The sequence below is a fragment of the Mesoplodon bidens genome, assembly GCF_964165515.1.
Source record: "Mesoplodon bidens genome assembly, chromosome: 2".
Lineage (NCBI taxonomy): Eukaryota > Metazoa > Chordata > Mammalia > Artiodactyla > Ziphiidae > Mesoplodon > Mesoplodon bidens.
In genome coordinates, this window is record NC_138177.1 from 168,437,718 (window position 1) to 168,578,180 (window position 140,463).

A 140,463-nucleotide genomic window follows, 5' to 3' on the forward strand; every position below is an offset into this window, starting at 1 on the left:
AAAGTTAACTCAAAACAAATCAAATATCTACATGTAAGACCTAAAACAATACAACTCTTCAAAGAAAACATAAGACAAAACCTTCATGATATGGATTTGGCAGTGCTTTATTGGCTATGCCACCAAAGGCACAGACAACAAAAGAAAAAATAGACAAAAAGACTTCATGAAAATTTAAAAATCTTGTGCATTAAAAGACACTCTCAAGAGAGTTTTAAAAAAAAGCAAACCCCAGAATGACAGATAATATTTGCAAATCATATATCTGATATGGGATTAATATCCAGAATACATAGTGAACTACTAAAATTCAGTTAACAACAAAAAAAAGTAATTCAAAAATGGGCAAAGGACTTGAATAGACATTTTTCCAAAGAAGATATACAAATGGGCAATAAGACATGAAAGATATTCAAAATTACTAAGCACTAGAGCAATGCAACTTAAAACCACAGTGAGATACCACTTCATAATCATTAGGATGGCTATTATCAAAAAACAAAACCCAGAAAATAACAAGTGTTGGCAAAAATATGGAGAAATTGGAACTGTTGTGCGTTACTGGTGGGAATGTAAAATGGTGCAGCTGGTTGCAGAAAACAGTATAGCAGTTTCTGAAAAAATTAAACACAAAACTACCACATGGTCCAGCAATTCCACTTTTTGGATATATACCCAAAAGAACTGAAAACAGAATCTCAAAGAGATTATTTGTAGACCCATGTTCATAGCAGCATTATTCACAATAGCTAAAACATGGAAGTGTATATATATGTAGTTGATCCTTGAACAATATGGGTTTGAACTGTGCAAGTCCATTTATATGCAAATTTTTAAAATAAATACTATAGTACTAACCCAATCAAAAATGGGCAGAAGTGGGCTTCCCTGGTGGCACAGTGGTTGCGAGTCCGCCTGCCGATGCAGGGGACACGGGTTCGTGCCCCGGTCCGGGGGGATCCCACGTGCTGTGGAGCGGCTGGGCCCGTGAGCCATGGCCGCTGGGCCTGCGCGTTCGGAGCCTGTGCTCCGCAGCGGGAGAGGCCACGGCAGTGAGAGGCCCGGGTACCGCAGAAAAAAAAAAAAAAAAAAAAAAGGCAGAAGACCTAAATAGACATTTCTCCAAAGAAGACATACAGATGACCAAAAGGCACATGAAAAGATGCTCATCATTGCTAATTATTAGAGAAATGCAAATCAAAACTACAATGAGGTACCACCTCACACCGGTCAGAATGGCCATCATTAAAGTCTACAAATAACAAATGCTGGAGATGGTGTGGAGAAAAAGGAACCCTCTTACAGCATTGGTGGGAATGTAAACTGGCACAGCCACTATGGAAGACAGTATGGAGGTTCCTTAAAAAACTAAAAATAGAGCTGCCAACAATCCTACTCCTGGGCATATATCTGGAAAAAAACTATAAAAAGATACATGCACCCCTATGTTCATAGCAGCACTATTTACAATAGCCAAGACACAGTAACAGCCTGAATGTCCGTCGACAGATGAATGGATAAAGAAGATGTGGTGTGTATAGTTGGGAATTCCCTGGTAGTCCAGTGGTTAGGACTCTGCCCTGTCACTGCCAAGGGCCCGGGTTCGATCCCTGTTCGAGCCAAAAAAAAAAAAAAGGTGTGAGATATATATATATATATGTGTGTGTGTGTGTGTGTGTGTGTGTGTAGATACATGTATCTATATCTATATCCACAATGGACTACTACTCAGCCATAAAAAAGAATGAAATAATGCCATTTGCGGCAACATGGATGGACCTAGAGATTATCATAAGTCAGAGAAAGACAAATACCATATGATATCACTTATATGTAGAATCTAAAATATGACACAAATGAACTTACCTACAAAACAGAAACAGACTCACAGACATATAGAACAGACTTGTGGTTGCCAAGGGTGGGGGGAGGGTGGGGAGGGATGGGCTGGGAGTTTGGGATTAGCAGATGCAAACTATTATATATAGAATGGATAAACAACAAGGTCCTACTGTATAGCACAGGGAACTATATTCAGTATCCTGTAATAAACCATAATGGAAAAGAGTATGGGGCAGAAGGGTGGCCATTGGGGCCGTTGAGGCAGCGGCAGCTCCGGGCACCGTGGCTCCAGAAGGAAGCAGTGCCGCGTCCCAGGCCGGGGCTCTGCTGCAAGCCTGGCAGGGGGCTGGACAGGAGCCACAGCTTCGTGCACCACATCCGACGGAGCCAGCTCGCCCTGTGCTGCACTGCCCCGCGCACCGCCACTGCCCCCAGCCTGGCCTGGCCATCCGTGACTCCTGCTCAGCTCCCCGCAGGGATGACTACGACAGGAGGGTGAAGCAGGTGGCCAGGGAGAAGGCGAGGAGGCAGCACAGGCCTGTGCCCACTCGGCCTCGAGAGCCTGACCTGCAGGTGTATCTGCCACTGTAATGGGGGCGGGCAGGTGCGTAACTGTTGGCAAGCGCCCACTGGCGCACGACCATTAGCGCGAGACCGTTGTCGTGCAGCAGTTGGAGATTCTGCTCCGCCAGCAGTCAGCCTGGCAGTGATCACGGCAGAGAGCACCGTGAGAGGAGGATCGGCCTTCTCCCTCCCGGCCTCAGGCTGGCGGGTGAGCTGGGAGGCCCGGTGGGGCTGGCTGAGGGCTGTGTCCTGCAGAACTCCAGAGCCCTTGCCACGCGGCCCACTGGCTGGGCCCAGCCCTTGACCTAATGGTGGCAGCAGTCTCCATGGCTCGCAGTCCACGGAGGCCTCAGCAACCGAAGTATACGGACACTGCCATTAAGGTGACAGCTTCACCAGCTTCGGTCTCTCCGTTCAAGTTTCTGATTGGTATTTGCTAACGTTTGTTTTAGTGGAGGTTTATAGGAACATCGTGACCTGACCTCAAGAACAAAGGATCTGAACCCAGAAGTTGGCAACAGCTATCCACGCCCCTCCCTCACCTTTCCCATAAAAGGGCTTTGCTGAAAGCTTTCAGGGAGTTCAGGGTTTTTAAGGCATGAGCCAGCCGTCTCCTTGCATGGCCCTGCAATAAACCTTTCTCTGTTCCGAACTCTGATGTTTCGATGTTGTTTGGCCTCACTGTGCATCGGGCACACGACTTGCTTTTGGTAACACTAACAATCTACAGCAAACATAATACTTAAAGCCATAATGTTTAGAAAAAAGCTCTTCCAACCAGGAATGAGATGGGGCGCCAAGCATCACTGTTACTATTCAGTGTTGTTTGGGAGGTCCTAATCAATGCAGTCAAACAAGTAAAAACATCAGGGGCGTAAGAATCAGAAAGGATGAAACCACGCAGTCATTGTTCTTGGATGATGGGATTGTTCACATAGAAAACTTCCAAGAATCTATACAAATAAAGTATTAGAATTAGGGGAATTCCCTGGCGGTCTAGTTGTTAGGACTCGGGGCTTTCGCTGCCGGGGCCTGGTTCAATCCCTGGTCAGGGAACTGAGATCCAGCAAGCCTCAGGGCATGGTCAAAAAAAAAGTTATTTGAATTAATAAGATACTTTAGCAGGTTTTTGGATCCATCAATAAAAAACAATTGCATACCTACAGTCCAGAAACTAGAAAACGATGAAGAAAATTCCATTTACTTTAACAAAAGATATAAAATACCTAAAACAAAATTAGCAAAAGTTGTGCAAGAGACTCAACAGCCGAAGTTCCAACTTCTCTAAGTTTCCAACCGCCATTTCCCACCGGAAGGAGATGGCGGGGCAACAAGATGGCTCCAGGCAGCATCTCAGACCTTTTGGACGCTTTGGCACCCCAGTCTCCCTGATTGTATGGAAGGTTCCCAGTAAATCCTGTTGGGTGGATCCTCAAATAGATCCAACTCCTGGCAAAATCACGGCCCCAGGTGTGTCCTCAACTCGTAAATTTTCCAGTAGATACTGAATGTCTGGAATGCTTTGGGGTGTGATTCCAGGATGATTCTAATGAGAAGAGTAGATCCAAATCCTTATAAATTTCATCCCAAAGAATGGTCCCAACTCTGTCTTCAGGACTGCATGCAATGTGTTGAGTAAATCCGCGCTGTTGGGCTTGATTCCAGGATAGTTCCATTGGAGACAGGGAGATCCAACTCCTTACAAACTGAAGCCCCAGACTATGTCTCCAACTCTAAGACTTCTAGATTGCATCTTAAAGTCTGGAGTAAATCCACACTGTAGGACAGGATTCCAGATTCCAGAATGGTTACAATGGAGATTAGTAGATCTGACTTCTCACAAAATTGAGATCTGAGGTGTGTTGTTTCTTTCAGTGCAATAGCTCAGTGGAGGGTCACAGGCCAGGATGGTTTGCTGTGCAACCACATGGATGGACCCCCTTACAAAATGGAGGCTCAAGGTGTGTCCCCAACTCTTAAACTTTCTAGATTATATCAAATATCCTTAGTAAGTCTACTATGGAGGATTTTTCTCAGTGGAGACGAGTAAGTTGAACTCCTTGTGTTTGCCTTCAATTCAAATGTCTCAAATAATTCAGTGCTGGGATTACCAGGCCAGGACTGGATAGTTTGCAGTGAAGAGTGGATTGAACCCCTTACAAAATTGTGGCCCAAAGCATGTCTGGACTTTTCAGCCAGGAACTTTGGGAGGCCACATCCTCCCATCTGCCATCAAAATATTTTTTCACTGTGCTTATCTTAGAAAACTGATAAAAGTGACTCCCATAGTCTGTTAATGGGCTGAGAATTTTCTGAAGGTAGGCAATCCTGCCACAGTGGCCACCAGGGGATGTGTGGTGCAGCTGAGGAGACCTTTTCCAGGCCCAAGACACCGCACTTGGGGGGACTTTCTTGGGCCATAGACCCAGCCGGTCAACCTCAAGCAGGTGGAAAGGTGGGACTGGGCCTCTGAGGCCCAATGGACTCTACCATCAGTCATCTCAGGGACTTTCCCTCAATTTATTTATTAATTATGTTTTTGCCATGTAAAAAACAGGTTTATTGAGATAAATTCACATTATACAATTCACTCATTTAAAATGTACAATTCAGGGCTTCCCTGGTGGCGCGGCGGTTGAGAGTCCGCCTGCCGATGCAGGGGACACGGGTTCGTGCCCCGGTCCGGGAAGATCCCACATGCCACGGAGTGGCTGGGCCCGTGAGCCATGGCCGCTGAGCCTGCGCGTCCGGAGCCTGTGCTCCGCAACGGGAGAGGCCACAACAGTGAGGGGGCCCGCATACCGCAAAAAAAAAAATAAAAATAAAAAAATGTACAATTCATTGGCTTTTAGTATATTCACAGTGTTGTCAACCATCGTCACAATCCATTTTAGAATATTTTTATCATCCCCAAAAGAAACCCTGTACCTTTTAGCAGTCACTCTCATCTCCCCTCAACACCCTCCCAGCCCTAGCTAACCACGAATCTACTTCCTATCTCTGTGAATTTGCCTGTTCTAGGTACCTTACACAAGTGGAGGCATACAATATGTGGTCTTTTGTGTCTGGCTTCTTTCAGTTAGTATAATTTTTTCAAGGTCGATGCATTTCGTAACACATATCAGTACTTTATTTCTTTTTATGGCTGAATAATATTCCATTGTATGGGCACACCACCACATTTTATTTACTTATTCATCACTTAATGGACATTTGGGTTGCTTACACTTTCTAGCTAATTATAAATAGGCTGCTATGAACATCCGTGTGCAAGTTTTTTGTGGACATATTTTATTATTTCTCTTGAGTATATAGAGTGGGATTACTGGGTCAAATGGATTTTTTAAGGCTAATATTCCATTGTACATATATATCACATTTTGTTTATCCATTCACAAGCTGATGAACACCTGAAATGTTTACACTTTTGGGATATGAGAAATGCTGCTATGAACACTGATGAATAAGTTATTTCTTTGAGTTCCTCCTTTTCAGCTTTCTTGGGTATATACCTAGGAGTGGAATTGCTGGATCATATGGTAATTTTAAGTTTAGCTTTTTGAGGAATCACCAAACTGTTTTCCACAGCAGCTGCACCATTTATATTCACCATTGATATAGTCATGTATAAAGATTCCAATTTCTCCACATCCTCACCAACACTTATTCTCTGTCTTTTTGACTATAGCCATCCTAGTGGATGTGGAGAGATTCTTTTATTTTCAAACCACTTTTTAAAGTTACAATATTCCAGGAAATCCATTTCAACAAAGTTTTCAGATTTATTGTCCATAAATTTGTATATTAAACAGTGCAGTGTCTTTAATTCTGTCCTCTTGTTTTATTCATGGCTTTTTTGTGTGTGATCAATGTGTTTATACAGTGTTGTCAATTTTATTAGTCTCAAAAAGCCAGTTTTTTTTTTAATTGGATGATTCCCTCTCAATTGTAACTTTTTTCCCTATATCATTTAATTTTCTACCTTTTATTTTGGCCTTCATTCTACTTACTTGGAGTTTTCCAGTTGTTCTTTTTCTCACATCTTGAATTAAAATAAGATTCCAACTGCAGGTGACCCTAGGCCGACTCTCATACATTTGCTAGTATTACTCTTACAGTAAATATTTACTTAGTGCCGGCCATGTACCTGGTATTGTGGGCACCACAGTGAACAACCAGTTAAAGTCTTTGACCCATTTTGAGTTAACTTTTGTATGTGGCATCAGGTAAGGATCCAACTTCATTCTTTTGCATGTGGATATCCAATTTTCCCAGCACCATTTGTTGAAAAGACTGTTCTTTCCCCATTGAATGGTCTTGGCATTCTTATTGAAAATTATTTGATCATATATGCAAGGGCTAATTTCTGGATTTTCTATTCTCTTCTGTTGGTCTATATGTCCCCCTTTATGCCAGTACCACACCATTTTAATTAACATAGTAAGTTTTGAAATCAGGAAGTGTGAGTGCTCCAACTTGGTTCTTTTATTTTTTTGCGGTACGCGGGCTTCTCACTGTTGTGGCCTCTCCCGTTGCGGAACACAGGCTCCGGACGCGCAAGCTCAGCGGCCATGGCTCACGGGCCCAGCCGCTCTGCGGCATGTGGGATCTTCCCGGACCGGGGCACGAACCCGTGTCCCCTGCATCGGCAGGCGGACTCTCAACCACTGCTCCACCAGGGAAGCCCCAACATGGTTCTTTTTTTAAAGAACATGTTGGCTATTCAAGGTCCTTGAGATTCCTTATGAAATGTAGGATTTTTTTTTTTTCTATTTCTGCCAAAACCATCACTGGGATTTAAATAGGGATTGCAGTGAAACTGTGGATCACTTTTGGGTAGTATTAACATCCTAACAACATTAAATCTTCCAATTCATGAACATGGATATCTTTTCATTTACTTATGTCTTCTTTAATTTCAGCAATGGTTTGTACTTTTCAGTGTACAAGTCTCAAATGTCATATTTATTTTAAATCTCATGCTAGTATTTTGGGGTCAAGTTCAGGCCTCTAGCTGCAGGCTTGAGGATTTGTAGTGCTCTGTTATGATGGAGAAAATTTTTGGTGCTGTGGAAGCATAACAAAACACTTATCACGTCTTGTTCTCTCCCTAGCTAAAATCTGAGTCCCTTGAAAACAGGAACAGTGCCTTCTCTGCCTCTCCTGAGAATGCCAGTCAGTGCACTTACTAGTTGGATATCCACCCACCCAGTAGCCACAGTGACTACTTACAAAATGCAAATTTGATCGTATCTTCCTGCTTAAAATCCTTCAAAAGCATTGCTATTAGGATAGCTGTTATTAACGTGTTCTCCAAAGCCCTGTAGTACGGTCCCTGTCAATCTCTCCCATCTTAGTAGGAAGACTCCTTCTAACTCCCTGCCAGCTCTCCAGTCATTGTGGCCTTTTCATCTCTCTAAAACAATGTTTTCAAACATTTCTAACTGCAGCCTACAGAAAGAATTTTATTTTATAGTGCAGCCTACTTTGTTATGCATTAACCAACAAAAGTTTTGTAAAGCAGTACCGTACTTAGCTTTACTACTTATGCAATGCACTCTGATATTTTCTATTCTATTTCTTTGAAAAAAGTACCCACTAAATTGATATTATTACCAGTGAGGTACAACACACATTTTGAAAAACACCGCTCTGGGCATTCAATTTCTTTGCCTCGGGTCCTCTGCATATGCTATGCTCCGTCGGGAAAGCTTTTCTTGTATCCTCTTTACCTGAATAAATTTTACTCATTCTTCAATTAAAGGATGCTTCTCTCTCCGGAGTCGACTGCCTGCATTTAAGTCCTGAAGATCGTGATGAATGAGTTAATACATGCAAATAACTCAGAACAGTGCGTGGCAAATAGTAATGCTTCATCTTATTAATGCGGAAGGTAATTCTACAACTATTCGTGTGACTGTTAATATCTGTCTTCCCACACCTCCCAGACTACAAACCCATGAAGTCAGAGACTTTGGTTAATTTTTGTTCATCTTTATAGTCCTAGCGCCTCACTTCGTCTGGCACACAAAGGGCGCGCATAAACCACGGCTAGGGAAACACTGCCCAGAAAAAATAAAAACGTAGACAGACCGGGCACGGAGCCAGCGTAGGGCGTCACCACGGCGCTCCAGAGGCCCCGCCCCACAGGCGGGGCCCTGCCCACCTGGCTGTCGGTGGTCACGTGGGGCTCCGCTGGGTAGCCGCCGGAGAAACTGGGCGAAGATGGCGGCAGTGAAGAAGGCCCTCCTGTGGAGACTGCCGGGCTTGGCGTCCCTCCGGGCTGTAAGTGCCCCGGCCCGCCCAGGGGCGGTCCTAAAGGCACCGTGATGGTCAGGGTCGGGTGCTTGGCCCGTAGCGGCTGCTCTCTGAGAGGCGAAGCCGGACAGCTCATCAGGCCAGGAGGGTTGGGAGGGCTTTGGGATCTTGGACCCTCTCTGACCCGTCCAAATCCCTTGAGGGGCATGCGGAAACTGAGGCCCAGAGATGGCGAGCGACTCGCCCGGGTCGTGGAGACCTAAAGGGTTGAATACACTGTGTTGGGTAAAGCTCGAGCTGAGACGTCCCAGTGGTTCTGAAGCCACTTTTTCGGTTGAGTGACAGGTCTCTAAACCCCCGTTTTCTTGATCTATGACATGAGAAAACATTACTTCAGGGTTGGTTTGGAGATTAAGGAAAACGTAAGTAAAGCATTTAACATTGTTCTAGCTCTTAGTAAGTGATTGCTCAGTTGTTGCCTTAGAGTTTAGGAGGAGTTTAAACTGGTAAAAATTACACTGTCTTGGCAGTAGGGGCCCCTCTCAGAAAACCACTTCAGTGTCTACTAGACCACCTTCCCCACCGATTGCTCATTGCAGATAAATCCAGTAAGTCCAACTTGAAAAGTTAAGAAAATTAAATGAGATGGTGGACGTAAATGTGATTTGAAAAAATTCCTGGTGTAACGAAATGCTGGTAGTAGGCCCTCCCTCCATGGGGTAACTTGCACACAGTTGATGTCAGAACCAGACGGTTAAATCCAAACTTCCTCACTTCCTACCTGTGTGATTTGGGGTCTTTCTGAGGCTGTTTCCTGCTCTATGGAATTGGAATAGTGATAGTTCCTGTCATGTAGGGACTAAATGAGGTGCTGATGTCTGGAAGTTAGCACTGGGCTTTAGTCAGTTTTAGCTGTTGATATAGGTACCATAGCTCAGGAGGCTGTGGCCCAGGATTTGTGTGGCTAGAGGGCATTATTTCCATGCACAACTTTACAGAGGGAATGAACTGGGTGTTTAACCAAGGCGAGAGAAGACTGGGGGGGACCGAAGGGTGGCAGAGGCAACATGGCTTAGGGGTTAAGAGCATAGGCTCTAGATCCACACTGCTGGGTTCAGATATGAGCTCAGTGACTAGCTAACCATGTGACCTTGAGAAAATTACTTAATCTCCTTGGACTTCAGATTTCTCACAGTAAAATGGGGATTATAATAGTTCCTACCTAATGAGGTTGTTGAGAGGATAATATGGGTTAATATGTAAAAGGCTCTTCTAAGTGCCTGGCAAATAGTAAATGCTTCAAAAATAGTAAATGCTTGTTTTGTTGTTAGTATATGAAGAGTTGTTATGGGGAAGGAAGTAGAATTGAGTTTATTCTGTTCTCATAAAAGGAACTTGGAAACAGGTTTTACATTCTTTCAACAACATTCGCCGGTTATTTATTGAGCCCATGTTAGGTAGCAAGGCCTTAGAAACATAACAATGAATAAAACAAAGTCCCTGCCTCATGGAGCTTACATTCCAGTGCGATCGTTTTAGGGTAATGTGCCAGCAGAGGCTGAACATCCCTCTTTTGGAGGGATATTCAACTTGCAGGGACCTTCCAACCTAGTCTGTTGACTTCCTGAAATTCAGTGGCTCATCACCTTAGTCTCTAGGAAGCTTTGCTGGCTAAAACCAGGGCCAATTCAGGTGAGTTCTTTAAGTTCCAGCTGATTCATAGCTGGGAATATTTCCTTCCTTAAGGGTTTCAGGAATTTGGGATCCTTGTCAGATTCCCAATACCCCTCTCCCCTTGCCCCATTGCAATATGTTTATCCAGAGCAAATCTGGTAAAATGTTATTAATTTAAACAGTATTAAGTAGTACTAAGAAGAATAGAGGAAAGAGGGGAAAAAAGCCTTGTATTACTCGGTGGTGGTGGGGAGGGGGAGATTTTCTATAGAGGACTTTATATAGGACAGACTTTACACAGAGGAGACTCGGGGCCTTTTTTTTAATGTCTTCAACTGCTGAAAGTTTTCTCTCTTCTCAGACTCACTCTCCTTGTCATCACCCAGCCTATGATTAAAAGAGAACAGAGCCCCGTCCATCCCCACAACCCCACAAAATCCAAGGCTGCTTCTCACCACACTCAGTAATTACCCTCCTCTGGGGCAGGTATGCCCTCCATGCATTTATTTGTTGTTTTAATAACTCTTTAATGAGTGCCTCCTTTGTGCCCAGTACAGCGTCAAACGTGAGAGGAAGTGGAGGTTACAACAAAGTCGCTCATAGAGCATACATTCTACTGGAGGAATCACTGAGCAGGCATTATTTGCAGTGCTCTCAAGGAAGTAATTATAGTCCTGAAATAGAAAATAATGAGGGTGAGGGGATTGGCAGCTTTACAAAGGGTAGTCACAGGGGCCTATCTATGACTGAAAGATGAGAGGGAGCCAGATGTGGGAAGGGCCAGGTGAAGAGCGTCCTGGGCAGAGGGAACTGTAAGCCCTGAGGCCCTGCTGTGGGAGAAAGGCTGGTGGGTCTGGAGTATAGTGACCCATCTGAGGGGTGGGTGCAGAACAGTAGGAACCAGTAATGAGTTCTCGGAGATTGGCAGGAGTCAGATGATAAGAATCTTACAGGCCATGGTGAGTGGGGAAGGAATGAGTCAGGTTTCTGGCTTAGGCAACAGGGTGCATGTGATGCTTCTTACTGAGATAGGAAGACTCAAGTCGGACTGGGCTTTAGGAGTAATTAAAGTTCTGTTTGGGGACATCTGTGTTTGAGAGCGCAAATAGGTTTGTTTAAAAAAACAACCTAGGGGGCTTCCCTGGTGGTGCAGTGGTTAAGACTCCGCGCTCCCAATGCAGGGGGCCCGGGTTTGATCCTTGGTCAGGGAACTAGATCCCACATGCAGGCCGCAACTAAGGAGCCCACATGCCGTAACTACGGAGCTGGCGAGCCACAACTAAGACCCAGCGCAACCAACTAAATAAATAAATATTTTTTAAAAATAATTAAAAAAATAAAAACCTAAATGCTCAACTGTCAGGCGGTTGGAAATGGGTCTGGACTAAAGGAGCATTGGAAATGGCCCTGTACTGGGAGCATGAATCACTTACTCCAGAGGTCCCCAACCCTCGGGCCATGGACCAGCATCGGCCTGTTAGGAACCAGGCCGCACAGCAGGAGGTGAGCGGTGGGCAAGTGAGCGAAGCTTCATCTGCCGCACCCCCATCGCTGCCATTACCGCCTGAGCTCCGCCTCCTGTCAGATCAGCAGCGGCATTAGATTCTCATAGGAGCGCGAACCCTACTGTGAACTGCACATGCGAGGGATCTAGGTTGCTCGGTCCTTGTGAGAATCTAATGCCTGATGACCTGAGGTGGAGCTGAGGCGGTGATGCTAGTGCTGGGGAGCGGCTGCAAATACAGATTATCATTAGCAGAGAGGTTTGACTGCACAGAGACCATAATAAATCAGTTGCTTGCAGACTCATATCAAAACCCTATCAGTGAGTGGCAAGTGACAAACTGCATCTTACGGAGTAGACTGGACTTAAGCAACACACTTCAGGTGTCACTGTCTCCCATCGCCCCCAGATGGGACCATCGAGTTGCAGGAAAACAAGCTCAGGGATCCCACTGATTCTGCATTTCGATGAGTTGCATAATTATTTCAGTATATATTACAATGTAATAATAATAGAAATAAAGTGCACAATAAATGTAATGTGCTTGAATCGTCCCGAAACCATCCCCTCCCCCCCCACAGTCCGTGGAAAAATTGTCTTCCACGAAACCAGTCCCTGGTGCCAACGAGGTTGGGGACCACTGTCTTACTCTATTCCTGTTTCTAAGTGAATTTTTTTTGTTGTTCTTGATTCTAGAACAGAGCAAATGTGAATTAAAGGGTGAGAAATATTGCTTCTTGTCTCAATATTAGTGAAGATGGATACATTCTTTCAGATTTGCCCCCCTGGAGAATTGTGACAGTTTCCTCCTGTTACTTTTGTTTCCTCTTTTAAACCCAAGGTTAGCACCTCATCTGTGGGTACTTTCCCAAAGCGAGTGAAAATTGTGGAAGTTGGTCCCCGAGATGGACTACAAAATGAAAAGGTAAGGATGGAAATCAACCAAAAAAGTTTCTGCAGGCTTTGAGAGTTCCATGTGGTGGGTGCAGAACTATACCCAACTTAGGGCTGGGTCAGGGAGGCCAGGCAGGCACCTGTGACAGTTCAGCCACAAGTGTTGTGACCCCGGGTCCACCTTAAGGCCCTGTGTGTGGGCGGGGGTGGACGGTAAGTGCTGCAGGAGTGCAGAGGGAAGGTGAGGGCGTGCCTTTGATCCAGCAATTGCACATAAGGGGATTTGTCCAAAGGAAGTCATGAAAGTCACATGAAAAGGTTTAGCCTTGCGGATGTTCCTTAAAACCCTGTTGTAACAGCAGAACAGTTGGAAACAACCTAAATGTTCAGTAGGAGGAAAGATAACTCAAATACATTAATGACTTCATAAAATGGAATATTGTGAAGCCATTAATAATATAGGAGTATATTAAGATGTAATCATTATAAGATAGTGTCTATATATATATATTTAATCTTATACTTTTGTGTAAGAAAAAAGTTTATATATGTGTGGGAGCATCTGCCTAGAAAAGGATCATAGAACAGTGCTGTCCAATAGAACTTCCTGTGAAGACAGAAGTGTTCTAGGCTTGAGCTGTCCCATACAGTAGCCACTAGACACTTGTGGCTGTTGAGCACTTGAAATGTGACTAGTGTGGCTGGGGAATTGAATTTTTTAATGTAATTTTAATTAATTAAAATTTAAATAACCACATATGGCTCATGTCTAATGTACTGGACTGCACAGATCTAGAAAGTTACCTATCAGGGTATTAAGAGTGTTATCTCTGGGAGGTTTTAAGGGTGGTTTTCTTTTGTTTTTGGCATGTTTTTCTGAAATAATCATGTATTAATTATTTTTTCAATAAGAAAACCTCCTTAAAAAAATTTTTTTAAAGCATGATCAGCCTACCTTTAATAGTGAGTGTTGGTTGGAAACAATAAGCTCTCTGAGGACAAGATCATGTCTGTTCTGCTCACTGCTGTATCTGTAGCTCCTAGCACAATCCTTGGAACATAGAAGGCTCTCAAAAATTACTTGTGGAATAGATTAAATTAAAGCAGTGGGAGAGAAATTGGGGGTGGAAGGGCCTGGCAAGAAGGACTTGGAGTTTTTAGGATTTTTGACCTAATCCTGTAAGTACTAGGGAGCCATGGAAGGCTTTTGAGCAGGAGAGTGAGATAATGGAGACTGTGTTTTAGAAGGATTCCTGTGTGGGATGAATTAGTAGAGTGACTGTGACCATGCCATAACATACATGGGATAATGATGGTAGATTTGGAGATAGGAGTCCACAGAGTCTGGTGAGCAGCTAGACATGGTGAGGGACAGAGAAGCAGTAGGCTAATCATGTGAGGATGAGATCCTGTGCCAGCTGAGAGACAGAAGGGGGAGGGTGTGACCCTTTGGAGGCCACATCTCATAGGACCCAGAAGGTTAGTCATCTCTGCCCTTTCAGGCCATGGCGATTTGTTTATGATGGGGTCATAAAGTAACAAAAATTTAGTTTAAAAGCCTGTATGACAGGAAAATATTGTTTCCATGTCAGTATTAACTCATTTTCAAGTGAGAAACTGCTTCCACTGCAAAATGCTATCTGTAGAACTCGAAGACAAGCCTTGTTCTGCACCTGTTGGCCAGGATTACATGTGAACTCATGTTAGTGTTTGAAAGTTGAGATAGTGAATTGCTTGCTGTCGTAAAAGCTTTGAACTAACAGGCTGCATTCTGAGACCATTTTATTACTGACCTTGCCAACCTGTCTTTTCTGGTTTTTCTCTGCATTACAGAATATTTTACCTACTCCAATGAAAATCAAACTGATAGACATGCTCTCCGAAGCAGGACTCCCTGTTATAGAAGCCACCAGTTTTGTGTCTCCCAAATGGGTTCCCCAGGTGAGCCCCAGCCCTCAGGCGTGTCTCAGATGAGAGGGATGTAAAGTTTTGCGCTTGCCCTGGAAGTCAGTAGAAGTCAGGAACGTAGGTTTCCAGGTCTCTGGCTTTGAGAGCTCTCTGCTTCATAGTAGCATGTGCAGCAAAAGAGCATATGCCCCGGGAGGCAGGTGGCTTGGATTCAGTCTGGGCTCTGCCCCGACTTGCGTGGTGAGCTTGGTGAGGCCTTCCCCTCTCCAGCTTCAAGATGACCTCTCAGGTCTCTTCTGGCTCTAAGAAGTCTAGAATCTCTAGGCCTGTCTAGAGGTGTGGCTTCTGCATTTGTGAAGGGGAAAGACTGGCGACTCCTGCTTCACAGAGATAGTCAAGTGGAAAGAAAGATCCCGTTCCAACTGAGTTAGATGGCACTGAGCACAGTGCCGGGCTCAGAGCACATTCTCAGCAAATGGCTACAAGTACCATTGCTGCTGTTGCTCCTTGTATAGAGTTGACAGTATTAGCCATATGGAGAAACTGGGGATCACACCCGTGCCAAGGACCCTTCTCGCTCATCAGCAGTCAAACAAATAGTAAGAGCATTGAGGGGACTCAGCTCTGCAAAAGGACTCATTCTGCAAGGGTCCTGGAGAACAGAGATTTTGTGCTAAAACGGTTTTCTCTACCTGAACTCTCTGCCTGCCCTTGGTGGTGACTTGGCAGTGTCTCCTTTGGCTCTCAGATGGCTGACCACGCTGAAGTCATGAAGGGCATCCAGAAATTTCCCGGCATCAGCTACCCAGTGCTGACCCCAAATTTCAAAGGCTTCCAGGCAGCGGTAAGAGACTTGTTTTTGGTGGGGGCCCCTGAAATGAGATTGATGGCCATTGGCCTCTGTCTTGTCCCTGGGCTCAGTCCCTGTCCCAGGATGTCTGTCTGAATGACTTGTCTCCAGCGGTGATGGGCACCGTCAGACAGACCTGGGGGCAGTCCTGGCCCTGCCACTCCCAGCTCTCTGATCTTGGCAAGCTGCTAAACCTCTTTGAGCCTCAGGTTCTGCCTATAAAATAAGGTTAATGATGGTACCTAACATTGTGAGGATTTCAGAAGATAGGATGCACATGAGTTGCTTAGTAAGAGCCTGGTAGAAGATAAGTGCTTAATAAACGTTAGCTCTTGTTGTTGCCCATCTCCTCTTTAAAGAAATGTGATCGAGCTCTCCACGAGAGTTAAAGGTAGTTGCTAGTATCTGTCAACTTATAATTTTACATGAGAACGTCATTGGAGATGTTGATTCCGAATTTAGGCAAAAAGCTTCTTTTAAGAGTGACTTCCAGGGCTTCCCTGGTGGCGCAGTGGTTGAGAGTCCGCCTGCCGATGGAGGGGACACGGGTTCGTGCCCCGGTCCGGGAAGATCCCACATGCCGCAGAGCGGCTAGGCCCGTGAGCCATGGCCGCTGAGCCTGCGCGTCCGGAGTCTGTGCTCCGCAACGGGAGAAGCCACAACGGTGAGAGGCCCGCGTACCGGAAAAAAAATAAAATAAAATAAAGAGTGACTTCCAGGGTGGTGACGGCACCACAGTGTTGGTCCTTAGGGAAGGCCAAGGCTTCTTTTTTATTGAGATATAGTTCACTGTATTAATTTCCTAGGGCTGCCATTATAAAATATGAAAAAACTAGGTTGCTTAAAACAATAGAAATGTACTCTCTCACAGTTCTGGAGGCTAGAAGTCCTAAATCAAGGTGTCAGTAGGGTTGGTTCCTTCTTTTTTTTTTTTTTTAATTTATTTATGTATTTATTTTTGGTTGCGTTGGGTCTTCGTTGCTGTGCGTGGGCTTTCTCTAGTTGCAGCGAGCGGGGGCTACTCTCCGTTGCGGTGTGCGGGCTTCTCATTATGGTGGCTTCTCTTGTTGCAGACCATGGGCTCTAGGCACACGGGCTCAGTAGTTGTGGTGTACGGGCTCAGTAGTTGTGGCTCACGGGCTCTAGGTGTGTGGGCTCAGTAGTTGTGGCTCACGGGCTCTGAAGTGCAGGCTCAGTAGTTGTGGCTCACGGGCTTAGTTGCTCCGCGGCATGTGGGATCTTCCTGGACCAGGGCTCGAACCCGTGTTGTCCCCTGCATTGGCAGGCGGATTCTTAACCACTGTGCCACCAGGGAAGCCCAGGTTGGTTCCCCTGAGGTCTCTGAGAGAGAATCTTGCCATGCCTCTCTCCTAGTTTCTGGTGATGATTGGCAATCCTCAGTGTTCCTCCGCTTTTAGGTGCGTCACTCCAGTATCTGCTTCCACCTTCGCTGGCCTTTCCTCTGTGTCTGTCTTCACATGGGCGCAATCGTATAAGGGAAGAGGGACTAATATGACTTCATCTTAACTAATTACATCTACAGTGACCCTAAACAAGGTCACGTTCTGAGGTACTGGGGGTCAGCCTTTCAACATGTCTTTGGGAAGGACACAAATCAACTTACAATATTCATATATCATAAAATTCACCATTAGACAAAGGTTTTTGCCACTCTGTGTGGGTGTTCCTGGAAGAGAAAAATGCTGAAAGCAATTCACCTGGCTGTTGGCAGGTTGCTGCCGGAGCCAAGGAAGTGGCTGTCTTTGGAGCTGCCTCCGAGCTTTTCAGCAAGAAGAACATCAACTGCTCCGTAGATGAGAGCGTGCAGCGGTTTGACGAAATCTTGAAGGCAGCTCGGGCAGCCAGTATCCCTGTGCGGGGGTGAGTCTGACCACGCTGGTGCTGCCTCTCCTTATTTCCTCAGGACCATTCTGGAATAGGGCCAGGCTCTAACTCCAGCGACCATCCCTCACAGACTCCTTATCCTGGGTGCAGGCAGCCCAAGCTCCACACCCAGACATCTTTTCCCAAGTAAATTTGGTCAGAAGAAATCCTGGCAAGTGCTTTCTCCAAACCTGATTTTTGGGTCGGTTCACCAGAGGAATCTAGCAGGACAGACACTAAACAGGGTTTGTGGAGGTCAGTTTAATCCTGGCTCCACCACCAACTCTTCACACATCCCTGAGGAATCCCCTCGGCCTCTAAGATGTCTCCGACATCACGTCTTTAATAGCAGTAGTGCCAGGCGTTGCCCGTGTATTAGCTGATTGTAGCCTCACAATCGCCCAGCAAGGAGGCCTCTGTCCCCACTTCCAGATGACAAAACTGAGGCTCAGGAAGGCTGAAGCGTCTGCTGTAAGGTCACACAACGAACTGCAGCCAGAATGCTGTTTCAGAGGTACACGTCTGATCACATCACTCCCTGGTTAAAAACCTGTCAGTGACTCATCACCTCCAGACTTTTCAACATGGTTTACAAGCCCCTGCGTTTTTCAGCCCCTGTCACTCTCTGCCGCCTCGTTGCTCACGTCCCTCTTCTGGCCCTGCTTCCTCAGTACACTGCATTCCGGCCAACTGGAATTTCTTTCCATTTGTCACATGGCCCAGTTCTCTCCTGCCTCTGGGCCTTTGCACATGCTTTCTGTAGACTCAGGACACTCTTCCTTCTACATCCTACTTGTCAGGGCTAACTCCTGCTCATCTTCAGGTCCTCTCGTGGATGCCAGTTTCTCCACGAAGCTTTCTCTTCCCTTAGGTGGAGTTGGTGTCCCTCCTCTGGGCTCCCAGAGTCCCCTGAACATCCTCTAACAAAGCACTTACCTGCTTGTTAAGTTCTCCTCTGCCTCCCATCCCCCACTGGACTCTGCTCTCCATGAGGGCAGAGCCCACCTCCGTCCCTGCTGTACTCCCTCTCCCAGCTCTGGGCCTAGCACATAGTAGGTGCTCAGGAACCGACGGGCGGATAGATGGATGGGGAAGCAAGGGCATGTCAGGTCTTCCTGACTCCCAAGCCTGTGCTCTTTCCTCAGTATTTCTTTAGCTTTTCTGTGCTCAGCAGTGATTGGAGAGTAAGAAGAAGGATTAAGATGGAAAAATACACTGAGATGTTTGAGTCTGAAATTTATTTATCCAGAAGACATTTATTATGCCTCATAATATGCAGAGTACTTTGTAAGACTCGAAAAGGTTTTTTTTTTTTTTTTTTTTTTTTTTGCGGTACGCGGGCCTCTCACTGCTGTGGCCTCTCCCGTTGCGGAGCACAGGCTCCGGACGCGCAGGCTCAGCGGCCATGGCTCACGGGCCCAGCCGCTCCACGGCATGTGGGATCTTCCTGGACTGGGGCACGAACCCGTGTCCCCTGCATCAGCAGGTGGACCCTCAACCACTGCGCCACCAGGGAAGCCCTCTAAAAGGTTTTCATGGAGCCTCAGCCTGCATGGGGTGGGTGGACATAGAAGCTGGCTACACCCAAGATCCAGACTCTTCACCGTAACTCGCAAGACCGCATGATCAGGCCGGTGGCCTCCTCTCCAACCTCATGTTTTACTTCTTTGCCCGTTGCTGCCCATACCTCAGCTGTTTTGTCCTTTGTTCTGTGTCTTGAACACACTTAGTCTTCGGTCTCAGGGACTCTATGCTGGTTCTTCTCTCTGCCTGGAACACGGCTCTCCCCCCATCTCAGCTCCAGCTTCGCGTCCTCACAGAGGTCTTCCTGGGCCATCCTACTGTTGTTGGCCTCCTCTGGTTGCTCCTGTCACACTTCCCTTGTCTTTCCTTCATAGCACATCACTTTATAAGATTATGTCCTTCCCTTATTAGATCACTTTTTTATCGGCTGTCTCCCTAACTTGAAACCTTAAGCTCCGTGGCGGTGGGGATCTTTTCAGTCTTGCTCACTGCGCTTCCCCAGTGCCTGGCACACTGTGGGCAGCTTGGTATATATCAGTTGAATAAATGAGTGTTTGAACCCTCTGGCCACTCAACCGGAGCAGCCGATCCCTTGTCCCTCGGCTGGCCCAGTTTTTTCGTTCCCGCTTTGGTTTCATCCGTCCTTGGTCCTCTCCCGAGCGTGGCCCCACTCTGTGCGGCTCAGCTGGCTGCCCATATTGCCCTCTTTAGCTTCTCCTCCTCCTTGGTTGGTCTCTGGCTGCCTCTCTGTGTGTCGCCTGCTTCCTGAACTACAGGCCTGTTAGTTTCTTCCCTTCCCTGCTGTGGCGCCACACTGCCCACTCCTGGCACTGAGCAGCACTGCCTTCGTCCGGCTCACCAGCATTGAATTAGCCTTTCACCCAGGCCCTTGGCCTCCTGCCCGGCTTCAGGTTTGGGTGCAGGCTAACCAGGGATGTGTGTCAAGCAGCCACCCTGCCCCAGCTCTGCTGGCCAAAGAGCCCGGGGGCATTGACACCAATCCTCCCTGTTTTCCCACAGGTATGTCTCCTGTGTGCTTGGATGCCCCTACGAAGGGAAGATCTCCCCGGCTAAAGTAGCTGAGGTGCGTGGAGGTGGGTGGGTATTTCGTCGGGGTTGGCTCCCGTGCCTGCCCCGGAGTGCGTAGGTTGCTCTTGCCACACTTTCATGGTGGGTCACGGATTTCATTTGTTTGCCCAGCTCCTTCATTAAGCCCCTCTGAGAGCACAGCCCTGCGCTCACCCCTGGAGGGCCATCTCCTAGCCTGGCATGGAGTCTCTGAAGCCCCTGCCCTCTACCCCAGGGTGAAAGCCCCTGACTCAGTTTCCAATCTGGTCAGTGGACAGGTGATGTGAGGTGAGAATCCTCTGCAGAGGGGTTCTTTGTAGTGGTTGGAGAGGCCATTGACATCCTCTGAGAAGAACACAGGGCGGGAAATGAACTTGAACAACCCAAGAACTTATGTCATTTTGTCCTCAAAACCACCCAGCAAATTTGGTGTTATTGTTATTCCATTTTACAGTTGAGGAAGCAGATTAACTTGCCATGCAGGTTGCAAATGGTGAAACCAGGTCTCAACCCCCATCTGCTTACCTCTAAAGCCCTCTTGCTCTTCCCGCACACCAGGTAGCACCCGGAAATGGGCATTGGTAACAGTAGCAACTGCTTATTGAGAGTGGCTGCTGTCATCCAGGATCTCAGCCTCCTGTTGCCACCTGCCCTCCCTGTATCCCTGCAAAGGCTCGTCATTGTTTTTCAGAAGCAGAAACTGAAGCTCAGGAAAGTTAGGTCTGTTGCCAGGGTCCCATAGCTAGCGAGCGGCAGAACTGGGATTTTACTTCAGCATCACGTCACTCCCAAGCCTGCCACTTTTGCTGCACCCTCTGCCACCCACTGGCTGCCATGGCTCCTTGTCATTCTGCCCACGTGGGCAGTCATGGAGGGGGCTCACCGATTTCTTTATCCATCAGACCACCGTTGGGTATCACCACGTCCCTGACCCCACCTCCGCCTTCCTCCCCCTTCTCCAGCACAGCAGTGTGGAGCAGCATCTCCTCAGGTGGGGCATATACTGCTCTGGTTTTGCAGTGATTTTGGGGGTTGACAAATGCGCTTCTAAAAATTTTAAGAGTTATGTACTTCTCTTAAAAATATATAACTAGCACCTCAGACCCATGATTTCACACATCTTCCTACCAAGGTTAGAGCTACGCGAAAGGAATTAATTCTACTGATTCTGGCCCCTGGGTCTGACACAGTATGTGAAGGTGGTAAGTGAAGGACTGGATGGAGTTTGGGACACGCGCGGGAGGAAGGCACAGGGGTTGGGGCCCCAGGGCCCGCACCCAGTGGCCGCTCCGCTCCTTACGTCCCAGTCTCCTGACGAGTAGAAGGAGGGTCATCATTCCCACTCATAAAGTTGTAAGGAGTCTGTGGTCTGATAGGAATTTAGTGTCTCACACGTGGAGGTGTTCTGCGTAGGCTAAGGACCCCTGGCTTGAGGAATCTGGGGTCCTCCAAGCTCCTGCTTGTTTCCCCAGGTCGCCAAGAAGATGTACTCAGTGGGCTGCTATGAGATCTCTCTGGGGGACACCATTGGCGTGGGCACCCCTGGGACCATGAAGGATATGCTGTCCGCTGTCATGCATGAGGTGCCAGTGGCTGCCCTGGCTGTCCACTGCCATGACACCTATGGCCAGGCCCTGGCCAACACCTTGATGGCCCTGCAGGTAATCAGGGCATGTCCCAGAATAGAGGCACACGTCCATTCTCCCAGAGGGTATGGTGGCAGGACAGCTATGTTTCGTTTATTCTTTCAGCAAGCGTTCACTGTGCTGAAGGCCCACTCCTGTGTGCCAGGCCGCGGGCTGGCCATGGCGGACACAAACATGCGACCCTGCCCTGAAAGTGCCTGCATCTGTCTGTTAGGAGAGACAGTCGAGAATCAGGTGATAATCCTAATGCATTGTGACAGATGCCACGCAGGGAGGAAGCATGGGGCTCGGCAAGGCCCCAGTCCCAGCTGGGGAGGTCAGGGAGGACTCGCCAGGGGAGGCCTGAAGGACACGAAGAAGTTAAGCAGTTGAAAAAGGGAAGCGGAAAGGTGACCAGACAGCACTCTTGTAAGACTAAGGTGGGGTCAGGGAGGACTCAGGTACCCCGGCCCCGCCCTAGCACACAGGGCTGTGAGTGCGCGTGCGCGTGCCTGTGTGTAGTGAGAGCGGGCAGGAAGGAGGGAGGGAGGCAGAGGTCACTCAGAGGGAGAACCTTTAATGCTGTTCCCCAAAGATTGGACTAAGGCCTCAGATTGGGTTTCTTTGGAGGCTTGCTGCTTGCGGGCTGGCCCAGAATGAGGGTCCCATGGCCCAGCAGCCCCTTAGACAGAAATTTTCGAGTGTCTGACTACAGGCTGCCTTGCTGTAGTGATAGTCTAAGTCTAGCCGGTTGTCTTTAGGTTAGCTGGAGCAATCCTGGGCCACCTTATTTTTTCCCCTTTTTAGTTCTCACGTTACCTCCTTGAGACTCATGTCTTTAAGCCAGATGATTCTACTACCTTCTGGGTCTCTTTTCTCAGAGTTGAGGTTTAAGGAGAAAGGAGAAAGTGAAACAGTCATCTTAGGAAAGTGGGAGACACTGACCTAGGGAAATGGGATAGGCCCCCGTGGGGTTAGAGGCTTAACGTGGGGTGAGGGAGCGGGGCTGGGTGAGTGAACACAGCAACAGGGGTCTGAAACCTCAACAGAGGGAGAGGGTTAGTTTAGGTTGGTGATCGGGAAGGGCCCCTCTGAGGAGGTGGCTTTTAGGCTGAGAAGGAGAAGGTGAGGAGTCGACCATGAAAGGAAGGAGAGTAGATACTCCTGGCAGAGGAAACAGTGTAGCATAAAAGACTCACACTGTTTTAGGAACTAAAAAGAGGAACAGTTTCTTTCAGTGGGATTTTCACGTCGACAGAATCACAAGCCAAAGAATTTCAGGCAGCAGATGGTAGGTTTACAAGAAGCGGCTTTGTAGGCTCTGGTCCCCACAGTGACAGCCATGTTTCACCATCCTTGTTTGCAGATGGGAGTGAGTGTCGTGGACTCTTCTGTGGCGGGACTTGGAGGCTGTCCCTATGCACACGGAGCATCGGGAAACTTGGCCACCGAGGACCTGGTCTACATGCTGGCCGGCTTGGGCGTTCACACGGTAATGCCACCTGCCTCCGGGTGGCGACAGCCCTGAACTGACCAGAGCTCTGCCTGAAGCCGGAGGACAGAAGCTGCTGGGTTTGTTCAGGGTTTCTGAGGTGGTGCTGGTGCAGTTAAGAGAAGGGTGCCAAGGGACTAGGGCCGTTCTGTCGTATGTTTTGGGATAACAGAGCGTGGCAGATGGAGGCCACGAGGAGGCAGGCCCTCGGTGTGAGTCTGACGGCTCAGTCTGAGGGGGCACCGGGGTGTAGGGAAAGAGCCCTGAAAGGGTAAAGCCAGGACCTGAAGCGAGTCAGTTTCCTCTGGACCTTTGTTTTGTTCTCTGAAAAATGAGGGCAGTAGAATTAGCCCCCCAGGGCTCTGCCGGAGTCAGTAAGGGCCCTCAGTGTGGGTTGGAAGCAGTGTAGCATCTGTGCTTTTGGATTAGACGGAACTGGGTTTAAAACCTAGTCCTGTCACTCACAGGCTGTGTGACCTGACAGATTACTTCACAGCTCTGGGCCTAGGAAATGGGAATAATAAGAGCACCTATCTCACAGTCATTATGAGGATAAGAAAATGTGGAATGCTTGGCCCAGAGCTAAGCAGATAGTATGCGTCAATAAATAGGAGCTATTGTCATCAAGAGGTTTTCAGTGTGGCCCTTTTAGTTGGTGTTTTTGTTTTTTTAATTTTTCTTTTTTTTTGAATTTTCACTTATTTATTTATTTTTGGCTGCGTTGGGTTACGTGCAGGGTTTCTCTAGTTGTGGAGAGCGGAGGCTACTCTTCGTTGCAGTGCGTGGGCTTATTGCGGTGGCTTCTCTTGTAGCGGAGCACGGGCTCTAGAGTGCAGGCTCAGTAGCTGTGGCTCACAGGCTTAGTTACTCCATGGCATGTGGGATCTTCCCAGACCAGGGATCGAACCTGTGTCCCCTGCATTGGCAGGCAGATTTTTATCCACTGTGCCACCAGGGAAGCCCTTAGTTGGTATCTTTACTCCCGTTTCTCTCTGCCTCACGGTCCTTACTTCAGTATTCAGTGTTTGACCACTGTGGGCCAGGCCTGTGCTAGACTCTGGAGTTGAAGAACCACACAAGACTACTGAGCTCCCTTCCCTGGTGGCAGCACTACAAACCATTTCACACATTGACGGCAGTCAGAGGGGAACCCCACGTGCCACGAGGACACCACCTCACAGGCAACTGGTATCCCATCGTCAGAGGAACAAGGGCCTGGTTGTCTTCACCCTTACACAGTTTTCTGTCCAGTCTGATGTTTCCCTGGGTGTTGAGGGCATGTCGTGACTTACTGCATCCTCTAACTTGTTTCTCAAAGGGTGTGAACCTCCAGAAGCTCCTGGAAGCTGGGGCCTTTATCTGTCAAGCCCTGAACAGGAGAACCAGCTCCAAAGTGGCTCAGGCTACCTGTAAACTGTGAACCCCTTGCCCCCCAAAGCCCTGGGGACTGTGTGGGAATAGGGACATGTGTGGATGACTCACAGATGGGCATGTGGAAATGGGGATGAAATCAACAGGAGTAGGCACCTCACTGCCAGCTCTGCACCTAGGTCTCTCCTGGCGGAAAGGAGGTGGACTGGAGTTGCCTGGCCTCAGGCCCTCCCTGCCTGACCTGAGTATGAGTGAGAGGCTTGGGCAGCTGGAGGTCTCCCTTCACCATGGACCCAAAGGCCCAGGAGTTGGATGCCTAAGGGCACTTGGGAACCCAATTCTCTGACTTGGGTTGATCCTCAAGTCTCGCCTCTGGGTGAATCCTGCCAGTTGGCCACTCTGCACAGCTTGATGCCGCCATATCCTCGGGGCCATCGCTCGCTGACTTTGTAGGGCAAAGGGGCAGGGAGGAGTTTTTCCCTCAGCTGGCAGAGGGCATTTGGTGAAGGGGTGAGGGCTGAGCTGTGGTGGCCACCTGCCAACTCCAGCACCTCTGGAAAATCTCCACTTTGAACATGATTGTTGAAAACAGCTCATGTAATTAAAGGTTTAATGACATAACCATTCCAGTGTTCTGTTGTGCAGATGTGTGTACATAGGGGAGAGGGAATAAAGCATCTTCTCAACATTTCCTCTAAGAGGAAAGCATAGACTTCAGTTTATTCATCTCTGAATTTTCTCCCTCTTTCCCCTCTTGAGAATTGGGGCTGTCGGTGGTAATGACAGCGCCGACCAGAGCATCCTGGGGAGGTTGTTTCTGAGGCTCGTGGCTCAGCGACCTGGGCTGTTGCACAAGGTCCTCTGGGCCTGGGCAGGTGCAGCTCTGGGTGCACTCAGCTCTCGGGACCTTAGCCTCTCCCGCCTGTCAGCAGCGTCCTTGCTGGACTCGGGCAGGCCCAGGGCACTCAGGCTGTGGGACACACGTGTGCATTTCTTCCTTTGCTCGGGTTTCATCATTCAGTATGTCATGCCTTTATACACATCATTCCTTAGCCCTCCCTTTATTTTAAACAAAAACAGAACACCATTTTCTAACGTACTATTATGGTAGGCAGGGTACAAACCGTTCCCGGCTGACCGCAATTGGCGCTGTAATTCCGGTTTTAATTTCAGGGCTCCCTTAGCGGTATTAAAAAAAAAAATCCATCTAATCTATCCATCTTATTTATCTAATCTAATCTGCCTACGCCGGGTCTATCTAATCTAATCTATCTATTGCCGGGTCTTCGTTGCTGCGTTCGGGATCCTTAGGTGCGGCTTATGGACTTCTTAGTTGCAGCATGCATGCGGGATCTAGTTCCCCGACCAGGGATCGAACCGCGGGCCCCGTGCATTGGGAGCGCGGAGTCTTACTCACAGGACCGACAGGGAAGTTCCCTTTGGCGGGTTTTTAAACTAGACTTTCCGGAACGGCAGCCTCTGGGCGACCCCTAACCGTTCCCGTGCTTCGGCGCCGTCCCTCTCGCCTCTGTTCCAGGCAGCCATCTGCTTCATGCCAGGGTTACTAAAAAGAAAGAGTTTGGCAGCTACGAAAACAGTGGAAAACCTGCGGGCGAGCGTGGAGCCGCGGTCTTCGGCCCCGCGCTTGGCTGTGGCTCCCGCCGCGGGACGGCTGCCGGGCGCCCCTGACAAGCCCCATCTCCCGGGGCGCGGCGCCTGTTTCCCGTGGTCGGGACAAGCGCTGGCGCCTGGGCTCGCGGGCGCGGTTCCGGGTTCTGCTGTGCCTTCCTCCGCCCACCGCCCAGGCACGTATCGGTACCGCCCTCTGCGGGACGTGCCGCGCAGGCGTCCTGAAGACGCAGCTTCCTTGGTCTTCCCGGCGCCCCGTACTGCGGTCTCCCCGCTGACACGTCTCTTGGGGGCGCGGAGGAGGCGGGGCCTGGGCGGGCCGTCGGTTCTTAAAGGGACTGGGCGCGGAGCTCGGGAGGCGGCGCCGTTCGAGGCAGCGCTGGGAGCGTGGTGCGGAGCAGGTTCGGGAGGCGAATGGGGGTGCCTGGGCGGGTTTGCGAGGGGCCGGGTGGTCCGCCGGGCGCGCGCGAGAGTCTCGGGGGTCTGGGCTGCGTTCTGGGCAGAGTCCCGTCAGGGTGGACCCACCCTCGCTGCTCGCAGCTCCCGCTTCCTTGGCTGGGGTGGCCAAGGTTCATTCATTCCCGGCCGAGGCACTCCTAGTTCGGCCCCTCCGAGCCACCGCCCGAATCCCAGCCTGAGGCTCAAGTGCACTTGATAGCTCACGGCCCTGCGCCCCTCCCCTCCATTTTACGGACTGGGAAAACTGAGGAGGCGACGGCTGACCGAGGCCACTCTGCGAGTCGGAGGGAGGCCAGCCTCACCAGCCTTCCTGCCTCCCATAGCTCCTCCGCCACCACTTTCCGGGGGCCCGCACAGTGCGTGGAGCTCGGTGGGACAGGGGCGGGGGCGGCTTCAGCGTCAGGAGCAGAGTCCAGCGGGAAACGGTGGGGGCGGGGGGCGAACTGCTTGGGGAGAGGGGCGGGGCTTTGATCCTGGAGATCCAGATTCTAGCCCGGCCAGCACTAGCTTTGTGACTTAAGGCAATTAACTTCACCTCTCTGACCTTAGTATCCTTTTGCAAAGTGCCAGTAATAACACCTGCCTCATCAGGATGTTGGGGGAATTCAGGAAAATAATGCAAAAGTGCCCAATACAGAGCCTGGCACGCAGCGGGCGTTCAGTCAAGTGGGTCGGAGCTGGATGAGCCCAGAAGAGGATTGACGCAGCCCGGAGGAAGGCGGCTGCGGGCCAGGCCGCCCGGAATGAAAGACCTCAGTGTCTGGGTTTCCTCCCCCGCCCCTCTCCTCCGCTCCACCGTCTCTGCCCGTAGAGTTTGTTCAGGGCGGTGGTGCACACCTGGCAGTGGAGCCTGGGGCCGAGGCCACGTCTACACTACCCTGTTCAGTGCCACCTAGAATTAGGCGGGATCCTTAGCTCCAAGCCGGGAGTGGCATCCTCACGGGCGGAACCAGCCTGGCTGGCCTGGTGGGGGGGCCCACTCCAGGAGCCGCAGTGCTCTAACCTCGGCCTGCCTGGCAAAAGACCCCACCCTGAGGCCATCTGCTGTATTTCCTGCCTCCTCCCAGTTGACCTTTGTGGGAGGGAGTCAGGGGGCTGCTTACCCCAGGAGGTATTAGTCACTGAACCAAGGAGCCAGTTTATACCTAGTGATGGCAGAGGGACTGGGAAGGTCTGAGTCTGAGCAGACAGAACCCCTTCCTGGGCTCTTGGAGTCCCAATGCTGCTGCCTTGTTTCCTTCTGTCCAGAACTGTCCAGTCCCCAGACACCTCGAGGAAGGCAGTGTGGAGCCTAGGGTTCCATCTTCCCAACCCCCGGTCAGTTATGGCGCTTGTGCATCAGTCTCCCCGCCTGTACCATGTGGCAGGGCTTTAAAATCACCTCACACTACCACGTGATAGTTGTACAGTTATAAACTCCATGTTATAGAGATGGAAACTAAGGCCAAGAGAGAAGTGGTCCCCAATGCCTAAGGCCAGAAAGTGATGATATCCAGTCTTGGGCCAGGGCTGACTCCAGACCCACCCTATTAACTAGGACGCACCACTGCCTCCCTCTGACGCCAGAGTCCAGACCGAAGGAGGCCCTGAGCAGGCAGCCTCAGCCACCTCTTGAGTCTCTGTCCTGGGCCAGGCGCGATGGCAGAGAAGGTGCTGGTAACGGGTGGGGCTGGCTACATCGGCAGCCACACCGTGCTGGAGCTGCTGGAGGCAGGCTATTCGCCCGTGGTCGTCGACAACTTCCATAACGCCATTCGTGGTGAGCAGGCGGAGGGGGGCTGGGGCTCCCGGGGGGGTGGAAGGGGAACCCTGCGTCCTACCCCCGCCTCCAAGAGACGTGTGTCTGGCCAGTCCCTTGGGAACCCAGCACCCCATCTCCTCTGACTTTGATGGCCTCTATGTGCCCAACCAGGAGGGGGCTCCATGCCTGAGAGCTTGCGGCGGGTTCAGGAGCTGACAGGCCACTCTCTGGAGTTTGAGGAGATGGACATCTTGGACCAGGCAGCCCTACAGCGTCTTTTTAAGAAGGTGGGTGCTTGGCAGGCAGACAGGCAGGGGGCATAGCCAAGGGCCAGGCCTGTAAGCAACCTCTGACCCCAGCTTTGCAACCCTGCAGCACAGCTTCACGGCAGTCATCCACTTTGCTGGGCTCAAGGCTGTGGGCGAGTCGGTGCAGAAGCCTCTGGATTATTACAGGGTTAACCTGACAGGAACCATCCAGCTTCTGGAGGTGAGGCATGAGGCGAGGACACAGACACTGTGAGGGCCCCTGGCCGGGTATGCAGTGCCAAACACGGTGGCAGAGCCCAAGCTGTGTCATCTTCGACTTTGCCTCTCAGCCTCAGTCTCCCCTTCTGTAAATGGGAGCCCATAGCTCAGCCCCACCCACCTGGGAGGTGTAAGGGGGCGGGAATAACGTGTGTGGCAGAGGCCACTGACGCCTCCCCTCCACGGGCAGATCATGAGGGCCCATGGGGTGAAGAACCTGGTGTTTAGCAGCTCGGCCACCGTGTATGGGAACCCCCAGTACCTGCCCCTGGATGAGGCTCACCCCACAGGTGGCTGTACCAACCCCTATGGCAAGTCCAAGTTCTTCATCGAGGAAATGATCCGGGACCTGTGCCAGGCAGACAAGGTGAGGGCCCCCTTTGACTCAGCCGTGGCTCCGCTCACAGACCCCTCACAGCCCACCCCGGCGAGCCTGAGGACGGGATCCTGATGAGCCTCCACCAAGGAGGAGGCTGGGGTTCAGGAAGCAGCAGTGACTTGCACAAGGTCACAGCACTTGCAGGGAGGGCCCGATACCCTGCTCCTTTCTAGGGAAAGAGAACCAGCAGGGTGGGCTCTGGATTCAGCTGGGACACGCAGCCTGCACCCTAACCCCCATCGTCTGACCTGCGTCCCACAGGCCTGGAATGCAGTGCTGCTGCGATATTTCAACCCCATAGGCGCCCACGCCTCGGGCTGCATCGGCGAGGATCCCCAGGGCATCCCCAATAACCTCATGCCCTATGTCTCCCAGGTAAGGGAGAAGGGAAAGGAACGGGGTGGCCCTAGGCTTGAGGGCTACAGCTGGTGCCAAGGTCCTGGGAAAAGCTAACCTGACCTCCACCCCAGGTGGCGATTGGACGACGGGAGGCACTGAATGTCTTTGGCAACGACTATGACACAGAGGATGGCACAGGTGAGCCCAGGACCAGAAGGAGCTAGAAGTGGGAGCCGGGAGGGAGACTGCGGTGGGACAGAGACTGTACTGCACCCAGCGCCCCACCACCTCCTCCTCTGCAGGCGTCCGGGATTACATCCATGTTGTGGATCTGGCCAAGGGCCACATCGCGGCCTTGAGGAAGCTGAAGGAGCAGTGTGGCTGCCGGGTAGGAAGAGAAGGGAGGGCGGGGAAGGAGACGGAGGCCGGGACCAATGGGGCCCAGAGGGGTAGTAAATCCAGCCCCCGGCACAGTCCCTGTTCTCCTCTCTGGGCAGATCTACAATCTGGGCACGGGCACGGGCTATTCGGTGTTACAGATGGTCGTGGCCATGGAGAAGGCCTCGGGGAAGAAGGTAGGCTGGCAGCCCACCCTGACCCACACCCAGCCCCTCCACTAACCTACGTGACAGGCATCCCAGCACCGCCCTGTCTCCTCAAGCCTGCCTTAGGACTTGATGCCTGAGAGCAAGACCCTGCTCTGGACCTCCATTTCTTGAGGGCCTGGTCAGCAAGTTGGCGGGTAAGGCCAGGGCCAGCTCAGCTAAGCTACAACCACCCCCTCTCTTGCAGATCCCGTACAAGGTGGTGGCCCGGCGGGAAGGCGATGTGGCTGCCTGTTATGCCAACCCCAGCCTGGCCCTCAAGGAGCTGGGCTGGTCAGCAGCCTTAGGGCTGGACAGGATGTGTGAGTGCTAGCCCAACCCCTGACCCTGGGTGCTGGCCTGGCCCCTGGGAGAGTGTCAGGGGCTAGGAAAAGGGCCGTGGGAGGCCTGGGCCTGCCCACTCCGGGCTGTCCGAGGTGGTGCGGGCCCTGCACTCCAGCGTGGACCCTGAGCACAGACCTCGCCCCATCACAGGTGAAGATCTATGGCGCTGGCAGAAGCAGAATCCTTCAGGCTTTGGCGCACAGGCCTGAGACCCTCACCTACCAGGGACCAGGAAAGGAAGAGAAACAACTGCCTGCTCTCCAGCCCCTGGCAGGAACCCAGGGGCCTCAGAGCCTCCCCTACCTCAGACCCCAACTGTGCCCACTCAGCCCAGCAGGCATGAGGCCAAGGGCACCACTGACCAGGTATCCGGGGTCTCTATTCCACAGGGTCCAGGAACCCAGGAGGACCACCAAGAGCAAGTGGGGCGAAGCAGGGCCCTGAGACACACAGAACACCCTCCTCCCAGGCACTAATTTATACTGCTACGAAGAAGCTTCCCAAAGTATTTAAAATAAAGTTTTCTTACACTGGAGCAGATTCTTGCACATGATCACACCCTACCCCTTGGATAGAATCATCCAGGCCTAAGAGTTGAAGCAATTTCTTTAATTTTATCGGAATCCAGACACAACAAGAAAAACACCCAAAACTACATGGAGACAGAAGACGAGACACAACTCCTCCCCACCTCCCCCCAGCCTTAGAGTGGGGACCAACGTGGGGTGAGGCAGCTGGGGGAGACCTTGAGCCTCAGTCCAGCCCTGCAGGCTCCAGGCCCGCGGGGGCAGAGGGTAATGGGGAGGCAGGGCCCAGCCCCCAAGTCAGAATGGCTGAGGGGAGGCCCCCTCGAAGGACTCCGCCCCGTCACCCACACTCCTGCGTAGGGGCAGGGAGCCCACAGCAGCAAGGGGGCCCGGGCCACGGACACATTCATGATTGAGAAGCAGCTGGAGTGGAGGCAGGAGAGACACGATTATCTGGGCAGAATCAGCTGGCGGGAGAGGGTGGGAGGTGGGGCCTGGGAGGGCCCCAGGGGCCAAACCCTGAGGTCAGAGGAGGGGCCCAAAGTGGGGCTAGTGAGTGAGGTCCTGAGTGAGTGGGTCAGCGGCTGGGCCCCTTTCTCCCGCTGCCTACAGCCCCTCCAATACTGCTGCCAGGGGGGCCCCCCCTCCAGGGAAATGGGATAAGAAAGCAGCCCACCCCCTGCGGCAGACAGCCAGGTGGCTGAAGTCAGGAAGGGAGGCCCAGCCAGGCCTTGGCCTGCCTGCCCCAGAGGCCTGTGGGAAAAGAAAGGGTCCAGGAGGGTGAGAAAGGGGCTCGACCGGCTCAGATCCAAGATGGTGCCGCGCGTGCCAAGTCCCCCGTGAGCTGGGGGCCCGCGCTGGGGGCCAGCAGTTGTAGTTAGACAGGAGGCAGCAGCTTCTCAAGAAACTCCTTCACAGCTGCCATCTCCTGGGGGGGGGCGGTATTGTGAGAGTCTCCTGGCTGGAGGGAGGAAGGAGAAGGGCGGGAGTGGGAAGCAGCCCCTCAGCACTGACCTGAGGACAGGAACTGTGCATGACCCCGGGGTAAGTCTTGAACTGGACTCTGGCGGGTGTGACAACGGACCGGAGCTTCTCGGCTGTCAGGGCCCCAAACCGTACGGGAACCATGGGGTCCAGCTCCCCGTGACACTGAAGGATGGTCAGGTCCTTGGCACTGCCGTTGGCTGCCTGTGGGCCAGACGGGACTCAGAGAGCAAAGCCAGTGCTTGGGCACAATCCCCCAGCCTCAAGGAGACAGAGGACAGGAGCGGGGTCGTGGAGACACTCACCTGGGGGAAGGCCCGGTGCAGAGGCAGCCAACAGCTCAATGCCACAATGCCAGCCAGAGGGTGGGGGCAGGTGAGGGCTGTGTAGAGGGACAGGGCTCCACCCTGGAGGAAGGAGAGAATGAGGGCTCATGAGGGCACAGCTCAGCTCCCGCCACCCACCCCCCTCTCTCTCCCCTCACCTGTGAAAAGCCTCCCAGGACGATCCGATTGGCAGGGATCCCATTCTTCATCTCATGCTCAATCAAGGCCTTGACTGGGGGGAGGGGGCATGACTGGGTGGAGGGAAAGCTGCCACAGGGACCCAAGGAAGGGAGCCAAACAGAGGTATTGCCAGGCACTTTCCTGGGCGGGCAGAGGGGGAGAGGGAGGATGCCGAGGAGGGGCTGGGGCCTTACTGTTCTCTGCTGCCTTCTTAATGCCAGCCTCGTCCTCTGGGGCATCTGGACTCAGCCCCATCAGGTCAAACCTGGAGGAGCAGAGGCGTTGGCAGCGACTGGGAGACCTGGGCTGGCCCCAGGCGGCTCCCTCAAGCTCCTATTCCCCCTCCCCAAACTCACCAGGAGGGCATCACCATCTTCATGTTGAGTGTCACAGGGATCCGAGGCCTGGGGAGGGACAGCAAGAAGGGCCGCCATGCTCAGGAGGGATGAGGAAGCCGCAGCAGAGAGCCCGGGTGGGGGCAGGGCAGCCCCTGGGGAACCCTCCCAGCAGGCAGGGCCTGTGTTTAAGGTGTTGCCAGGCAACCTGCCACGTGGGGCTGGAGGCTGTGGTTGGGGCATCAGCAGTAGCGATGGAGAAGCACAGCCCAGTACTCGGGTGTGACGGGGTTCCAGCTCAGTCGGTGAGTGCTTGGGGAAGGGGTACAGGGGGTGCTAGTTCTAGGAGTCTCAGGTCTAGGAGGCCTTGGGGCTGGGGCTGGACCCTATTCCTGAGGGTTCCACAGGAATGATGAAGGCTGAAAATGGCACTTGTGACTCTGCTCTGGGCCCCAGGCCCCCGGATGCAGCCGGCAGGACAGAACAGGCCTGGGACCACAGGACCACCGCCCATCCTCAGCCCCTCCCTTGCTGGGGTGACACTCACGCATGGGGACAGATGTACTTGACGTGAGGGAGCCGGATAGTAGAGAGGGCGTCAGCCCAGCTGTGCCTGTAGGAGGGAAGAGAGAAAAGGCACCGATGTGGAGAGGGAGGAAGGGAGGGCGCAGGCCTCTCCAGTCCTGCCCCCTGGGCCCTCCCCCACTTCCCCAGGAACACCCCCTCCCCAGCTCACTCACCCTGTGTCTCCAAGGCCATGTAAAAAGATAACCTGGAAACGGAGCAGAGACGGGGAAGAGGGCAGTCACCGTCCTGCTATCACTCTCACTCTGTCCTCCAACTTCTGGCCACCCCTCCCTCACCCCCAAGGACCTGGAGGGGAACTGAGGTGGCAGCCAGACAGGCGATTAAGCCCCGGCCTCCCGGCTGCAGGCTGCTCGCCCTCTCCTCACTGCCACCTCTGTTTTCCCCACGCCCCCTCCAGCCAGTTCCCCAGGGGGCTGCGTGGGTAGCAGAAGACCCTTACCGCAGCCGTTTCCCGCTCAGCTCCAGACACAGTGGCAGCATCGGTGAGCAGGGGCACAGACATGGTGTTACCACACATACACTGCAGGGCTCCACGGCTGGGGCCTGTGCATATTCGGGGCAGTGGTCAAGAGCAAGGCCAGGAAGGGGAGAGAATCCTGACACAGGAGCAGAGCCTCAAACCCAGGGCCCACCCGGGCCATCAGCCCTCCACCGCGCCCCAGGTTCTATCCTGGGCACAAAGAAAAGAAAAGCCAGGCAAGAAGTTCTGGGCCCGAGCAAGCGGGCAGGAAGTTTGCCTTCACTCCAGGGCTGAAAAGCAGGGGCAGCCACCCTAGTGGCCCTGCTTCTGGCCCCCCACACAGCCTGAGGTTGCTGGAGGTGGGCAGAGGCAGGGCTTTGGGGCCGTGGGGCAGGGGAGCCAGGGCACCCCCCTGCTGCCTTCTCCCCACCTAACACTCGTTGGCAGGTAACTGCCTCCTCTCCCTGTTCTCCAATCATCCCCCTTCTCTAGAGCCCTTGCGTCCCCTCCTTCCCAACTCCCGGCCCTACTGGGAAATGAAGGGAAGGAAACCTGCCGGGAAATATGCTTCCAGCCCCTACCCTCAACCCCACGCACATTTTCTCCAACTTCCCTCCCATCCAGCCCTCATCAGCCTTCTGGCTCAGCCCTTCTCAGAGCCCCTGGGGGCTGCCCATGTCCCCAGAAGGCACACAAACTCCGATCCACCACCCACCTCCTAAACAGTGCCCCCCGCCCCCCTGTATGAGGCCACCTGCTGCTGCTGCTGCCCACTGACTCCAAATAGGTCCCCCAGCTCGACCATGCTCTGGGACTCCCAAACGCACAAAAGAATGCCAAGCTAGCTGGCTCCTCCCGTCCTTAGCATCCTCCAAACTCCCTGGCAGCTTCTGCCACCTGCCCCTAAGTGCCGACCCTTCCTAGCAGCGCCCACCCCTCCCACCCCACCAACTGGCTTCCCCGTCCCCTCTCCCCCGAGCGCCCCTCCGCACAGTAGGATCCCTCACCTCTGACCCTGGGGTTCCTCTTCCCACACAGGAATGCACCTTTTGTCCTAAACTGAGATTCCCTTCCTTCCCCACTGAGCGACTTCCACCCCTCGCCCCAGGCCCCTCCTCTCAGAGTGGTGCCTTCCCCCTGACCTGGGGTCTTCCTCGCCACAGTAAAAACTTCCAACCTGACCCATGGTCTCCCACTCCCCACAATGGGAACTTCTGTTCTGACCGAGGGTCGCCCTCCCCACAGTGACAATTTCTATCCTGACCCCGGACCCGGTTCTGCCCACAAAGGGGCGTTCTACCTTTGACCCTGGAGAGCCCCCGCCCCACAATGGGATCCTCCACTTCCGACCCTGAAGTCCCTCTCATCACACCGGGACCCCATCTTCCTCCCCCTCTCTGCCCCCAAAGTCCCCCAGACCGGCCAGCGCCTCTTCGCACCTCACTCCCCACCCCCATCCCTCACAACTGCGGCTGCCCCTCCCCACTCGACAGGACCCTCGCGGTGGGCCGATGCCCCGCCAGTGCCCTCCCTGGGCCTGCTGGCCCCGGAACACGGTACCTCCACTCCTGGGGTTTCGAGACCTCTCGGGCGATTCTCCCTCTCTCCCGCACAGACACACACTCTTCCCCCTCTGCCGCCCCCGCCGGAACTTCCGTTCGAGTCCCGGGAACCCAGCCATCGCGCTGCCGGAAGTAGCCTGGCCAGCGGTACGGAACCCGGAAGTGGGCGTCGGGGTTTCTTCAGATAGGAGCTGCCATGTTGGGTACGGTGGGGCCACTCCCCATAACCAAGACACGGAGTCTCCGGCCGAATCTAGACAGCGCCTCCGTGGCCCCCACTTGCTACCACCACCCGTGCGCCTCCTGGAGGAAACCTGTCCTGAAGGAGAGGCATTCTTCACACTAGCAGAGTTTCCCACCTTCCCATCCATTATGGTCTTGGGTATCCACCACTGGCCCTCACGTCCTGTTCCAGGGTCATGGATAAAGTCACACACTCAGCTGAAAAGACACTTCGAGACCATCTAGTCTTCCAACCTTATTTAAAAGATGAGGAAACTGAGGCTCAGGGGAGGGAAGTAAACAGCAACCTCAGGATTACACTGTAATGCTGCCTCTGCACCTGCTTCCTGAGCTGTAAAACGGTGACGATAACCACCCAGCTTACTTCACAGCTTTGCTGTTAGGCTCAAATGAGGCCGTGTGGACATGCTCTATACAGTGTAAAATCACAGCGTGAGGACATAATGACTCTAAAAGGGACCCTGGGAGAAAAGAACACTGGCATCAGCAGTGTCCGAGACAACTGGTCAGGAATCGGAAGTGTTGTCTCAGCTCTGCCCTCAGCAAGCAATACCACACAGTGCACAAAATACCACCATCAGCGAGCTCCACCTGTTAACAAAGAGGGTTTCATTTGGTCACCGAGTCACCCTTTGCTCCTTGCAGCATCGGTAAAGTGGAACGGGGCTCAGGGTCCACATAAAGGCTGGAAGGGGAGGCAAACTGGGTTGCAGGACCATGTCCCTGGCAGAGCCTGTGGGCATCTGCACACACGAAATGAGTCATCCCTCAGCAGCTTAGGACTCATTTGCCCAGCTTAATGTACACTAGGTTTTTTTGCACTGAAAGAAAACAGTGTATCTGGAAGTTCAACAAAGCACTTTTTCCCAGGTTAAGAGGCAGTTCGGTCTTAAGTGCTCAGCAGGTCACAGAGCAGGAAAACTTTGGGTCCCGAGGACCACAGCAGGCCAAGGGTCCAGGGCTGGAAAGGGGGTGAATGGATGAGGACAACACAGTTGCTCCCACTCCCAGAATCCCTGCTGGGTCTGCTTGTGGAAGAATAAACAATTCCTCCTGCACCCCAATCACCTAAGACACTGTGGCACTTTGAGCAAATTCTTCAGAGTGAAGCTCAAATTCAGAGGCCTTGTCTCAGAGGCTACCTGTGATTAGTGCTAGTGGGATTAATGGTTAGTCTGCTCTAACACTTTTAACTTTATTTTCCCCCTACTCCAAATTAAAACATAGCCCTTCTTTATCTCCAAATGACCCAACTGAAATAAAGAGGTTGTGGTGGAGGAGTGAGTAGGAACCTTGGTGCGCCGAGAACTGTATTTGCATTCTGGTTGATTTCAGGCTGCATTTTTAGAAATTCTGAGGCTCAGGCAAGGCTTGGTGGTGGCAGGCTTTCCCCAGGATAAACTGGAGAAACAGGCTAGCAACCATGTGGGCCAATCCCTCAGGGGCATTCTCTCAACAGGATTAAATTCAACACTAATTTCCATTATCAAGTGTTTCTATTTTCTGCAAAGGAGAGAATACTGACCACTTTAAATCCCCTCTTTTAGGATACTTAAATTCTGTCCAATTGCTCTACTGACTTTCAAATCTTAAGTCCAAATTCTTGGGTCTACCTTCAGACCTCAGGGGCTGCTCACTTCACTTTCCTCACCATCATTTCTTCTGATGAGCTCCAGAATCTGTTCTCCCTTGTTTTTGTAAACATCACCTCACAACTTACTTCCTTACCTGAGAAATGGAATATAAGGTTTTTAACCTCACCTCCTTCTTTACAAAATGTGGGTGGGTGGGTGTAGGAGCGTTTTTAGCCTACTGTACAGAATTAAACCTGACCTTTCCTGGAGATACTGATCTAGTGTAGATTTAATTGTGGCACTTATCATCTACCTGGTCCAAAACAACAACAACAGATTTCAAAGTTTCATACAGTTCTCAGTAAAGGTTTCATGAGTACTACCAAGAACTCAAAAGAATATACAAACATTAAGTCTGGCAAGGATTTATTAGGAAGCTTATTAGTCACAGTGAATAAAAAGCCATGAACAGAAGAACTGAGATCTCCAAATTCTGCCACTGGGCTTACAACACTAGTTAGAAGCTAATAAATATTAAGGATGTCCCAAGAGGAATCTTATCTAAGTCCCAATCTTACCCCGACCAGGATCCCAACACAGAAACGATGCCCATGCTCTCCTCAGACTGCTTACCTGGTTGGCAGGAAAAAAGAACTTCTTCTCAAGCTATTAAGCATTATCAGGACATTCTTGCTCTTCTAACTATAACCATGGGACACTAGCGCACGACAGACAACTCCAAGCTGGGCAGCTTGACAAGAATGGTGAAAGGTGACAGGGAGAAGTACGCAGCGACAAGGACTTCTAGCTCAACACCCTCCTGGTGGTTAATACGAACACAATGCTGAGGCCTCACAAAGTTTACTGCAGCCCAGGAGGAGTCTCCATTTAAAAAAAACAAGTCACACAAAAATCCTGCCACGAGGCAACAAGACACTTGGGATCCCATGGCCACATTAACTGGGAAGGCAGGCATTATCCATGACTGCCAGGTGCTGACCACCCCAAGACCCAACTTCTGCAGGGCCCCAGAGAACCACGATTGTCCCTCAGCACCCACACGACCCTTCCCGGGGGTGTGGTGTCTTCCGTAGGTCAGGTTTCTGCAGCAAGCCCCAAAGACAAAGCTTGGCAGAGGCTGTGGCAGCCAACTCTCTCTGGAGCCCCATCTCTCTTTGTCTTTCCCAACAGTATGTCGTACATCTTCACTGACACAATGCCTCTGTGGGAGCCTTGGCCAGCCCTTAGGAAATAAAGTGTGTCTGTGGGGTAACCTGATGGACCTTGTGGTCAGCTGGGTTGGCCGATGCTTCATAACTGCAGATGGTCACCTCATGTCGGCGAAGCTGCAAGAAAATTGAGAGGCTGGGTCAGCTGGCTATTGCCCAGACTGCTCAACGGAGTGGTCCTTATTCAGGTTCATTTCTAGAAGTCATCATCTAATCACTTCCCCGTTCTGATACTTTTTATCCTGAGAAGCCTGGGTAAGATCGAATCAATGATTCACCCCATCACTTAGAAGATTCATTCCTCCACTATAATGGAAGCACCATGAGAAGACCTTGTCTATCTTGTTTATCACCCTATCTCTGGTGCCCAGAACAAAAAAGGTTACCAACAATGTTAAATGAAGGAAAGAATTTTAAGGTGCAAAACTGCATTGATATCTATTATTTCAACCCCCTTAAAATTCCTATAGCCTGTCAAACGAGACGGACAGTTTACAGTGATGAAACCAATAAAAACTAGACTGGGAGCAATCAATGTCTCACTTGCTCTTTTTCCTTTCCTTTCCTTTTTCCTTTCCTCTTTTCCTTTCCTTCAAGCTCCTACTACCACAGCATGCAGATATACAAACATATGTACACATATTAGAGGGGCAATAACCAACCCCATCTTACCTCAGTCCATTCTCCTCTCAGGCCAATATAAAAGACCTTTGTGGTATCGGCTCCAAAGTTTTTTGAAATATGAATTGAGAGATGATAGACATTTGAAAAACGAGAAATTCTAGAGGATGGAGGAGTGGAGAGAGAAGACAACAATTAAGAGTTCAGTGAGAAGCTCGCTCACTACCCATGTCAAAAAAGTCAACTCCAGCTCCATCTTGTGGTAAAACCCAGGCAAATGTCAGAGAACAATCTTGGGGTCTTACGTCTCATTCTTCTCCTTTGGGCAAGCAATGAATACAGTGAACATTTACTGAACATCTGCCAGATCTTGTCCAAGGCAACAGGGGCAGAAAAATGAATCAACACTGCCCCTGCCCGCAAGGAACAGGAATGAGAAATGCTGTGCAACCACGCAGGGATCTGAAAGCCAGCTCAGTAGGAAAATGAGAGAGGTAAGGTGGCCACATGTAACTTGGCTGCTGTAAGCCCACTATGCAAAGAGGAATTCTGAAAACATCTTTCCTAAGACCATACTAGGAGCTCATTCAAATCTGTCAATTGCTTCCACGTTAACAAGTCTGTGGCTTGCACTGAACCTCTGCCAAAATTTGACCAAGCCTAGGATCAGGCCTCTCCGCTGTTTTAACTTGTTTCTGATGCTAAGGACGCAGGAGATGGGCCAAAAACAATTGCAAGCCCACTAAATGTTCACTGCAAATGAGGGAGCGCCTGCCATTCTCAGAAGCCAAAGAGTGGAAGAGAGGCCCAGTGCTTACTTTGTAGCATACTCTAGCTCTCCTGTAAGATCCCGGTTCAGACTAAAGGTCTGATCTGGCTCCCTGTCTGTATCATCAAAGCTCATCTGTGGAATGTTCTTGTACCTGAGAAAGGAAAGGGGAGAAAAATCAAGAAATGTGCATTATCACATTTTTCAGGTTCTCAGAACTTCCTACTGACTCCTCAACTGCCCTCGGTTCTATCAACAGGAGATCAAATTTTGGAAATGGCATTTTACTGGCATTTATACACAAATATCTTTAATCCAACAAGAACTGAGAATTGCAACATAAGCCAATGGCGTCTTTGAGTGGGTTAAGAGCGCATGAGAAGCAATACACAAAGCGATAGCTCAAACTGGGTCACATGCAGCAAATGCATGGAGAAAATAAGCAACTCAGCACATTCAGACCAAGCTGAGGATGTTAAATAAAACAGCTTACTCATGGGGAAAAAATACTTTGGCAGAAACATCTTAAACACAGTTAAGAGATAAGATCAGGTAACCCAACACTCAAGCATTTTTCTGTGTTCAAAATTACCCTATATACAGAGTCATCTTACAAGTCTTAAAAAAATACAACTTGGGGATTTCCATTTTGAAGAAAGCACAAAAGGCCACCAACTCACAATGGGCTTCGGCAAGTTAGGTAAAACTGCTAGTGAAGAAACAAATTTTCAAAGACATATCTAAGAAACAGCAGTCTCTGTAACTCACAAATTCTAAAGGACTGGGCCACACACACCCCCAATCTCTAGAGTGTCTTATTAACACACCCACATGGGAGGGGCCTAGATATTAGCTGCAGCAAAATGCAGGTAACATAGGAAAGCAAATGTTTGCTTCAAAGTGTTTCTAAGAATGATGCACAGAATAATAATAATAGTGAACATTTATAAGCAGCATTATGAGAGGCAGTGTAGCACTGTGGTTAAAAGCAGTATCTCTGGAGCCAGACTTCCTAGGTTTAAAGCCTGGTTCTATCACTGACCAGCTGTGTAATTTTGGGCAAGTGATTTAATCTGTCTCTTAGTTCATCATCTGTAAAATGGGGATAGTGATAGTACACCCATACAGTTGATGTGGATATTAAATTGAATCAATTCTAAGAGACACACTTGTTAAAAAACTTTACTGTGGAAAATTTCAAACATACATAAGAGTAAAGAGAAAAATATAATGAATCTCCATATACTTATTACTGAGCTTCAATAACCAAGATCATGCCAATTTTGCCTATCACCCCCATTTTGTTTGTGCTTGATATTCTGAAGCTATCTCAAACGTATCATTTCATTCATAAATATGTCCGTATATGTCTCTACAAAGTAAGGACTTCGTAAAAAAAATATACCATTTTACAATGAACAACTTAACAATTAGCAATAATTCTTTAATATCATCTAACACCTAGTTTGTGTTCAAATTTCACTGATTTAAGGTCTCAAGTTAACTTTTCTGAATGTATCAGTGACATGTCATAGTTGAACAGATACTGCTTTTTTCTTTATCAATGGTACATAAAATAATGGTGCATTTTATAATCAATGACATCTTAGATTTGATAAAGTGCAAAGTGCTTAGAACTGAGGGCTCCATAAGTATTTGCACCTGCCTTTCCAAAACCAGGCACATACTATGGAATTCCCTGGCGGTCCAGTGGTTAGGACTCTGCTCTTTCACTGTTGAGGGCCCAGGTTCAATCCCTGTTCGGGGAACTAAGATCCCACAAGCTGCGCAGCGCAGCCAAAACCCCCACCCAAAACAAACAAACAAAATGGGGCACATACTACGTTCCAGATTTATTCTAAGCTCTTTACATATTATAGCTCATTTCTCTCCATAATCTTAAGAGGTTCAGACTATTATTGCCATTTTACATATGGAAACATTGGGATACAGAGAAGTAACGCCCAAGTCATGCAGCTTGCAAGCGGTACAGCCAGAATTTGAACCCGAGTATTTACCCCAGAGCCCCCGCTTAACTACAACACAACATGGATGTCTAGTCTTGTCCAGTCAATCCATCTCGCAAGTAAACGAGTCCCAGAAAGCATCGACTCAAACGTACTTTGTTTCCTTACAATGATTAAATATGTGGATTTGCTTTCAAATTCATGTTTCTAACATTCAAAAATAGTGTCCATTTCTTAAATCTCTCATTTAAATTGATCAATTTTTCAGAAGAACTTTTTATGTAAAGCTCTTCTGATATTTGCTTCTCCAGCCCTCAGAAAGCAGTGTCCCCTCCTTCTAGAAAGGCTAGGCTGGAATAAGGCAACTTGTCAGAAAGGGAGTACTAGCTCTAGTATGAACAGATTCCATGTTACAAGAGGTATATAGAACTTTGCTAACTAAAGGCCATGTAAACTCAGATGGAGTGCTTCCATCTCAACAAAACACACAGAAAGATTGTAATTGTCTGAAACAGCAAGGGAAGATGTTGATGCTAACCCCAAAGTAGACTCCTTAAAGATCATCTGAGACCTGCAGCTGGGTTATTAAAAAAACTGCAAAGTCATCAACAGTTGGCATTTATAGGATGCTCTCTGAATGGTGCCACAGCAAATACTTGGAAGAGAGACAAGCTGTTGGCCCTAAAGATACTTAATCTAAAAATGTCGTTAATTCAGGAAGAGATAAGTGTATTCCGATGCAGAACAAACATGACTTTTTTTTAAGGGGGGAGGGGATATTTAACCCAGTAAAAAGAAAAAATTAGACTATTCTGGAATAAAGTCCTACCAGAGAAAAGAGAAAAAGGGATAGGAGCTTCTTGAGGGCCTAGACCCTTGCCACTTACAGTCTCATCTCAGAGGGGTGTGAGTCATCATCTTCTCCCATTATAATGATACCTTTGAGCTTGACATTGCCTGTAAATCTGCCAGAATGCAAAAAAGAGGGTTGTCAACCTGGGGTTCAATCTCTGCTGAGCTGTGTGACCCTGGGCAAGGCCCTTCCCCTTACTGGGCTTCCGTTTACTCATGTGTCAGACTTGTGCTAGATAATTTGTAAGATCATGTCTGCCTCTGGCATTCTTTGGTTCTAAAAAATTTACCTTGACGTCTCAGTTATCTTTTAACAAATACATCTTTTTTGCACCAAGAAAGCTACTCACACCCACCTCAGTAATTTACCCCATTTCCAGAAACAGAGGTGTGCTCTTGACACAACCATGGAATGAATCCTGGTAAGGCAACTGGGTACAGCCTCTTTAGCCTGAGGCAAGCACCAAAGAAATACTTACGGAATATTAAACAGAAGCTCTTCATCTGCATCACTTTCAACAAACTGGAGGGGAGAGGGAGGAGAGAGGAGAAAGCAACAAATATTTGCTGAGCGCCTACAATTTTAGGCATCTTCCACCCTGCTTTACAGCTGAAGTGCAATGCAGATAGTCAACCGCCCTCAGTTTTCCAGCACGTATTAACTTCCAGGACCGACTAGCCTCCTGAAATTGTGTGCAGAGATCTGTGCCTATGCGGCCCACAGCTTTCAAATGGCTCTACGCCCCACAATGGTAAATACTCTACATAGGATAACGTGCTTCATCTCCCTAGGCTGGTCTTCGGTCTTCATCAGGTGTTAAGTGATCGGGCAGCCACTGGGACCAGTGGTCAAACGGTAGGGAAAACGCCCTGATGGGTCATCCTCCCTCACTATCCCCCGCAGCCCTGGAACTGAACGTTGGCCGTGTACAGCAAAGCGCCCCTTCCCGTCTCTGGGCCTCAGCTCCTCTACCTACAAAATGGGGAGATTCGACCCTGTTCGCCTCTCAAAGGTCTGGCAGGAGACGGGCACAGGAAAGCGCTTGGCAATCGGGCCGTGGTTATTTTTAACTTCAGAAATGAGGCTGACAGAGCAGACGGGCGGCCTGAGGCGCCGAGCGGGTCCCCGCCCGCCCGCCCAGGCCCCGGAAGGCCCACCTTGGAGCGGTCGGTCCGCTCCTCCCACGGCTTGAAGACGCCGCGGCCGCTGCCCTCGCGGCTCTCGTTGAGACACTGCAGCCGCTCCAGGTCGATGCGCAGGTACAGGCCGTAGGCCAGGCCGCGCTGCTCGGGAGGCTCCTCACGTTCGGCGGCGCAGCGGCAGCCGTCCCCGCCGTGACTGTGACCATGCGACATAGCGACGCCACCGCCGCCCGCGCGTCCCAGCGCCCTGCCGCCGCCGCCGCCGCCCGCGACTCACTCGTTTCGCTCCGGCCGCCAAGCGCGCCGCAACCGCCGCGTCGTAAAAGGCGCCCGTGTGCGGCGCAAGCGCGTGGGGAGAAGAGGGCGGGGCTCGGAGAGCGTCGACGTCTGCTAAGGCGCTTCCGGGGCCCGGGAAATTAAGGTTGGCTCTTTCAGTCCTGGAGACGGATGCTGTTGCAGTGCCAGCTTCACAGATGGGGAAACCGAAAAGCAAAGATTAAACTGGTGTTCCGAGTAAATGGTGGGGCTGGGTTTCGAATCCTCCTCCTCCTTAGGCTAAAGTCTGTTCTCTTTTCGTTTACCACCAACGTTTTTTGGGAGCTGGTGGCACAGTGATAAGGCCCTGAAGAGTGGGGAGCACAGCGTTATCACTGCCGCCCATGTGCACGCTTAGGCGCTTAGAGCTCACAAACCCACGTTCATAACCACTTTCTTCACAGTGGGCTTAGTGGTCGAGACCACAGGCTTTATGGACAGCTGAATCTGGAGACAAGTCCTGGGTCTGTTATTGACTGTGTGACACCCTGAATAAGTCATGTTCCCCGTCCTGAGACTTTTTGTTCCTCGTCTGTAAAGCGGGAATGGTAATATCTGTTTCATAGGATCACAGTGAGTATTAATGAAATAATGCTCTTCAAGAACCCAACACAGTGGCTGACACATGGTAAGAATTCAATAGTTGATTCAGATCTTAGTTGAAATCCAGACACTGCCACTTACTAGCTTTGTGGCCTTGGGCAAGTGATTTAACCTCTCTGAGTCTCAGTTTACCCCCTGTAAAATAAAAGGATTGGACTAGATGACCTTTAAGTCCCCTCCCCATGTGATGTTTCAGAGCAGTTTTTTCAAACGGCTGGTTGTGACCCATTGATATGTCTTAAAAGCCATTTAGAGGATTGTGACCAACATTAAAAAATGAAATAGAATAAAATAGAAAATTCAGGGGCTTCCCTGGTGGCGCAGTGGTTGAGAGTCCACCTGCCTATGCAGGGGACACGGATTTGTACCCCGGTCCGGGAAGATCCCACATGCCGCGGAGCGGCTGGGCCCGTGAGCCATGGCTACTGAGCCTGCGCGTCCGGAGCCTGTGCTCCGCAACGGGAGAGGCCACAACAGTGAGAGACCCACGTACCGCAAAAAATAAAAATAAAAAAATAAGAATGTATTACACATTTTAGTCTCCACTTATGGAAGTTTTGTTTCAGCTTCTTGTATACTCAGGTGCAATTTAAAATGTTTTTCATCTTTTGGGTTGAGATCAAGAGTGGAAAGCCACTATTTAGAGTTGAAATGATTCTGGTTTCGGGGTAGAATGCGTTCTTACTTCTTGGTGGAGACGGGGAGAGATAGGAAGTTGAGAGAGTTAAGAGATACTTTGGGTAGCCCCTACCCTTCACTCTGGCTCTGAAGTATCCAGACCAGACTGGGGGCTGCAAACCAAAATAAACATCTGCTCAAGTTCCATTCAGAAATATTTTGATGTCCTAGTTCAATTCTTTGTGAAGCAGGCGAGCTTGTTTCTGGTTCAGATAGCTCAATGTTATGACTTATTCCTGCTTTCACATTACAGTTTCAGGGAAGGGTACTGGCACTTGCTAAACGCTTAGCGAATATTTGTTTGATAGAATGATACACTCAGTAGCCTTTCTTTGGGAAGACTGTATCCCACTGCAAGACTAACCCAGGCCTTCTACTCACTTTTGGCTTCTTTCCTATCATTTGCATCATTGTCATCCTTTAGTGATTTATCGAGCAGTGTGTGCCAGACATGGTGCTAAGCACAGTATGTAGTTCATGTAGTTCATCTCAGTTATTTGTCACGTGATCTTTAAGAGATAGGGAGTGTTACCCAATATTACCCCCAATTTGAAGGTGAGGAAAATTGAGGCTGAAAGAGGTAGATTAACTTGCCCAAGATCAGATAAGTTTAGGAAGTAACTAGGTTTTGAGCCTAGTTTGTTTTCCTGAAACAAAAAGGTATACATGAAGTAAATATGTTGTATCGATTAGCTTATACCATGTAACAAATCACCCCCAAACTGAAAATCTTTAAACAACAGCATTTATTATTTCTCATGCTTCTGTAGATCACCTGGTCAATTCTTTTCTGGGCAAGTTGGGCGGGCTGATTAGTTTGGAATAGCCTCACTCACAAGTCTTGTTGATATGGACTGTCAGCTGAGCTGATGGCCACAAGTCTCCTGCAGACTACCAGAAGTCAGACACATTGTTGCAGTTGCTGAGTTCCAGGAGCACAGGAGGGAAGACCCAATTGCACAAGCACCTGTTAACCATCAACCTCTATCATTTTTGTGAATGTCCCGTCGGCCAAAACAAGTTTCATTGGCCAAATCCAAATTCAAGGGTGGAGAGATAGACTTCACCTTTTAATTGGAAGAACTACAAAATACTGTGGCTCCCTGCTCTTCCCCCTGCAATAGACCCATACTGGTTACCTTTTGTTGTGTAACAAACTACTCCCAAATTTAACGGCTTAAAACAACAGTCAGCATTCATCTCACAATTTCTTCAAGTCAAGAATTTGGGAGCGGCTTTGCTGGGGGTGGGGGGGGCTGGGGGGTTCTGTCTTGGCTCTCTCACGAACCTCAAGTCTTCTGAAAGCTTGATGGAGCTGGACAATCCAGTTCCAAGATGGTGCCCTTGTATGGCTGGCAAGTTGGTGCAGGTTGTTGGCACGAGGCCTCACCATATAGACCGCTCCATAGGACTGCTTGAGTGTCCTAGTGACATGGTGGCTGGCTTTCGCCAGAGCAAGTGATCAAAGAGAGAGCAAAGTAGAAACCGCAATGTCTTTTATGGCCTAGCCGTAGAAATCACATATTGTTGATTCTAAAATATTCCACAGTTCCATAGGTCAGCCGTATTCAGTGTGAGAGGGAACAACATAAGGGTGTGAATACCAAGAGGTAGAACTCATTAGAGGCCCCCTTGGAGGTGGCTACCACACTACCATACATATTAAGTGACCACTGAAAATGTCTTTAAATTTCTCTTGTATTTAATTGGTAATTTGGATGAGGATAGAATCTCTCAGAATTTTGAAGCTATTTCTCTGTTGTCTTCTAGCTTTGAGAAATACAATGCCATTCTGATTCCTGATTCTTTGTGTGGGTTTCCCTCATTCCATTTCTGGAAGCTTTTAAGATCTTCTTTTGGTCCCTAGTATTCTGAAATGCAATGCTGTGGCTCTTTTGTCATTCATTGTGCTGGATACCTGACAGACCTTTTCGATTTAGAGACCCTAGAACAGAATGTGAGCATACAGGTTAAGACACCTGCATGCCTGTGCACAAGGCCCCTTGCAGGGACACATTTTAGGGGTAAGAGAAGAGGGGTGGGGCTAGGGCCCTGTTCTCTCCCATTCCACCACCTTCTAGTGCAGAGCTCCAAAGGCTCAGAAATCTGAAGGTGGCCTCCAGGTCACTGCGAAGGTTCATTTGTCCAGGTAGCAGAATAAGCTGTATTTCTTGTTTGTTTGTTTTTGGTCAGGCTGTGCGGCTTACAGGATCTTAGTTCCCCCACCAGGGATCAAACCCGGGCCCACAGCAATGAAAGCACAGAGTCCTAACCACTGGACCACCAGGGAATTGCCTAGGCTGTATTTTATTTAACTGTTCGTTAGCTCCATTTATAACTTTTTAAGTACACCACCATTTGTACTCTTGCCTCAATCCCGCAAATATTGAGTATGGCCTGCTGGGCAAGTCACTGAGCCTCTCTAAGCCTCAGACTTGTCATATATAAAATGGGAATAATAAGAGTACCTGCTCTGTAGGGTTTTATTATGAGGGCGATCTGAATACTGTATGAGAAAGGTTTGGAACAACATCTGGTGGGTTGGAGAAGGGTAGATAGTGTCCATTACTTAGTGTCAGCTCAGCACCCCCGTCTGGTTCAGTGGGAATTTGCAATTGCTAAGGGGGTTGGATTTGGAAGAAACCAGCTCTTGCAAGGTAGCCTGGCTCTGATTTGCGGATAATGCCTTTTGCCTCTCCTTACTCTGTCTGTCTCTTCTCTTGCACTCCTATGTCGCAGGGATGTCTGAGGACAAATGGGAATTCTCACCGACTTCTAAGACTACCCTGGGGCGGGTAGGAAAAGCTTCCGATTTTTTCTTTCTCCTACTCCCAGGTTCATCTGCAAACATTTCTGTAGCAAAAGGACTGCTGAATTTGTATCCACCTTCCCTCCTCTCCTGTCTCAATTAAGCTGGGAGAAATGAACTATTTTTCTGTCACTTTCGAATGCTTCCCTGTGGCAAACCGAGAGTATTGTACTAATAATAGCTAATAACCATATGGCACTAATAATGTGCCACGCACTGTCCCAAGAGCTTTACTTATAGTTTTTTAATCTTCATAATGATAGGTGTCCTATTATTTTCATTTTATAGGTGAGAAAACGGGGGCACAGAGAAGCTAAGTAACTTGCCCATGGACACACAGCTGGTTAGTAGTGGAACCAGGATTTGAACCCAGGCAGTGGGCCTCCAGAGGCTGTGCTGAGGCTTACCACATTGAACCACCTCCAAATATTAATTAACATTTATTAAGTACTTACTCTGGTGCAAAGCTGAGACCCCAGAGCTCAGGCTGTTAACCACCATGTTATGGTGCACGTACCAGCTAGGTCACCTTGGCCAAATCATTTTCCTCAGAGCTTCAGTTATAACAAAAACCCTTTACTAAATGCCCATTCCATGTTGGGTACTTCACCTAATTCATCACTGACATCCTGGCTGACATGTCTTGAGCTCTTTTTATGTTCCAGGCACGACTTTAAGCATTTTACATGTTTTAACTCATTAAATCATTATATGATAGCTCCACAAGGTTGGTGTATTTTCCTCATTTGGGGAGGAAAACATTGAGGCACAGAGAGGTTAAGTGACCTGCTGAAGCTTGGAAGTGTGGAATTCAAAGCTGGGTGGCCTTGTGGAGTACCTGAGAGTCCAGGCTACTGTGATTGCCTTTGGAGTTAGCAAGTATTTCCAGTTCTCTGCATCAAGGTGCATGGATGGATTGTACTTCCCTGTCCCCTTGAATTAGGTGCAGCCAATGAAATACGACGGAAATGATGGATGTCACCCCTGGACGTAGCTTAGGGTCCAGTGCAGTATTCTTAACTTGCCTTGAAAATCTTAGAAGGCCTCCCTCAGCCTGGGTCCCTGCGTGAGGCTGACATAAAGCAGAGCTCCAACAGACCCTCAATGGACATGTAGTGTGAGTGAGAAACAAATCTTGGTTGTGTTGAGCCACTGAGATTTGGGGATTGTTGCTACACCATAACCAAGTCCAGGGTTCCTTAACCTCTTCTCTTTCTTTGCTTTGGAATAGTTCAAGTGGCATTGGTATTATCTAATCTTTAAGGTTGAAAGAATTCTCCTATGAAATCTTAGGCCTGGAGCTTTTTTATAGGGCAAGCTCTACAACTACTTTCTCTATTATTTCTATGGTAATTAGTCTGTTTAAATTTGTCATTTCTATACAGGTCAATTTTGGTAAGTTGTATCTTTCTGGAACATTATCCACTTTATATAGATTTTCTGGGTTTTAAATACTGGGAAATTTCACATGGAAGTCTAGGTTTCTGTCTTTTCTCTAAAACTCGATGATGTGGCAACACTGGGCCCTGCCTTCTGCCTGGAAACAATCAGGTGGAGCTGTGTAAATAGCCCCTTTTCCTTCTGTTCCCACCACTTCCCACTGCCTTACACCAAACTCCTGGTATTTGTGACCCCTGAGATAACAAGAAATTAGGTAGTGTCTGCCTTTTTGGTGGTTGTTAGGGGCTGTGGTTTAAGGGACCTGAAATAGATAGGAGTCCCAAAACAGAAAAGCTGAACTAATCCTATCTGGGGAAGCAGGGGCTAAGATTTCAGTTATTAGGAAGGACCCACTGACCTCAGAATAGTCCTTTTCTTGTGATCCTAAAGCTTTAATTAATTCCTGTCAAGAGAAGACAAAACTTTGCCTTTCATTCCGCATTTAGAGGGAATGAAGGAAGGACAGTAAAATTTATTGAGCTCCACTTCTCTCACTGAATCCTTACAAGAACTCCTGTGAGGTATCATTAGTCCCATTTCATAGATGAGGAAACTAAGGCTCAGAGAGGTGTCACAAAGCTGAAGAGTGGTGGTGCCAGGATTTGAACCTGAATCTGTCTTATCCCAAAGCTCATGCACTGTTTTCCCACTGCATGAGGCACTCTCAAACCAGGCTGCTCATCAAACTCATTGGGGGAGGCCTATAAAAAAAGTACCTACTTCCACATCCTACCTCTGACCAATTCAGATTTCTGCAGTGGGGCCAGAAATCTGTAAACAATGATTCTGGGAATTCCCTGGCAGTCCAGTGGTTGGAACTTCATGCTTTCACTGCTGAGGGGCCAGGTTCGATTCCTAGTTGGGGAACTGGGATCCCACAAGCCACGTGGTACGGCCAAAAAAACCAAAAGAAAACAATGATTTGTGTAGTTATTTGATTACTGTCTCCCCTACTAGGTGAAAGCTCCATGAAGGCAGGGGCCATGTCTGTCTTATGCAGTGACACAGAGTGGGGACAGCACAGTCTTTGCTGTGTGACTGAATATGTAAGTTTCCCAGCCCTGACACACAGGCCAGCTGTGAAAAGCTTTGACACTATTTGTGGAAAATTCTCTGGAGCAGTTCTCAAACTTTATTGTGCGTTATAAGAAGAATTCCTTGGATTCTTTTTTTTTTTAATGCACATTCTGGGGCCCCAAGCCCAGAGATTCTCTGCTTGCGCAACATGGGTATAGCTATACAAAACTTTGATGGCTTGAACTTTCCTCAGAAGTTTCTGAAAAGAGTTGATACAGTGGGCATCACAGAAGGAGAAATCTGGGGGCCTGTGAGGACAAACTGCCTATTTCACCAAATAATCAGGTTAGCCAAATCACCAGGGAGACACTCAAGTGGATGTGGAACCTTAGTGGAGAAACCCTGTGAGAGGGGCATCTGTTAAGGTGATGAGCCAGGTAGAGGATTCTTCTGGACATCAGTTACATGAAGCACAGAGAAGTCATTCCTAGAAATGATTAGGGTCTTGGCCTGGGCATCTTTCTGCATTGGAGGTTGGCTTTGTTCCAGAAGCCTAACATTGGATATGTGTTTGTGTGTGAGATGGGAAATGTGACAGAGAACATGTGCTTGGGAGTCAGACCAAAAGCACACAGCACCACTGGTCACCTCTGTGTGACCTTGGGCAAGTTCTTAATTTCCCTGTGCTTCAGCTTTCTCAGTTTTTAAATGGGGGCCGTGACAACCTACCTTATAGTACCGTTGTGATAATCGAGATAATGTATGTATATGAGACCGTGGTTCCTGGAACGTGGTAGGTATATAACCAGTGAGCTCAGTTACTCTTACCTGACCATGAGCGCCAGACTTGACTGCATGTTACTCTATATCCCAGGGTCTAATACAGGTCCTGGCTCAGCAAATGTTGAATTAATGAATAAGGGACAAAGGGCTAACTTACAGACACCGGGTAAAATCATCCATCGGATACCACATTCCATCATTAACTTCAATGCATAGTAATTTGTAACAGTCAGAATTAGATCCAGTAAAGAATTGGGAAAAATAAGTCCAGACCATACACCAAGAATACCCTGTTTAGGAGAGAAGGGATCATAATAAAACCATGTTGCCATGAGATGCTGAGGTTTGATGTGAGAACCAAGGTTCTCGATGTATGTAGCGGCTGAAACCAAGCCCTTGGCTCCACCCACGAATGCTGAAACTCTCGCAGCTCAGCCAGGGCCAACACAGCAGGTTCTTATTAAGCCCTTGCTGCCACGACCTTTCTGCCTGTGTGCTCATTGTGCTCTCATTAGGAAGCCAATGTAAGACTGAGGAGACCTATCTGGGTCCTCCACACCCGCTGGAAGTGACTGAAAGGTAGAGTGGCACACACTTTGCAGTCAGAGAATCTGGGTTTGAAATCCTTTCCTTTGCCACTTACTAGCTATATGGCTTTGGCTGTCATTTCACCCCTCAGAGCCTCAGCTTCTAACTGTAAAACGGGGTAACAGGTCAGTCCCAGGGTTCCAAGTGCAGTAAGGGACAGTGCATGGGCCCCACCAAGTGCTCATTTTCATCTGAGTTTCCTTGCTTTGCTCATAGGGTTCTCTCCCTTTGAGTCCCCTTTTCCCAGACCTGCTGTGCTACAGTACAGACAGAAATCCAGCATCCTTTATGGCCCAGCCCAGGGATTAAGATCTCTGCCTCACAGCCCAGAAACCAGACATTGTGACCGACTTCCATTCTCTGACACAGTAAGGGAGAAAGGAAGAAAGACAACAGTATATGGTGGTTTGTTTTTTTTTTTAATTTAGACATGGAATTTTCCTTCCTTTTCATATAACTTATCTAATTAAAATATTCATCTTGGTAGTTACCACAAAAAAGTAACATAGAAAATTGTATTTACATTTTGGGACCAAAATACAAATGAAGAGCAAGATAATACCTTGCTCCTTTCCCTCCCACTTCCCGGAAAGAAAGGAAAAGCCCCAAAGAAACTGCTCATTACACCAAGGATCACAAAGGTGTTAATTTGCAATTCGGTGATTTGTATGTAGTGTAGCACAGAAAAAAAAAAATTGCACAAGTTTTCACAAATGAGACCAAAGGTTCAACATCATCCTGTGTCTGCTCTGCAGGCATTTCAATAACCCAGGAGAGGTGGTAGTTTAGAAACTCAGTTTTTCCTCTTCCCTCTTCTCACCAAGTCACATCCCTAATGCAGACAGTCTTGAGGGGGGAGACGGAAAGATCTGGCTCTATGCAAACAGGGGTGATCCAAAGATGGATAGTGATGTTGGGATGTGTCTTTTCTTCCCTCTCTGCCCAAAGACTCCTAATAAAGGAAATTAAATCATACACAGCTGTATCAAATATGAAAAACTGGTTTCAATGGTAAAGACTTGAACACACAGGTAAGAGAGAAATTCAAGGCGTGGACACCTAGAGGAAGCTATTCTAGGCAACAGGTGTCTGGCACCTGACCCAGACGCTCATTTGGTTTTAGATAAGAGGCTTTCTAGTATCACATTTGGGGAGCAGGCTGGGGGACTGGTGGAATGGTAATACAAACAATCAAGAGAAAGAATGCTTTACCCAATTCAAAAATACAGCAAGTTAAAACACAGCAATACTTGTGTCCCTCAGGTACCCTGCACAGCAACGTACACTGAACAGTGCTTCTGCTGCACAGACTTCTTGCTGCGTCGCTCTGCAATCTTCAGAGTTAGCCTAACTGAGGTCTCCAGGATGGTTAAAAACAGTGGGCTCCACATTCTGGGCTTTGAGTGAGCTTGTCAAAGGGACTGGTAACTGCCAAGCTCCATGGGCTATCACACTAACCACGCCCTCAATCTGCTTCTCAGGTTTCTTAAGGATGGGCTTCTCAAATTTATAGTATCTACTTCTACCTGGGTCACAACCAAGTGGGTTCCTACTAGATTACTGTCCTTCAATAGCCAAGAAGGACACTGACACTGTCCTCCTAGTTCTGATTTTTCCCCCATGTCAACTCGAAAGTGAGATACTCCCTTCCCAAGACTGGTGGATGCCCTTGTGGCTCCCCCATCCTGATGCTACAGCTCAGACCCTTTCCTTAAACTGGCCCTTACCTCCAAATTCTGGTTTAAAGATTCAAAAAGTAGAGAGAGTTTCAAGCTGCTAAGTTCCCTACAAAACACAGCAAATTGTTGTGCTCTTTCAATCACATGATCTTACCTTTTAAAGAAAGGCAAAAACGAAACCAATTTCCAACACAGCATTACCTTTTAAAACCATTCACCTCTAGTAGCAATTCACAGGGACTAGATTACACTGCTGGATTTTAAAACTCTAAAGTTGTATTCGGGGGCCTACAGAAAGCCCTGCCATGTGTTTGCATCTTGCCCCATGCCAGTGGGGAGAAGGGAAAATAGGGGAGGAAAAAAACCCTAAAGTTTTGAATTAGAAACCGGAAATTGTAAAAATACTGGAGCTCTGTGCCCTCTAGTGAGCCTCAAAAACAGTGGGACCTGGCAAAAAGGATGCGGGGAAAGACTCTAGAACTTCCCTTAATAAATAATTCCCTGAATGAGTAGGAAAGAGATGCACCTGCACAGGACCTCAAAGCAACTGAGGGTCAAAGAGGTGGGGGGTGTCCGACCTGAACACTTCCTGTCACTACACCGGGGCTCCCCCTCCAGGACAGGCAGCCCAGGACCATTCCTCGCTCTACATGCAGCACATGCCACACAGGCTCTGGGGACACCCAGTCCTCTCTCTGGGCCAAAGTCTACTCAGGAGAGATGAATTGGGATGGGGAAAGGCTTTCAATAGGCTTTTGTCTAACAAAGAACCCTAAAAATAAAAGGCTAAGTGTGTGGTAGAGGACCGGAAAAAAACAAAACAAAACAAAACCCAAAAACAAAAAAAACCTGGGGGTAATATAAATACAATCTGGGGGCAATATTTATTAATTAAAACTATGTCTTATAGTTTACAAAGAAGGTAATTGACGACAAAGGTACAATTGACCTTAAAATCCTCAGTGAGCGTGAGGCTTCACATCTTCTTCAGAACTCGGAAGTGCTCGCCAGGCAGGGAGGCGGCAGCTGCGGACACAGGCACAGGCACGACGCCTGCTGACTGTGCAGGACTCGGAGACCAAAAGCCTCCACGAAGCGAAAGATCCTGGTCTCCTCTGGAAGTTCCATTCCCCAACCCCCCCTTGTCCTCATATTCCTCCCCGCAAATTTCATTTCCAAGGTAAGTCCTCAGTTTATCGTCGGGAGAATCTGTTCTTGAAAGCTTTAATCGTCTTGGCCATCATTGGGGCAATTTCTGTGAAAAGAGAAGGCAGTTGTTTCAGATCCATGGCAGTGTGGACACCAGTGGTTTACAATCAAACAAAGCCTTGTTACTCTTGGCTCTACACAGCCAGACAAATGGATACAAGTAGCAGTTATCTGCCAACCCCATAGAAAAGCAGCAGCCCAAAGGTAACACTTCGCCAGCACCTGCCAGGCCCCTGACAATCATTCCCTCTAATTCTCACAACTTCACCAAGACTCAGGCTGGACCCTGTACGGTAAGTGGCAGAACTGGAGTTCAAGCCTTGCCAGACTCTAAAGGCCATTCTGAGCCGCAATTTAACTCTGCCTCACCAATATCCAAAGCAGCCAAAAGCACCCCCTCCCATACCTGTCTGTCCAGTGTAGCAACAGGTCTGAGATGAGCTAAATGCACAAACCACCGAAGAACGACTAGCCTGCCCTCTAGCCTGGTTAACCTGAACCGAGCCAAAGTGCAAGTCAGGACTCCCACCCTCCTGTGGGTCCTGAAGTAAATACAGAATAATGCTTTTCTTAAGTTAGGACACCGCTGTAGAATACTGGGGATAGTCTACAGTAGTAAAGTTAGTAAAATACGAAAGAGACCCAACTCGATACAAAAAAAGACTTAGAAGGTGGGGTTATAAAGTTATAAAACTTCAATAAAATTATTTAGCTGTTAATAATAACAGTTGGAAACTCCATGTTATTGCCTGGAGAAACAGGTTTACATTTAGGTTGAAAAAAATAAAAGAAGAAAAAAGCAGAGTACCAAAATGAATATTCACTACGATCATTATTTAAATGACACACGAAATATGCACTACGAACAAAGCAGGGGAAGGAGGCCCTGACATTTAGACCAGCTGTGTGCAAGGCATCACATACGCTACATCTAACACACAAAGTGTGATGCAGCAGTAATAACATTAGAGGGGTTCAAATACTAGTTTTGAAATATCTGAGCAGGAGCTCCAAGTTACCTACTCTTTACAGTCGGTTTCCTGGGATCATAGGAAACAGTGCTGCTGACCACGGGTGCCGAGTGGGCACTGCTGGTACTCGGGCCGTCGTAGGCCGGCTCCTCGGGGCTGGCGTTAAAGCTGTTGCTGCCGCCACTGCCCAAGCGGCTGCTTCCTGAGAGGTACGGTGCTGGCTTGATCCTGGGACACAGAGCAAAGCTGCCAGTCAGGAGCAGGAGAAATCTGCCCTCGGCACCAACAGCCTGAAGCTGGCTGGTCTGAGGACTCAGTTCTGTGGCTTTGACCAGTGGACCTAGTACCCTAGATTCTGGTGATGGCTCGGAAGTGACTGTGGCAGGCCTTCAGAATGAATGAATGATGATCTCGACTAACTTTTCACTGTTTAGGTGTAAATCTGTATTTCGACAATGCTTACTACTTAGATAATTTAGTCATCACAGTAGTATGTTTTTTGTTTAAATGGGGAAAGGGAAAGCCTTAGGGGATATGTCCCAAAAGCCAGGCCCTGTTCTCCATTTAGTCTTGACCACACCCACACCCCGACCCCACCTAGGGGCAGGAATCACTATCTTGCCCACAGTGCAGTCAAGGACGCTGAGGTTCAGGGAGGTCAAGTGCCCAGACGGTCAAGGTCAGCCTGCAGAAACCACTCTGCACTGCCACGCTTTCACCCCCGAAATGAATCGCTTCTTGCCCCTGGGCTGCCTCTCACGGCTGAAAGATAAGCTCTTGGGCTCTCTCTCTCCCTGAGCAGGCGGAAACCACAGGGGGCAGAGATCTTACCTGATTTTCTCAGGCACAGCTGCTCCTCCTGTTCCAAACTTCTCCTGCCTCCTTCGAACATCACGAGGTGGCTTGGCCACAGAGTTGACAAAGGCCATTTTTGCTTGTCGGCCTGCGGAGGAATGGAGATTAACACCTGCCTTCTTGAGCTGAGATGCCAAAGGTAGGGGATTATCAACCCTGGAAACCCCTCTGTAGGGGAGCATGCATAGTGGCAGAAGAAACACCTCACCCTTTGCCGCCTTCTGCAAATGCAGGAGATATTTGGGGGCCAGAGGTGATACCATAGCTGAGCCCACCGCAGCCCTGCTGTTGACCAGAGCACAGGGCTCACTCTTCTGCCAGACCCACGCTGCCCCCTTACCTTTGGGCTTATTGGCGTGCGCAGATCGGATATTCTTTGTGAGGAGTCGCAGCCGCTGCTCTCGGGCATCCTGAAGCCGCAGGTACATCTCCCGCCACGACTCATACTCTTCTGGCCTTTCATCCTTAAAGTCTCGGTGACAATGAACTTTCCATAATTGATCCGTTTCTTCAATTAATACCTAAAATCAGAACCAGGACATCATTTACATGCAAGTACCCTTACACATTTCTTTTCTATCCTTAATCACACAGGGGGACCAGCTTCCTAATGATATTTTGGTCTTCTTAGTAGTAGTAGTGTATTAAAATACCACAGTTCTAGGAAAGAAACCCAAATCACTGAATTAAAAAATGTTAAGTGTGGGCTTCCCTGGTGGCGCAGTGATTGAGAGTCCGCCTGCCAACGCAGGGGACACGGGTTCGTGCCCTGGTCCGGGAAGATCCCACATGCCACGGAGCGGCTGGGCCCGTGAGCCATGGCCGCTGAGCCTGCGCGTCCGGAGCCTGCGCTCCGCAACGGGAGAGGCCACAACAGTGAGGGGCCCGCGTACTGGAAAAAAATAAAAAAGTTAAGTGTGAGGCACTATACTAGCTGCTTTAGGGGGTTGTGGGACTAGGAGAGAAGGCAACACAGAAATTAGTTTAAGATCAGTCTTTTCCTTTAGAAGATCAGTGCAGAGTAGGAACTGGGATGAAGTCAAATCCAGGCATTTCCCCATCACTACACTGAACTGCAATGGCGAGGGGCCACTTAAGAAGGATATGTCGTAGATCCTTTGAATTAGAGACAGCTAATGCAATCAGATGAGCATCTCCCGCATTAGGAGGATTGGGGGATAGATCTGTTTGTCTCTAGGAGACACCCAGCCACCCTTATATTCACCAGACACCTGAGTGTCAACACATGGCTCTGTCCCTGCCCTGGATCCCAAGGGCTGTGCTGCTAGAATTCTCCCTTGACCTCTGTAACTAGGCAAGCTCAAGGGAGGCGTGGGAAATGGTCCCCCTCTCCCACCTTTCAATCCCATCTTGATTCTAGCCCAAGAGGCCTACTTAAGATGCCAGGAGCAGGTGCTAAAAACCTGCCTGTTTAAAGGCCCATAGACAAACCCAGAACAGTGATCCGACCACCACCTGCCCATCACCGTGGCAGATTCAGAGACAAAGCTACTTCTGGAGACGCAAGCCAGCACACTGCCCTCTTCCCATCCAAACAGAATACTCACGTGATTGTACTCCTCTATGCGATATAACTGATCAGGTGTACACCTCTCCAGAACAGGTTCAAGAAGAGAATATGGGACGCCTCCCACTTCAAAGATTGCTGAAGAGAATCAAAGGGGAAAAGCACTGAGTAGCGGCCAAGTCACCCGGTGTCCCAGTGCCACAACGTGCTGAAGAGCAAGAGAGAAGCATGTGACTTACAGTCAATGTTGTTTTTAAGCACCCGGATGCACTGCTCGTGCAAGGTCATCATTTTGGGGAGATAGGCACACTTGGAACCAGAATAGACCTGCATCTTGGAATTCATTCTTCGTCCGGTGAATCCAGCTTCTTCCTCTTCCTGGGGTGAGGAGAGTGCTGTAGGGCAAGAAAAACAGAAGTGTGAGTTATAAAAGGCACTGAGCAATACAGTGAAAACTCTCCTTCCACGGCATTCCCCAGCCTCCCCGTTTCCTTTCTCAAAGACAACCAATGCTACCAGTTTCTTGTGTCCTTCCAGAAAGTCTATGCAAAAATAAACTAATATTTATTTTATTCCTTTTTAACCAATCAATAACATACTATAACCATTCTGTCATTTACATTTTAGAAATCACATCAGTACATAGATTTTCTACTTCTTTTTTTAAATTGCTGCATAGGATGCCACTGTGTGGATGAACCATGATCCGTTAGTCTCTCGCTAAGGGACACCTATGTAGCATCTAATTGTTTTGCTATTAAAACTAGCCTTTATTTATTTATTTTTTGGCTGCATTTGGGCCTTCGTTGCTGCACGCGGGCTTTCTCTAGTTGCAGCAAGTGGGGGCTACTCTTCGTTGTAGTACACGGGCTTCTCACTGCAGTGGCTTCTCGTGTTGCGGAGCATGGGCTCTAGGCACATGGGTTTCAGTAGTTGTGGCGCATGGGCTTAGTTGCTCTAGCGGCATGTGGGATCTTCCCGGACCAGGGGTCGAACCTGTGTCCCCTGCGTTGGCAGGCAGATTCTTTTTTTTTTTTTTTTTTTAATTAATTTATTTTTGCTGTGTTGGTTCTTCGTTTCTGTGCGAGGGCTTTCTCCAGTTGTGGCAAGTGGGGGCCACTCTTCATCGCGGTGCGCGGGCCTCTCACCATCGCGACACCTCCCGTCGCGGAGCACAGGCTCCAGACGCGCAGGCTCAGTAGCTGTGGCTCACGGGCCTAGTTGTCCACGGCATGTGGGATCCTCCCAGACCGGGGCTCGAACCCGTGTCCCCTGCATTAGCAGGCAGACTCTCAACCACTGCGCCACCAGGGAAGCCCAGCAGGCAGATTCTTAACCACTGCACCACCAGGGAAGTCCCTAGCCTTCTTTTTAAGCCCCTATGGAATGTACAGAGTAAAAGCCTGCTGGTAATAGCAGCAGCTAAGATTTAGCAAACACTGTGTGTAAAAACCCAGAGCTCAGAGCTTTACCAGCATTATCACTTTCAATCCACCTCATAGGCAGATACCATTATTACTCCCATTCACAGAATATGAAACTGAAGTCCAAGGAAATTAAGTTGTTACCCAAGTTCATGTAACTTGTAGTAGAAGCCAGAGCTGAGATTCAAACCCAAGGCATCAAACTCCAGAACCTGTGCTCTTAGGAAATCCACCAAAATCTGATGACAGACCATGAATGAATTTTTAAAACCATTTTCTCCATTGGGCTTCCCTGGTGGCGCAGCAGTTGAGAGTCCGCCTGCCGATGCAGGGGACACGGGTTTGTGCCCCAGTCCGGGAAGATCCCACATGCTGCGGAGCGGCTGGGCCCGTGAGCCATGGCCATTGAGCCTGCGCGTCCAGAGCCTGTGCTCCGCAGCGGGAGAGGCCACAACAGTGAGAGGCCCGCGTGCCGCAAAAAAACAAAAAAACAAAAAACACCATTTTCTCCATTAAAAAAAGACAAAGAAAATTACCTTTTCGCTTTGGTTGGAAGGCAGACATCAATTCAAGGGAAGGAAGTGGGCGGTAATTGGCCTGTATCACAGGTAATGGAAGGTCTGGTAACACTGGCAGCGCATCGCTGGGGACCTGCAGAGAAGAGACCAGTGACTGGAGAGCCTCTTTCTACAAGCACAGCTCTTTCCCCCAGTCGACGCCCAGCAGTGTTGACGTGGCAGATAACTTCACACGCATATCCAGCCTGCAGGAGGGGCGGCAGCTGTGCCTGACACTACCTAAGTCAGGAGATACGGGGAGATGGGCCCAGCACAATGGGATGCCTCAGAAAATACTTTTCTTGGGTTCTACTGACCCTGGTGGCCAGAGAGAGGTGGCCAGAGAGGCCGGGAGGAAACTACTTCAAACTGAAATTCAACAGGCCATGGGAAAGCCAGCCCAGACAAACAGTGGTGGGGTCGTCCCGGGAGCTCTGCCGGCCCAGGTGCTCTGGCTGGGACGGGGCCACAGGGGTTACCTTTTTCAGCTTGGATGAATGGGATCCAGCTGGCGGAAGCTTCTCTGACTTGTTTTCGTTCATCTTAGGTAATTTCTGAACTGAGTCCAAGTTTTTACTAGTGCTTTTTGAATCATTTTTTTTAAATCCTTTTTCTCCAGGAGTCGTGGTTGAAGTTTTCACAATCTTTTTCTTTTTCTTCCGGGGCTGGTCATAGCTGAGGTATGACTCAAAAGACATGGTGGGCTGCTCGAATTCATCATCCATATCTGCCTCCTCAGCTTTAAGGAAGGAGCCCACTGACTTTCTATCTAAATGAGAAGGTTTTACTTTTCCTTCTTGAGCCTTTAGGTTGTTAGAAACCTTCTCTTTTGCCTTGGGCAGCAGGTCTCCTGCCCCCTTGCCTGTGTCTAAGCTTTCTAGACGCTGCTTGTTTTTGTCTGATTTGGTTTTCTCTGGGTCTCTGTATTTTGGCTTTTTAAGGTGGTTGTCTGATGCCACCTCCAAGGGGGGTAAAACCTTCTTGGTGCTGCCGTCTTTTTCCTTCTCCTTCTTGACACCACTAGAGGGCGGTTTCTCCTTTGTGCCGTCCCCTGAGGGTGGCCTCCGCCGGTTTTCCTCTTTGGAGAAGGCCTTGTGTGATTTTTCTCTGCTCAAAGACGACTTCTCATCTCCTTTGGAATTCACCGCACGTTTTTCTTTATGGGAAGATCTGTGCTCCTTGCTCTGACTCACGACCTCTTTCCCTTGGGCTTCACCCAGGTGTCGTTCTTGACTGACCCCCAGTCTGTCCTGAAAGGCATTACTGTGGCCTTTGCCAGGCTTCTGGTGTGAAACAAAGGGCTCGTGGTCCTCCTCCAGGGATCTGTAATGGTCCACAGACATCTGATGAGGGCTGGTGGATGACAGCGGGGACTGAACATGGCCGTAATCGGAAGATTCGTGGTCTGAAGAGTAAACTGGAGAAACTCTGTGGTACCTCTTTCTCTCGTCTCTCCTCTCATGACTGTGAGATACTTTGTGAGGCCGCTCAAGCTCCGAGAGTTTTCTGTGTTTTTTTTGTCTGTTATCAGGACTACACGACTGGCTACCGGAGGCTCTCCAGCTCCCTGGGTAGTCCCCCTCCCCCTCCCCCCCCTCCTCCTCCTTCAGGGCATCCCTGGGGCGCTTTCGAGAATTGCTCTTCTCAAAGTCCTGTTCATCAGGCTCAGTGTTTCTAAAATAAAAGAAAAAGCAGATGAAGCAGATATAAATCTCAGGGTAATCCTTGTTCAGAGGACAACATCACAGGACCTGAACTCACGAAAGAGATGAAGAGTTTACAGAGTTAGAAACAAGGTCTTGGGAAGAAGGTAAATGGGTTCTGCTCAAAGATACTCAGCTAAGGTTTAAAACTGGGAAAGCCCAAATATTCAATAAATGGAAAATGACGAGTTTAACTACAGGACACAAAGAAGATCAAACATCTTGTGGACGTGAAAATACTTAGAAAGCTTTTCAACACAGGGAAATATTTAACTTGTTACATTTAAAAAGAGCTGTAATTTACATCAGTTTATTCACAGCTATATAAAAATGCCTTTTAAGAACAGGTTAGAAAGAAACATTCCAAAACATCAATAATGCTTATCTTTGGATGGTTGAATTAAGAAATTCTTATTCTTATTTCTATTTTTAAATGTCTTCTAGTATTCTATAATGATCATGGATTATTTCTTATAATTGAGGCAGAATTGAGGAACTTTTCTTACCGTTCCACAGGAACCAGCTTCTTCCACTGGGCCACTAGGTCCTTGGCAAAGCTTCCGACATGCTCATGTTTTCGCAAGCTATTTACCGTTTTCCCAACCCCGGTTTCCTACAAAGTTGACAAAGGAATTGTTAGAGGGTTGTAGAACTAGGCTCACAATTTTCTAAAGAAATAAGACCTCCTACTTTTCAACAAACCAATACTTCCTTCCAAAAACATACCTTGCAAGTCTCAGTACAAAGTTACTTTGTGTCTATGCCCCAAGCCTCTAATGACACACAGTAGCAAAGTGCACCAGATTCAGAAGAGGAAAACACTAAATTAAAACACTTCTAGAACTTTAGCAATAATAACAAGAGTGATCATGGCAGGTGTTAGGCACTGAGCTAAGAGCACTGCATACAGTGTCTGAATTAATACTTATATGATAACTCTGTGAGGTTAGGACCTGCCCCATTTTACAAAGAAGGAACAGCCTGAAGTCACAAACTTGGATTTGAATCCAGGACTAGATGCCAATGTTCTTTTAATTTTTAGAAAAAAAACTGAGATAAAATTCACTATTTTAACCATTTTAAAGTGTACAGTTCAGTGGTTTCCAGAACACTCACAATACTACACAACCATCACCACTAATTCCAGAACATTTTCATCACCCTAAAAAGAAATGCTGTTCCTCCCAATTCCCCCCACCCCGCGCAATCACTAATCTAACTTTCTATCTATGGATTTGCCTATTCTGGACATTTCATATAAATAAAACCATACAATATGTGGCCTTGTGTCTGGTTTCTTTCACTTCTAAAGCCCATGCTCTTACTGTACAATCTCTCTGGTCGGGAAGGGGAGGGGATATAGCTATTTAACATCTAAAATTACACAGTTCTTACCGCAAGAATGTCTACTGTAATAGGCAAGGTGGAGAGTTTCTTCAGATATTTCAATAGCTGCAGAGAATAAAATAAACATTAATTTCTATAAAATCATAATCATTCACTGGAACAAATAAGAATAATATCCAATGGTTAAGTACTTACACTGTTCTGTAGTATACAGTATGGTTGTTATCCTTATTTTACAAGTGTGAAAACAGACTCGAAACAGTTAAGGTACTTGCCCCAGGATGCAAGTAGGGCAGGATTCACTCAGGTCTGCGGCTTTAGATTGTGTGCTTTCAGCCACTATGCTACACCAAGGGGAAATAAAACTTAGAGAAGAGAATCAAACCTATCAGCTCTAAGAAAAGTAATCAACAACTATCTTTCTGCCCAGTTTTGAGAGAGACTTTCTGAGAAAGGAGCCAATTTTAGGAAATTACTCATGCACCCGGCATAGAGGAAAGTAAAAAGGAGAAGAGGTCTCTACAGAAAAAGGGTATCATGTTTCCAGAAAAAGTGTGTTTAACAGAACTGGGTTTTTTCAATGTAAGTGGGAAGCCAAGACCAATTTCAAGTTGCTAGAATCAGAGCTTTGCCGTTGCAAATGGTGAACATAAAATGTCTGGGTAGATTAGAGAAGCAATCTGGGTTTGGTCACATTTCTTTTCTGTATTCTCTTGAGCTAGCTCAAAATCCGATAGCAGAGCTGTTAAGACAGAGTTCCAGAGTCAGAGACAGGCTTCAGTTTGGCCCCGCCACTTCCTTGTGGGGCGATCTTGTGCAAGTCACTAACCTCTCTGAACCTCAGTTACTTCATCTGCAAAACAGGAACTGGATCCTGTCTGTACTTCACAAGCTGTGAGGATTCAGAGAGACAAACCATGTGCAGTCTTTAGCCATAGTGCCTGGAATGCTATACAAGCTCAATAACTGCTTCTGATTAATCATTTCATTCATCAACTGACCATTCTTTAAACGGCTACCCTTGATCCTCTACCAGATATTCCCCAGCCAATTCCTACTTGCTCCACTTCTACCTGAAGTCATGACGGCTATGCCATTCTCTAGGAAATATGTATGTATATATAAATATACCCACCATTCGAGGAGTGCTGAAAAGTACAAGTAGTTCAAAATAGATTAACTGTGGCTACCTTGATAGTTAAATATCTGATAACAAGATCTGTTCTTTTCCTATGTGTAGCCCAGGCTACAATTAGTAGCTATATTGCTACTAGGCGGAGTAGCAAGTGTGTTTTTCTGGTCATTCTACTTCAATAATTACTGAACCTGGTTGCTAGGCAGAGCAACTGGATCACACGTGATAATCTTGTTTTGACTGGGAACCTATGAGAAGCCAAGTGGTGTACCTAAGGAGTTTCACCTTCATAGTTGAGTGAAAATTATCCTCCACTTCGAATTCGACCACCACCACCATCCAACTCAGGACAAAGTATATGTGTATTTCTTGTCATCAAAGCTATGGGTGCAAAGATGAATGCCAATTCCTCTTCTTAAAGGAAAATTTAGAATCATTGAAAAGGTTAAAGACAGGTTGTCTCCTCTAATGCCATTCCCTGGAAGGCATTTATATACTATTTACTGTGCACTGGCTACTATGCTACGTCCTTACAGGTGTTACCTCATTTCATCCTCATTAACCAACTCTATAAAATGGATATTATGTTCCCCATTTTACAGATATTAAAACTGAGCCCAGTGAGGTTAGGTAACTTGCCTAACAAGCGAGTAGGTCAAGTGTGTTTACCACAGCATGTACTACAAAGCCAGGAAAAATATCCAACATAAAGACACTGTCCTTAGAAGACCGGAAAAGGAAATGGAGCAGTAGTTCATGTGCCTCTTAGCACACTCGACACAGAGCAGAAGAACCCCTCCTTAGTGTTACGTTGTCAGACAGTTTAGGGTCCACAGAGGAAAGAAGGTCACCACCAGGACAGAGTCCCAGGACCTCTACAAAGGCCACATATAAGAATGGGGCCAGGGCTTCCCTGGTGGCGCAGTGGTTGAGAGTCCGCCTGCCGATGCAGGGGACACGGGTTCGTGCCCCGGTCTGGGAAGATCCCACATGCCGCGGAGCGGCTGGGCCCGTGAGCCATGGCCGCTGAGCCTGCGCGTCCGGAGCCTGTGCTCCACAACGGGAGAGGCCACAACAGTGAGAGGCCTGCGTACCACAAAAAAAAAAAAAAAAAAAAAAGAATGGGGCCAGAAGTCATTGAAGGTGTGTTCATCTCAAAGCCTAGCACTAATTGGAAGTATAAACGCTGCCTTTCTGCTTCGTTTTGGGTTAGGAGGGACGACTTAAAAGCAGATGAAACTAACACCCTAGAGATATTCAAACCAATTTAGCCCAACATAAGAGAAAAAGGGCTTCAGAGCCCCTCTATTTTCAGTGAGGTTCAAAAAAGAACAAAGCATTAAAATGATAAAGCACTTTGGGTATCCTCAGGTAGGTGGAAACTTGCTGTTATCAAACCTAGGGACCAGTTGTAGTTTGCAAGAACTGATAACAAGTCATTGAGAAATATCAAACATTTGCACAGTCCATGCTTAGGAATCTCAGTTATCCTCTGCACACTACTTCATCACAAAGAGCTAAAGATGTTCATAACGTCGGCCTCGTTCTCCACTTGCCTTCAAACTGTATTCTTTGTAGTTTCCGTGTTCAAACTGTAACACAGGACAGGTAACTTTACCAGCCATGAAAATTGTTTCTACTTAAATAGTAGGAACCAAGTGACCCTGGTTTGCCTGACACCTTTTTCCCCAAGTAAGCCTAGATCATAGATGGGCTTAAAGTGAAAAGAGTTACAGTTAAACACCTATGTTTAATACGAGGAAATCTATGAATATAGGTGTGGAATCAAACGTTTGGCTAATAATGGTTTGAAATCAAGATTTAGTTGTAAGTTCAGTACTGCTATATAATCATCTTGTAATTTCAAGAACAACCTGTGGGAGCTTGCTGGGTTAACAGAAGGTTGAGAAGGCCAGTGTGCCAGCTTGCAGTTTTCCCTCTGCATTAGCTCATTTGTGAATGCCAACTATTGTGCCCTTTGCAAAAATGATCTTCATAATGCAAAGTCAGAAGCTCAGGGTGAGTTTCTATCTGGGAAGAGAAAGCCCAGATACTCACAGTCACTAACAGTTCAAATAGGATGTGAAGTCAAACAAACCTTTTCTTAATTTGAAATTTCATGCACATCAATTACTGGAAAAGCTACTTCAAAATTTAAATTCTAGTGGGAAAATGACTGTAGACACTACACGGTGCATTTTTTTTTTTAACCCAATGGAAGACCAAACTGGGGAGATGGAGGCGATTTACATCATATTACTCTAGGGTTTTAAAAAAAATCAGTCACAAACCTACAGTGTTTGGGAAAACAAGCTAGTACTCGGAAATAATGACCATTTATTAGATGCCCACAAAGGGTTATTGTAAAAAGAAACTTGTAAATATGCCTGTCCACTAGGTACTGAAGCCATTATAGAAAATATAACACAAAACAAGTGAAAGCGTTTCGGTTTTCACAGACAAAGCTAAAATGTCGTCCTGAAGAAGTGGATCTTTGAGCTAGGTATGCATGAGAAGAGTTAAACAGTGGTCTGATAGTGAGGTGCGTTGAGCAGCCTTTAGAAACAAAGGCAAAAAAACCTCACCTATGACAGGCCAAGAAGAGGTGAAGAGAAAGCGGCCTTTCAAGAAAAACTGTAAAGAGTGGAGATTAACATCTACTGAGCACTTCTGCCTTTTGGTTCTGTCCTGGGAAGAAGCAGGTGAGGAAACTGGCTTAGCAAGGAACATCCCTAATGTCCATGGCTGGCAAATAAATTAGAACTCAAATCTCCTCACCACTTTATTTCGACTGCCTCCCTGGATTATTTCCTCTTCAAAAGCCACTCTGGAGTTCAGAGATCCAACTCTTACAACACTGTACACTCCAGCTATAATGCTGACAGAGAATGTCAAACACCTTGAGTGTTTTCATCAATGTATTTCAATTAAAAAAAAAATTCTAACATCCACGGGACACTCTCCCAGACACCAAGAAGATGGATGGAAGAAAAGTCGCAGAGAGAGAAGAATGCATTTAACTTAAGAGAACAGTTAAGGGGGGAAAAAAACTAGCCGAGTGCAATTAAAAATGGTTGCCCATCACTCGCAGCAGCCAGAATCGGTAGCTCTTACCTTTCTATCAAGGCCAGAAGGAAATCTAGCTGCAACTTCTAAGCCTTGTTTTTTTTCTTTCCATTTACAACCTAAGTTTTTAGTTAGGGTGACGTGAGGTTTATTTTGTTTTGAAAGAGATTTACTGAGAAAGCGAAAAGGTCCACGCTCTAATAATCAAGCCAAAGCAATAAAAACGTCTTAAAGACGCAGGACCACACACCGAGCCTAGGCTCCATCAAGCACAGGCAGAACCACCTCCTTCTCCCAACAAACATCAAAAGACACTAAGAAATCAGAACATTTCGCAGGGCGAGGAATGGAGCGGGCAGGAGTTAACTCAGGGCGAGCTCTCCCGACAGGAAACAGCTGGCCTGGGACGCCGGGGGAGGGCTCCGGGAGCCCCGCCGGCACGCGGTGTCCGCCCGGAGCCCGCGGGCGCCCGGCCCGGGAGGCAGGGAGGCCGGGCCCGCCGAGGCGCGCCGCCCGCCGTGCGGGGTCCCACCGCGTGGGCAGCGGCCAAGGGCCACTAACTTCCCGACTGCAGGCCGCAGACCGGCGGGGCCGCGCTCCGGGTCCGAGCCCCCACGGCCCCGGCCGCTCGGGAAGGAGCCGCACCCGGGCCCGCGAACGTTACGGGGCCGCGCCGCGCCCAACGCCCGGCCCCCTCCGCGCTGCTCGCTCGCTCACCTTCTTCGGGTCCGGGTTCGCGGCCAGGCGCGCCTGCAGCTTCTCCACAACTTGGAGCGCCGACTCCGCCGCCATCGCTGTCACTGGCGCGGCCTCCTCGCCGGAACTGGGCTCGCGTCGCGTCCTCTGGGTGCAGCTCCGCCCTCTGTGCCTCCCCCGCGGAGACGGAAGAGCGACTGGTCCCTTCCGGGCCTCGGCGAAGTGGGGTGGAGGGGCCGCGGGGTGTGGGGGTGCCGGCTGGCTGCAGGCCCCGCCCCCACGGCCTGTGGTTGGGGGGGTCCGGTCCTTTGCGCCCTCCCGGAGCCGCGTGCGCCGGGAGGTCGAGCAGCTTGGCCCGGGCGCGTCGGCTCCGCACTGGTCGCCGCTGGGCAGCCTCGCTTCTGGTCCTCGTAGTGCGGAGCCACGGCCTGGAAAATCACTCCGGTGTCCAGCCAAGGCAGGATGAGACCACTGCGCCGGACCCTGCCTTTATAAATCCTAGCCCGCCCCCTTGCGCTGTGAGCCACGCCCCAAATAACACCTGTGTGTGGTTCCAGGGTGGGTCTGCGGCTCAGGAAATCAGCGATTAACGCTAGTGACCACCCTTGATTGGGGGCACTAAGCCCAGTGGTTGAGCTAAGTTTCACTCTCAGTACAGCCCAGTGAAACGAGGCATATTATCCCCATGTTACAGATGAGGAAACTGAAACTCAGGGAGACTAAATTAACTTGTATGTGGTCATGTAACAGGAAAGAAGTGAAGTTGGAATGTGAATCTAAACAGTCCAGGTCCACTGTGACCGCACATCTCTGAACAGGTCAAGGATTTGAGGCCCAGAGAGTGAAAGTGATTTGTCAAAAGTCAAATAGTTTAGCTACAAGAGGTAATAGCCCGTGTCTCACTTTCCCCCCAAAACGGTGTCTGGTACAGAGGTACCAAATAAATACTTCTTGAATGAATGAATGAATAAATGAATGAATGGCTGTTTCCTCTAAATCAGTAGGGCCTCAATCAGACAAGCCCAAGACACCATGCTTGAGGGCCCTTACCCTCATCCTAGAAGCACTAAATTTTACTATTAATGAAGTATTATTACTACTAAAAAAAAAGCTACTAAACAGTTGAAAATTCGTTTAAAATACCAGCATTGGGCTTCCCTGGTGGCGCAGTGGTTGGGAGTCCGCCTGCCGATGCAGGGGACACGGGTTCGTGCCCCGGTCCGGGAGGATCCCGCATGCCGCGGAGCGGCTGGGCCCGTGGGCCGTGGCCGCTGAGCCTGCGCGTCTGGAGCCTGTGCTCCGCGGCAGGAGGGGCCACAGCAGTGAGAGGCCCGCGTACCAAGCAAAAAAAAACAAAAAAAAACAGCATTGATTACATCTTGTTTGATTAGATCATATCGGATTACACACTAATCTGATCACCATCAACAATTTGGCAGTGTACTGAACCTGACCTCCCACCCAATGTGGGAAAGCCCAGCGGCTCTTCAGGTCTCGGCTCTGGGAAAGGTAGAAGAAACAATATACATTGTTTCTTCAAATGAGCTTTCATTCACTCAGTAAATTGAGAAGCCCCCCTCCCCCCCCACTGTGTTCCCACCCCCTTCTGCTTGGTGCCCTTTCCTCTGCAACTAACACTTTTCAGGGTGTAAATTGTCAATTTATTCTTCTGTCTTCTCACTGAGCTGTTTATTTATCAAGTGCAGTGACTGACCTGTCCAACTTTATTTTATTTTTTGGCTGCACCGTGTGGCCTGTGGAATCTTAGTTCCCTGACCAGGGATGGAACTGAGGCCCCCGCAGTGAAAGCACTGAGCCTTAACCACTGGACTGCCAGGGAATTCCCTGACCTGTCCAACTTTAAATCTCTGTTGCCCAGCACAATCCAGTCCATATAGTCAGCATTGGATAAAACGTCCATAAAGATTAATAATCACCCATTCAGTGCTCTAAGACTCAATCATGGGGTGTAATGGAAAACACATCAAACTGGTGTGAGGAGACTTGGATTCTAGTCCTGGCCCTAGAATCTCCCTCTCCTGCACAGCAAATGCTTTTAAATTTACATTTTCAATGCCTTCCATTTTGAAAATGTAACATTGGTGTAATGGAAAAATGGGCCCATTCCTGATGCAGAATTGCTGACCAACTGACCTGGCATATACTTAAGCCACATGGAACACTTTGCGCAAGTTACCCAGGGAGATCTCAACAACCGGAATGAAAAGAAACAATGTATGCTGCTGGGGGGTATGCGCCCCATCCCTACCCCATCTATGCCAGCCTGAGGCAGGGTTACCTGCAAAGTAAAGAACTCTTACACTTGAATATTTGTCTACGTCTCAGATCAGTTAATTATGTCATATGTGTCATTCTGATTAAAAAGAAAGTTTTTTTTTTTTGTACGCGGGCCTCTCACTGTTGTGGCCTCTCCCCTTGCGGAGCACAGGCTCCGGACGCACAGGCTCAGCGGCCATGGCTCACGGGCCCAGCCGCTCCGCGGCATGTGGGATCTTCCCGGACCGGGGCACGAACTTGTGTCCCCTGCATCGGCAGGCGGACTCTCAACCACTGCGCCACCAGGGAAGCCCAAAAAGAAAGTTTTTAACCAGTTCTAAAAGTGATACTCTGTATATGTTTACTGGGGGATTACCATCAATCTAATCCTTGGTTTATGCAAGGATTTTCAACAACAGAATGAGTTCCCTAAAGTCTGAGGCTGTTTTGTCCACCTTGGATCAGCAACACCTAGCACACAGGTGACATTCCATAAAGGTTTCTTGAAAACTGAACTAATTATTTATTATTCAACTTAAGGCCAGCCCAGAGTGTCATCTGAAAACCTGAGGGGGTTAGCACTATACAGCCCCTTGTGAGAGGACTTAAAAGACCCATCTTTTAAAACAACAACAAAATGTGTTCAGAAGGCATGTTTAAGGCTATCCTGGGAGACAAAAATGGGCAGGGAGGCTCGCTCTCTTCTGCTATGCACACTTTTTGCAACAAATATGTTCCACTTTTATAATGAAAACAACTTAAAGGCATTTTAATTTTGGAAAAGAGCAATCCCAGGCTGGTTGGCACTAGAGTCATTTAAAACACTGAAAGACAAGGGTGGGGGGGGGGACCAAACAAAAACAAAACAATACAAAACAAAAAACCAACCACTTTGTCTTTGATAGAAAAAAGGGGCCCTTGCCTTTCATGGAATGGTCAAGTGGGATTCTATGGGCTGGACAGTGTGCTGGGCGAGGAATACTGGTGGGTGAAGGGCTTCCCCCTTGGACCTCATCTGGCCTGGGCTCTGCCACTCCTCTCTCTAACCAAGTGGGTGGCATCTGAGGTTTGTTGGGTGATGCATTTAAAGGACACAGGATCGGAGCTCAGTGACAACCTGAGCTCCAACCCCCACCTCTACCAATGTTGGCTGTGGTCAAGTTACTTAAACTGACTGAAATTGTTTCTTTATAGATTTCTTGTGAAATTTATTAATACGTTATATTAAGTAACTGACATACAGTAGGTTTTTTTTTTAAAGAACATATTATTAGAGAAAATTCATTGCTTTGGTAAAAAGAATATTATGTTCTGCTGTAAAGGAGAATATAAAACCATCTGGGCAGTTTCGTTCTGCACAGCTGTAGCCACTGTTCTCTTCCCCAATGGGCTCATTTTTCTGAATTGACTACATTCAACTTTGTTTCACATACTTCAAACATGTTCAGTTGGTGGTTATTTTACTTAGGGATGGCATCTTTCTGAGTTTCACAGGCTGGATTTGCCCTCCTCAAATGTGGTATAATGCAAGCAAAGACTGCCAGCTCCAAGGAATGGTGTCTGAGATTCAAAGTCCACACCTTTCATAGACTTGCCTTGAAGTTCAGTTAAACTCTCTACTAACTAGTCAAGGATATCAGGCCTAGAAACCTCCTGAGGCCCTTTGTCTTAAGAGGGCAGACGGAAGCATTCTGTAATGCCCATGGAGAGCAGTCCACTGAGAATCTGTATTTATGGGGCCGGGGCAGGGACGGGGGTGGGGGGTGAGCTACTATAAAAATAAAGAAGTATGGGGCTTCCCTGGTGGCGCAGTGGTTGAGAGTCCGCCTGCCGATGCAGGGTACACGGGTTCGTGCCCCGGTCGGGGAAGATCCCACCTGCCGCGGAGTGGCTCGGCCTGCGCGTCCGGAGCCTGTGCTCCGCAACGGGAGAGGCCGCGACGGTGAGAGGCCCGTGTACCGCATAATAAATAAATAAATAAATAATAAAGAAGTATCAAGGATATACTTTGATACTTTTATACTATGAATTTACATAAATTGTATCCAGGTAGTAACCTAACCACCCGTCCCTTAGCTCTTTACCTTGTTTCTTTCTTTTTTCTTTTTTTTTTTTTTTTTTACGGCACGCGGGCCTCTCACTGTTGTGGCCTCTCGCGTTGCGGAGCACAGGCTCCGGACACGCAGGCTCAGCGGCCATGGCTCACAGGCCCAGCCGCTCCGCAGCATTTGGGATCTTCCCGGACCGGGGCACAAAACCGTGTCCCCTGCATCGGCAGGCGGACTCTCAACCACTGCGCCACCAGGGAAGCCCCTTGTTTCATTTTTGTTATAACATCTATCACAATTTGAAACTGCCTTATTTAGTGGTTCATGTTTTTATCGTCTCTTCCCCCTCTGTGTGCTCCATGAGGCACCACTGTGGCTAAAACTACCTAGAACATAGTAGGCACTTAACATTGACTGAGTTGAATGAAAGGTCTACCTCACAGAATTATTGTTTGGATTTAATGAGATTACGTGTGAACATACCTGGCAAAGTGCTATCAACCAACAATGTTATCTAAATTAATCCTCACCATCCATTTTACAGATAAGGAAATTGCTGCTTTGGAAACTTAAGGGCCACCATGCCCTCAGCTCCAGAAACTGAGAGTGTGGTTGTGGTCTTTGCTGAGAATGCCCTTAGAGGTAAGTAGTTAGAAAAAGTGCGAGCTAAATAAAAGCAGCTTGCCAGGCACACATAGGGCCGGACAGTAAAGAGAAAGAACAGAGAGGACGGAGGGAGAAGGAGAGATTGATTGATTGGATTAAGTCTGGATCTATTAAATTTTCACCCCCACTATCAGCAAAGGTTTAGGAACCCTCTGAGTTTGGGTGTCCACAGGTTACAAATTCTCAAAGGGGTCCATGTCTCCCTTATCTCTTTGGGAAAACCAACCAACCAACCAACCACTGGGTTAAGCAGAGAAGATTAAGAAGGCAGCACCACCGCTGAAGTGGGAAGAACTGCTGCTTGTTGAGTGCCTTATAGGTGGCCCAGCTCTAGGCTACCTCTATATGTTATTTCTCCACCTTCCAACAACCTCATGAGGCATTTTAAGGATGGAGAACCCAAGGCTCAGAGAGGTAAAGCAACTAGCTCAAACGTGGTAAATGACAACCCCAAAACACGAACCAAGGTCTGCTCAGCTCGGAAGCCGACACTGGCTTGCACTCCATACCTGAACACCTGGGTGCTGGTCACCTCTCCTCCTTCCCTGGCTCATTGCTTGACACTGACGAGGCCTGCTTCCTCGTCTGTTAACTGAGGAGGCCTGATGTATCGAAGCAATGATAACAATAACAATGGTGGTAACACTACTACCAATTCTTGGCACTTACAATGTGCCACATATTATGCTAAGCAATTTCCATTAACTATCAACTGTACCTAAAAACAATCTTGCAATATAGATATCATATACTCTCCATTTCACAGATGAGGAAACTGAGGATTTGTGACCTACCTAAAGCCACAGAACTTGTAAGTAGCACAGCCAGGAGTCAAAGCCAGGTTTGTCCAGCACCAAAGCTCAAGCTTTTTGACCTTAAGCTGCCTTGTTTCCCCTTGCCAGAGAGGCCACTTGGGAAGACACCATCCAACTGACACACTTCATTCCTTCATTCCTTCATTCACTCACTCCAGCTTTGGTGCTGGAGTGGACCGAGAAAGGGGAGGGGCAGTACCAGATGAATTGGTGAGGAAGGCAGGGGGAAGATTATGGAGGGTTTTAGAGACCGTGGTAAGGACTTTGTATTTTTTTTTTTTTTTTTTTTTTCTGTACGCGGGCTTCTCACTGTTGTGGCCTCTCCCGTTGCAGAGCACAGGCTCCGGACGCGCAGGCTCAGCGGCCATGGCTCACGGGCCCAGCTGCTCCGCGGCATGTGGGATCTTCCCAGACCGGGGCACGAACCCGTGTCCCCTGCATCGGCAGGCGGACTCTCAACCACTGTGCCACCAGGGAAGCCCCAATACTGTGCTTTAAAACAAACTCAACAATACCTTATAACAGTCATCTGATCAGAGAGACTTGACCTAATCACCTTATATAAAGTAGTGCACACATGCACACACACCCACACACCTCTGTCACTATATTTTTCTTCAAAACACTTATCATCCCCTGATATACACTTGATCCTTGAACAACACAGGGGGGTTAGGGGCGCCGACACCCCTCGAAAATCCCCATATAACTTTACAGTCAGCCCTCTGTATCCATGGTTCCCCATCTGTGGATTCAACCAACCTTGCATAGTAAACATAGTAGTATATATATGTATGGGAAAAAAATCCATCTGGAAGTGGACCCATGCATTTGACACCCATGATGTTCAAAGATCAGCTGTATTTCATATAGTGTCTGTCTCTCCATCCCTAGAATATAAATTCTATGTTTTTGTTCACTGCTTTATTCATCAACACCTAGGACAGTGCCTGGCACACAGTAGGCAGTCAATAGATATTTATTGCATGAACAAATAACAAAGGTCTGTTATATGCCCCTGCAAAGAACAGTGTACATTTGCTATCTATGCTTGTTCATCACCTCAATCAATATGAATGTTGGTTTCTATTCTCACCACTCTACTGAAAATAACTTTTCAAGGTCACCAGTAAAATCCCAACTGCAACATCTGAAGGTGTTTTTACTGTGGTGGATCTCTCTGCTGTATCTGACACTGGTGATTTCTCCTCTCTGGGAAACTCCATTTGTTGGCTTCCATGACACTTCCTCTCCTGATTAACTTTGAAAGTTTCCAGCTGCTCCTTTTCTGTATCCTTCATGGTCTCCTTTCCCACCACTTCTCACCCCTTAAATGCTGTAGTTCCTCTGAGTTTAGTCCTGGGCCTGTTACTATTATGATACCACACTGTCTTTGGGCATTCTCATCTATTCTCATGGCTTCTACCACCATCTATAGGCTGGTGATTCCCAAATCTATAGGTCTAGTCCCAAACTTTAGATTGCCTTGATGGAGAGCAGAATCTATCTGGATGGATATTCCTCCTCGATGTCCCCCATGGCCCTATGGCTCAGCAGGTTCAAAGTGGAACTTGCGGGGCTTCCCTGGTGGCGCAGTGGTTGAGAGTCCGCCTGCCGATGCAGGGGACACGGGTTCGTGCCCCGGTCCGGGAAGATCCCACATGCCGCGGAGCGGCTAGGCCTGTGAGCCATGGCCGCTGAGCCTGCGCGTCCGGAGGCTGTGATCCGCAATGGGAGAGGCCACAACGGTGAGAGGCCTGCATACCGCAAAAAAAAAAAAAAAAACAAAACAAAGTGGAACTTGCCATCTTCTCCTCAAACCTCCTTTCCTCTAGTGAGCTAGGAGCTGCTGAGACCGAGATGACTGAGAACGCTGCTGCCCCAGGACTTCCATCTACTTCACAGAGGAGGGCAAAGATCGGTTTTTAGCCTGAGAGGAAATGCAAGGAAGCACCCACACCAAAACGGCTGCCCCCATAGGTGGTCTATCAGAGGCTCACACCCTCAGCCTTGAGGACTGCCTGGGCCCAGTAGTTCTGCTCCAAACCCTCATCCTGGCTGTTGGTTGGGCATCTCAAATGCGAGATGTGCACACTTGGCCTTACCATCCCCCCTTCCTAGATCACTGTTCCCCACATCTATAGCTGGCGCCATGATCTACCCGCGTTCCTCCAGGCTTGAAACGTGAAAGTCATTCTTGATTCCTCTTTTCTCTCCTGTGACATTGAAATCATCCTGGTGATTTTCATTCCCAAACATTTCTTGAGTCCATCTTCTCCTCGAAATTCCTACTGCCCTGAACCCTCCTGGGCTCTTAAAATATGTTTGCTCTCTCAAACTCTCTCCCTCTGCACACTTCTCTAACAATTGCTTAGACTCCTTTTATTTATGGAAGGGGACATTTTTAGGCAGAGCAAGGCAGGCAACAGGATCTAGCAAGAGTTTTATTTTCACTGAGTTTCTTTTTACAATTAACTTCTTTTTATGTTGAGTAATACTGATTTTTTTCATTTGGACATCAAATTTCCTTTTAAAATAAATTTATTTAACTTAAAAATAAAGAGTGAGGGTTTCCCTGGTGGCTCAGTGGTTGAGAGTCCGCCTGCCGATGCAGGGGACACGGGTTCGTGCCCCGGTCCGGGAAGATCCCACATGCCGCGGAGCGGCTGGGCCCGTGAGCCATGGCTGCTGAGCCTGCGCGTCCGTAGCCTGTGCTCCGCAACGGGAGAGGCCACAACAGTGAGAGGCCCGCGTACCACAAAAAAATAAATAAAATAAATTAAAAAATAAATAGTGAGTCTCTTTACATACAAATTAAGTGGATACTCAGTAGTGAAAATTACGACGGTGGTTCAAGAATGACAGAAGTGTGGGAAACACGAAGATAAGATCCGAAACCCTTAGGAGAACATATTAGCTTGAACCATATGAAACTGATGATATCTGACTATTTTTCTTTTGACCTACAAAAATGACAATTTCATATGGTTCAACCTACAAAGTCCTAAGTTTTCTAGCCCTTGCCTATGTTCCAACACAACCAACTGCTTGCCGCTGTCCTGCACACACCACATTATTTCTCTACTCTGTATCTTTGCCCAAGCCAGTCCTTCCACCTGGATACCCACACATTCTTAGGACTCAGGTGTCCCCACCTTCAGGAACCTTCCCTGTCACCTGTCCCCAGATGCAAGTGAGGTGCTTCCCTAATGCAGTTAGCATGTCTGTCTGCATGTTTGGGTCTCCCCACCTAGACTATGCACTCCTTTAGGGCAAAGACTCTTTTTAAAATGAATCTCCGTAGCCTCTGCCTGGCACACAGTAGCCCCTCAATTAATCTGTAGCTAATCAAGTGAGTGAGTAAATGGAGATCTATAAAGAAGGGAGGACTCAATCTGCCTAGAGGGCCAAAGGAAGCTTCAGAGAGGAATCATTTGACCTGGATCTTGAAGGCTGAGAAGGAAGGAATTTGCCAGGTGAAAAGTGAGTGGAAGGACACTCCAGGGGAGGCAACAAAAGGGACTGGAGGTCTGAGAGAGTCTGCAGCGCTGGAGGAAATGGAAGTATGGCTTGAGTGGAGGGTAAAGGAAGGGGAGATGAGGAAAAAGGCAATGCTTACAGTGTACCCCCCACCCAGTCTTGGTCAAGATACCCCAAACCAATAAATACATCCACAAATAATTCCAGTGGGTGTTGACTGAAGGGGTGTGAGTGAGGCTGGCGTATTTTTCTACCTTGAAAACAAAAAGCTGGTAATCTGAGCACAGATGCAAAACCAGCTGTGCAGAACCACACTGCTCAAACCCCGTGACCTCCCTGCAGCCCTCAGGGAACTTACTCTCTAGGAAAGCCATTGTGTAACCAAGAATCAGAGAAACTGCCACCACAAAGACCAGGCTTGATCGACAAATCCATAGGAAGACCGCTCCTGGGAACAGAGTTGCCTAAGACAGGCAGATTGATTCAGAGACAAACATGGGTTAGCTCCCTCCCCACCAGATGAGAGGTCCCTCTGACCTAGTAGGAAGGCAGACTAGTTATGGTAAAAACAACAAAAATCAAATGGAAGACGTAGTATTGTTAGGAGAAATGGATGTTTTAAACATTTTCTCATTTAAAGGACAGCCGTTTTTATTACTGTCCCCACTTTATAGAAAAAGAAACTGAGGCTTGGTGAGGTAATGGGAACCAATGGGACTGGAATTCAGGTCTATGGCTGTGAAAACAATGGTCTTCCCACTTCAACACAAAAGAGGCTTCATTTCGCAATTGACCCTCTGTATCATGGGGAAAAGGGCGCATTCAATTCCACGTATTAATATGATGTGCACAAAGTATCAAGGGGGCACTCGTACCTCAGGCTTATCATCCTCAGGCTCATGTTAGGACAATTTCTAAGCAGTTGGCTATCAGAGTTCCAATCTCTCCCTCTCTCATGCTCCAGTACCTCTTTCAGTAAACACTTCCCTAATCACCTACAAGAATCACTGTTCCCTTAAGGCAAGCCAGTTCCTCTTTTTACTTCCTGGTTTTAACGGGGCAAGACACAGACAAATCTCTCTGTCTGTCTTCTCATCAAAGTGGGGGAGCTGTGCTTGTCGAATAAGCCGATAGCGAAATCAATACTACTTGTGCTGAGAACTGCAAAATAAAGAAATATCGTACTCTAGAAACAGGACTTGATTCGTTCAAATATTTACTGAGCTTCCTACTGTGTAGCAGGCACTGTGCTTGGTGCTGGGCCCCCTAAGATGTGCAGATAGCACCAAAGCTGTGAGGAGTCCAGTCTAGTGAGTGTGATGATATTCAAAAGAAAAATTCCATTAGGGAAGCCCTAAAACTATCAGCAACTAGAGCATGATCCAAAGACTTAAAACAAAAATTCTACTGAGGAACAAAATACTTCTATAGATACATAAAAGGATGTTCAATCTCACTAGTAATCAGGGAAATGCAAATGAAAACCACAGTGAAATACCCACCAGACTGAATTAGTACCTGATAGCAGATCTGAAGTTGCAGGACAGTAAACATGATCAGGCGCTGAGGAGCACAGGTAGAGCAGGCACTTATTAAATCTTTTGCTAATCCAAGAACAGAAAGGCTGGAGCAGAGACAGCAAACTGACAGCTCGTGGGTTAAATATGGCCTGCTGCCATGTTGTGTTTGCCCTCAAAGTGTTTACAAAATTGAGCTAATTGCCAAGAGTTAAAAATCAGGAGATTTCACAACTTCTCTCGAAAAACAGTTAAGATCCAGCCGTTCTTGGCCAGTCTACATGTGGCTGGAGCTGAGTAGCAGCTGAACCCCTCCTTCCGCCACATCCCCCCGCTCTTCCACCCTCTGGCACTGGGGCTGCTGCACTGACTTCCATTACCTCTAGCCCTGAAGTGTGTTCCCCCTCAACTGAAGACTGAATGAGATCCACTCCCAGGGATAAGATCCAGAAGATGGTATTACCACCTCTGCAACAGGGCCAGGAACTACAGCGGGAGACAATTTCTTCAGCAAGATATTTACATACCATTAACCCAGATCCTTGCAACCCTGCAGGAAATCAGGGCTCAGAGAAGTTAAGAAATTTGCCCAGAGTGTGGCAAAGCTGGAATGCAAACTCAGGAATCTCTGATTTAGCTAATATTGATTAAGCATATTCATATACTTAAGCACTTTTAAGGGTCGTACATGAACAAAAAATTTAATTCTCACTTCAGCCCTATGAGATAGGAATGATTATTATCTCCATTTTACTCATGAGAAAAGGAAGGCACAAAAGGTTAATGACCTGTCAAAGTTCACACAGGCAGTAAGAGGCAGAACAGGGATTTGAGCCCAGTCAGCTCATTGGAGAGCCTGAATCTCACTGCAATGCCGACAGGGCTCTGGAGCATCCACAGGACAAGTCCCCACCTCCCAGATCTTGGACCGTGCCAATATACAGTTCAGTGGCTCCCTTCCAAGACGTTTTCTGTTAGCCTTTAATACCAAAATGGGATTCCACATACCATCCTGCAAAGTATTCCACCCCACGTATCCACATCAGCATGGTCTCCCATTTCTATGGACACACTACAGTTTGTTTAATTTATCTCCCTATAAACATCTGTCTCCCGTTTTTCCTCACTTTTTTTAAACTGATGCTCCCCCCACACCTGCCAAGAGGCCAAGGTTGGGAGAGCCCAGAACTTATTCAGGGGTGCAGGTCCAAAAGAAAAAAAAAAATTGAGGCAGCAAACATTCTCTTTCACCTAAATTTGTGCACTTGAACACATCCTCTATAGGATAATCCTAAGTAGAATTATGGGGTACAGGTCATGCACATATGAGATTTTGATAGATATCAAGTTGCCCTCCACAGAGGCTCTAGCAAGGCACATTCCCACCAACACCCTAACACGGGCCTGTTTTCCACACCCTTGCCTCCACTGGGTATATTTTTTCTATTGCTTTCTATGCACCACTCTCAAGCTGTCCCCCTTAAGCTGCTTCGTTATTTTTATAAATCAGTTCTGTTTCACCAGTATGAGTACAACTGTAAAAAGAACATAACAAAATAATTTATATCTAGTTTAAAAAGAGGAGGGGGGCAGAAAACACACCAAAATGATGGCAGTGACTGCATTTATGTGGGCGTGATATAAATGATTAAATTTTTTCCCCAGTATTTTCCAAATGTTCTTAAGAGTGTTACTTTGATAACAGTAAGGAAAACCTTCTCCCTGCTGCGCCCTATTCCTATACCATGCCCCCGCTTTGACTTTTTTTGAAGAAAACAGGCCCCGAGTGTGTCTTTGGGGCAGCAGGGAGGAGAGGCACTAAAGAGACGTGCCATCAGCCAGATTTTGTGGAAGAAGTGTCCACCACCCCCATCCCGCCCTCAAGTGGATAGTGAAGGTGGTAAAGAAGGAAAGAAAGGAGGTGGAACTACTCAGGGACGGCCTGAGGCAAGATGGAAGAGATTAGGGAAACTTTGGGGCTTAACAGTCAGAAGGCCAGCAAAAGAGTAGACAGCTGTTTACAGAGGCCCGTTAGGATTACAGGGCCACGAAATGCTTCCTAAACCTGCGTCTGCCCAATCTATCAGATTCCAGGAAAAACAGCCCCATTACTCACCTAAGTTTTCCAAACCTGAAGTCAGGAGCATCTTAGATTCTCACCTGTCCACCCCAGCCATCAGATCCTATTGACTGTGTCTTCCGAACTCTCTCGAAATCCATTTGCTTCTCACATCGCCTTAGCTGGGGCTCTCATTCTCTCTCGCGTGGACCACTAGACCGTCAACACCACCACCTCTGCACCCAGCCCCTCTCACTTCCCGCAGAGCCGTCAATTCAGAGCGTATCTGGCCCGCCAGTCTGATCTGGGTAGGACATTTCCATGGCGTGGGGCCTGCGGCCCTGATCTCAGCCCTGGCTGCACTCTGGAATCACCCGGGGAATCTTAAAGGGGATCCCAATGCACCAAGTCCCCATATCCAGAGATTCCGAGAAAGCATCGAGGGTGGCCCTTTTACATTTTGTTTCCCCTCCTGATCCAGACCATATACTGAACCCTACTGTGAGCCAGGCACTTGCTGGGCGCTGAGTAATTTCAAGAGAAATGAGATACAACCCTTGCCCTCAGGAGCTAATAAGCTAGTAAGAGAAATGGTTTAGGGTAGGGCCCAGATTTTTAGTTTTGGGTTTTTTTTTGCAGTACGCAGGCCTCTCACTGTTGTGGCCTCTCCCGTTGTGGAGCACAGGCTCCGGACGCGCAGGCTCAGCGGCCATGGCTCATGGGCCCAGCCGCTCCGCAGCACGTGGGATCTTCCCGGACCGGGGCACGAACCCGTGTCCCCTGCATCGGCAGGCGGACTCTCAACCACTGCGCCACCAGGGAAGCCCCAGATTTTTAGTTTTTAAAGCTCCCCCAGGTGATTCTAATGTGCAGCCGGGCTGAGAAATGCTGCCTCCAGGGATCCTTTGTATGGTGTTCAGGAACTCCACATCATTCAGTCTTTCAGCAGATATTTATTGAGCACCTGCTGTGTACCAGACACCTCGCCAGCACAGAGGCTAAGCGAAGAGTAACATGAGGGCCCTCATGAAGCCTGCGGCCTAGCAGGGTCGGTCTGGGGCTCTTCGTACTTTAAGCCGTAGTTCTGCCTCCTCCCACCTCCCACTCCTTGTTCTAGTCATCCTGACTGATTTGGGATTCCCCAAACTTGCCCCACTGTAGCTTCAGGACCTATAAACATGCCAGTCTCTCAATCCAAAAATCTAGCCCCCAGCCTCCTGGCCTAGTTGAGACTCAGCTTGAGAACCACTTCCTCTGAAAAGCCTCTACCAAACCCCACCCCCAGATCTGCCCGGATCAGCAATGCACCCGTCTCTGTACGTAGGGTTATCATTGTCCATTTCATTGTCTGGCACCCTTACTATACTGTGAATTCCATGAGGGCAGGGATAGTGACTAAACCATCTCTGTATCTCCAGTGGAGGCGCTAATTAATTGTTTGGTGAATCCATAAATGAGAGAACTTGAATGACCAAGAGGAAGGTCTGTGTGAGAGGTATCCACCTAGGACAATGTATGGTATGAGCAAGTTATGAGCAGATTGGAAACTAGTTAGAGGGGGTTTACAGCTTCAGAAGCTTCGCCTTCAGGGAGCTAGGCTCTGCATAGGAGGTTCAAAAATAGACAGCTTTATAAGCACCAGGGAGGCAGATAGATAGATTACATAGCATCAAAACTGAGTAAGAGAGTGGTAGCCTTACTTCTCTTTGAAGAAGTGCCCTGTGTGATGGAAATAACAGAGGATGTGTTCTAATTTGTGTTCTAATTTGGACATTTGCTTGTTATGTGACGTTGGGTTAGGTCTACCCCTAATATTTGTAGGGCCAGTGGCAGGAGTGCAAATGAAGGCCCACATACCACATGTCTCAATATCAAAAAGTTATCAAATAAACTAATAAACCATTTAAATACAGTTTCTGTTCTATTTTCCTACTTTGATAAACATACCTTCATAATGACCTGGAAGTCTAGGTTTGAATTTCAAATTCTTAGAGTTCTTGGGAATATGGTGGAACAAGGAAAACGAGCTCAACCTACCTGCTTCTCTTCCCACCAGTGGTAGGTAGCATAATGCCCCTCTTTCCCAAGATGTCCACAGCCTAATCCCTGGAGCCTGTGAATGTGGTATCTTACGTGGCAAAGGGGAATTAAGATTGCTAATCACCCAACCTCTCCTCCAGATGGGGAGACTATCCTGGATTATCCTGGTGGGCCCAACATAACCACAAGGATCCTTAGAAGTGAAAGGGAGAGAAGAGTCAGAGTCAGAGAAGATATGACAACAGAAGCAGAGCTTGGAGTGATGGGACTGCTGGCTTTGAAGACGGCCGGAGGGCGCCACCAGCCCAGAAACATGGGTGGGCTCTAGAAGCTGGAAAAGGCAAGTCAACGGATTCTCCTCTAAAGCCTCAAGAAAGGAGTGTAACCCTGCTGACACCTGGATTATAGCTCACTGAGACCTGTTTCTGACTTCTGGCCTCCAGAAATGTAAGAAGATACATTTGTGATCATTTTTAACAGCAGCAACAGGAAACTAATTAACCACCCAGGCTCTGCCCTGAACCAGGGAGCCTCTTGTTTACCTGCTGGGCCACACCAGTCACAAGTGCTAAGTGGCCCTCCCACCAACAGCTGCCCCTTGGCCACCCCAACATACACCAGTGTTCTCGGGAGGAGGGACCCAGGAAGGAGGCTCTAGAAGAGAGCTGGGGCCATTTGAGCAAGGAAATGTGGGTTTTCTGTACTTGTGGTTGGTCTGGAAGGGGGTATGGGCTCTAGGTTGGCACAGTTCCTGAGTCATGTGGGGAAGCACACAGCTCCAGGGCGTCCAGGGAAGGACCCTTTAAAGCACAGAGGCCAGGATCCCACAGGCCGTCCTGCCTTGAGTCAAATGGCTTCACCTCCCTGAGCCTCATCTGGAACGTCAACCATTTGGATCATTACCGAGCACCTTGTCTGTGCCAAGTGTTATGCTTAGAGACAGCTGAATGGTAAGGAGCTAGTTGGCACTGAGCAGTCCCTCAATAAACTTTAATTTCCTTCCCTTTCTACTTAATCTCAGCTAAACCAATAGGCTTGCAAATTAAAAATAAAAATCCCGGGCTTCCCTGGTGGCGCAGTGGTTGAGAGTCCGCCTGCTGATGCAGGGGACACGGGTTCGTGCCCCGGTCCGGGAAGATCCCACATGCTGCAGAGCACCTGGGCCCGTGAGCCATGGTCACTGAGCCTGCGCGTCCGGAGCCTGTGGTCCACAATGGGAGAGGCCACAACAGTGAGAGGCCCGCGTACCGCAAAAAAAAAAAAAAAAAAAAAAAAAAATCCCTTGCCTAAGGGTGGCTTCCATTTGCTTTTCGAGGAGCCTGAGATCCTCTGCAAGGCCCCGCAAGGCCGACCTTCCCTCCCCACTCTGCCTCCTCCTCCGCTCCACACACAGGCTTGCTCTTCCTCGACTGCACCCAGGGCCGTTGCTGCCCCTGCTCTTCCCCCTGCTGTCCCTTCTGTCTGCAGTGTTCTGTCCTCCACACCCACCCACCCCCCCTTCCACCAAGCTGACTCTTTCAGGGCTTGGTTTAAATGCCATTCTCTTGAGGAAGCCCTGCCCGGTTCCCAAACCCCACCAACCAGAGCAGGTTCGCCTGCTCTTTTCTCTCCCAACTCCAGGGAGCACTTCTCTGTAGCACTTAACATGATGGCCATCATAGAACTATTTGTATTACCTTATTTTGGTTAAATATAAGATGAATCTATTTTCATAATTTTTCATTTCATTTTCTTCAAGACAAAGTCTAAAATGTGTTACTTTTTTTATTGTGGTAAAATAAACATAACATAAAATTTACCGTTCTAACCATTTTTAAGTGTATGGTTCAGTGGCATTAAGTACACTCGTTGCCATGCAACCAGTACCACTGCCCATCTCTAGAACTTTTCATCATCTCAAACTGAAACTCAATACCCATTAAACAATAACTCCTCATTCCCCTCTCTCCCCAGCCCCTGGTAACTACTGTTCTTTCTGTCTCTGTGAATTCAACTGCTCCAGGTACCTCATATAAGTGGAAATCATACAATATTTGTCCTTTTGTGTCTGGCTTATTTCACTAAGCATAAGGTCCTCAAGGTTCCTCCACATTGCTGCATGGGTCAGAATTTCACTCCTTTTTATGGCTGAATAATATTCCACTGTATGGACGTACCACATTTTGTTTATCCATTCATCCATTTATGGACATCTGAGTTGCTTCCACCTTTTGGCTATTGTGAATAATGCTGCTATGAACATTGGTGTATAAATATCAGTTGCCCTGCTTTCCAAGCTTTTGTGTGTATACCCAGAAGTGGAACTGACGGATCAAATGGTAATTCTACGTTTAATATATATTGCTTGGGCTTCCCTGGTGGTGCAGTGGTTAAGAATCCGCCTGCCAATGCAGGGGACACAGGTTCTATCCCTGGTCTGGGAAGATCCCACATGCCGCAGAGCAACTAAGCCCGTGAGCCACAACTACTGAGCCTGCGTGCCACAACTACTGAAGCCCACGTGCCTAGAGCCCATGCTCTGCAACAAGAGAAGCCACTGCAATGAGAAACCTGGAAGTCTACTCTTCATCGCAATGAAGAGTAGTCCCCGCTCACCGCAACTAGAGAAAGCCCACGCGCAGCAACGAAGACCCAACGCAGCCAAAAATAAAATAAATAAATTTATTTTAAAATGTATATATATATATACTGCTCTTCTCCATTCTTTAATACTCTCCCTGCCCCCTTCCTTCAACACAGCCTTTAGCGCCATGAAGATAGGAACCATGTCTGTCTTACTCCTGGGACCAGCACAAGCTGGTGTTTCAATCAATGTTTGTTAAGTGAATGAACGAATGGCAATTTAGCTGACTTGGGTGAAGGGTGGAAGCCTGGAGGAGAGAAACAGAAGAAACGTGGCAGCAGTTCCCGACAGGGATTTTTACTCCCAGAAGTCCCAAGGCGGGTGCCCACAAGTTTGTCTTGTTTTCCCCAGTTTTTTTTTTTTTTTAAGGTTTCATGCCTTTCTATGGGGCTCATCCTGTCCATGGCCTTACACTTGAAGCTCTTAGGTAGAAGTATATAAAACTACATCCAGGGCTTCCCTGGTGGCGCAGTGGTTGAGAGTCCGCCTGCCGATGCAGGGGACACGGGTTCGTGCCCCGGTCTGGGAAGATCCCACATGCCATGGAGCGGCTGGGCCCGTGAGCCATGGCTGCTGAGCCTGTGCGTCCGGAGCCTGTGCTCCGCAACGGGAGAGGCCACAACAGTGAGAGGCCCGCGTATCGCAAAAAAAAAAAAAAAATACATCCAGGTATCTATGGTTCACTCTCATGAGGCAACAGGAGCACACTGTGAATTGCTGCTTTGAGTCAGGAGGAAAAGGGTTAGAAATCAAGCTCCACCACCTGCTGGTAGTGACTCTGAGCCTCTCTCTCTCCTTATCTGTAAAATGGGAATATTATATAATTCATACGGCAACTACAAAGATTATCTCAAATATGTAAAGAGCCTGGAACCAAGGGGATGTTGTCAATAAATGTTCTCCTCTTCACTTCCTCTAATCCCCTCCCTGCCGCCCCCTCCCACACACAGATTATGTGCGCTCAACTGATCATCTGTTTTGGAAAGCCTTAATGGTTTTGATCACCATGGGGGCAATTTGTAAAACAAAGACCAAAGGAACGTATTCTAGGGCACAGAGGAATTCATTATACGCCACACATTCTCTCCACAGAGGCTCAATCCACAATTAGAGTCGAGAGAGTCCTTACTACTCCCAGATCAGAAATGTTAGGCACATTGACAAACACTTGACCACATCTGAAATGATGATGGAAATGCCTCACAAGGAGAGACAAACTATGTTGGACTTTGCATGACACTTTCACATATATTATCTTTTTTGAGCCAGGCAGGAAATAGATGGAGAGCTGAAAGACTGGTCTAAGGTTACACAGCCTGCATACGGCAGTAGGGCATAATGCAAACCATTCAGGGGATTTGGATTCAAATTCTGACTCTGCCTTTCACTCATGCTGTGATTTTAGGTATGATAAAATAAATGAGACTCAGGCGATCTGTTTAAATAAATAATAATGATTACTTGAGGCATATGACTTTTAGACACTTGTCCTCCAGAGTATGATATTTTGCCTTCTTAGAGAGAGGAAGGAAAAAATCAAATACATGGGGGAAAGGCCAGCATCAAGTTCTACTCAAAGTACGCTTGGAAGACCGGCAGCATCAGCATCACCTGCTACACTGTCAGAAATGCGAATTCTCAACTCTACCGCAGATCTACTAAATCTGCATCCCTGGGAGGCCCAGGAATATGTATTTTATTTAATAAACTCTCTAGGAGATTTGTAAACCCGCTAAAGTTTGAGAAGCACTTTGCTACACACAATGCATAAACGGATTCATCCTGTATCCTGCTAACTCCCAGGTTTATATCAATTTCCCCCACTTATCCAACTGTTTCTGTGACTTCTCCATTTAGATGACTAAAAGGCATTGCAGATGTAATGTGTTTAAAACCAAACTCTTGATTTTCTCTCTCTGAACCTGCTCCATTTGCAGTCTTTGCCCACTGGGAACTAGCACAGCCATTGACCCAGCTCTTCAAGCCAAGAACCTAGGTGGCAGTCTTGACGCCATTCTCTCTCGGGCCCCGTATCCAATGCAATCCATCAACAGATCCTGTCAAACCAACCTTCAAACATCCAGAATCGCACCCTGCTCACCATGTCTCCACCACTACCGACCTCGTCCAAGCCCTCTCATTGCAAGTGCCTCGACATCCATTCCTTGACCCTATAGCCTTCTCTCCTCACAACTAATCTTTTAAAACATACATCATGATGTCAGTATGTCTTACTACTGGTGATGTTAATCTTGATTGCTTGGTTAAGGTGGTGTTACTGAGGTGTCACTTTTTCTAGACCTTCTCAGCAGAAAGAGCTAGAAAATATGTGTTTATACTAACTCATGTACCTACACACATTTATCTCTTTCGAGTTTCAACCAATACCAGCAACTTCAATCCAGCACCACAGGGTTCATTCTAGCATTTCCCCTTTGCTTACTGGTAATTCTTCTGGTCACTTCTTTTTTTCTTTTTTTTTTTTTTTTTTTTGCGGTATGCGGGCCTCTCACCGCTGTGGCCTCTCCCGCCGCGGAGCATAGGCTCCGGACGCGCAGGCTCAGCAGCCATGGCTCACGGGCCCAGCCACTCCACGGCATGTGGGATCTTCCCGGACCAGGGCATGAACCCGCGTCCCCTGCATTGGCAGGCGGACTCTCAACGACTGCACCACCAGGGGAGCCCTGGTCACTTCTTTTTCAACACTGAGAAACCTGATTCTCATTGTCTACAATATATTTACTTATTGTTCAATCCTAGAATAAACATCAAGTAATTTCAGAATTGCTAACTCACATTCCTCCTCCTCTCTCTTCCCCTCCCCAGTGTGATGAACAAATCGACCAACTAGAATACAGTGTTTGTGTACAGTTCTTTTTGTCTCTAGCCTTACAGTTTCCAATCAAACACTATTTTCCAAAGTTACTTAGCTCAGATCCTTTCTTCTTCTACCTCTTTAGTAAAATATCAATATCATATACCCGCTAAGAGCAATGCACTGAGGAGGGCATATCATCTCTGTAGTATTCCTCCCCAAAATGCACCACCTTCAATCTAATCATGAGAAAACAGCAGACAGACCCAAAGTGAGGGACATTCTACAAAGTAACTGACTGGTACTCTTCACAAGTATCAGTGTCATGAAAGACAAGGAAAGACTAAGAAATGCCACGGACTAGATGAGACTAAGGATAGATAACTTAATGCAATGTGGCATCTAGATTGGATCCTGGAATAGAAAAACTGGTGAAATCCAAATAAAGTCTGTAGTATTCTCTCAATATTAACCTCTTCATTCTTTTTTTTGGCCGCACCACATGGGAGCTTAGTTCCACGACCAGGGATCAAACCCATGACCCCTGCCTTGGAAGCGCTAAGTCTTAACCACTGGACTGCCAGGGAAGTCCTTTAAGTTCTTACTTTTAATATCATTGTGCTATGGTTATATAAGATGTTAATATCTTTTTTTTTTTTTTTTTTGCTGTACACGGGCCTCTCACTGTTGTGGCCTCTCCCGCTGCGGAGCACAGGCTCCGGACGCGCAGGCTCAGCGGCCATGGCTCACGGGCCCAGCCGCTCCGCGGCCTGTGGGATCTTCCCGGACCGGGGCACGAATCCGTGTCCCCTGCATCGGCAGGCGGACTCTCAACCACTGCGCCACCAGGGAAGCCCTGCTATTTATTCTTGAATAGAGCAAGCCTCAGGCCCAGAGCCTTTAGCAGGCAACAGAATCTAACCAGCTACTGATACTGATGTTCCATTTATAGTAGGATATAAAGAGATATAAATTTAACAATGGAGTCCCTTTAAAATAAACATTAGGCAATAATACAGGTGGTACCTGGATATGGCAAAAAAAAATAATAATAAAAGCAGTATTGGAACGAATAAAGTTAGAGAAGTATACTCAAGTGTTCTCACACACACACAGATGACTATGTGAGGTGACAGGTGTGTTAACTTGATTGTAGTAATAATTTCACATGTTTACATATATCAAATCAGCACATTGTATACTTTAAATACATATAATTTTATTTGTCAATTATACCTCAATAAAGCTGAGGGGAAAAAAAGCTGTGGAAGCATATTGTTGATTTATTCACTTGTCTCCCCCACTAAACTGGGAGTTCCTTGGGGACAGAGACTATCTTTCATTGCTGTGTCCCCCAGATCCCAATACACTGCAGGCCCACAATATGAATTTGCTGAATGAATGAGTTACAGAGAATTATACAGCCTAGTTCAGTAGTTATCAAAGAATTGTTCTTGAATCAGTAGCCTCAGTACAACTGGGAACTTGTTAGAAATGCAAATTCTCAGACACCACCCCAGATCTACTGAAGCAGAAACTCCGAGGGTGGGGTCCCAGCAAGCTGGTTTTTACAAGTCTTACAGGAGATCCTAATGCACCCTTAGGTTTGATCATCACTGATCTGTAAGACAAAGATACAGAGCAGGGCCGGAAGACAGCCAAGACAGAAGCCAGAAAGCAAGAGCAGAGGTGAGAGGAAGCTGCTCGTAAGACAGCACTCTGTATCAGGACAGACCCGCAGGTTGAGACGCTACCAGGAAGAGCAAAGATTCTATCGTGGAAAAGATTAGTTCCTTGTGGATCTATCAACTACCAGGCCAGGAAACCAGGCCATTTGGGTTGGGCTTGGCTCTGCCTTTAACCAGCTGTGTGATCTTGAACATGGCCCATTAGCTCTCAACCTGTTTCTTTACCCATCGGTGCTCCACTGAGAGGGTCCTGCCCTTCAGGAGTGTTCCTCTGTATTTGGTGTGGGACTCTCCCAGATGATTCTTTCACTCTTTCTATAAGGCCTAACTCCTCTCCCCCCATCCTTACTCTCCTGCTTCACTGAGAAAATGGAAGCTCAATCAGAAGAGAATGTCCACGGATCTCCATCCCACACCCACCACCTACCAACATCTACACCCACCACCTACCAACATCTACACCCACATACGCAGCCTCTTGACTTACCAGCCACAGTTGTACCCAAACTGAACCCCTTCACTTGTGTGCTAAAAGTAACTCCTTTCGCTTATTCAAAGGTATGGCTACAGCACATCTCCCCTCTCCCACATCAATTTTTTTTTTTCCTACTGGACTTTTCCAATCACCAGAAAAAGCTATTTCACCCATCTTTGCTCCCCTTGACAGCAAAACTCCTCCTAAGAGCTGTCTATACCAGCTGTCTCCAGTCACTCTGCTCAGGCTGTCACCTCTACCACCCTACCAGCACCTCTCCAGTCAGGGTCACTAGTGCCTCCACGCTGAGAAATCTAATAGTCAATTCTCAGTGCTCACTTTACTTGACCCACCGGCAGCACGTCCCTGAGCTCATCACACCCTCCTCCTGCACGCGTTCTCACTTGGCTTCCAGGACACCAAACTCTTCTGTCTTTCCTTCTACTTTACTAGTCCCTCCTTCTGAGTCTCCTTTGTCCATTGCTCTTCTTTTCCCAGACCTCTTAATGCTGAAGTACCCCAAGGTTCAGTCCTGGGTCGTCTTTTCACCACACCCACTCTTTTATGATTTCATCCAGTCTCAAGACTTTAAATATGGATATCCTGATGCTGAAGACCCCCAAACACACATGTGCAGCCCAAACTCCAGACTCTCGGCTGCCTATTCCACCATCTCCCTTTGGATGATTAACAGACATCTTAATCATGTTCAGAATGGAACTCCTAGTTTCCTGTCGAATCTGCTCCAAACACAGCCTTCCCTATCGAAATTGATGGCAACTCTGTATTTTCTGTTGCTTAGGCCAGAAATTTTAATCATTCTTGATTTCTCTTTCTCTCATATCGCTCATCCATTCAAAGAAATCCTGCTGCTTGGGCTTCCCTGGTGGCGCAGTGGTTGAGAGTCCGCCTGCCGATGCAGGGGACACAGGTTCGTGCCCCTGTCCAGGAAGATCCCACATGCCTCGGAGCGGCTGGGCCCGTGAGCTATGGCTGCTGAGACTGCGCATCCGGAGCCTGTGCTCCGCAACGGGAGAGGCTATGACAGTGAGAGGCCCGCGTACCGCAAAAAAAAAGAAAAAAAAGAAAAAAAAGAAATCCTGCTGGTTTACCTTCTAAACCTATTATCTGACCATTTCTCACCACCTCCAATACTTCCACCATGTCAGACCCAACATGATCGGATTATTGCAATACTTTCTAACAGGCTTCTACCCATTCCCCCATATTCCAGTCTCAAACAGCAGAGGTAGCTTTAAAATGGAAGACAGATCATGGGATACCTCTGCTCTAACTCTTCAGAGTGATCCGTTTTACTCACAGTGAAGGCCAGAGTCTTTATAATGGCTTATGAAGCCCTACACAAGCAGCTTCCTCAACAGCTTACCTCTCTGACCTCATCCCCTCCTACTCTGCCTGGCTCTACTTGTCTCTGTGCTACATACCCCTCTGGTGGAGGGCCTTTGCTCTAGCTGCTCCCTCTCTGGAAAGCTCTACCTCACAGATCCATTTGGCCAACTTTTACCTCCTTCAAGTCCTCTCAAACCTCACTTTTTCAATGAGGGCTACCCTGACCACCTTCCCCATCCCCCTTTCCCCACCCTTTTTCTTTTCTCCACAGTGACATCATTTCATGACATACTTCCATCCCCTTCCACTAGAATTCAAGCTCTACGAAGGCAGAAATCTTTTGTTTTTTTGGCCACGCCATGCAGCATGAGGGATCTTAGTTCCCCGACCAGGGATCGAACCCATGTCCCCTGCAGTGGAAACACGGAGTCCTAACCACTGGACCGCCAGGGAATTCCCAGAAATCTTTGTTTGTGTTTGCTGATATAGCCTCAGAACTTTAAACAGTGCCGGGCATATAGTAGGCACTCAAAAACTTTACAGAATAAGTGACTTAAATAGGACACATTTTTTTAGATAGTTACATATCTATTTAGTATATTTACTGGAGAACAATAGACTAAAAGTAGGGGAATTCCCTGGTGGTCCAGTGGTTAGGACTCAGCGCTTTCACTGCCGTGGGCCTGGGTTCAATCCCTGGTCGGGGAACTAAGATCCTGCAAGCTACATGGCACGGCCAACTAAAAATATATAAAGTAATATAATAAACATGTCAAACCTGTAAATTCAGTGACAGGTTCTTTTATGACTTTTAAAGAAAATATCTGGTAAATAACAGTACTTCAGAAATAAACTAGAGGTGGTTTACAAATTGAGAAACTCTGCCCGCTATATACAGACAGGCAAATTCAAATCCTCTGCCATTCTAGAGGGCCTTCACAGCGTAAGGGTTGCATCCTAGAACTTTCAAACCTGGCTGTGCACACAAATCATCTAGGAAGGTTGTTACAAAAAGGGTTCCTGGGCTTCCCAGGTGGTGCAGTGGTTGAGAGTCCGCCTGCCGATGCAGGGGACACGGGTTCGTGCCCCGGTCCGGGAAGATCCCACATGCCGCGGAGCGGCTGGGCCCGTGAGCCATGGCTGCTGAGCCTGCGCGACCGGAGCCTGTGCTCCGCAACGGGAGAGGCCACAGCAGTGAGAGGTCCGCGTACTGCAAAAAAAAAAAAAAAAAAAAAAAAGGATTCCTCGTTCTCCTCGAAGCTCTTTGGGGTTGGTGCTGGAATCTGTATTTTAAACATATGTCTCAGGTGATTCTCCTACAACCAGTCCAGTGCTGGGCAAGGATTAGGACTTAGGGACTGCTGGACCAGATCACCTCTGAGGGCTCTTCTAGCTCAGAAGTTCTGACTTTGTGATTGAAACACAACTGACTACCCTGGAAAGCAGGATTTTTCAAACTGCAGATTTAATGGGTTAGAACCAGCATCAGGAAAAAAAAAAAAATTAACAGAACAGGCTATAAAATGAGAATGCATTGCCTGTAGTAAGGGTATTGTCTCATGAAATATTTTTCAGAGGTGAGTATATATGTATTTAATAAGTAGTGATATAAAATTTGTGTGTGTGTGTGTGTGTGGTGGGGTGCTGTGGTCAAAAAACTCTGAAAGCTATTGTTGAGAGAACAACTTTCAATGCTGTAAAATGCAAATTGCTAAGTCCCACAAAGTTCAAGTCTCTGAGTGGAGTTCAGGAATCTGCATTTTTAACAGCTGACTGATGCAGGTGGCACCCTAGACCACACTTAACTGAGTTCTGTGAACTCAAACCCGCCCCCAGGACCCAACCCATGCAGTGCTTTTCAACACTGGGGGAGGGGGAAAAGGCGGTTGGAATGCCCTGGGTAGGAGCAAATCCCAACCCTCCATTTTTTGGGTGGTGCTAAGGGATGATCTGGAAAAGCATAGATAATATCACTGTCTGTAATATTGGGGAGGAGGCCTATTTTGTTCTTTGTAACATTAAAAAGGACACTGGATTTTTTTTCTACCTGAGAAGTGGGGAGAGGAGGAACATGTACTTTTTGTCCACTTTAGCAGCAAGGACTGCATCTGTCCGGTTCAATGCCATGCTTCAGGGAGGTAAGCACTCAAGTATTTGCTGAATGAAGGAGAGAAATGCTGAACTGAGAGAACAGGAAGCTGTGCCTGGCTCTTCTCCAAGTTACTGTCATTCTCAAGGCCCAGTTTTTTGAAAACAACCCCCTGAATCTGAGCTTACTCAGCGCCTTTACAGTGAATAACCCTCATCCTCATCTTTCCTTTCCCAGGTAAGAGAAGCACTCAAGTCTCAGAATAAAACCTCTTACGTTTAAGCCTACCACAGACCACAAAGAATATATATTCAATAAATATGTAATATTTACATACTGATAACAGCTCCTACTATGTGATTTACATATACTACCTTTAATTCTTGAGAATAACTCTGAAAGGTAGGTGTTGACCTATTTGACACAAGACCTTAGGCCCAGAGAGGTTGGCTGACTTGCCTTAAGTCTCACCCAGGTAGTAAGGGGCAGTGTTGCTGGCTGTGCCCTATCTGAGCAACAAGCTGGTCTCGGAGGTCAGACACTGGGAGCGCATAGTGAGACACAGCCTTGTGCCTGAGGTTACAGAACATGAGCTACAAAATGCACACATCTCCCATTCTCAAGAACTTTCTTCCTTTAATTATAACTCAGTAGTTACTTGGGTGTTTGTTCCTGCAGACCAAGTCTTTGAAAAGTAAAGACCAACTCCATTTCTATGATTGTCAGCCCTCTTGGGGACTTGGGAGAATGTAGGCTAGCATTTTGTGGGCCTGTCAACCTAATTTCAAGGAAAATTTAATGGAAGTATATTTCAAGGGGCAGATGTGTGGTTTAACCTTATTACAACAGAAGCTATAAAAAGGTTTAACCTTATTACAACAAGAGCTATATAAAACTGTACAAAAAGACAGCCGGTCTCTAAGTCCTCACCATCCTAACACCTCATAGTTATGAAAACTAAATGAGATAATATTCATGTCAGCAAAGAATCCCAACCAACATCTGGGAAAGCATACCCCTCCCCCCCAGGTGTTTGCCTGGACCACCACCCTCAGAGTAACAACTATTGCACAGCTACTTCCTAAAATTAGAGGTGGAAAAGGGGTGAAGAGGCAGCTAGTGGGACCGTTCATAGAAAACAAGCCTACACTATCTGCCAGGGACCTGCAAGGGATTTGAGATGCTTAAATTCCAAATTCTGTGCTCTTACCCACTGTGATATATACCGTGTAATGATTAAGCAGAAGCAGTTTTTTTTTAATAGGTGCTTTTTAATTAACTGATTGTTTTCAGTTATTTTGGAGTACAATAAGAAATTTGGAATTTTGAAAATAGAGAAGTATAAACCATATTTCATTTCCTCATAATTATACCCCGTTTTTTACATATAGATCCAAAAGAAATTGCACACATAGAAAACAATACAGGAAGCAGAACCAATCTTTAAAAGCAAAAAATAGAAATACACTATAGGAAAACATTTCCAGAGGCAGTCACCACAATATTAAAAGGGTTAAAAGTCATGTTATCAAAGCAGTGTGTTTAGCAGGGTAACCAGGGGAGTCTAGAACATCACTTCTGCTTAGGTTGTGGAATGCCTTTGCCTTTTAAGCTACTTTCAGATTCCAGGTAACTGTTGACGTATTACATAACAAATTAAACCAACAGTGATAAATATAATCCTAAATCATGTTACATAAGTTCCTAATTGGTACAATCACACATTATTTTTGTTCAGATATGTAAAAACACAAACCATCTGCATTTGTTTCCTAAGCTTTCCTGCACCTTGAACAGTCAAGGTCAGCCATCCTGGTGCCCCCGGGTACCTCAGGCTGGATTCCCCTCTGACAACCACAACCTTGGTTTCCGTAACAAGCTGCTCTTAAAATGGTACTGTACCCCCAGGCACCAGCTAGGTCCCCAGTGGCAGGCAGTTTACGCTATTTGTGGGTGGTTTCTGGGCCCTGACCTCACCACTCACCTAGGCGGCCTGGGCCTTAAGCCTTTAAGAAGACTCAGGCCCCTCTGGCAGCCTACTCATTGTAGTCTTTACTCACCAGTCAGCTAGAGCGCCTCAGTGTACACATGGAGTTTAACAGGTTGGGACTAGCGGGTGGTTAAGCTGGAGGAAAAGGCAAAAGCACAAAACTCAACAGGCTTTGCTACAGAGGGCCAGAGAGGCTGAAATTTGCTGTTACTTGCCTATGGTCACGACGCTGGCAGAAGCAGAGCAGAAATTATATAACACCATCCAACAGCTTTAAGACACAAGAAGCTTACACATACTCACTGGACAGAGGGCCAAGAAAACAGGACAACAGTGCTTCTACTGGGGCAGTTCTATGGAACTGACATTCCTGACATTTGGTGCTGGCTGCATACATTAAGGTAGTACAGCCTATACATCGAAAGGATGGCATGTTATGAAGCCACTGTGATGACATGAGAACACTTTATGTTAAGAGGGGAAAAAAGCACACAGATTATAGCTATAGTTTCCTCTCAATTTGTTTTTTTTTTTTTTAAAAAAGGCCAGAAGGTAACATTAGCCATGTTTGTGAATTAGCATTTCCAACGGAGAATCTGTCTTTAGTCTTGTGATTCTCATGCAATAATTTCTGACTGAAGTTTTCTGGCACATTTTCTACCTAACAGCTCCTAACAGTAACAGATGCACACATATGATTTCCTGCGACTACACTTCCCTGGCTGGATTTTGCTCTCTCCCGTCCGTTTGGCTATCCGATGTGGATGACGTGCCAGCGCCCTGGAACAGCAGCCCGTGAGGTCCCTCCCTTTCTGCCCTAGTTCCCCTTCCTAAAGTCTGTCTTGCCAACACAGCTGGAGCCTCCAGTGGTGGACTCTGAGATCTGGCTCCGCACAGGCCTGACCTGGCTACTCCCTCGCTCCCTCTGGCTGTGCTCTCCCTGCTGTTTCTCAACCAGACTGGGACCTGCTAGCGTCTGCACAGCTGGCTGGCTAGCCCATCACGTAGCTAAAGGCATCAGTAACCACCCTGTACCTACCCCCACAGCACTCACACATTTGTGATCATCCCAAACGGCGGAATATTTGATACCCTTGACCTCTAGCAGCCAATAACAGCCCTAGTTACTGTGATAACCAAAAGCCCACCCCCACAAATATCCAAATACCCCAGGACGGGGAGGGGCAACACTGCCCCAGTTTGAGAACTCTGCCCCAAAGGGCAGTTGCAGGACTACAACATTCATTCAGCCAAGCAGCATCTAGTGTTCCTGGGCCTGAAACTGGGATACAGATGCCCGCCAGGGACACTACCTTATTCTGAAGACAACCACATGTAGCGTGGGTGCAGAGTCACCTAACATCTACCTAAGTTTTCATGGGTGGCAGCTGAGGAAATGAGAAAAACCACACAGCAGGAACTTCATAAAACTAAACTTATTAAAGAAGTCTCCCTGTTATGCCTTCCCTCTCTCCGTTTTGACCTTAGGATGCGGTCAGCGCGTCTACTCTTTAGTATGCATACATATCACCTACAGATCTTCTTAAAGGAATTCGGGTCTGAGGTGGGGCCTATAGGAGTTCTAACAACCCCCCAAGTGATCCAAGCAAGCTCAACCCAAACATCAATGCTTCAGACCCTGTGTGACATTTGTCTGGAAGCCAAGCTTCTAATCAGAGAGCAGGTAAGCTTTCCTGGCACCGCTGCTCTAAACTGGTTCAGGAAGCATCCTCACCTGTTCCAGTTCCCAACATGTTTCATCACTCACCTAAAATACCGCTGCTAGAACTAGGAGTAAAATCCAGCTATTCTCCAAACTCCCTAGGGCCTTTTTTCCTCTGGGCCAGAAACCCAGGCAGTTTAATTTTTAAATGGGAAGTGAACTCAACTGAGTACACAATACAGCAGGACCAAATGGAGGGTGGGCAGGTTTACACTGTTGAACTAAATAGTACCACAAACTTAAAAACACAGCTACACGGCAAATGGCTAGCAATAAAGAGCACAAGGACGGCAATACTATTAGGACTTTCACTTTCTACATTTCATTTTCCTGCAGCGCTTTATTTAGATGAAGCTAGCATACACTCCCACCTCTGGAAGATACTGACTTCCCACAGCAGCTGGCACCCAGTCCTAGTTAGCGAATATATTCACCAAGAGTTACTTTGTTCTCAAAGATGTTTATTCCAGTTGTAGTTGTTAGTGTAATTACAGATGTTAAACAATGAGGTGCCCCCACCTATAAAAGTGAAGCTGAATCACAAGAATTGGGCTCCTTCACAAGTCTTTACTCCATTTACAAAGTGGTGGCCCACAGTAAAAGACTGAGAAGTGAATGCACACTGATGTTTTAAGTGAAACAAGTTTATGCTAACACATTTCATGATTCTCCCCTTTAAGCATCTGGATCTGATGCCTAAGACTTTATCAGGAAGACAAAGTAAGTAGTATCTTCATAAAAAGTTGTACATACAAAATAACTTCAAGGTTTAAAAATACCTACCAAGGCAGCTATTAAATTAGAGAACCACTTAACAGCAATGAAAAGGTGGCCCAGGGACAACTGAACTCATTAGTCACAAGTGAGTAAATTATTGAGTTAACTTGTGCTCAAAATTTAAACTATGAACCACTGGCCAAGTATTGTGTCCAATAGAAAAATGGTGGCTTTTGAATGTCACTGCTTCAGTGACCTGGTAAAGTACAGGCAAGACACGATCCAGTTTCACACCAAAGGGGGAGCAAACTGGTTAAGAGTAACATTTCTCACAGATGATAACACAAATTAATCCCTTTTGAGCACTATGTGCCTGGTACAAGTTTAAGCATTCTACAAGTATCAAACCATTTAATCCTGAGGGATATAACCATTATTGCCTTCACAATACATACGGGGAAGCTGAGGCAGATTTAAACACAGCTAATAAAATGCAGGGCGAGGAATCAACTTCATGCAATGTGTCTCAAAGACCACCCCCTTTCTCTACTTAATAGTCTCATCAACTCTAGATTCTCATTTTAAAGGAAAACTGAGTCCAGTATTTAACCCCAAGCACCACACCAAAGCCTCTGATCCTTTCAGACATCATTGCTGGTAAAACCTCTAGTGAAGAGCAGAATCGCTGAACAGAGGGGAGCCCTGCGCCCCACTTTAAGCAAGGCTCTAAATTCAAACCCAGTCCCAACCATTCCCTCCCCTCTACAGTCAGTTTCCACAGGGTCACTGCACCACAGCCTGTCAACAAGGGTGTGGTGCGCACAGACAGTGCTGCGAAGCTCCAGGTTTGGATCTGCCAGGAAACACTGGCATCCAATCAGGGGATGACAGACAGGGTTGTTACCAGCTATTCCCATCGAAGCTTTAAGTGGCTTGAGGTCCAAGGACTTGAATATGGCCAGGCTCCTTTCACAGAACACACAACAGTAATTGTACATTTCACTGAAAACTTTTTATTAGCCTTTTGGATAGAAACGGGAATTTATTTGCCAGGAAGGATGATCCCATCATACTGAAAGAGAACAGATTTTATTTTTTCAGAACAGGCGGTTAACAGTAAAGATTGCAGCAATGGCTAACGTTCAAGAATTCAAATCAGGTACGTGAACTTCGGCTTTGAATCCCATATCCCTAAACAGGAAGCTGGCCATCTTTAACAATTGCTACACTATGCTCAACTGCACTATACCCTGAGAAAAGGGGCTCCTATTAAAGCCATATTCCTCCCCTTCCAGCTATCTGCATTCACGGGGCTGGGGAGAAAGCCTGGTTCTGGGTGTTCTTTTAAACCACCAACCCTGGAAGCCCATTTTCCAGGTTGCCCAAATGCCCCACCTTTAAAAGAGCTACCCACGAAAGGGTGCTAGACTTTGCATCCCCATATCCCAACTCCATTCACCAACACCACATTCCACCACTTCACCTGAGACAGACAGATCAAGCTTTACCTTCTGCTGGAACCAGCGCATGGCCTCCTCTTTGCTGATTCTGTGTTTGGCCCCAATGCAGCCTGTCCTGCGCTTCTTGTCTGCGATGCTGAAACCTGGCCTACCCAGCACCTGTCCCAGGAATAACCAACAGTCACCTAGCCAGCTCAGAGTCAAGAGCAGATGGACAAGACTCACACATTGGAGTGACTGACCTTCAAGAGTTACCTGGTGGCCCAAGAGACCCATGATCTCAGTGTCTGATGGAACCTGCACCCTAGATGACACATCACCTTCCTATACACTATAGGTCTGCTCTGGAGGCTGGACTTGCAGCTCCTCCTTGCTCCCCTACCTAACTTCCAATGGTAGCTAAGGATTCACCACTGCCCCCATACCCCAAAGCACTTTTATTTTAAAAAATAGCAAATAAATTTTATTTCAACATGTGCATTGTAGAAATCTTAAAATTTCAAGAAGCACAAAGAAATAACTATTTCCCTCCTCTGCTTCAGCTCCAAAGTGCTTCTTAAAGGTTTGTCATCCCCCGTGAGCACCCAACTCTCACTACCATTTGTCTGGATATTCAAATCTAGTAAGGAGAGTGCTGCCATCCTTCAGGTTCATACCAGTCAGGACTTCAGGGTTTTGCCATTTATTTACTTTAATGGTTGGACCAAAACATTACAGTGACACAAATGGTCACGTCTACATTAAAATCCCCATCCTGAGCAAACAGCCCCATCGTCAAACCTGCTTCCATGTCCTCTGGATGGAAATCACCCCATTCCCAGAGTCTAAGGGAAGAAGCAGGGAAAGAGCAGCCTCAGTGCAGCCAACCCAAACGCCAAATGCAACCCCAATACCATCTCTCAAATCTTCAATTCAGTGGCTGGATGGAACTGTTGCCTTCGCCCACCTTTGAGCAACATCAGTGCTTGCTAGATCCTAGACCGTCAACGTCACGGATCTTGTCCATCTAGTTCACAGTGCTATATCCCCACACCTGCCACATATGAGGTGTATCTTCCCAAGGGAGAGAAGACAGACAACACTCAGAGCCCCAACCCAACATGTCACCATCAAGATAGCACATACAAAATAAAGGAGGAAAAGATTCCACTCTCACAGACCAGGAGTAGAAAAGATTAAGTATTCATACCACATAGAAGTCCAGGCCGTAGATACCAATGCTTGGGTCATATTTGATCCCCAGATCGATGTGTTCTTGGATCCCAAAGCCAAAGTTTCCAGTGTCTGAGAAGTTATTTTTTCTTAACTCATACTCTCGCACCTGAGGGAAAAAAACACAGCCATCACTCCCTGTCGACTCTACCCCGCAATAACTAGCTCAGCCTGCAACACTCAGGACCCCCAAAACACAATTCAATGTAATTTGGCCAGCAACAAAATCTGATTTTCCCACTCCACCACATCACAGCTATGGATTTCATGTAACTACTAACTTTCAAAGGGAAGGGAAAAACCCTTTAGAAGTTCAAAAAAGTCAGAAGGCAGAACATTAAGTGTAACTACTACCACTGTAGCTATGTGCTAACTGGTGCTCTTCAGAATTATCCCACGGAGGGGTCAGCCTCACCTTCAGACCTTTCTCCAGGATTTCTTCTGCCTTGGCCCCACGGACTGTGCAATGGACAGCAATTTTTTCATTTCTTCTGATGCCAAAGGATCTGACGGTGTATCTAGCTGCAGGCAGGGGTAACAAGGAGTCAGCTGTTATCATACTCCCACTGCACTCCCCTCTTCCCCAGAAAATCATCTCTGTGACTCCAAAGCAACATTAAGTATCCATCCACATTCTAAAGTGGTGGTGTTCTGATCAGTGTCAACTTGTATCAGTTAATCAGATTCACTTGTAACACAGAAACAGATTTTCCAACTTCCAAGTCACTCAGCCATACTTGAGCAATTAAGACCTCAGAGCCATAATGTCAAAGTCTCAGGAAGGGCAAGTTCATAACCAGTATAAGCCAAAGGAAAATGACCATGAATTCTACTAATAATGTTTATTAATAATAGCTAATATTTGCTAAAACCTTAATGTATCCCCATTTCACAGAAGCCGTGAAAGGTTAACTTGCACAAGATCAGTTGGTAGTAAGAGGCAGGTTGTGACTCCAAGGACTTGCCATATTCCATTACCCCAAAGCAGTGAAACTCTAAAAACAAAAAATGTAACAACAGTAATGCCTACACTGTGCTTGGTATGCAGCAGGCGTCTCATATAACCTATTCTCCCCCGCGATCTTGTAATGCAAGTAATACCATCCCCTGTATGCAAATAAGCTGAGGCCCAGAGAAGTCGAAGTCACAGACTAGCAAGTGATGGAGCCGGGATGTGAAACAGGTTAGTCGAGGGACACAGCCCTGTTCTAGTTGTAGCCTATGTAACCCTAACTGCTCATCAAGCCAAATACCGTTTTCTGCATTCCCAACTTGGCCACGCTACCTCATACTCTCGTTACTTGCAAAAATCTCTACTTGGGCTAGTTTTCGCTTAATCTCGGCTCATACAAATTCTGGTATTGCAATACCACTCCTATGTTGGAAGGGAAATACTTCTTGGGAAGCTCAGGAAGGCAATGCTTTAAAGAGATATCACCTTCAAAATGGGTACAAAAGAGGCTTGACAGCAGGCGAGGTAAGACATCCCGACATCCCCAGCCGCCAGCCCTCTCCCTGCCGGCCACGACTCACCTTTGGAGAACACAGGGGTCTGGCCTGTGAGCTGCTCCAGTACCTTGGCTGCCCGGGTCAGCCTGTCTCCACTCTCCCCCACGCAGATGTTGAGGCAGAGCTTGCGGATGCGAAGTTCCCGCATGGGGTTCTCCTTCTCCCCTTGATCCTGCTGCAACAGGGAAGCGCAGCCGTCAACACACACACACACACAACCCCGCCAGAGCTGCCAGCCTAATATGTATACATAGCGCATTTCCGCTCATCCCAAGTAGTCCCGAAAGCTCTAAAGGTTCAAGAATTATCACCATGTTTGTGTGGGAAGCACCGAGGAAGACATCTCGGGGTCTTGTTTTTTCCTTCCCCCACGCACGGAACGGGTGAACAGAAACAGGACAGGTACCGAGTGGAAAAGTTACAGACAATGCGGGTGAACCCCAAGGGGCTCAAACTGTAAGGTGACGGAGGGCGCCGCGTTACACGGCCGGTGAGGGGTGAGAAAACAGCACGTGGCTGGGCAGCATCCCCCACCCCATTCGGAAGCCGTACAGTGGCTGCGGCCGAACCCTGGCCTCTGCCCCGAGGAGGAACCGGCTGAGGCTCCCCAGCATCGGGAAAGTTTCAAGTCCAGGGGCCCAGCAACAGGTCCGAGCCCCGCGTCCCAGACACCCCTCCGATCGCTCCACTGGCCCTCGCTGCAGCCTGCGGGCCGTGCTTCTTGGCCTCCCGCGGCTGCCCCGAGCCTGCTCCTGGGAGGATGGAAGGAAGGTGACAGGGTCCAGCTCCGCGCCCTCGAGTCGTATGGCTCTGCCAGTTTCGGCACGGCCGGCATTGCGGGCTCCGTTCTCCTCGGGCGGAGGGAGAGGTAACCCCCGTAGGCTCCGCCGGCCGTGGATGGAAGCGGATGAAGGGAAGCAACCCCAGGCCTCGGCTACTCACCGCCATGACGGGAAACAGGAAGAGAAAGTGAGACTTCTGGGCCAGGGCCTTATGGGCCAGGAGGCGGACTCTTTTCCCAGGCTAACCAGCGAGATGAGGGAGAGGAAGAGAGGCACGTCTGAAGCCGCGTAGAGTCGGCTTCCCCCTCGTGGACACAGATGTCAACTGCAGGTGACGCTAGCTGACCCCTGGGGCGTGGGCTTATCCAAAAGCCGGTTTTTAAAGCTCCCTGAACTGGCATTTCCTTGAATTTCCGGTCCCCAGGGACGCTGTTCCCGCCCATAGCCTCAGGTACGGGTGGTTCTTGCGTGTTGAGACTGCCAGAATACACTAAGTCAGTTATGCAATTTATGAAGTAACAGTTTTACTCTGTAACAGTGTAAACAAATGGCATTTAAATATTTAAACAGTAGTTAGAACAGAGTGCTGGCTTAAGAGTCCTGAGCTGTGAAGACAGGCAGATGTGCTCCTGTCTTGGCTAGCTCAGTAGCTATGAGATTTTGGGCAGGTTACTAATTATATCTCCTTCAGCCTCAGTTTCCCTCAGCTTTAAAATGGGTACTTATATCACTTGAGGTTGTTGTGAAAATTAAATGAGGTAATAATAATAATAACAATAATAATATAGTGGGGGGGCTTCCCTGGTGGCACAGTGGTTGAGAGTCCGCCTGCCGATGCAGGGGACACGGGTTCGTGCCCTGGTCCGGGAAGATCCCACATGCCGCGGAGCGGCTGGACCCATGAGCCATGGCCGCTGGGCCTGCGAGTCCGGAGCCTGTGCTCCGCAACGGGAGAGGCCACAGCAGTGAGAGGCCCGCATACCGCAAAAAAAAAAAAAAAAAAAAAAAAATAATAATAATATAGTGGGTTATTCTTATTAATGTAAACCCACTATATTCAAGCAACCCCCCTCTCCCCAAAAAGTGTTAGACATGGTACATAATCAAGAGAGGGTCATCCTGCAGGCATAAAGATGGCTTACAGATTAGTCTGACAGACAAGTACTCCAACCTCAGACAGTAACAGGCCTCCCTGGTTTGCACTAAATCCTCATCAGCAGGACCCAAGGGGGTGCTGTGCCAAGATCCACACCCCAGACAGAAGCTGGCTGTGAGTCAGAGGGTTTCTTTGACAGAAACAAATGGAGAAAGGAGAGCATATAGGGCTTTGGTGGAAAAGGAGTGAAGGGGCTTTCTTCTACAGCCATAATTCCTTCTCTCATCCCCGTGGGGGAGGTAGAAGCCCCCAGGTTCTCCTTGTATCATCCTTAGGGATGAAAGGACACTTCTGGGAAGCTGGGCTGATGGAGGAAAGCAAAGAGAAAAGGCCCATCCTCTGAGCCTTCTGTACCAAGCACCCAGCACTAGTCCAGAGCAGGGACCTCAGGCAGACCCGTAGGATGGGCAGAGCCAAGGGAGGGACTGCTCCAAATCTCCAGAGATGTGACAGCTGGATGTAGCACATGATCCTGCATTTTCTGTTCCTATAAAGTGCATTACTGGACCCACTGGCAAAATCTGTAGACTTCAGAAATGTATGCATGGTAATTTAATGTTGACCTGATTATGTGAGCTTGGTTACATAAGAGAATGTCCTTAGGTTTAATCAGGGCTTCCCTGGTGGCGCAGTGGTTGAGAGTCCGCCTGCCGATGCAGGGGACACCGGTTCGTGCCCCGGTCCGGGAAGATCCCACATGCCGCGGAGCGGCTGGGCCCGTGAGCCATGGCCGCTGAGCCTGTGTGTCCGGAACCTGTGCTCCGCAACGGGAGAGGCCACAGCAGTGAGAGGCCCGCGTACCGCAAAAAAAAAAAAAAAAAAAAAAAAAAATATATATATATATATATATATATATATATATATATATATATACATTCAGGGACTTCCCTGGTGGCACAGTGGATAAGACTCCATGCTCCCAATGCAGGGGGCCCAGGTTGGATCCCTGGTCAGGGAACTAGATCCCACAAGCATGCCGCACCTAAGAGTTCGCATGCCACAACTAAGGAGCCTGCCTGCCTCAACTAAGGAGCTGGTGAGCCACGACTAAGACCTGGTGCAACCAAATAAATAATAATAATTTAAAAAACCTCAGTAAACTTTCAAACTACTTGCCATTAAAAAAAGAAAAAAGAAATACACATTCAGTATTTGGAGGAAAGGGGCAGCATATCTGCACTTTATTATCAAATGGTTCAGAAAAAAATGTATATTTAAAGGGAAAAGGATAAAGCAAATGTGGTAAATTTAAGATTTGGAGAATCTGGAGGAAGGATATGTGGGACTTCTTGCAACTTCTCTGTAACTCTGAAATCATCAAAGTAGCAAAAATAATTTCAGGGAAACATGTACCTAGGAAGATACATAAAAGCTTATCCTCAAGAACTCCCATCTCATTCCCTCCCACTACAATTTTTCTCCAGCCGAGTCGCTTGACAGCAGTACCCACAGGTGGTAATGAGGAATAGCTAATTGATACTGATATGCCGTGCCCAGTAGGTACCAACTCACTCAAACTTCAACATCCCTGTGGAGGAAAATACTATTGTTTTCCCATTTTACAGATGGGCACACAAGGCACACAGAGGTTCAGTAATGTTTATAGACACTATTTAAGTCAGGGGGTCTAACACCAGAGTCCAGTCCTGTTCTAGGAACTGATGAACTAAGCCAGGGCCAAAAGCTGTCCCCCGGCTTCCCCCTTTACACCTCTTCCTCCCTGTGACCCCAGCTCTCTGGTTCTTGCACCAGTCAGGCCCCCAGGAGGAAGGCAGAGGGACAGAATGAGACCCAGCACCCCTCTGCTTCCTCCTGGCTTGAGACATCCAGGTCAGTAGAAGCAGAGGCAAAATGACTTGTTGTGCTTTATCCCCATGCCTGAAACTCATCAGCAAAAAGAAAACCCAGTTAGCAGGGGCAGGTTTAGGACAGCCCAGGTAAGAGAAGAGCAAGTCCAAGTCTTCTCCTTGAGCCACTCTTTCCCTGGGTGTGGCTCTGCCTGGGCTGCCCCTGGCCTGGAGGGGCCTGAGTAGCCGTCACCACTCACTTTTTGGCAGCTTTTATGGTCGCCTTGGTGACTCTGCCTCAAGTAGCTGCTTTTTTCTCCATGGCTTTGGTGACCCTGACAGCCTAACATTTAGCACAGAGCCTAGCACAGAGTAGGAAGTGCCATTCCCTGTGTATTGAGTTCAGAAAGTTCTTGTGCTTCAAGCCCAGTCATGCCTAAGATAACTGGGGAGTCTAAGAGATTGGTGAATCTGAGCCTTTGGGTTTAATAGGCTCCATCACTAGTTCTGGTAATCCACTAGGTTTGAAAACCACTGCACCAGAGAGTAGTGGAAGGAAAAAAAGACCTTACTAATCTCTTTGCTGTTCACCTTCTCTAGGTCAGTGCTTCTCAGACTCTGATGTGCACCTCAGTTACCTGGAGATCTTGTTAAAATGAAGATTTGAATTCAGCTGGTCTGGATGGAGCCTGAGATTCTGCATTTCTAACCAACTCCCAGGGGTTTCCCATGCTGCTGGTGCACGGACCACACTTTGAGTTAGCAAGGCTCTAAAGTGGCCCCTGCCTTCCTGTTGTGACACTAGGCAAGCTGCTTTCCCTTTCTGGGCCCTTCTAACCTGGCACTCAGATCCTCTGACCAGGTTCTGCTTCCTAGCTCAGGTATGACACATTGGCCAACTGGCTCCCTGGAGCTGGGAGGAGGAGGGAACAGCCCCGGTAGCCAGTTGCTGTTGGGCCTTACCAAGGGGTGGGTACTCAGGGACGCTCTCCATGCACATGGGATTGCTCAGAATCATCTGGGTGATGCCTGCCTCCCCAGACTTCAGGGCATTAGGGTTGCCTTCCAGCTTCTTGCCTGAGTGCCGGTCAAGCTTCTCTCTCAGCTCTGCAAACTTGCAGGTGATGGGCGCTGTGGCAGTCCAGAACTGGTGAGTAGCCAGCTGCAATGCTGCCGGGATGGTTGAGGATGATCACCTGGAACTGGGGGATAGTGGGGGGGAATGGGGGATGAGGAGGGTATTAGCCAAGCATCCTTCAAAGGAGGTGGCTCTGACCAGCTAAGGGGTCAGCTGCCTTGGACACATTTTAAATTATAATGAATATTTGAATGTTTATAGGGTATACCAAGTTCCGTGCAAAGCAAATGTCATTCATTTCAGTTTAATTTTCACAGCAAGGAGGCTGTGTAACCCAAAATTTCATAGCAAGGAAGTGGCAGAGCTGGGTATAAATGATGTCTATGAATGATAGATATTATTATGTGTACTACTTCCCCCCACCTTTTAGAAAAATGGACTATAAAATAGCTACTTAACTTGTTAGGTGGCCCCAGGTCAGCTGTTTTATACATCACCTCATTTAATAATCCCAAGATCACTGCAAGGTAGTCCTAGCCTCCACATGCACAAAGAAGAATGTGCTAGGGACTTCCTTGGTAGCGCAGTGGTTAAGAATCCGCCTGCCGATGCAGGGGATCCATGGTCCGGGAAGATCCCACATGCCTCAGAGCAGCTAAGGCCGCATGTGACAACTACTGAGCCCAAGCGCCTAGAGCCCGTGCTCCGCAACAAGAGAAGCCACTGCAATGAGAAGCCCGCGCACCGCAATGAAGAGTAACCCCACTCGCCGCAACTAGAGAAAGCCCGTGGGCAGCAACAAAGACCCGACGCAGCCAAAACTAAATTAATTGATTAATTTAAAAAAAAAGAAGAATGTGCTAGACATTGCATTAAGAAAGGGTTTCATGGGACTTCCCTGGCAGTCCAGTGGTTAAGACTTGCGCTTCCACTGCAGGGGGCGTGGGTTTGTAGAGGGAGCTAAGATTCCACATGGCACGTGGCATGGCCAAATTGAAAAAAAAAAAGAAAGGGCTTCATATTCTGACTCTGGGTCAAGGAAACACCTGAGAGGTCCAAGCATACAGATTCCCAGTTTCCACACAAACCTACTGAATCAGAACCACTAGGGAGAGTTCTAGGAATTTTTTTTTTTTTGCGGTACGCGGGCCTCTCACTGTTGTGGCCTCTCCCGTTGCGGAGCACAGGCTCCGGACGCGCAGGCTCAGCAGCTACGGCTCACGGGCCCAGCCGCTCCGCGGCATGTGGGATCTTCCCGGACCAGGGCACGAACCCGCGTCCCCTACATCGGCAGGTGGACTCTCAACCACTGCGCCACCAGGGAAGCCCTAGGAATCTGAATTTTTGAAACACTTCCCCAGTGATTTCTAATGCATTTGGTTTGAGAACTACTGCTTTAAGGCATCAAGTTTGTACTTTGGAAATTAACCAGGTCACCAAAATGCATCATCTTGTTCAAGGGCAAACAACAAATACACTGCAGAGTCAGGGTACTAACCCAGACTGACTGTACCTACACTGCTGACAAGAGCCCAGCATGGAGCCTGTGCTCAGTGACCACTTTCTGAATGACCCAGTGACCCATCCTGTTCTCAGGATGGTATGGCCACTTCAGGAGGACACCCATAAGTGTGCTTTCTCACCTGGGAGAGGAAGCTCCCATCTCTAAGGGCGGGTCATTCTTGCTGTCCCCTGCCACATTGCCCTGACTGATGTCCTTCAAGGACACGTTCTTCACATTGAAGCCCATGTTGTCACCAGGCAGGGACTCAGCCAGGGCCTTGCCGTGCACCTCCACAGACTTGACCTCAGTGGTGATGTTGCAGGGGACAAAGATCACCACCATGCCCGGCTTGAGGATGCCAGTTTCTACTTGGCCCACAGGCACGGTGCCAATACCTGGAGGGACAGAGAAACCAGACCCTAGTGGGCCCTCAACCTCAAGTACCCCCACCCAGCATGTGCTCACCCCCAGTCTTGTAGACATCCTGCAGGGACAGCCGCAGGGGCTTGTCTGTAGGGCAGGCAGGCAGGCGGCCTGATGGAGTCCAGCGCTTCTAGTAGCATCGTGTCTACCACATTCCCTTCCTTCCTGATAATTTTCCAGCTTCGGAACCAGGGCATCTGGAAAAGCAACCAAATGTGCACCTTACTCAGCCCTGAGAAAGCCTGTCCCAGGTACCAGCTCGCACTTAACATGGGACCTCAAGGAATTTCTTTAAGCATTCTGAGCCTGGGCTTCCTCATCTGTGAAATGGACATATCACTGCCTACTGGCAGACCAGTGTAAAGACACAAAAGACCACACTCAGTCCACCAAGCACAATACTTGATACGTACTATGTGCCCACTAAATGGTGGCAATTACTCCAAATCTCGCAGGCATTGCCCCTGAGTTGAGCCCATACGTTTTAGGAAGCAGAGATTCCTAGAATCTGAATAGCCCTTACATCTCATTCCATCTGCTCATTATACAGTTGGGGAAACTGAGGTCCAGAGAAGAGAAAGGACTTGTTAATGTTCAGCAAAGTTAAGTAAACATTAGTAATAAGAATGAAAACAAGACTCAAACACTCTAATGCTCATACCTTCTAAAGACTAAGATGCTCCCCAACCGAAGTATCCTAAAGAATGCTGCAGCATGCGAAGACCAAGGAAGCAGACTTATAAGCAAGGGCACATTATTGAGTAAAAGACCCTCCGGGAAGATGATTTTCAGTATGACAGTGCATTGTATGCAGGCCTTTTAAGCAGATATTGTCTTTACTCCTCTAAAAACCCTACCCAAAGCTCATCAGAGACATCATCTTTGCCTTCAAAGATGTATCAGTTAACTGGAAGTCCAGGACAGGGGACATACAGAAAGGATCAAGGTGGTTGATATTAAGGGCCAGGTGGGCTGACCAAGAGCTGGTCAGCTCTTGGACCTTATAGGTCAGGCAGACAATTGGAATCCTGACGAAGTTCCTCCTTTCAGCCGTAGGTCCTCGAGCAAACGTCTAGGCTTCGAAACTTCAGTGTCCCACCTATATCAGAGGAAACACCGGCCCCTAGCACAGCACTGTAGAGAGGGGTAGGTGCCCTGGCCCTGAGGGCACTCACAGCAAGCTCTGTGACCTCTCAGTTCTTAGTGAGACTCTCAGAAGGGGAAGAGGCAACCACTGCCATGGGTGACAGGGTGGGGAAGGGGCGTCAGGGAAGGTTTTGGTGGATGGGGAAGGAGGCTCCGGTCAAGGAAGCCTTCTTCCATGGAAGAGAAGCAAAGCTATGCAGTACAGAAGCCACACAGAACACATCTCGCCTCATGGACTCAAAAATTAGTGGCCCAAGGAAGAAGGCTACCATTTCTTTTTTTTTTTTTTTTTTTTTTTTTTTTTGCGGTACGTGGGCCTCTCACTGTTGTGGTCTCTCCCGTTGCGGAGCACAGGCTCCGGACGCGCAGGCTCAATGGCCATGGCTCACGGGCCCAGCCGCTCCGCGGCATGTGGGATCTTCCCGGACCGGGGCACGAACCCGTGTCCCCTGCATCGGCAGGCGGACTCTCAACCACTGCGCCACCAGGGAAGCCCTACCATTTCTATTAACATTCAACTCTTATAGAGGATGGGGGAGAGGGGAGAGGTAGGAGGCTTTGAAAAAAATTAATAAGCAATTTTGTATAAATAATTCAAACTTGTAAAAAAAATAAAAGTATTCCTTCTTTTTCCAGAGGGGATAATTGAGGGTCAGAAGTAGGTTGCCAAAGGACCAATGACTGGCAGATGGCTAAACCAGGAGCTGATAATGAGGCCAACTCCTTATCAAACACCAGCCTCCTCAACGAGGATGAGCTCTTCAATTAATTTGATGAACTTGGCAACTCACTTAGCTCTGTGTCAACTCACAGGCCTGCATAGCCTTTGAGGTTGGCATCATCTCCATCTTAAAGCTGGGGAAACCGAGGAGTTCAATGTCACAGGTATTTGAGAGCTGAGTCTAAACTCCAAGTCTACCATCTAGTCCACTGGCTGCATGCTTTGTTCTTTTGGCATCTAGAACATGGTAGGTGCCTAATAAATGCTCAAAAGGACATGAGCATGAAACTCCCTTATCTTACTAGCTGAAATGTGTAACAAAACTCAGGGTGTGGGTGGGACTTCTTTGGTGGCACAGTGGTTAAGAATCCGCCTGCCAATACAGCGGACACGGGTTTGAGCCCTGGTCCAGGAAGATCCCACGTGCTGAGGAGCAACTAAGCCCGTGCGACAGAACTGCTGAGCCTGCACTCTGGAGCCTGCAAGCCACAACTACTGAGCCCACGTGCCACAACTACTGAAGCTCTCATGCCTAGAGCCCGCGTGCTGCAACTACTGAAGTCCACGCGCCTAGAGCCTGTGCTCTGCAACAAGAGAAGCCACCGCAATGAGAAGCCCGCGCACCACAACGAAGAGTAACCCCCACTCGCCACAACTAGAGAAAAGCCCGCGTGCGGCAACTAAGACCCAACGCAGCCAAAAACAAAAAACAAAAAAAAACAAACAAAAAAGTCGGTGTGGGGAAACAGGCATCAAAAGCTTCAGATTTGGGCTTCCCTGGTGGCGCAGTGGTTGAGAGTCCGCCTGCTGATGCAGGGGACACGGGTTTGTGCCCCGGTCCGGGAAGATCCCACATGCCGCGGAGAGGCTGGGCCCGTAAGCCATGGCCGCTGAGCCTGCGCGTCCGGAGCCTGTGCTCAGCAACGGGAGAGGCCACAACAGTGAGAGGCCCGCATACCGCAAAAAAAAAACACTTCAGATTTGTCATTTTAGATGAGTCCCCCTTTACCACTAACGCACTCTTACCTTGTCCCTTTACCTTTTAGGTTTTTCTCAGCACTTGTCATCATACACGATATTATTCCCCACTCCCAACACACACACACACACACACACACACACACACACACGACTGTGAGTGCTGTGAGCAGAGCTGCTTCTTATTCACTGTGGTACCCTCAGCACCAAGCACAGTGCCCTGTGTGCAGAAGTTCAAATACCGTCCAAAGGAACACATTGCCAATGGCAGTTCTAATCTTTCTCAAGGGCAATTGGGCAGGATATGTCAGAAGACTCCAAAATAATGCCTACCCTTTGTTTCATTAGGGATTATAGTAATTAAGTTATTGAGGACACGTGCAAAGATTTATTTACCAAAATGCTTATGGCAATTTTAAATAAAATTAGAAACAGTATTCTTAGAAGCTTGTGCCCTTGGGCTATTCCTTAACTGTGTTCCAGTTTTCTTATTTCACATGGGAATAAAATGCCTTCTTCATGGGGTTCTGTATGTGTAAAGTGCTTAGTCTGGTATCTGTCACATAGTAATTTCTTCTATCATTAATCACCATTTTCATTTAATAATGGATATGCCTAAACAAAATACTGTATTTTGAGATTCAATACAAAACAAAATACAAAAATATTTAGTTAGTTAGTTAGTTAGTTGTGCTGGGTTAGTTGCAGCACGCGGGATCTCCATTGTGACATGCGGCATCTTTAGTTGCGGCATGCGGGCTCTGTTTTAGTTGCGGCATGTGGGATCTTTAGCTGTCATACAGAATCTTTTGGTTGCAGCAAGGGGGCTCTTAGCTGCAGCATGTGGGATCTAGTTCCCTGACCAGGGATCAAACCTGGGCCCCCTCATTGGGAGCGTGGAGTCTTAACCACTGGACCACCAGGGAAGTCCCTGAACATGTTTCAATGGCAAGGAAATTTTAAAAATTAGAAGTGTTATAGAATATTATGTTTAGTTTGAGTCCAGCTGTGAACATCGAGAAAGAACTACATGAAAACTAGGTTATCTGTTAAGCCATAGGATTGCAGTTTGTGCTTCATATCTGCATGAAATGCTCCTTCTAAAAAGTTAGAGATTACTTTTATAGTCAGAAAAAGAGAGCTATGTACATGGGGAGCAAAAGCTTAAGAATCCTCAAGTCAGTTATAGAAAAGGTAGGCTTTAGGCAAATGCAATAAGTAGTAGCAGTTAGCGCTTGAGCGCCAACTGTTTGTGTGAACAGATGCCCATGTGGAGTCTCCCAGGTAATTCCTACAACCCCATGAAGTGAGTCCTAAGTCCCAGAGCATTAATACCTCACTCGTCCCTTTACTGTGGGCAAGGGATGGAAATGGGGCTTGAACCCAGGTCTGATGCTAGAGCTAGACTTCCTTAGTAGGGTGACACTCATCTAGGAATGTTAAACCCTACTAGATTCTGGGATCCACAGGAACAGTGACTATATCTTAGACAGTTATAATGCCCCCATAACTGCCTAACCCGTCCTGAGAGGTAGGATAGCTTAGACACAGTGAGCATGGGCTAGAATTCTAGACTCTGCTAGCACTACCCAACAGAACTTTCTGCAGTGACAGAAATATTTCATAACTGCACTGTCCAATATGGTAACCACACATGGTTGCTGGGTACTTGAAGTGTAGCTAATGCAACTAAGGAACTGCGTTTATTTGATTTAATCATTTAAATAGCCACATATAATCAGTGGCTACCATATTGGACAGTGAAGCTCTATGCTTACTAGTCACGTAGTCTTGGGTTACCTCTGTTTGTTCCTCTGTAAAATGGGAATCAAATCATGTATCCCATGGGGATGGAGATCACTCACAGTGACTGGCCTAGAAGCACACTCTAAATCCTAGGTATTATATTCTAGGAAAAGCCCAAAGATTTGACTTGGAAAGTCTCATGTAATTGGCCCTGCCCCCATCCGCCCTCACCTTTGTGCTGGGTTCTGTCATGTTGTCCCCAAGCCCGCCTCAGATGGGCAAAAAGACAACAGCCTTAGTGTTGTAACCGATCTTCTTGAGAGAGGACTTTACCTCCTTGCTGATTTCCTCAAAGCACGTCCTACAGTAAGGAGGCTCTGTGATGTCCATCTTGTTGACCGCCACCATGAGCTGCTTCACGCCCAGTGTATAGGCCAGCTGTGCATAATCACGGGTCTGCCTGTTCTTGACGACGCCAGACTCAGACTCGCCTACACCACTTGCCACGGTCAGCACAGCGCAGTCCGCCTGGCCTTTGGGACAGAGAGGAAGGTCCAACTCAGACCTGTCCTAGAACAACCACTGCCCATCCCCATAGTAGGGCCCCCATGGCAGAGCAGATAGCCCCCCCTGGTGGTACCTGTGAGATACCCATGATCGTGTTCTTGATGAAGTCCCTGTGACCCAGGACATTGATGTTGGTGATGTAGTGTGTCTTGGTCTCGAACTTCCACAGGGAGATGTCAGTGGTGTGCCATGCCCCTGCTCCGCCTTCAGCTTGTTCAGCACCCAGGTGTACTCGAAGGAGCCTTTGCCCATCTGGGCCAGGAGTGGGAGGGAAAACCCCAGGGTCACTCTGCCTTCCAAAGCTGCCTACCGACCAAGAAGAAAGTTCCCAAGTAAGCTGAGAGTCAGAGGAGACAGTAACAGGTCAGTGTATGGAGATGCCTTTGAATTTTTAAAATAATAGAACATATTACTTGTACAATTAAGTTTTTCTTTCAGAGCAAGTTTTAGAGTCAGAATGACCCAGGGCCACAGTGAGCCTTGAATTAACAGCAGCAAACATGTAAGTGATGCTGACCGTGTACCTGGTGCTGTTTTTAGTACTTAACATGGATTATCTCATTGAATTCTCACAGCGATTCAGTGAAGTGTTATTACCTCCGTTCTACAGATGACATAATAGAGAAATGAACTGACTAGCTCAGGATCACACAGGTAATAAGCACCAGAGGCAGGATTTGAACCCAAGGCATCTGACGCTAAAGTTCATGCTCTTAACCATTACCCTGTGTTAAATGGTAGCTGTGACTGAGAATTACCCCTGGGATCCTGGGTAAGTTGAATTTCTTTCAGCACTGGTGAAAATGAGGCTACTAAAAATTCTGTAGCATATACAGGTTACCATGTTAGCCTAGGGTGTACTCTACCTCTTGCCAGCTGGGAGACCCTGAACATTTGTTCATTTCAGTTCTAAGTGCTGTGCTAGGCCCTGAGGGCAGAGTGGAGATCAGGAGAATCCAGAGACCAGGTGGATTCTTCAAGAAAATGAATTAGTTTATTAGGAGATAGGACTAGAACCCAGGCGTCCTGACTTAGGAACTTGTATAAAGTCTCCCACAGTTTAGAATATATATTAGATAAGTAGTTCTCAAAGAGTGGTTCCAGGTCCTCTAGCTGTGTTTTTTAGAGGCTACATGATATGAAATTGCAACAGATTTAATGCAGAAGCTGATAAGAGAATCCAGCTGTCCGCCATTAAGCCAGACATTAATGATACCTGCAAAAAATGTAAAACAATGCCACCGCTCTAAAATTCTTTTGTTTTGAAAAATAGTTATTTTTCAAACACAAAACTATGATATTTATTTAATATGTAAGGGGTTTATCACTGTTTTTTTAAAATAAATTTATTTATTTATTATTTTTGGCTGCGTTGGGTCTTCGTTGCTGCGCGTGGGCTTTCTCTAGTTGCGGCGAGCGGGGGCTACTCTTTGTTGCGGTGCGCAGGCTTCTCATTGTGGTGGCTTCTCTTGTTGCGGAGCACGGGCTCTAGGCGCGCGGACCTCAGTAGTTGTGGCTCGCAGGCTCCAGAGCACAGGCTCAGTAGTTGTGGCGCACGGGCTTCGTTGCTCCGCGGCATGTGGGATCTTCCCGGACCAGGGCTCGAACCCGTGTCCCCTGCACTGGCAGGTGGATTCCTAACCATTGCACCACCAGGGGAGTCCCCATACTGTTATTTTTTTTTTTTTTTTTTTTTGCGGTAGGCGGGCCTCTCACTGTTGTGGCCTCTCCCCTTGCAGAGCACAGGCTCCGGATGCGCAGGCTCAGCAGCCATGGCTCACGGGCCTAGCCGCTCTGCGGCATGTGGGATCTTCCCAGACCGGGGCACGAACCCGTGTCCCCTGCATCGGCAGGCGGACTCTCAACCACTGCGCCACCAGGGAAGCCCTAAAAACTCAGTTTTAATTTTGAATATGGTAAATGTAGATATGTCTAATTGATATAAACAAAAACTCTTTGGGGTTCCTGTAAGAGTATAAAGGGTTTCTAAGACCCGAAAATTCGAGAACCACCACATCCGGTCATTTGTTTCTCCATGAACTTCTCGGTTATGCTCCACCATACTGGCTCTGGGCCAGCCCGTCTTTTCTCAGGGTTCTAAAGCTTTCCTGACTGGCCCCTGCCATATAAGTGGCTCCACAGCAACTGACGGCACCTCTGGAAGCCAAGAGTAGGAAAACAGGATCTATGTAGCCGATGGCACAAATTTACGCCCTGTTAATTACTGTCTTTTTTCAATCCTCCTTATTTATACCTCTGCAGCAGCTGGTTCTCAGACCCCTCGCATCTTGTTGACATGCTTCTTCAACTTTCTCCAAGGTTTTCCACCCACCTCCCTCGCCCTCCGTTCTCATTCTCCTGCATGGGCTTCTCTTTCTCCACCCATCCCAGGGCTCTGTCCCTCACCCTTTCCCACAGCATGTGCCCTGCTTACTCCTGTGGTCTAGTCTCCAACCTGGGCTTCCCTTCCAAGCTCCAGACGTCAATATACAGCTGCCCCGTGGACACCTCAAGTGTCACACATTTAGGGCAGACTCGTTCAGACCCAGACCAGCTCTGCCTCTGGTATTCACCAACCATCCACTTTCTCAAACCAGGAATTCCTCTTCTTCCCTCACCCCCTTACCTAGAGCTAACCCCTAAGTTCTGTGGATTCCCCACCTCTGTGTTCCTGGACTCCATCCATTACTCTCCAAGCCACTGCTGCTGCCTGAGCCCAGGCCAGCATTCTTGCTCACCTGTTCAGCTGCAACAACTTGCTGACTGGCTTCCCAGACCACAGTGTTGGGCCCTTTAGTCTGTTGTCCCTTTGCTGCCCCCAGTGTGCTCTTCCTAAAAGACTTGTCTGACCCCGTCATTCCCGTGCTTGCAGTCCTTTAGTGGCCGCAGGGACAGTGGCTAGACTCCTTAGCAGGGCTGTCAAGGCCCATGTCCCTCTTTGGTCAACCGCACTCCACCTGAGGTGCTCTGACCCGCTGTTCTGGTCTCCTCGTGGCCCATGGATACCCTCCTCATTCCCTCAAGACTCAGAGGGGGTCCCTTCCTCTGGGAAGCCTTCAGGGCCTCCCAGGCCGTGTTCATTATCCCTGCCCTGGGCTCCTACAGCACCCACACAGTTACTGAGCTGGTCGTGTTGCACAATGGTGTGTGACCAAGAGTTCCCGGGGGACAAGGCTTGTTATGTTCGCCATTGTATCTCCAGGGGCTGCCTCAACATCCATAATAGATGCACGGCAAATGACTCCTTTTCCCCCTTTTAAATGGGGATGCAGCTTTGCCTCCTGAGATGCAGTGTGGCACACTTGAATTTAAACCTTGGTGCCACCTTCAGGCGAGCTGTTTAACCCTCCTGAGCCTCATTTCCTCACCTGGAAAATGGCAGCCACACCACCTGCCTGGAATGATTAAGAAAAGCACCTAGCAGCCCAGCAGGTGCTCAGCGGGAGTGGGCTGTGCCCTCCCCGGGCATAAAGGCTCCCTCCCAGGGAAACCAAGGCTGGAAAGGGGGCGGGGGGCACTCAGGCAAAGCAGCCTCAGCTCGGAGGCCTCCTTCTCAAACCTTTCGATGGTCCTCTTGTTGACACCCCCGCATTTGTAGGTAAGACGCTCATTTGTGGTGGACTTGCCCGAGTCCACGTGGCCGATGATCACGATGTTGATCTCTTGCCCATGCTGGGAGCTGCTGGGAGAGAGAAGGACAGGTGTGCTCAGGGCCCCTGCCCCTAGCTCACCTTCCCTGGGACTGGGCCAGCAGAGGTTGAGACAGAAGAGGAAAACAGTTGGCCAGGAAGGAAGGGGAAGGGGCCCTCCCCAACACCTCGCACCTGGGGAGGCTGCTCTGGTCTCTCCCCCAGCTCCAAGGGGATCATGTCTACCTCCTGAGTCGGGAGGAACCCCTGGTGCTTCTTGGCATCTAGAGCCGACCCACCGGGTGCCCGGCCCCACCCCCTTTTACAGCCCACATCCCAGGCCTGCCCCTTGCATCCCCACATCCCCATTGGCTCCCACTGGTCCTCTGGACCACGTGGGAAAATCCCAGGACCCAGCTCTCAGGGGGTGGGCTGTCATGTTTCAGGTGGGGAGGGGGATGAGCCCGCTGCCCACCAAAAGGAGGCACCTGTGGGCTTTGAGATGCTGAACGACACCCTCTCCCCACCACTCCCAATGCCAGGTTGGACACTAAGAGATGACCCAACTGGAGAGGCCACAGCAGTGAGAGGCCCGCATATCGCAAAAAAAAAGAAAAAAAGGTTAGGCCTAAAGTGGCTTCTCTATATCTGGTTCTTGTCTTCCGGAGACCTCCTACCTTATCTACTAGGGACAGTTATATTTCTCGCCCATCTTGGCCTTTCAGCTCATGTTTCTGAGACTCTCTGTGGAGTGCTGGGAGGGAAACTGGCTTTAGGATCCAAAGACCAGGCCCCAAGTCGCAGCTCTACCACCTCATGGCTGTGTGAACTTGGGCAGGTCACCTGACCTCTCTGAGACCCATTATCTCATTGGTAAGGGAAGGATGGTGATAGCCATCCTCACAGGATTATTGTGAACGTCATGTGAGCTGTAAAATGATTTTGCTGCAGGAATGCCTGTTTGTTGTATGGCATTAGCCTGTAGAAATATGTCAATAAGTGCCCAATCAATGGTTTTAACACGCTGATTATTTGCTGACCACCTCCCCAAATGGGTCAGAAATTTCAGTTTACCTCTTAAGGGGTTTTCCAGGATCTGGCTTTTTAAAAGCACTGGACTGGGCTTTTTGCCAAGGGGAGGTTGATAGTGACTTAATTGTCCCTGAGAGTCCTTCTCTGCACTCACCTATCATCACCCCAGAAAGTCCACCATCGGCAGTGTTTTAGTTCAGGCTGCTATAACAAAACACTACAGACTGCACGGCTTAAAAACAATAGAAATTTATTTCTCACAGTTCTGGAGGCTGGAAGTCTGAGGTTAGGATGCCAGCATGGTTGGGGGAGGGCCCTCTTCTGGGGGGCTGACTTCTTGTTGTGTCCTCACATAGTGGAGGGGGCAGGGGAGCTCTCTCAGGCCCCTTTTATAAGGGCGCAGTCCCCAAAGGCCAGATCTCCTAATATCATCACATCACGCACTCAGATTTCAACAACGGAGGCATTCAGACCACAGCAAGCAATTTGCTGCTTCGGGTTCCTCTTTTTTTTTTTTTTAATAAATTTATTTATTTATTTACATTTTATTTTTGGCTGCACTGGGTCTTCCTTGCGGTGAGCGGGGGCTACTCTTCGCTGCGGTGCGCGGGTTTCTCATTGCGGTGGCTTCTCTTGTTGCATAGCACAGGGTATAGGCGCGCAGGCTTCAGTAGTTGTGGCGCACGGGCTTAGTTGCTCCGTGGCATGTGGGATCTTCCCGGACCAGGGCTCGATCCCGTGTCCCCTGCATTGGCATGTGGATTCTTAACCACTGTGCCACCAGGGAGGTCTGGGGTTCCTCTTTTAAAACATCACCAACTACTCCCCCTTTCTTCTCCCTTTCCTTCTCCCAAAGGGCTTTTCCCACTGACTTACTGATTCTTTTAATGCCACCTTTGGACACTTTGGTTTGGCCTAAGGCTTCAGCCTCCAGATAAAACTGCTTCTAGCTCTAAGAAAAGCCAATACTGGAGACTCCATTATGAGGTCTTCCAGGGCAAGGACCATGGCTCAGTCATCTCTCTATCCCCCAGGACCTAGCAAAGGGCCTGGCACACCATAGGTCTGCAGTGAATGCTCCTGGAATTGGCAAGTTTTATCCAGAATCAAACTAAAGTGTCTTTCCTTCACCCCTGCAGCTAGGAAGGAAGGTACAGAAAAGGATTTGAAACAGGGAGGCCAAGCTCAGTCTTTCACACATTTTCACAGTCTGTCTTTTTTTCCCTCAACACTAAAGTTTGGGTTTGAAAAAATTAATTACTAAATTAATTAATTGTTAATTATTAAAGCAGTACACAAGTGAGAGAAACTAAAATAGTATATGATATCACTTATATGTGGAATTTAAAAAATAATACAAATGAATCTGTATACAAAACAGAAACAGACTCATAGACATGGAAATCAAACTTGTGGTTACCAAAGAGAAAACAGAGGGAGGGAGGGATAATTAGGAGTATGGAATCAACAGATATAAGCTACTATACATAAAATAGATAAGCAATAAGGATTTGCTGTACAACAGGGAAACAATATTCAATATCTTCTAATAACCTGTAATGGAAAATAATTTGAAAAAATATATATAACTGAATCACTTTTCTCTATATCTGAAACTAACACAATACTGTAAACCAACTATACTTCAATAAAAAAGCAATATATAGTCAATATAGCGGTTATAGAAACACAGAAGGAAAACCAAATTATTCATAATCCTACAACCACCCAGACACTATCATCGTTAAATTGTCATATTTCCTTCAAGTTTTTCCTTTCTTTAAAAAAAATCCTATGGCAGATTGGGAGTGGTCTGGAACTCTGACAGGTGTGCTGGGAACATCACAGCCTGCATCCCAGCCCTCACCAGGCACCTGCTCCGGCCCCTCTTGCTCCAGCACTGCTCCCCTCTGGGGAGAAGGTGCTGGTGCTGGAGAGGGAACAGAACCTGCTAGAACCTGACCCTCAGGGCTTCTGCTCCAGCAATTTGGGATTTGACCGCACCCCGATATGGTGGTGGTATCTACTGAGCAGAGCAGCCCCTGTTCACACCCGGCTCTGGCTCTCGCCTCTCCACCTCCAGCCCCACCTCCTACCAAGGTGATAGCTGCTAGGGTACTCTGGGGGGAGATATGACTCATGCTCACATCAGGTCCAGCTCTTCTACGAAAGCCACTGGACTGTAGAGGGACATTCCCACACAAGGACAACCCTCCAGGATCAGGATAGGTAACTGTTTCACCTAATTTCATAAAGACAGAAGAATTTGTTTCAGATGAAAGAACAAGAAAAAACCCTGCAAAAACAACTAGTGAAACAGGGATAAATAATTTGCCAGATTAAGGGCTCAAAGCTACTCTGAACTAGGGAAAAGAATAGATGAACATAGTGAGAATTTTAACAACAAACTAGAAAATATAAAAAAGAACCAGTCAGGGACTTCCCTGGTGGTCCAGTGGCTAAGGCTTCATGCTCCCAATGCAGGGAGCCCAGGTTCGATCCCTGGTCAGGGAACTACATCCCACATGACATAGCTAAGAGTTTGCATGCCGCAACTAAAAGATCCAGCATGCTGCAGTGAAGATCCCGTGTGCTGCAACTAAGACCCAGAGCAGCCAAATATATAAATAAAAATATATATTAAAAAAAGAACCAGTAAGAACTGAAGAATGCAAAAACTGAAGTGAAAAACACACTAGAAGGAATTAACAGCTGACTAACAGGTCATACAGAAGAAGGCATAAGTGATCTGGAAGATAGAATAATGGAAATCATCCAATCAGAACAGCAAAAAGAAAAACAAATTTTAAAAAATGAGAACAGTTTAAGGGACATCTGGGACAACGTCAAGTGTACTAACCTTCACATTATAGGGGTCCCAGAAGGAGAAGAGAGAAAGGTGTCGAAAATGTATTTAATGCAATCATTGCTGAAAACTCTGGAGCATTCATGACATGGAATATGACTCAGCGACACCAAGGAATGAACTATTGAAACATGCAACAACCTGGATGGACCTCAAGGGCATTATGCTTAGTGAAAAAAAGTCAATTCCAAAAGATTATGTACTGTGTGATTCCATTTGTAGAACATTCTTTTTTTTTTTTTTTTGTGGTACGCAGGCCTCTCACTGTTGTGGCCTCTCCCGTTGCGGAGCACAGACTCTGGACATGCAGGCTCAGCGGCCATGGCTCACGGGCCCAGCTGCTCCGCGGCATGTGGGATCTTCCCGGACCGGGGCACAAACCCGTGTCCCCTGCATCGGCAGGCGGACTCTCAACCACTGCGCCACCAGGGAAGCCCTGTAGAACATTCTTAACATGACACAACTATAGAGATGAAGACCAGATCAGTGGTTGCCAGGGGGACAGGGACGGGGTGAGGAGGTGGGATAGGGTGGGAGTGTTTAGGAATACAAGACATAGGACAAAGCAACTGTGATGATGGGACTGCTCTGCATCTTGATTGTAATGGTGATTACTGGAACCTATACAGGGCATAAAGTAGAACTACACACACATACACACAAATGAGGGCAATTTTTAGAAGGTGGTGAAAACTGAATAAGATCGGTAGACCAGTTAGTAGTCATGCAGCAGCAGTAATATGAATTTCCCAGTTTAAGTACTGTACTACAGGGAATTCCCTGGCGGTCCAATGGTTAGGACTCCATGCTTCCACTGCAGGGGTCATGGGTTCAATTTCTGGTCAGGGAGCTAAGATACTGTACTACAGCTACGTAAGACGTCACCACAGGGGGAATCTGGGTGAGGATACACAAGTCTCCATGCACTATTTTTATACTTTCCTTTGAGTTTATAATTATTTCAAAATAAAAGTTTAAGTTTTCTTTTGAGGGGGTGTGGGGGGCAGTGGCTATGAGATGCCGCTCCATCTCCCAATGTATTTAATATTTAGTGCAAAGACTCTTACCCTTCCCAGGGTGGGATGCCAAGGTTCCATTATCCTGTTTCCTGTGGCTCTGGGGAGGTGGTTGATGTAGGTGTAACCGCACAGGTGCCTACCAAGGAGGGTGGAGGGAGAGTAATGATGCCATCATTTGTAGACAGATGGGTCAGGTATGAGAGCAAGGACCAGTTTGAATTCCCCTGGAAGCCAGCCTACTTGCTGTCTTGAACAGAAGGGACTCTGGCCTCTGACTCCTAATACAAAAAAGTGACCTCTATACCAAAGGGGAAAGGGAGAGGGGAGGGATGAATTAGGAGTTTGGGATTAACAGATACACACTACTATATGTAGAATAGATAACCAATAAGAACCTACTGTATAGCACAGGGAAGTATATTCAATATCTTGTAATAACCTATAATGGAAAATAATCTGAAAAAGTATATATATATATATATATATATTCTATATATGACTATAGAATATGACTATTCTATAGTCACATATATATATATGACTGAATCACTTTGTTGTATACCTGAAACTAACACAACATTGTAAAACAACTATACTTCAATTAAAAAGCAAACAAACAAAACAGACCTCTACTTTTCATGAATTGTGTAGTTCTCCAAGCCTTTCTGTGATTATCCTTAGAGACTATTTTAAAGGCTGCTTTGTCCAAGGACCCTTCTCCTTAGTAGATCCTAAAAATAAACTCTAAACCAGTCCATTAAAAATCTATTAACACTTCTGCTGTGGACCAAGATGGAGTAACAGGTATCAGATAAACTCCCTCACCTGAAACAACTAAAAAAACTGGACAAAAAAAAATATATGAAACAATGGTTTTCTAACATGGACCACGAGCAGTGAGGACAGTGATTCCTGAGAAGGGGAAACCAATAAGGTGAGTTTACGATGGCTCCAGCTTATTGCCTGGAGACAGTTTCTCAGCTGCCACAGAGGGAGGGGAGCACAGGGAGGGCCTGGCAGACTCCTGGGGTAGAGATGGAACCAAGGAAGGAAGTTAGCAGGGCCAAGCACCAGAGAGGAGAGAGCTGCAGACAGAGATCTGCAGAGGGTTCCCTCTTCAGCTGAGGAACTGAATTAGCTCATGTGTAAAGAAACTTCCTGAGGCTGGGGAAAGAACCATCACCAGAATTCACTAGCGTCGGGAATACTTTGTATTCCCACCAGCCAGAATGGAAAACCTCACAATTCAAGAGGGATTGGGTAAAGTACTCAGAAGTGTCCTGTCTCAGTAGTGGCACAAAATGAGCCCTAGAATAAAGGCTGCTTTAATCCCACCTTACAAAGCCTCAAAACAGGCCTTGAAAGAATAAATCTATTTCCGAGTAACTTGTGGCCCAGAACAAATTTCAAGAAAATTTATAGGAATACAAAAATATCCAGCACCAAAAAAGGTAAAATTTATGATGTCTGGCATCCAATAAAAAATTGTCAGACATGCAAATCAGCAAGTAAATAAGACCCAAAATGAGCAGAAAAAACCCCCAATCAATAGAAACAGACTCCAAAATGACACAGATGATAGAATTAGTAGAAAAGGGAATTAAGAGTTACTGTAACTACATTCTAGGTGTTCAGGCAGTTAGAAGAAATGTTAAACATGATAAGTAGAGACACGGAAGATTTTTAACGTCTTTTAAAAATTTTGGTTAAAAAATACATAAAATTTAACATCTTAACCATTTTTAAGCATACAACTGAGTGGTATTAAATACATTTACATTGTTGTGCAACCATCACCACCATCCATTCCCATAAGTCTTTTCATCTTACAAAATGGAAACTCTGTATCCATTAAACAATAACTTTTCATTTACCCCTCCCCCCAGCCCCTGGCAACCACACAATTTCTGTCTTTATGATTTTGGCTGCTCTAAGTATCTCATATAAGTGGAATCAAACAGTGTATGTCTTTTTGTGACTGGCTTATTTTACTTATCATGATGTCCTCAAGGTTCATCTGTGTTGTAACATGTGTCAGAATTTCCTTCCTTTTTAAGGCTGAATAATATTCCATTGTATGTATACACCACATTTTACTTATCCGTTCATCCACTGATGGACACTTGAGCTGCTTCTATGTTTTAGCAATTGTGACTAATGCTGTTTTGAACATGGGTGTACAAATATCTCTTCCAGATCCTGCTTTCAATTCTTTTGGGTATTTTATTTTATTTTTAATAGTTTTTATTTACTTATTTATTTGTTTGTACTGGCTCCTTAGTTGTGGCTGGCAGGCTCCCCAGCTGCAACAGACAGGCTCCTCAGTTGCAGCTCGCAGCCTCCTTAGTTGCGGCACGTGGGCTCCTTAGTTGTGGCATGCAAACTCCCAGCCGTGGCACGCATGCAGGATTCAGCTCGCCGAGCAGGGATCGAACCCCGGGCCCCCCGCATTGAGAGTGCGGAGTCCCAACCACTGTGCCATCAGGGAAGTCCCTTTTTGGGTATTTTAAAAGACCCAAGTCAAACTTGTAGAGATTAATACCACAACATCTATAGTGAAAAATACCCTGGATAGGACTAACAACAGACTAGATACAGCCAATAAAAAGGTTAGTGAACTTAAAGACATAGCAATAGAAAGTATCCAAAATGAGACAGATTTAAGAGAGAAAGACAAAAATAATTACAAAGCATCAGTGAGCTTGGAACAACTTCAAGCTACCTTAGGAATAAGGTATAAATGGAATCCCCAAAGAAAGCAGGGGACAGCACAGGTGTGGAGTAATGGATTCTATTTATGACCACAGTAAGCCATCTGGATTTAGGATCAGGTGTGGGGTGAGGGTGGGGGTTTGAGCTGAAAGAACTCCAGGTGGGACTGAGGAATCCACAAACTGCTCCTGAATTGTTACCCAGCTACTCCTGGGCTCTCAGTAATCTCCGTGGCCACCACTACACCCTGCCTCCCCCTCTAAAATGCTGGCCAAATCCCTAGCCTCATCCTTCTTAGCACAAGTTGGCTAAGGGCATAGAGTTACACAGACCTGAGTTTAAATTCCAGCTTTTTCATTCACTAGCTGTGTGGTCTTTGACAAGTGTCTTAACCTCTATGGGCCTCTGTTTCCTCCTCCATAAAATGGAGATACTAATATATATCTCATGAGGATAAACCCAGATCACATATGTGAACATGCCTGGCATGTATTGGATGTTCAATAAATGATAGTCCTCTCCCTCTGAACTTCTGTTTCCTCATTTGTAAAAAAGAGGGAGGTGAATAAAATTTTAGGGTTTCTCAACTCTTCTATTTAAGAACACCCATGGGCATCTCTCTAGATTGGTTTAAAAGTTTGGTTCATCTGTACAGTAGAGTACTATTACAGCTGTGAAAGAAAGAAAGAAAGAAAGAAAGAAAGAAAGAGAATAAGAATGAAAGAAAGGAAGGAAGGAAGAAAGAAAGAAAGAAAAAGAAAGAAAGAAAGAAAAAGGAAAAGAAAGGAAGGAAGGAAATGCTTTTCAAGATTAATTAAGTAAAAAAGTAAGGTCAGGAACTGTGTATCTTACACATTAGAATCCATGTAAAAATGGGGGGAAGAACCATACATATATGCACCATTTCAGTTTTTTTCCCTTGCACTCAGCCCACTTCACAGTTTACAAGAGTTTGTGGGGATTTCCCTGGTGGTCCAGTGGTTGAGAGTCCTCCTTCCAATACAGGGGACACGGGTTCGATCCATGGTCAGGGAACTAAGGTCAGGGAACTTAGTTGCTGCAGGGCAACTAAGCCTGTGCGCCACAACTGCTGAGCCCTCGCGCCACGACGAAAGATCCCACATGCTGCAACTAAAACCCGATGCAGCCATAAATAAATAAATAAATAAATAAATAAATATTTAAGGAAAAAAAAAAAGAGTTTGTGACCCCTGCTCTGAAGAAGCCCCATGTCCACACATGAACCAGGGCCATGCTCCCCAGGGTAGGGATTTGAGGCTCTCAGGACTAGAAGCACTTTCAATGCCTTTGGTCTGATATTCTGGGATTCTCTCGGTCCAACAGCAGCAGAAATGCCAGAAGCTGGCGTAATCTGTGGGGAAACAGGAAGTTCTGCCTGGGGGTGGGGGTGGGGAGGGGAATGCATGTCCATCTCAGGCCAGGTTTGCAAAAGGGAGAAAGAGAGAATATTACTAGCTCTCTGTCTGACAAGCTGATTTTGGTGGTCCCAGGGAATGGGGACAGAATCCATTATGCAGTGGGAAAAACTGGTATCCCTGGCCCCCTGAACTAGGTCCTTCCCCTGGGGGGTTAAGAACCCCACAGCCATGGGAGATAAGATCCCCCATATGGTTGCTAGGTGTTTGTGGATGCCAAATAAACCTCTGTATCTGGAGGAAGAGGCAAGACAGGAAATACCTTTTAATGACTTGTGCCAGGAGTCAGCTTCCCACGGCTGCCCGCTCGCCCTTGGGCCTGGTCACCAGGAGCTGGGGGGCAGAGGTGGGACTTACTTGTGGCTGACTCTCTAACTGCTAGCTGGAGTTTGGCACAGAATGTACGCTCACTACTTGTTCAGTGAGTGACTTAACGAGGACCTGAAGTCATTCTCGATTTCTTCCTCTCCATCGTCATTCAGTCCCTCATTCCTGTCAATTCTTCCCTGAATGCCTCGGACTGACCTTGCTATTTATTGCATGGGAAGCAGTCTGGGTAGTGGTTAAGAGCACGGGCTCTGAAGTTGAGTTTTCTGGACTTGAATCTTGGCTCCTCCACCTAACTAAGCTGCAAGGAGGCCTCAGGAAAGTCTTCTTCTCTCCAAGCCTCCAGGCTTTTGCTAATATGTTTCCCTTTGCCAAGAATGCCCTCTCCTACCACTCCCTGCCTGGTGCATGGAAACCATTCTCATCCTCCAAGGTCCAGCCCACTGGTCAGTCTTTCTGAAGGCTGCCCTGAGTCCCTGGGCAGAAAGCAACTCTCTCCTGCTCTAAAAGCTGTTGTTCAGACTCTCTAAACTAGCAGTTGTGATATGGTAATAACCTATGACACATTCATCAGTGTATCCACTTATTTTTTAAAGCAAGTATTATTAAACACCTACTGTGTGCCAGGCACTGTTTTATGCACTGGGGAACGAGAGCAACAAAACCTCTGCCCCCAGGGGCTGGCGTTCTGCTTCCCCCGTGGTCTGAGAGGCAGCCGTGTTGCAGTACTGCTGGGCTGCCCCCCGCAGGATGCAAGCCCTGTGCTTTCCCAGCCTCACGACAGAAGAAAGAGCCTGGAGTCAGTGACAGAGATATCAATGGTTTAATGGAGGGGGATGGGGGTCTTACATGTCTGAAGCAAGATTCTGGAGCGCTGCCCCACCATGTGAGGCAGACTTGGCAGCAACTTTGCTATGGCTGGGGGGAGGTTACCAGTTGAAGAGGGAGTTGAGATCAGGTTGGCTCATCAGTTACCAGGGAAACCAGCAGAGGGGCACACTCCTTTAACAAACCATCATAGTGGAGATAGTTCTGATCTAAATATTAGAACAATCACTAGCCAGGATGGGGTGCAAGTACATAGGAAATTACTGATGAGGCTCTATGATTAAGAGAGCAGATCAGGCATGTGAACAGGGTGTAGGTGAAGCAGAGACTGGTGGAGCAAGGGATGTACAGAGAGCAAGAGAACAGCCATCTTGGGTGGCCTGATCATACACGTACAAAACAGCTGGTCTTGGAGTCAGGAGGGCTGGGTTCTATTGGTCCTGGTCTTCTGCAGCTGTGAGATCCTGGGCACATTTGCTACCCTCTCAGAGCCTCAGCATTTTTACCTCTAAAATGGGCTTCATGATACTGATTTCAGTTGAATGTTGTAAGGATTAGTTGTATGAATATGAAGTGCCTAGATGGTGCTGGCACACAGTAGGTCCTCAGTGAAGGACTGACCAGAATGGGCCAAGAGCTTGCTGAGCACCAACCCTGTGCCAGGCCCAGGCCGGTGGTGCAATGGCTACCCAGATGCTGGCCCAGCCCCCAGGAAGCTTCTGGGTCGAAACCTATACCAAGGACCGTCTAAGAGGTTTGGGAGGCACTACTGATATTCTCTAGGGACTGGAGGTAGGCAGGGATGCTGAATGTCTTCAATGCATGGATTTTCCCGCCCAATAGAGAGAGCGTTGCCCAATAAAATGCCCCATCTTTGAGAAACACTTGCTAGAACCATTCAAGGCAGAGGTTGCAAACTCAGTGCCTCCTGGGACCAGGCAGGTGAAATGCATCATTTGTCTTCCTGCAGACAGTTTGTTTAAAATTAAACTTATAGGGCTTCCCTGGTGGCACAGTGGTTGAGAGTCCGCCTGCTGATGCTAAAGGACACGGGTTCGTGCCCCGGTCCGGGAAGATCCCACATGCCGCGGAGCGGCTGGGCCCGTGAGCCATGGCCGCTGAGCCTGCGTGTCCGGAGCCTGTGCTCCACAGCGGGAGAGGCCACAGCAGTGAGAGGCCCGCGTACCGCAAAAAAAAAAAAAAAAATTAAACATATAGAAATGAGCTCTCATTCACAAAGATGCTTCCATTTTCTTGAAACATCCATCTCTCATTGGCTTTTGTTTTCTTACGTTTGATAGAAATTGGGACATAGAGAAATATTTACTTTCCTGTGAAGACAACCTCGAGAACAGGGTGAAAGGATAAAAAGTCACGAGACCACATACAGGAGCTACTCCAGGTGTCACACCTGGTTCTTTAAGGTGTTTCAACTTTCTCAAGATTGTAATCTGGGCCAAACCCAGGCCTTCTGAGTGTTGAATTTAGCCCATGGGTCCCAGTTTTTGTCCTCTATTTGGGTTTTCTACTTCTGACCTTTTATATCCCATCAGAGTCCAGCCTTCACCCAGGTGGGAAAGACGAACATGGCAGGGAGGGGAAGGGAGGGAAAGGAAAGGCCTCATCTGGGGGTAATATCCGTCAGGTTCACCAAGAAGACGGAAGGAACAAGGTCAAGGTCGTGGAGAGAAAGAACAAGATGCGGTACTGAGGTGACAGACTCACAGCCATGACCAGCACGGAGGGGCCTAGAATTCCTGGGGGACAAACCCGTTCAGGGTGATCCTGTCCAGGGTGAGGCGCTCTCCTCTCCCCTGCCTTTCAGCTCCCCTCCCCCATCCTTCTCCCTGCCCTCCCCCCTTTTCCATCTTCCTTTCCGGTTCTCCCTCCCACCTTCCCTCTTCCGCAGGGGTTCATGGGAAGAACTGGACCCAGGCTCAGAAGGTGCCACAGCTGGGAGACCTTGGGCATGCCACCTGACCGCTCTGTGCCTCAGCTTGCTCCCTGAGAGAGTGGGGAGTGTCACAGCCCCTCCCTCACTGAGAACTTGACGCTGAGCCACGGTGCCGGGAGACCTGAGTTCTGGTTCCAGCTCTGTCTCTGACTAGCTGGGGGGCCTTGGACAAACCACATACCTCTGGGCTTCATTCCTTCTTTATTAAAAAAAATTTTTTTTAATGTGGGCAGAAGTTAGACTAGGTAATACAGAAATCTCTTTCAAGCTCTGACCTTCTGAGGTCAATTCTGTGAGCTCTGAATTCAATTTCTAGTCACTTCCACCCAGTCTCTGGGAGAACTCAAGCTCCTAGCTGGCCCGGTCTTTCCCTGCCTATAAAAAGCAGTTCTGATGAACTCATTTGCCCTCCAGCAGTGAATGACTGTGTTATTTCTCAAGAGACAACATCTGACTGGGATCTGGGATTTGAGTCAGAACCTGGTTTGGGGATTTAGGGTCAGTTAGTGAATCTCTGTTTGCAGTTGAGACTTTAACTGGGAGAAGCATTTGTTGGTGGCCATGGTGGCAGAGAAAGCCAGTCTTGAGGGAGAGAGAGACAGAAACAGAAAGAGGAACACAGAAGACCTACAAGGAGGAGCAGAGAGAAGAATCCCCATTTCAAGCTCTTGAAATCTGAGACACCCCTGAGTCTTTGTGATGGATTCTCCCCACTTTTTTCTTTTCTATTAAACTCCAGTTAATTTCTGTTCCTTGTCACCAAAAGTTTCTAACCCACATAGGTTAAAGCACAGAGGTTTGGTTTATTATATTTCTGAAAAGCTGAGTTTGTTTTTAGTAGAAAAAAAGAGAAAGCTAAACAAGGATGGACACCCCCCACACAACAAGAACAAACTGAAAGGAAAACAACCATCAGTCATTAATTTGACAGATGTTTATTGAGCACCTACACTGTGCCAAGCATTGTGTCCAGTGCCTCATACACACACATTACTTTAATGTGTGGGTAATGCTTTTCTCATTTCAGAGGGCATTGAGGCACAGAGAGCTTAAGGGACTCCTGCAATGACACACAGCTGATGAGCAGCAGAGACACTGTGAGTCAGGGCTTGGTGAGATGACAAGAAGCTGGGTCTTACCTGTGTCAGCACAGCTCAGAAGTGAAGAGATCTCCTGGGTGGGGACCCATTTGGCCCAGAGAGTGTAGCAAGCCTGAAAGATCACACCCTGTCATGACTCAGTTATTCTGGCTACAAAAGAACACAGCAATCTTTCCAGTCTGAAGCAGGGAGGGATAGATTGGAGAGGAAAATCCTCCAAAATACGAAACACTTGGAATCCCTCAGTGTCATTTTCCATCCTCTCAAGATTTCTCCTATAAAAAGCCTTACTGGTTTCAGAAAAAATGATTCCTCTCCTAGATCCATGGAGGAGGTTAGAGGGGGTAGGAGAGGAAGACGCAGTACCCAAATCAGATCGGAAACAAGAGTTTACTTTGCAGTTGCATCATCTTTTTGGCTGCACCGCACAATTGCAGGATCTTAGTTCCCCGACCAGGGATGGAACCCAGGCCTGTGACTAAAATTGCCGAGTCCTAACCACTGGACCACCAGGGAATTCCCTGTGTCATCTTAATATAAAAATTTCTTTGAGGGCTTCCTTGGTGGCGCAGTGGTTGAGAGTCCACCTGCCGATGCTAGGGGACACGGGTTCATGCCCCGGTCCAGGAAGATCCCACATGCCACGGAGTGGCTGGGCCCATGAGCCATGGCCACTGAGCCTGCGCGTCCGGAGCCTGTGCTCCGCGACAGGAGAGGCCACAAGAGTGAGAGGCCCAAGTACCGCAAAAAAAAGAAAAAACAAAAATTTCTTTGAAATCAATAAAAAGAGGCCCTGTCAATAGGCAATAAACCAAGGAAGAATAGTCAACATTTCTGAGAATCAACATTTCTAAGCAGTAAACCAAGAAAGAATAGTCAACATTTCTAAGAATCAAAGAAATGCAAATTAAAGCAACATACTATTTTTTACCTTCCGGGTTTTCAAACATTAGAAACAGTATAAAGACCATCGCTGGGGAAAGACATGGGGAGATGGGTACTCTCATACTTGCTTGGTGGGAATTTCAATTGACGGAAACATTCTGCAGGGCATTTGGGGAATATGACTCTAAAGCCTTAAAATGTGTATCCTTTTGACTCAGTAATTCAATTCTAGGTATTTATTGAAATGAAATATAATCACAGGGATATTCTTTCTAGAATTATTTACAATAGTGGGAGGGTCTCTGGGGTAGGCTGAGGCTGCCAGGGTGCTCAGGGCACCCATGGGGTTTGGGGTAGCTGCTATTTATCCACCAGAGGATAAATATCTCCATAGTTCTCCAACTGGTTCTGCCATATTGCCCATCTGTAATGCTAGTTTTAAAAACTAATTTTTTTTTAAGGTTTGCCTCTGCTTCTCGTAAAGTTGGACCTGGGGGCTGGGGCTTTGGTTCTTGCTCTTCTGCTTGTACACAGGTCCTGGGGCATGACTGTGCCGTTGCTCTGATGGGAAAAGGAATGTGTGTTTGTGTATTCCTGTGTTTTAAGCGTTTCTCAATTTTAATTTTCAATATGGCAAATACTGAAAAGAAATAACCCACATAAACAAAATGTCTGTAGGGTCCTTAATAATGCTCCTGAGACCAAGGAGTTTGAGAATCACTAATCCAAACAGATGGATGTCAGGGCCACTTTCAGGATATAAAAGGTAGGGTGCACGGATTGCCCAGCGTCACCAGCTAATGAGGAACAAAGCCTGCATTCGCATCCAGGCTCGTCTGACCTCTGAATCCTCTCTTTCCCACTATTCACCCGGCAGATCAATGTAATGACTCGTGTCTGGGTGTTTCCGGGTGGGGACCCAGGTGCCTTCCCCGCAGCATCCTAGCTCCTGGCCCAGGGCCCAGCCCTAATTGGGAGAGAAATGAATGTTTGTTGACTGAATAAACGAACAACCCATTCCAAGCATATCTAATTGAAATTCTCCCTGGAATGAAAAGTTAACCAAACTCTCTCCCTACACCCTCAGCCCTGCTTCTCCGGCCCTGTTCTTTGGCCTCAAACTTTCTGTAGTAGCCACCAGGGTTAAAAGGCCCTGGGACCAGCAGATGCTTCAGACAGAAGGTTGAACAGAATAAGTCCCAGTACTCAGGGAGATCCTGAACTAGCAAGTAAGAGAGGCCCCAAATATGTAGTGACATGAGTGACAAATCTTACTGACAAGAGAGGGAGCGTGGAAAGTCTGTAGGGGCAGGGAGGAAGGGTCCCAACCTGGCGGTTCACGGGTGGGGGAGGTCAGGGATGCTTCATTTCTCAGCTGCACTGAAAATAGAGCAGCGTTTGGCCAGATGAAGAGGTAGAGAAGACTGTTTCAAGCAGAGGAAGAGCATGTTGGAAGACCCAGAGGAGAGAGAGCTTGTGGACCCCCAGAGACAGGAAAGAAGATGGTCTGGAGAGGTGGGTCTCCACCATACAGGGCCACAAAGACCATGAGCAGAGCTTAGGCAGAGGGGAGCTGTGTTAGCTCGGACTTCCATAACAAAATACCGCAGACTCAGTAACTTAAACAATAGAAATGTATTTTCTTAGAGCTCTGGAGGCCAGAGGTCCAAGATCAAGGTGGCAGCAGATCCGATTTCTGGCGAGACTCTCTTCTTGGCTTGCAGACGGCCACCTTCTCCCTGGGGTCTCACGTGGCCTTTTCTCTTGTGCTGGGGACAGGGTGGAGGCAAGCTCTCTGGTGTCTCTTCTTATAAGGACACCAATCCTATCGGATCGGGGAACCCATCCTTATGATCTCATTTAATCTAAGTTACCTCCTAAAGGTCCTATTTCCAAATAAGTCACATTGGGGGTTAGAGCTTTAACATATGAATTTGTGGCTGGGGGGACACAATTCAGTTCATAGCAGATGCCATTGAAGGTTTTAGGCAAGGTGGTGCTGGGGTGAGACTAGCCTTCGGGGAGCTTTCTGTGGCTTTCCTTCGGGGAGGATGGGCCAGAGCAGGCGAGACTGGAAGCTATTTGAACGGATGCTCTTGTCCAGGGGTGAGAAGTGCTGCCTGGCTCAGAGGAATGGCATTTAGGATGGAGAAGGGGCAGCTGTTTGGTGAACTTGAATCTACAGGACTTGAAGTGGGGGTGAGGGAGGGGGAGAAGCCAAGGAGGACAGTCAGGTTTCCAGCCTGGGTGATAGGTGGCTGCAGGGCCAGCTTTACGGGCATGTGACCTGCACAGCCCCATACTCAGAAGGGCCCAGTGCTGGTTTAATGCCCTGCTGCTGCAGTCCTGAAGTTATTAATACTTCTTAAACAAGGGGCCTTGCATTTTTATTTTGCCCTGGGCCCTGCCAATTAGGTAGCCAGTCTGTGTGGGTGGGGATCTGTGGACCGAGATGAGGAGTTTGGAGAAGGAGGTGTTTGGGGAAGAAGATGCAGAGTTCAGAGTGAGCCCTTTCTCCTACCAACGTTCAGAAGCTTTCCAGTCTTTTCTGCAGGAATCTTTTCCTTGGGCAGCAGGAAAAGGGGGACAGTGTCCTCTGGGGGGCTCTCTCCTGTAGAGACCTTTCTCCTGAGGGGCTGCCTGGTCAGGGGGAAGCCCCTCTTTCCAACCTCCTTCTTTGAGGTCTTGTCCATGTCCTCCAAAGGCATCCTCTGGGCTCTCCCTTCCTTCTCACGAGACACCTCTTCTCCCTATGGATCACTGGGTGGGAGCAGTGAGGGAGCTGGCCTTGTAGTCCCAGGAGGACGCCCATCCATGCTGTGACCTCTATCTTGAGTTGATTGGATGACACCAGCTTATCTCTGCCAAGCAACCTCTCCTAATCCACACCCCACCGCTACTAGCAGTTGAGGGCAAGGGCTTTAGAGCCTCTGAGTGTGCAAATCAGGTGCTGAATTTATTCCCTTCAGGACTTCGGAAAGCCTCAGTTGCCTTATCTGTAGGGTGACCACATACTTTATTGACTTCTGAGAATGAAAGGGGAGAGTGAGAATGAAATATTCACTATGCTGGGACAATACATGTAAACTGGCACTGTCCCATGTAAAGGGGAAATACGGTCCCTCTACTTACATGTAAAATGAGATTTCGTGGAAGCAGACACAGAAACCAGGGAGCACAAAGTAAGTGCACAATGAACAGCACCTATTATCATTTCTACCCTCTGCATTCATTCTCAACTCGTGTTCAATTCTCATTTGCTCATCAGTCAATTACTGACCACCCACTGCCTGTCAGCTGTGCAGTGCTGGTGCCCCTGATGTGAAGACGTACTGCTTATTCATCGATTCAGCCAGTATTTTGTGAACAGCTCATATATGCCAGGCCCTAGGCTGGGTTCTGGGCATCCAAACATGAGTGACACCCCTTGCCCTCCTGGGGCTTGCAGTCTTGTAAGGTGTAGTGGGTTGAATAGTGTCTCCCCCCAAGTTCATGTTCACCTGGAACCTCAGAATGTGACCTTATTTGGGTCTTTGCAGATGTAATTAAGATAAGGATGGAGTGAGATCAGACTGGATTGGGGAGGGCCCTAAACCCAATAAGAATGTCCTTGTAAAAGACAAAACAGGACTCAGAAAGACACAGAGGAAAAGGCCTTGTGGAGGCAGCAGAGACTGGAGGGCAGTCACCCTTCCCAGGGACACCAAGGATTTTGCTGGCAGCCACCAGACGCCAGGAGAAAGTCATGGAATGGGGTCTCCCACAGAATCTTCAGAAGGAACTGACTCTGCAAACACCTTGAATTTGGACTTCTGGCCTCCAGAACTACAAGAGAAGAAATCTCTGGTGTTTTAAAGTACCAAGTTTGTGGTACTTTGTTATGACAGCAGCCCTAAGAAAATAATACATAGGGGATACAGATGCTTTCTATGTGGAGAAATCAAGAAGTACCCAGTAGTAGCTACCTGTGGGAGAGAGGGTGACTGGGAGGTGTGAGAAGGGCGCTTCTGGGGGAGCTGGTCATATTTGTTTCTTTCAGCATGACATGCAGGATCCTAGTTACCCGATCAGGGATTAAACCCGTGCCCCCTTCAGTGGAAGCGTGGAGTCTTAACCACTAGATTGCCAGGGAAGTCCCTCATTTTTGTTTCTTGATCTGGGCTCAGGTTATGCTGTTGTGTTCATTTTTAAAATTTTTTTAATTTCTTTTTTTGGCTGCGCTGCACAGCTTGTGGGATCTTAGTTCCTGGATCAGGGATTGAACCCAAGCCCAGGCAGTGAAACGCCCTAACCACTGGACCGCCAAGGAATTCCCTACGCTGGTGTGTTCATTTTGTGACAATGCATTGAACCGTACACTTAGGATTTGTGTGCTTTTGTGTGTGTTTATTATACTTCAAGAAAAGGTTAAAAAAAAAAGAAAAGGTTAAAAAGATAAATTGCACAGATTGATACATTACTATGGATTATAGTAAATGCTCTGAAACAAAATTCCAGGGTTATTGGAGGCACTGGGTTTCTTCCCATGTTCCCTGGTTTTGCATGCTCCTGGGGGTTTAAAACAAAACTGTGAACTTTGCCTTTAAGTTTGGGGGAGGAAAATTCTGTGTAAATAATTCAACTTTGGGGCTTCCCTGGTGGCGCAGTGGTTAAGAATCCTCCTGCCAATGCCGGGGACATGGGTTCGAGTCCTGGTCCAGAAAGATCCTACACAACGCGGAGCAACTAAGCCCATGCACCATAACTTCTGAGCCTGCGCTCTAGAGCCCGCGAGCCACAACTACTGAGCCTGCGTGCCACAACTACTGAAGTCTGCGCACCTAGAGCCCGTGCTCTGCAACAAGAGAAGCCACCGCAATGGGAAGCCTGTGCACCCCAACGAAGAGTAGCCCCTGATTGCGGCGACTAGAGAAAGCCTGTGCACAGCAATGAAGACCCAATGCAGCCAAAAATAAATAAATAAAATAAATTTATACTAAAAAATAATAATTCAACTTCATTTATTCAACATGTGCTATCTTTTTTTTTTTTTTTTTTGCGGTATGCAGGCCTCTCACTGTTGTGGCCTCTCCCGTTGCGGAGCACAGGCTCCGGACGTGCAGGCTCAGTGGCCGTGGCTCACGGGCCCAGCCACTCCGCGGCATGTGGGATCTTCCCGGACCGGGGCACGAACCCGTGTCTCCTGCATCGGCAGGCGGACTCTCAACCACTGCGCCACCAGGGAAGCCCAACATGTGCTATCTGATCTGTTAAATTCTTCCCTCACTTCTGGGAGTCCATCTGAAAAAAGGAGATTTGCTTGTTGCTTTTTTTTTTAAGTAAATATTTTACATATATTCATAATAATTGTAACAATAACAACAACTCACATTTACTGAGCACTTTGATTTAGACACCTAACAGATATTATTTCATTTCACTCTCACTACAGTCCTATGAGGAAGTTTTTATTGTATCCCAATTTACAGAAAAGAAAGTAGAGGCTCAGAGAAGTAAAGGAACTTGCCCAAGTCCCCACAGCTGGCTTTTACAACATTGCCCTATAATGCTGCCATTAGCTGTAGAGTGAAAAACCCTGATACCTGGAAACATCCACACACCATCCCCCTCCTCTTTATGCTCCAGTTTTACTAAATGATTGCTGCTCTGAACCTACCATGGTGTTTCCTGCCGCCTTTGCACATGCCCTTCTCTCTATCTGAAGTGTTCTTTCCACTTCTTTGCCTGGCAAACTCTTATTCATCCTTCAAGACCCTGCTCAGGTTACAAACATTCATTCTCTTTGAGCCAATCATTCTGCTTTCAGTAAATCAGTCCTAAGGTATATCCTTCCCTCCTCTGTGCCTTGTAGAAGCACTATCATTGAATCCACCACTGGCTAGTGTGGGTGTTTGTGTAAGTGTCTGTCTCCAACCCAACTGGGAGCTCTCTGTGGCCTCCTTTTCTATCCCAGCATGGGGCTTGGCACCAGTAAGTGATCAGAAAATGCTGAGCTGAACCAACTGCAGCGAGGCTAAGATGATGATCACCCCTAATGACACAGCAATGTGAAAAATGCTCCTGACCAGACAATACAAGTATGTGGCAAAGTGGTTAGGGACACCCGCTCTGGAGCCAGACTGTCTGGGTTCAAATCCTAGCTCCACTCCTTACTAGCTGTGTGTCCTGCTGTGCCTAAGGCTCCTTGTCTTTATTACAAAACAGGCACAACCTTGTATGAGGATTAAATGATTAATGCAGGTAAAGTGCTAAGAATGTACCTGGCACATAGGAAGTGCTCGATAAAGATGAGGTATTAATGTTGGTGAGGGACCGACTCTGAGACGATGTCTCCTCACTGTTTAATATTGGAAGTGGTGTCACCTACCGAACTATGCTCCAGAAAATACGTAATCCTCACGGCAAACTCTGAAAGAGTGGCTATTATTATCCCCCTTTCCAGATGAGGAGGCTGAGGCTCGCGTGCCTCTTACAGATGAACAGTGGCATCTGTCTGACTCCGCCACTTTCTCCCCACAGTCACTATCCCTAAGTCCTACTTCCAGATCAGGCATCGGACTGGGGGCTGGGGGGGAGTTTCCTATTTCCGTTACCGCTGTTCCCAGGGAGGCTGCAGGTAACAGCCTCAAGGGCAGTACCTGGCCAGGTGCTGGTGGGGTGGCCTGGCCCGCTGCCCCGGGATGGGCTGCTTAGCCTCCTCGGTTTCCCCAGGAGGGGTTGGGCAAAGAGGGGACCAGCCATCTGGGTTGGGGGTTGGGGAGGAAGGGGGACACACCGCTTGCCTTCTCCAGGCTTTCTCTCCCGGTTGCCTTTCAGGGAAGCCAGCCCAGCACAGAGGTTCTGTCTCAGGGCCCCCGGATGCAGCCCCCACTGTGCAACTCCAGGAGAGGTCATCGCAGAGGGGACTACAAGTGGCCTGGTGGCCCCCTGCCACCACCCTGTGTGAGTCCTTCCTGGGTCCCTTCCCCTCACACCCTCACAACAAACCTGGCTTCCCCAGCCGGTGCCCAGACTCATGGGCCTCATTCATTCATTCACTCATTTGTTCAACAAGGGTTTACCTAATGCCAGGACCACATGTGAGGTTTTGTGTTAAGTGCTGAGGATATAGCAGGAATCAAGATAGTTATCTGGACCTTCACAGGCTGGCAAATAGGGTGGAAAGATGGATATTAAGCAGACCCAGTGGAAGCTGGTTTGATATAACTCCAGTTAACCCATGGGAAGATTAGTTATCACTCTCCATTCTCTCAGTAAAACTCAAGAGCCTGGAGCTCAGGAGACACTGAGTATTCAAGGCCAGTGGGTCTCTCTGCAATCTGCCCCACGTGTCTGTTTTTTATCTAGAGTTTTTTGGTACCTGCCCACTACCAACCCCCATTGGGTCAGAGGCAAATTTGCATTTACTGAGTAAATACAAGGAGTTAACCACTAACACACAGGATGAGTGCTTGGCAGGAGAAGCATTGCATGTGTGTAACATAGGGATCTGACCCTATTTTAGCAATGTGGGAGGGCTTCCCAGAGGAGGTGACTTTTAAGCTGAGTTGGGAAGGGTGACTAGGAGTCGGCCCAGGGATGTGGGGGACAAGAAGCCTTTCAGGCCCCTCACCAATCCCAGCTTGCTCAGCCACAGTCAGACAACTCATGCCCCAGGGCTGTCACCAAGGTGTGAAAACAGACTCTCAGACACTCTCCCTCCCTGCCACATACACATTCATATGCACAATGGCAAGATCCCCCAGCAGCTTTGCTCCCCTCTCCTAGCCTGATGTCTGGGTAGCCCATCTGCTTTCCATCAATCCCTTTCTCCTGGAGTCACATTTCCTGTTTTCAGATTCCAGCTAAAATACTCACTTGCGTGTAACCTTGGGCACGTTACTCCAATCCCGATACTGCTCCTCAGCTGTAAATGAAGGTAATAATCCTTCCTGCCTCTCAGGGTCACTGAGAGGGTTAAGGGTGATATCCCCGAAAAGCAGCTAATTCGTGCAGGTCCCTTAATAGTGG

The 140,463-nt window shown here is 47.9% G+C and overlaps 6 protein-coding genes and 1 pseudogene across 12 annotated transcripts in view; 2 read left to right on the forward strand and 5 right to left on the reverse strand.

Moving 5' to 3' along the window:
* The first annotated feature begins 8,603 nt into the window (after nt 1-8,603).
* On the forward strand, nt 8,604-25,133 carry HMGCL (3-hydroxy-3-methylglutaryl-CoA lyase). 2 transcript variants are annotated; one of them, XM_081224781.1, is made up of 9 exons: nt 8,604-8,691; nt 12,684-12,767; nt 14,570-14,677; nt 15,393-15,488; nt 17,227-17,375; nt 19,923-19,986; nt 21,443-21,631; nt 22,962-23,087; nt 24,406-25,133. In XM_081224781.1, exons 1-9 carry the CDS (start codon nt 8,632-8,634, stop codon nt 24,505-24,507), a joined length of 978 nt encoding a protein of 325 aa, XP_081080907.1. In that variant the 5' UTR covers nt 8,604-8,631; the 3' UTR covers nt 24,508-25,133. The 2 variants fall into 2 exon arrangements, with proteins under 2 accessions (XP_081080907.1, XP_081080906.1); XM_081224780.1 differs by lacking the exons at nt 22,962-23,087; nt 24,406-25,133 and adding an exon at nt 21,722-22,945.
* A 1,271-nt stretch (nt 25,134-26,404) lies between these two features.
* GALE (UDP-galactose-4-epimerase) lies at nt 26,405-30,996 on the forward strand. Its single transcript, XM_081226710.1, has 11 exons — nt 26,405-26,488; nt 28,084-28,305; nt 28,459-28,574; nt 28,663-28,776; nt 29,005-29,181; nt 29,455-29,568; nt 29,664-29,730; nt 29,835-29,920; nt 30,030-30,107; nt 30,325-30,439; nt 30,612-30,996. Exons 2-11 carry the CDS (start codon nt 28,185-28,187, stop codon nt 30,668-30,670), a joined length of 1,047 nt encoding a protein of 348 aa, XP_081082836.1. The 5' UTR covers nt 26,405-26,488; nt 28,084-28,184; the 3' UTR covers nt 30,671-30,996.
* Nucleotides 30,997-31,059: 63 nt separating this feature from the next.
* On the reverse strand, nt 31,060-35,565 carry LYPLA2 (lysophospholipase 2). Of its 3 annotated transcripts, XM_081226712.1 has the most exons (10): nt 35,422-35,565; nt 33,841-33,944; nt 33,554-33,585; nt 33,361-33,426; nt 32,835-32,882; nt 32,673-32,743; nt 32,457-32,530; nt 32,278-32,379; nt 32,003-32,176; nt 31,060-31,916 (listed from the first exon to the last, which is right to left on the reverse strand). In XM_081226712.1, exons 1-10 carry the CDS (start codon nt 35,540-35,542, stop codon nt 31,866-31,868), a joined length of 843 nt encoding a protein of 280 aa, XP_081082838.1. In that variant the 5' UTR covers nt 35,543-35,565; the 3' UTR covers nt 31,060-31,865. The 3 variants fall into 3 exon arrangements, with proteins under 3 accessions (XP_081082838.1, XP_081082837.1, XP_081082839.1); XM_081226711.1 differs by having other exon boundaries at nt 31,060-32,176; XM_081226713.1 differs by lacking the exon at nt 33,554-33,585 and having other exon boundaries at nt 31,060-32,176; nt 35,422-35,518.
* A 2,094-nt stretch (nt 35,566-37,659) lies between these two features.
* PITHD1 (PITH domain containing 1) lies at nt 37,660-44,111 on the reverse strand. Of its 3 annotated transcripts, XM_081220676.1 has the most exons (6): nt 43,837-44,111; nt 43,158-43,201; nt 42,714-42,791; nt 39,909-40,013; nt 39,142-39,250; nt 37,660-38,586 (listed from the first exon to the last, which is right to left on the reverse strand). In XM_081220676.1, exons 1-6 carry the CDS (start codon nt 44,032-44,034, stop codon nt 38,485-38,487), a joined length of 636 nt encoding a protein of 211 aa, XP_081076802.1. In that variant the 5' UTR covers nt 44,035-44,111; the 3' UTR covers nt 37,660-38,484. The 3 variants fall into 3 exon arrangements, with proteins under 3 accessions (XP_081076802.1, XP_081076803.1, XP_081076804.1); XM_081220677.1 differs by lacking the exon at nt 42,714-42,791; XM_081220678.1 differs by lacking the exon at nt 39,909-40,013.
* Nucleotides 44,112-54,598: 10,487 nt separating this feature from the next.
* Nucleotides 54,599-68,409, reverse strand: ELOA (elongin A). The gene is made up of 11 exons (XM_081224148.1): nt 68,246-68,409; nt 63,376-63,432; nt 62,487-62,593; nt 60,757-61,951; nt 60,257-60,371; nt 58,536-58,691; nt 58,337-58,434; nt 57,109-57,289; nt 56,745-56,856; nt 55,966-56,141; nt 54,599-54,988 (listed from the first exon to the last, which is right to left on the reverse strand). Exons 1-11 carry the CDS (start codon nt 68,318-68,320, stop codon nt 54,927-54,929), a joined length of 2,334 nt encoding a protein of 777 aa, XP_081080274.1. The 5' UTR covers nt 68,321-68,409; the 3' UTR covers nt 54,599-54,926.
* A 31,177-nt stretch (nt 68,410-99,586) lies between these two features.
* On the reverse strand, nt 99,587-103,821 carry RPL11 (ribosomal protein L11). The gene is made up of 6 exons (XM_081225637.1): nt 103,720-103,821; nt 102,802-102,952; nt 101,684-101,790; nt 101,246-101,377; nt 100,105-100,215; nt 99,587-99,668 (listed from the first exon to the last, which is right to left on the reverse strand). Exons 1-6 carry the CDS (start codon nt 103,723-103,725, stop codon nt 99,639-99,641), a joined length of 537 nt encoding a protein of 178 aa, XP_081081763.1. The 5' UTR covers nt 103,726-103,821; the 3' UTR covers nt 99,587-99,638.
* An 852-nt stretch (nt 103,822-104,673) lies between these two features.
* The window catches only part of LOC308605504 (elongation factor 1-alpha, somatic form-like), a 44,621-nt pseudogene continuing 8,831 nt past the window's right edge, over nt 104,674-140,463 (reverse strand). Inside the window, exons 2-8 of the transcript in view lie at nt 118,203-118,407; nt 114,739-114,917; nt 114,330-114,626; nt 109,550-109,704; nt 109,224-109,479; nt 107,466-107,698; nt 104,674-104,678 (exon numbers count right to left, since the gene is read on the reverse strand). The product of the transcript in view is annotated as an elongation factor 1-alpha, somatic form-like (transcript). The remainder of the gene's footprint in view (nt 104,679-107,465; nt 107,699-109,223; nt 109,480-109,549; nt 109,705-114,329; nt 114,627-114,738; nt 114,918-118,202; nt 118,408-140,463) is intronic.

Bases quoted from the DNA above. Each gene is read 5' to 3' on its own strand.
- HMGCL (XM_081224780.1), top strand. From the start codon at position 8,632: ATGGCGGCAGTGAAGAAGGCCCTCCTGTGGAGACTGCCGGGCTTGGCG. The intron at 14,678-15,392 runs GTGAGCCCCAGC...TTTGGCTCTCAG, and splicing joins CTCCCAAATGGGTTCCCCAG to ATGGCTGACCACGCTGAAGT. The intron at 19,987-21,442 runs GTGCGTGGAGGT...TTGTTTCCCCAG, and splicing joins CCCCGGCTAAAGTAGCTGAG to GTCGCCAAGAAGATGTACTC.
- PITHD1 (XM_081220676.1), bottom strand. From the start codon at position 44,034: ATGTCGCATGGTCACAGTCACGGCGGGGACGGCTGCCGCTGCGCCGCC. The intron at 39,251-39,908 runs GTAAGCACTGGG...TCCATCCTCTAG, and splicing joins GAGCTAGAGTATGCTACAAA to AATTTCTCGTTTTTCAAATG. The intron at 38,587-39,141 runs GTAAGATGGGGT...ATTTTCTTGCAG, and splicing joins TGAGAGGAGAATGGACTGAG to CTTCGCCGACATGAGGTGAC.
- GALE (XM_081226710.1), top strand. From the start codon at position 28,185: ATGGCAGAGAAGGTGCTGGTAACGGGTGGGGCTGGCTACATCGGCAGC. The intron at 28,777-29,004 runs GTGAGGCATGAG...CTCCACGGGCAG, and splicing joins GAACCATCCAGCTTCTGGAG to ATCATGAGGGCCCATGGGGT. The intron at 30,108-30,324 runs GTAGGCTGGCAG...CCTCTCTTGCAG, and splicing joins AGAAGGCCTCGGGGAAGAAG to ATCCCGTACAAGGTGGTGGC.
- ELOA (XM_081224148.1), bottom strand. From the start codon at position 68,320: ATGGCGGCGGAGTCGGCGCTCCAAGTTGTGGAGAAGCTGCAGGCGCGC. The intron at 63,433-68,245 runs GTGAGCGAGCGA...TATTCTCTGCAG, and splicing joins CGAACCCGGACCCGAAGAAG to CTATTGAAATATCTGAAGAA. The intron at 60,372-60,756 runs GTAACCCCTGTG...TCTTCTCTGCAG, and splicing joins ATTCATCCAAGCTGAAAAAG to GTCCCCAGCGATGCGCTGCC.
- LYPLA2 (XM_081226711.1), bottom strand. From the start codon at position 35,542: ATGGCTGGGTTCCCGGGACTCGAACGGAAGTTCCGGCGGGGGCGGCAG. The intron at 32,883-33,360 runs GTGAGTGTCACC...GTCCCTCCCCAG, and splicing joins AAGTACATCTGTCCCCATGC to GCCTCGGATCCCTGTGACAC. The intron at 32,380-32,456 runs GTGAGGGGAGAG...TCCTTCCTCCAG, and splicing joins TCCTGGGAGGCTTTTCACAG to GGTGGAGCCCTGTCCCTCTA.
- RPL11 (XM_081225637.1), bottom strand. The intron at 100,216-101,245 runs GTATGAATACTT...TTCCTGGGACAG, and splicing joins ACGGCCTGGACTTCTATGTG to GTGCTGGGTAGGCCAGGTTT. The intron at 99,669-100,104 runs GTAAAGCTTGAT...GTTCTCTTTCAG, and splicing joins TGCGCTGGTTCCAGCAGAAG to TATGATGGGATCATCCTTCC.